This window comes from Mustela putorius, unplaced genomic scaffold, assembly GCF_011764305.1.
Source record: "Mustela putorius furo isolate JIRA1106 unplaced genomic scaffold, ASM1176430v1.1 tig00000275_pilon_pilon_pilon, whole genome shotgun sequence".
Lineage (NCBI taxonomy): Eukaryota > Metazoa > Chordata > Mammalia > Carnivora > Mustelidae > Mustela > Mustela putorius.
In genome coordinates, this window is record NW_025421341.1 from 25,981,163 (window position 1) to 26,100,410 (window position 119,248).

A 119,248-nucleotide genomic window follows, 5' to 3' on the forward strand; every position below is an offset into this window, starting at 1 on the left:
CTGGTTTCCAAGTTTTCTTCTCTTTCATTCAGCAGAGGCTGCCAGGAGGCTTGGAATCCAAATTCCCAAGAAGAAAGCATTTGGGGAGCCCCAGTTAGGTCAAGTGTCCAGCCTAAGGCCAGGCAGCTCTGGCTCTGGGCGGGTGGGTCTGGGGGGAGGTAGGCCAAGCCAAGCGGCTCAAGGCTGACTAGTAGCCTCCCCTCCCATTCATTTTTCTGCCTTCCCTGGGGAGCCTGTCTGCGCAGACCCTGCACAAAGTATTTAATACATTTTGTAATTTGGGGGAAAATCACATCTTGGCGCCTCCCCTAAAATGAAGAGAAAACCACTCCCCTCTCAGAGTGGTAGCCTTTTTTTTTTTTTTTTAAGATTTTATTTATTTATTTGACAGAGATCACAGGTAGGCAGAGAGGCAGGCAGAGAGAGAGAGAGGGAAGCAGACTCCCTGCCGAGCAGATGCGGGGCTCGATCCCAGGACCCTGAGATCATGACCTGAGCCGAAGGCAGAGGCCTTACCCCACTGAGCCACCCAGGCGCCCCAGGAGTGGTAGCCTTTTTGAAAATGAGTTGTAACCATTTGAAAATGAGTTGTAAACTCTAAAAACTCTCAAAATGGTGAGATTTTACTCTTGATCACCATTCATTGAATGAGTATATACTGAGCCCTTGATTCACACTGGAAACGCTTTCTAATACAAACACGAAGAGTGAAGATGGAGTCTGGGATGAGCATGTGAACGTAGTAACAGAAAGAGGGCACTTTGGAGTCGCCCGGGCCCTGCACCGAGTCCTCCTCCTGCCATGTATCAGTTGTGAGCTTTGGGCATGTCTCTTCTCTCCAAGCCTCAGTCTTCTCATCTGTCGAGTGGGAGTATTACTTCTTATGACAGCCTACATGGCCCTATCTGGTTTTGGTAGGACAGACCCCTTCTTTTCTTTCAGGTCTTTACACAAATATCCAGTCTCAGAGGTAACGAGCTTACCTAAATATGTCTTTCCCCTTCCCAGCCTCTTGTCCCTCGTCACAGCACCTACCCCTCCCTAAAACTACATATTACTTGATTTCTTTTTAGCTGTGCTCCCTACCAAAGTATAAGTTTCATGATCCAAGGACTTTGTTGTTGCTGTTGTTGTTAAACTTACGTAACCCCCCAGCCTGGAACAGTGTCTGATCTTAGTAAGTGTACCTACTGTCTTTCTGGGAGAACCCATTCGACGGCAGAGAAATTGGAGCAGTACTCCCATGAGCCAAGGATCACCAAGGTTTGCCAGCGGTCACCAGAAACAAGGAGAGGCATGCCGCACATCCTCCCTGTGAGCTCCCAGGAAGGAAACTAGCCTGCCCACACCTTGGTTGTGGACTTCTGGCCTCCAGAAAGTAGGAAAGAATAAATGTTTGTTGTCTGCAGCCATTCAGATAATGGTCATTTGCCACAGCAGCCCTAGGAAACTAACACAGTACTTATTCGATCCATGGAGGTTATTATTATTTGCGTTAATAATGTAGCTCTCACTACAATAACCTTGGTAGACAAGGGCGAGCAGTCATCCTATAACTGCCTTTACTGGGAAGATTCTCTACTGCTCTGAGAACATACCCTCCCAGTTCACCTTGGGTGGAACAGGGTTTTCAGACCAGGTTTGGTCCCTTTCTCTACCCGCACGGTTGTCCTGCGGGCTTCCAAAGGTACTCCAGGACCAGAGTCTGCTCTGTCTGGCACCTTGGTGAACACTGGACCAGACCTGAACATGACATCCACGTCAAGAATAGCGTTGTTCGGAAGCACCCCAAATGTTCATCAGTGGATGACTGGTAAAGTACAGCGCCTCTTCCACTGATACGGAACAATCTCTAGTTATATAATATGTAAAAGAAGCAAGACTGAGAACATTATGTAAGGAATGTGACTATTTGTATCCAAAAAAACAAACCGTAGATTCACATTTGCTTGTCTATGCAATGAAGTAAAATCCCACTTGAGACAGTCCTTTGGGAAATCTGAATTCCTGACAGGATCCTGGGACGAAGCTCCCACCCCCAGCTTCTCCCTGCCTCAGCTGCCCTTCGTCTCCTAGCCAGCCTCCCCAGTCATCGTCTGGAAACACAGCTTTTCACAGGTTCTTCGTTTGCTCTCCAGTTGCTTTGCATGATGTCAAACATCTACCACAAACTTTTTTTTTTTTAAGATTTTATTTATTTATTTATTTGACAGACAGAGATCACAGGTAGGCAGAGAGGCAGGCAGAGAGAGAGAGAAGGAAGCAGGCTCCCTGCTGAGCAGAGAGCCCGATGCGGGGCTCGATTCCAAGACCCTGAGATCATGACCTGAGCCGAAGGCAGAGGCTTTAACCCACTGAGCCACCCAGGCACCCCACATCTACCACAAACTTTAATCGCCATTTGGGCCCCCCTGCTTACCTCAGGATGCAATTTCTCTTCCTCACGTCACTCCATTACTCAATATGGGAACTCTCTCTTCCAACCAAACACAAGTACCTTCCAACCCAGACACGACACCCATTTCTATTTTACTGAGGGGTTTTGACAAGAACGCATGTTGACTTTTGTCACATAACTTTTCTGCATGTGTCCAAACGAGCCTGTCCAAGTTTCCCAGGGCTGCTGTCACAGTACTGCAAACTGGGTGGCTGCCAACAATAGAATTCTTATTTTTTTTTTTAAGATTTTATTTACTTATTTGACAGAGATCACAAGTAGGCAGAGAGGCAGGCAGAGACAGAGAGAGAGGGAAGCAGGCTCCCCACGGAGCAGAGAGCCGGATGCAGGGCTCGATCCCAGGACCCTGAGATCATAACCCAGGCCGAAGGCAGAGGCCTAACCCACTGAGCCACCCAGGCGCCCCGCAACAATAGAATTCTTTAACTCACAGTTCTAGATGGGGGAAGCCTGAGCTCTGGGTATTGGCAGGGGCTTGTCCTTCCCAAACCCCTTTGGTTGCTAGTTTCTCGTGGTTTGCCAGCCATCTTCCTGACAGCTGTGTAACTCAAATCTCTGCCTTCATCCTCCATGGTGTTCTCCCTGTGTGCCTGTCTTCTTAGAAGCACACGTGGCACATTGGATCAGGGGCCTGTGCTACTCCAGTATGACCTCATCTTAACTCACTACGCCAGCTGCGACCCTATTTCCAAAGAAGGTCCTATTCTGAGGTACTGGGTGCTAGGACTTCAACTATCTTTTGGAGGCAGGGAAACACAATTCAATGTATATAATAAATCATATGACTTTTCTTCTTATCACTATTAATATGATGGATAATATTGGTGGTTTTTTTGGTTATTTAACAACGCTTATTCATGCTATGGTAGGAACCAATTGCATTTAGCCACAATACCTTCCTCTTTAAATGGACTGTTGGATTTCAGCTGTTGATATCAAGATTTTGAACCCCACTCACCAGTGAGAGTATTCTTTTGTTTTTCTTCTGGTGCTCTTTCAATTTTAAGATCAATATCATAATGGCTTTAATAACAGGAATTTTGAAAAATTCTTTCTTCTAGAATAAGTAGCACTGAGGTTATCCATTCCTTAAAGGTTGGATAGAATTTCCCTGTGAAACCATCTAGGCTAAGTGCTTTTATGGGGGAGAATTTGAACCCCTTTATCTTGGTCTGTGATAATTGCTCTCTTAGACATTCTTTACTGGGGCCAATTTTAGGTAAGTTGTTTCTTTCTAAAAAATTATCTATTTCATCTGCATATTCAGATCTGTTTGCACAGGGGCATGGGAAGTGCCCTCTAAACACTTTTAAAATTTCCTCTGCTTTTGATGATTATTTTTCCTTAGCATTTCTAATTTTAAGCTTTCATCTTTTTTCCCTTTTATTCTTTCTTTGCCATACTACTGGTTTTTTGATTTTGTTAATTTTTTCCATAGACTGCTTTTGGATTTATTTATCAGTTTCATTGTTTTTCTCTTTCTTAACTTAAGAATTTCTGCTTTCAATTTTCTTTCAATTGTCTTTAAGGTGTCTGTAACTGGCAGATTTGTAAGGTAATTCTGATCCCAGATTTGGGAATTATAACTGTGGCACATGCAGTTTTTTACAGAAATTAGTCTTCTGATGCCCTAGGTCTTCCATTGTACCATTGGATATATGACTCATGTCATAGCACATTTTTTTGTGTGTATGTGCATCTTATTTTGGTAATAGATGGAAGCTCTTTGAGGCCAAGGCTATGTATCATTTGAGGGGGGGACAATAAATATTGATATTGTAAAGATGAAGTTAGAAAGTTAAAGTAGGTGTGAGAACCTGTAGTGAGCAGCTTCCAGAATGGCTCCTGGTAATCCTTACATCCTACTGTTCACACTCTAGTCCCATTCCTTCTCCCTTTGAATGTGGGCTGGACTTATGGACTGGCCTCTAATAAGTAGACTGTGACAAAAGATACTGCGGTGTGACCTCCAGTATCAGATCATAAAAGATGACTGCGTTATCTTGCTCTGTCTCTGATTCTCTCTGTTTGATGAAGGAAGATGCTGGGTTGTAAGCTGTCCTGTGGAGAGACCCATATGGCAAGGAAGAGATGGTGACCTCTGGCCAATGACCCACAAAGAATGGAAAACTACCAACCACCACTTACGTGATTTTGGAAGCTAATCTACCTTCAGCTAAGCCTTGAGATGACTGCAGCTTTGTGCAGAACCCAGAGCCAGAGGACGCTGTTAAGATGTTTCTGGATTCCTGACCCACAGAAACTTCAAGATAATAAACGCTGCTATTTTAAGCCACTTTTAGTGGGATAATTTGTTTCGCAGCAATAGGTAACCAATACAGAATCCCAACCCTGGATATTTGTCTTAATCTAAGAAATACTGTCAGCTTAAAAACTGAACGGTTTGGTTGAAATCTGGAAGTAACCTTCTCTGTAGACAGAGAACTCTAAATCAGAATTTAAAATGGGATAATGCAATTAATACCAAACCTTTTCATTTAAAAGGCATTTTGACATCAATTTATTTTAATTTCCTCATTTTTAATTTAAAAAAAATTTTTTTTAATTTCATTTTTTCAGTGTTCCAAGATTCACTGTTTATGCACCACACCCAGTGCTCTAAGCAGTTTGTGTCCTTCTTAATACCCATCACCAGGCTCACCTATAATTTCTTCATTTTGATTCAACAAAGACATGATAGGTTTCCCTTTCACTTTACTTATTTTTAGCACTTTCTTTTTAAAAAGTTGTATCTGCACATGCGTATTTAGAATGTGTCAAATTAAAGACAGACTGCCTAGATAAAATTGGGCAGATGATGGGTTGAATTATAACATAGATTTATATCTTACAACATTTAAACCAACATTGGTTTGATTTCCATAACTGATGTCTGCCAAAAATCTGTCCTCCCTGCTTTCATAGAAATGTAGTTGAATCTGGACATAGGCTGCCCTGCTAGAGATGACATTTCCAAGCCTGTCTTGGGACATATGACTTTGTTCTTACTGATGGAGCACAGGCAGCTGCTCAGGATACTCACAGATTTCAGATGTGCCCATAATCCAGCTTCAATCATGCAGAAGAAGAAAGTGGCCTTGGGCTTGGTTGCAGGATGGGACGGGGGCGGGGGAGGACAGGGAAGGGTGATAGTCAAGATGAAAAGAATCTGAGTTATAAGATGAAAAGAATCTGTGCACTTTCATGGAGCAGAGCCTCCACTAACCCAGACTTCTCACCTTGGAACTCTTATATGAAAAGGAAATAAAAAGCTGTGCTCTTCAAGCCACTGGATTTTGGGGTCTTTTTGTTGCAGCAGCTTAATGAATACATCCATCGCTGTCCCTTTAAAATATGTCACTTAGTAATTATTATATATGCACAATTAACCAAAGTGCTAATACCTGGATTTCTGCCCTGGGGGTGGAGGGGGTGGGGACCAGCAAAATCTATTCTTCCCAGGCACGACTAATGTTAAACTGTCCAACAACTACAACTACAGGTGATTTTTCTGCATCAACGTCATTTATTTATATGCATGACTTCAGGCTTGTAACTTTTTGTAACTTCTCCACTAAATGTTAGGCTAGAGCAGTCCTTCAGCCTAGCACTTCTCGAGGACATTGATTTCTGTTAGATGGGATGTTCAGAACATCAGCCTATGCCCTAGAAGAGAGGATCTGGGGAAGCCTATGGATCACTGCCAGAAGTCCCTGGCTTTTCAGTCTCACTCAAATTGTTCAGAGCCAAATCCTCCTGGAGATTCATTCCCAAATTGAATGGCTCCTGAACAATACAGAAGGCTACAGCTATCTCACCAGGTTGCCTTATAGAGCTTACTTAAAGATTTTTCACAATAGCCTTATAAGATAAGAAGTGCAGATTATTATTTGATCACATGAAAAAACCAAGGCACACAGTGGCATCACAAGTCACAGGAAGCTGGAACCATTACTTGGTCCTCCAAGGAGACAAAGTACATTATCTGAATGCTCAATTCTTTGGTCTTACGTTAAGCCATGCTCGCTTTGCTACTTCTGTCTAATTGAAAGAAAGGAAAACTGAAGCATGAAATTTCAGAGATACACCACTCAAGTGTCTTCATGGGAGAACCTATTTCATTCGCACATAAAAAGAACAGGTTCTGCACTGGTCCAACTTTAGCTTTTAAAACTAAAGGATAGAGTTTGGTCCCAGGGTCTGTAAATGACAGCAATGTGGAGGAGAAGAGCCCTCTGCCTCCAGGACAGGATATCTCCATGTGTCATACATCTGGGTTGTGACAGTAGCCCTGTGCTGCTTCTGTAAACTAAGTATCTCCCAAGTGTCATTGCTCTGTCACCTTGATCTTGCTCTCCATCAGGATTGGGAAGGAGAACAGAAACCAAGGCATGAGGGAGACCAAATCATCCTTGAAAGCTACATCCCAAAGACATCCTGATCCAAAAGGACAACTGGATAAACGGGAAAGTGTGGCAGGTGTTTTTTTTTTTTTTTTTTTTGATAGTCATTTGTGCAACCAAATACTCAGTAGGCTTTGCATGGGCTGCCAGTAGCATGCAGCCTATGGCTGTCAACTGAGGACAGGACTAGGATTGCACTTCTGTTGCAGGCTGAGCAGCTCAGCCTAATTTGACTGTACCTCTCACTCCTTGTCAGAAGTGCAGAGGCCCTCGTGGGAGAATCGCAGTTTCCTTTGCTCCTCTTCTGCTGAGATCCTTAAAGCAGGCAAGGGTGCGGTGAGATGTCTAATCCTCCTCCCCGCCCTTCACCTGGTTCGCTTGGGGCCTAAAGGTCGTGAACGATCTTGTTGTGTCTCGTCAGTGCCCTTTCCTAATTAGAGGCAGAGCAGACAAAAAGTAGAAGGGAGGGGCAGCATCATCTTTCCCAATGCAGAATACTGAGGAAGAGTAGCGTTTCCTCCACACCCGTCTTAAAGTGTTCACCAATTGCCCAATCACGAGAGCCAGCACCAAGGACTCAGGATGATTCAGGGCATACTTTCAACCTCCTCAGTTCTTGAGCAAGGTCGAGGGGGTCGGGCTTCCGGGGAGACATTGCATCACAGTTTGGAAAAAACTTGGGAATCTTCCTTAAAGGACTCATTCTTCCAGGAAGCGGGCAAAGAAAGAGCGGAGTAGGCGCCTGGGTGCTAGAAGCTGCAAAGAAATCCGACCTCACCTTGGGCTCAAGAGTGAAAGTGGGGTCACTCCGGGACCAGCCCGCGCATGGCAGGAAGGACTCCCGCAGGTCTCCACGTGCTCGGCCGCTCCCCATTAGGTGGCACTTCTGCGCCAGCCCGAAGGGACCGGGGGCGCGGTGGCACAAAGAGAGGCGCGGTTTAGACACCTGTGCGCCTCCGCCCAGTTGCGAGCCGGCGGGACGCCAGGGACCGCCCGAGCCCTTCCGAGCCCGCGGGGAGGGCAAGGAGCGCCGACGTGCCCCGCGCAAGGTGGAGGCGGCCACCTGGGCGCCCGCGCGCGCGGGGCGGCGCTAGGACCCGAGCGGCGCACCTGTTGGCTGGCGCCCCGGGCCCCGCCCGCCCTCCGCCCCGAGTGCCCGGCCCGCCGAGTGCCGGAGCGGCGGGGACAGTGCGAGCCGAGGGCATCGGCGTGGCGGTGTTGGCGCGCGGCCCCGGGAGCACCATGGCCGAGCTGCTGCGGAGCCTGCAGGATTCCCAGCTCGTCGCCCGCTTCCAGCGCCGCTGCGGGCTCTTCCCGGCGCCGGATGAAGGCCCCCGCGAGAACGGCGCGGGCCCCGCGGAGGGCGCGGCGCGGGCGCCGGGGCTCGGGCAGCTCCCTGCGGCCAACGGCAAGGGCGGCGGGGGGCCGGCCAACGGGCTGCGGAGAGTCGCGGCCCCGCAGGTAACCACGGTCAGGTGTTCGCGGGGGGTGGGGGAGGGGACAGCCCGCGCCGCAGCCGGCGGACTTGAGGGTCCCGCGGACTCCGCTACGCGGGGGACCGGCGAGCGCCATCCCCGGCAGCGACCGGGCTGCGGGCGCCGGGTACGGAGGGGAGTGGGGGCGGGGAGTCCAGTCACCAGGATGCCATCCCTTAGGCTGCGTAGTAGCACCCACGTCCGTTCAGACATCAGATGCACCAGCAGCTTTAGACACAGTCTTTAGACTTTCTCCTTTCATGAGTGAAATTTATGTTGCTGAGCTTTCTCCCAAATGTGTAAGAGTTACATAATTGAAAAGGGCGGGGGGAATGTCCTTGGCGTTTTCGCTAGAGGCTTCTCTGGGGAGAAATTCTGAGGACTTCCGCAGGATTCCTGAGTTTTCGCCCCATTCCCCCACTCACCTCCCCCCGGCCTAATCCGCACTCAAGGGGTGTAGCAGGGCCCGCTGTGCCCTTCACTGTCCCGCATTTCCAGCTCTAAGGACAGAACTTCAGGTTTCAGTTGCGCCTGGAGAGATCTACAAACCGCACCCCTACCCGCACCGGGGCGGAATCCCCATCCCCTTCCTGCCGGGTGGGTCTCTTGTGACTGGCACCAGGGACTTTGAACAGATGCTGTCGAGAGAGAAGCTCACCGCGCTCCCCTCCAGGCGTTCAGAGTGTGCTTATACAACCCACTGCGGCTCTGGGGAGCCGGCGTGTGTTGTCATCGCGGTGCACAGAGACTCAAGGCAGGAGGGACCGAACAGGCTGCAGATGCTAGCGGGCCAGGGCTGCTGGCCTCCCCGGCGGGGGGGGGGGGGCTGCCCGAATCGGCCCTGCCACCCGCAGAAGCTGCCCTCGCCCTGGGAGAGCTCACAGTGTGGCACTGGAGGAAGGAAGCAATGTATTGACGATTCCCACTCCTTGTGTTGGGGGCGGGGGTTGGGGAGGGATGAAGAGCTGTCTCGGTGACAGGGAGGTGACATTTATTCACGTGTAGCTTTCCAGATCTCCTAACTGAGGAATGATGGAGACCTGGCTTCAGTGTGGGATGGCATATTGCGGGCATTGGATTAGAAAATTTATTTGAGAGAGTGAGGGTGGGGTGTGTGCTCCACTCCAGAGAAATCCTCTATAATGTTCTTTTCTTTTCTTTTCAATTGTTCCTTCTCTGTCCCATATGACATCTAGTAACTTTTAGATGAGTTTGAGACCTGCCTCCACCCCTTCCGCTTTCCTCTTGCCTTGTCTTAAAAATGGGACAGAGTGAGGATCTAAGAACCAGTTACATACCTGAAATGTGGCAGGGCATCTTCTGTGCACACACGTACGTACCGTTTAACACACAGGGAGGGGCCCCAGAGGCTTTCTGATGCTCTCTCCCCACATTTCCTCTCTGTTTCTTCAATTCCAGAAGCTAAGCAGGGTGCATTTTCCCGCGAATGCTTTTCCAACTGTTCAAACATTACCTCAATTCTGGAAAAGGTTCCTCCTGCCCTTTAAAAGCAAGATAAACAGATGTCTTGCAGAGAGGTTACCTCTACCTGCTTAAAAAGCCTGTGCCCCCAGCCACATAGCAGCGGTCTCTCTCTCTTCCCGTCCAACACACAACCTTTCTCACCATAGACGGTGAAACACTGAGAGGAAGCTGAAGATTCACGGTGAGAAGTCATTGTATTGGTGTATGATGGGGGGGAAATAGCCCAGGAGAGCATTTGGTACATGAGAGGTTAGTGAATGTTTTTATTTTTATTTTCATTTTTTTTATTTTTAAAGATTTTATTTACTTATTTGACAGGCAGAGATCACAAGTGGGCAGAGAGGCAGGCAGAGAGAGAGGAGGAAGCAGGCTCCCCACTGAGCAGAGAGCCCGATGCAGGGGTTCGATCCCATAACCCTGGAATTCCTATCTGAGCCGAAAGCAGAGGCTTTAACCCACTGAGCCACCCAGGCGCCCCTAGTGAATGTTTTAAAAGGCGGGTCTGTTTCAGGTGACTTCGGGAGATTAATATTTTGCAAATGTAGAGAGGGTTCAATAGGAAAATGATTACATAGCTGTCTTGGATCCTTAATAGGACTCTAAGGGGACAATTGGGAAACTTCTCTCCAACAAGCCATTCTTCCCTGTGGCCTTTGGCCTCCGCCCAACCTGTGGCAGGCCTGAGCTGCCTCTCCTTTCTTCAAATAACCCCACTCATCCTTCAGTTTCAAAGGTCAGCTCTTCAAGAGACTCTTTTGCTCACCTTTGAGTCTCACTCCATGTTTTAGAGGTTCTCTTTGTTTCTGGTGATTCTTCATTACAGCGTTTATCACATTATGTAAATATGCCTTTGAGAGGGGGGTGGTTCCTGATTATCGTCAGTCTTCTCCAGTGGGTGAAAAGCTCTGAGAATGCAGGAAACTTGCCTGGTGTGCTCATTATTTTCTTCACGTGGGAGCTCAGTGAATTTTGGGAATAAATGAGTGCAGACTGTAATATAAAATCTGCCCTGTAAAAAGCAAGATAAGCAGATTTCTTGCAAAGACTCATCTTCTTGCTGCTTCAGCAAGCAGCGTGGTAGGGGTTTCCCCCTTCCCATCCCAAACACGACTTCACTCACTATAGATCATGAAAAAGTAAGAGATAGCTAAAAATTCAAAATAAGAGATTAAAGATTTTTTTTAAATTGAAGTGTAACTATGGAAAATCAAATGTTTTCCATGTAGCCTAGGAAGCATGTGGACACTGATTTAAGACCCTCCTAACAGTAGAGAATTGTTTTCTTCATTTGGGTGACTTCAGAATGCAACACATCTAATTTTTCTCACCTCGCACATTTGCTGTATTTATTTTAATCCTTAAAACAGGACAAATGCAGAAACAAGTAATGACTTCCGGGACCAATTTTCACGTAACACCATGCACTGCTAAGTTAAAGATTAACTACATCCTTTACAAACCAGGGCTAGGCTGGGATTGCACAAAGCTGTCATTGAATAAGCCAGAGTGGACCTCAGAGGCTGCTCACTAGTCCTGCCTTTCACGGACAGATCTGAGTCCTGAAGGGTTAAAGGCTTTGTTGAGGACTTCCCAGACTTTCACACAAGCAGGTCTTTTGATGCTCAGGTCTAAACTGCTCTCTTCTGTGCACCTTCCAGGATTTTGTTTTATCTGTCTCATTGTGAAGGTGTGAGGTGTTGGGCATGGCTGGGAGCTGGGCAGAGGTTGGTTGGAAAGGGAACATGTTGCTTTCAGAGTACAAGGATAACTGGTTTGCAAGGGTAACCGTAGGAGGACATTCCTGGCAGTAGCCAAGATCAAGAAGCAGGGATCCTGGGACCGAGGAGAAGGGCAAAGTTCTGGTTAGAATAGTGTTTGTTTGTCCTGGGGTAAATCCAGGATAGAATGGTATTTTGATTTTTATCATCTTTGCTTACTCAACATAGTTGCATTAAGACAGACTTTGCAGAGCCTTTCCCTATCATTACGTTAGACTGGAGTGATCTTTCCAAATTGTACTGTGTTCCATAAATACCTTTTGATAACTATTTTTTCAGGCATAGTTCTACAGTTGGGTTGAGGTATTTAGAGAAGTCCTTGCATCCCTATTTTGAAATATTTGGGGATCCCCAGGTCTGTCAATCTACAAAAAGCCACCCTTCCTTTGTTGGCGTGCTCCAGTAAAAAGAACCATCTTTGCAATCAGGAGAACTGGATCTGGCTCCACCTTCATGTCACCTTGAACTTCTCTGGGTCTCATCTGTAGACGGGCAGAGTGGAATAGAACCATGGGTTTCCACCTGTGGCTGCACAATATAATCAGTCAGAGGAACCTTGAAAACACAACAAACCAGTGTCCAGGGTCCAGGTGAGAAGTGGGGTCTGGAGAAATGGCAGACAGAGGTGGGAAGCTCCCTTCTCCTGGGACCCACCACACTTAGTGTGTTCAGGATGAGAATGGTGGTACTGGAGGCAGCAGTCATGGCCACTGGGACATTCTGGCTTATGACTCCACTGGCCAACAGGCTGAACTTCAAGTTTTGATTTTCTTTGATGTTCAGGTTTGAAACAGTAAAATAAGCCACTTTGAAAAGGTACCTTTGATTTTTTTTTCTAGTTACAGATACTGTTCAGATGAGAAAAATTAGAAAAAGACAAATAAAAAATTAAATCCATGGACATTATATCACTGCCCAAAGGTAATCATGCAGTAAATGTTCAACCTGATTTTTAGAGGCTGTCTGCTACTCTATAGCATAGATAAACTATAATTTAGTTGGCCTCTTGCTGGGCTTTTAGGTTTTTTCCAGTTTTTGAATTAAAAATAACATCTTTATATAAGTATCTTTCCATATATCTTGATTGTCTCTTTTAATTGAGATGTAATTAACACATAATATTGTATTAATTATTGGTGTACAATATAATGATTCATTATTTGTAAATACTGTATTGTGAAATGATCACAGCAAGTCTAGTTAATATCCATCATCACCCATAATTACAGTTTTTCCTTCTTGTGTTATTTTTAACTTTTTTGTTAAAAGATTTTACTTATTTATTTTAAAGAATGAGAGAGAGAGAGAGAGCATGCAACCCAGGGGAGGGACTGAGGGGGAAGGAGAGGGAGGGAGGGAATCTCAAGCAGACTCCGAGCTGAACGTGGAGCCCTTCAAGGAGCTCAATCTCAAGACCCTGAAGTCATGACCTGGGCCAAAACCAAGAGTCAGGCGCTTAGCCACCTGAGCCACCCAGGCGCCCCATGATGAGAACTTTTAAGATCTACCCTCTTAGCAACTTTCAAATATACATTATTAACTGTAGTTGCCCTGCCATATGTTACACCCACAAGACTTATTTATTTTGTAACTTTATGGGTGTATTTTGTCACCACCTTCACACATTTCACCAACTCCCGCCCCCAGCACCTCAGGCAACCACCAATCTCTTCTCCTCATCTATGAGTGCAGGTTTTTTGTTTGTTTTATATTCCACATATACATGAGGTCATACCGTATTTGTTTTTCTCTGACTTATTTCACTTAGCATAATGCCCTCAAGTTCCACCTCCCATATTCTCACAAATGGCAAGATTTCCTTCTTTTTTATGATGAATATTACAGTGTGTGTGTGTGTGGTGTGTGTGGTGTGTATGTGGTGTGTGTGTGTGTGGTATGTATGTGGTATGTGTGTGTGTGTCTGTGTGTGTGTGGTGTGTATGTGGTGTGTGTGTGTGGTGTGTGTGTGTGTGGTGTGTGGTGTGTTTGGGTGTATGTGTATGGTGTGCGTGTGTGTGGTGTGTTTGGTGTGGGGGTATGTGTGTGTATGTGTGGTGTGTGTGTGTGTGGCATATTTTCTTTATCCATACATTCATAGATACTAGAGTTGTTTCCAAATCTTGGCTGTTGAAAATGATGCTGAAATGAACATGGGGGTGCAGATATCTTTTCAAGTTAATGTTTTCTTTTTCTTCAGATAAGTACTCAGAGATGGAATTTCTAGATCATATGGTATTTCTATTTTTAATCTTTAAAAAGATTTTATTTTCTTTTATATTTAAGACATTCATTTATGAGAAAGAGAGCAGGGGGGAGGGTCAGAGGGAAAGGGAGAGAGAGAATCCCAAGAAGACACCCTGGTGAGCACAGAGCCCCATGTGGGGCCCAATTCCATGACCCAAGAGGATGACCTGAGCCAAAATCAAGATTCAGACACTTACCTGACTGAGGCACCCAGGTGCCCCTCAAGGTTCTATTTTTAAGTAATTTTGACATCCAACATAGGACTTGACCTCATAACCCCAAGATCAAGAGTTGCATGATCTACTGACTAAGCCCACCAGGCACCCCTATTTTTAGTTTTTTTTGAGGAATCTCCATGTTGTTTCCATAGTGACAACTTATATTCTCTCCAACAGTACACAAGGATTCCCCTTACTCTACATCCTTGCCAACACTTGTTGTTTTTTGCCTTTCGGATAATAACCCTTCTAACAGGTGTGAGGGGATATGTCATCATCATTTTGATTTGCATTTCCCTGATGCTGAGTGATGTTGCACATCTTTTTGCATGTCTGTTGGCCATCCGAATGTTTTCTTTGGAAAAATGTCTATTCGGATCCTCTGCCCATTTTAATGGGATTATTTGAAAAACAATTCCCCTTATCACTTATATGATTTGCCAGTATCTTCTCCCACGTGGTAGGTTGCCTTTTCATTTTGTTCATGTTTTCCTTCACTGTGCAGCAGCTTTGTAATTTGATGTAGTCGCACTTGTTTGTTTTTGCTTCCGTTGCCTTTGCTTTGGGTGTCAAATCCAAAAAAATCATTGCCAAGACTGATTTCAGTCTTTGATTGTCTTTTTAATTTAAATTTCCAGCCATGGGACTGCTGGGTAGAAATACATGTATTATGGCCTTCAACACTAAGCTGTCCGCAGAACAGGGGTACTAGGATAAGTAACTGTGAGTGCAGGTTTTTCCAGCCCCTCACCACGAGTACGTACTAACACCCTCTTTAATCTTTGGTGAAAATAGACCACCCCTGCATCTTTTTTTTTCTTTTTTTAAGATTTTACTTATTTAATAAAAAATAAGAGCATGTGACAGCAGGGGGAGGGGCAGAAGGAGAGGGAGAGAGAGAATTTCAAGCAGACTCTGCCCTGAACGTGGAGCCAAGTGTGGGGCTCAATCCCACAACCCTGAGATCAGATGCTTCACCAACTGAGCCACCCAGGCACTCCAATAAGACACTTTCACTTTTATCTCATATTATCTTCCTTTATTTCCAACCAACATTTCTATTTTTTTTTTAATTTAAATTTTAGTTAGTTAATATATAATGCAATAGGGTTTCTGGAGTAGAAATCAGTGATTCATTACTTACATGTAACACCCAGAGCTCATCACTTAACAAGCACCCTACTTCCTCCTCATCACCCATCTAGCCCCTTCCCCACCCACCTCCCTCCAGACATCTTCAGTCTGTTCTCTGTGTTAAGAGTGTTCTATGTTTTTTTCCCTCTTTCCATTTTTTCTTTTCCCCCTTCCCATATGTGCATCTGCTTTCTCTCCTTAATTCCACATATGAGTGAGATCATATGCCAGCCAACATTTCTTAATCAGCTACACTGATTCTTGGATTGTCCTCATCCTTAAAGATCCAAAAGATAAATAAGATCTAATTCCTGTCAGAGGAAAGCCACAAAGAAAATGACACAATGTAAAGAATACAAGAATAGAATATGTAGGCTCATAATAATATTAGGATATGAAGCTAATAATAATAATAATGATAGGCTGATAATAATAATAGGATAAGTTTGTGGCCAGGGAGACAGTAGCAGGAGTAGCTCACTATCCCTGGAGGAGCTCATGAAGTCTTGAGTGGGGACTAAAAGAGCAATAAGAGTCAAACAGATGAAAATGTGAAAATCTCAGGGCACCTGGGTGGCTCAGTCCAGGGTCTGGCTCCGTGCTCAGTGGGAAGTCTGCTGGAGATTCTTCCTCTCGCCCTTTCTCTCTGCCCCTTCCCCTGCTCACATGTGCACTTTCTCTCTCAAATAAATAAATAAATAAATCTTTAAAAAAAAAGAAACTATGAGAATCTCCTTTCCTTACCTAGGAATCTTAAGTGATAAAACATAAAGGCACCTTGCCATTTTTGGTGAAGAGTGAAACACTGAGACTGGGAAGAGTAAGATTCCCAGCAGGAAACAGACTAAGGGGTAATCGAGCCCTTAAAAAATGGTTAAAATGGCAAATTTGGGGATGCCTGGCTGGCTCGTTCAGCTAAGCAGCTGCCTTCAGCTTGGTTTGTGATTTCAAGGTCCTGGGATTCAGTCCCTCATTGGGCTCCCTGCTCAGAGGGGAGCCTGCTTCTCCCTCTGCCTTCCGCTCCCCCTGCTGTGCTGTCTCTCTCTGACAAATAAATAAAATCTTTTAAATAAATAAATACATGGCAAACTTTATGTTTTGCATATTTTACCTCAAAAAAAAAAAAGAAAGAAAGAAAGAAAGAGGAAATATCCATAGGTTCTACTTCAGGGAGGAGAAACATAATGTCCTTCTCCTTAAGTGTGGGCCACAGAGGAGTCATTTTACAGTACGGACTCCAGGCAGACACCCCCTCAGCCAGGTCATCACGGTTAAGGTCAAGAGTGTAAGCCACGGTGATGCTGTGTGCTCTTGACGCATGTCGAAATTATGTACTCTTGATACACGTTGACCATGGCACTTCACCAGAGTGGTCTTGTTGAAAACCCACACCCTCAGCCTAATCACAAGAAAGACACCAGACAAATCCTAGTTGAGGGGCATCCTGCAAAATACCTGGCCTATCCTCTTCAAAGTTGCCAAGGCTGTAAATAACTAGGAAAGTCTGACAAATGTCACAGCCCGGAGTAGTCCAAGAAGACATGATAGCTAAAGGTCATTGTGGTATCCTCCATGGGACCCTGGAATAGATAAAAAAGGATGTTCGGTAAAAACAAAGTCTGAAGAAAGTATGGAATTTAATTAAAATGCATCAATAAATTTTTCTGCAAATTGAAAACTGTATTAAAAACTAGGGGCGCCTGGGTGGCCCAGAGGGTTAAAGCCTCTTCCTTCAGCTCAGGTCATGATCCCAGGGTCCTGGAATAGAGCCCTGCATTGGGCTCTCTGCTCAGCGGGGAGCTGGCTTCCCCCTCTCTGTGTCTCTGACTCCCTCTCTGCCCACTTGTGTGTCTATCAAATAAATAAATAAAATCTTAAAAAATATATATAGTCTAGGGGTACCTAGGTGGCTCAGTCATTTAAGTGTCTGTGTTTGGTTCAGGGCATGATTCCAAGGTCCTAGGATCGAGTCCCACTTCAGGCTCCCTCTCTGTCTCCCCGACCCCTGCTCATGCTCTCTCTCACTGCCTCTTTCTCTCTCTCTCTCTCAAATAAATAAAATCTTTAAAAATAAATAAATAAATTTAAATAAAATTTAAAATAAAATTTTAAATTTAAATAAAAATTTAAAAGTCTTTAAATTTTTCTAAAAGGTGGTAGGTAATTGAAGGAAATTCAAAGATGGAATCATTTACAAAGTTGTAGGTGGTGTTGGAAAAACCAACAAGGAAGGGTTAGCATCTAGGAGCAGATGACTGTCAGTCTAAAATGGAAAGAGGAGAACATTGGTTCTGGTAAGGCCAGCCTCAGTGAGCAATTAGCTGTCAGAGAGAGACCCCTGACAGGAGCTGCCTTTAGTAGAGAAACAGCCACAGCCAGGCTGGAGGAGTAGAGGAACTCTACCTCCAAGTCATTCTCCACACACCCGCTCCTATGCTGCCAGTGCCTTCCTTGGGCCAAATTCAATCAGAAGCCTGGGAGACTGGGAGCCTGCCCATGGCCCCACACGAAGGTCAGCCTCCGTGGAGAAGGGTGAAGGGTGGACCCAGAAGGACAAATGGGAAGTATCCAGCGCCGGGTAGCATAAAGAAACTGGGAGGATGGTTCTACCAGCTGAAGTTTGGGGCTTGAGCCAGAGTTTTAGGCTGGAGCCTGAACATGAAATCAAGCCTTAATATCTGTTTGGATTCCTTTGTGATACCCTTGAGTGGCACCTTCACCCACAAACTCTTAGAAGGAAAGAGAGCACTAATGGTTTCTTAAGACATAGGTTTGTCTTGTTAATCTTACAAATAAAACAGTAATTTTGTAACGAAAATGGTTTTATTCAGGAAGAGCAAAAGAATTGCAATTTGGGACAAGGAAACTCCAGCAAAGCCAACTACAACAACTCTTTACAGAGCTTAGAGGGGGGTTGGGAAGGCTGTTAGAAACAAAAAGTCCATTGGCATAAACGAGAAGTTTGAAATATAGTGGCTTTTCATTGGCTGAGTTGTGACAGCTCTCATTGGCTGGGCTGTTGCTTGGCCTGGAGAAAACCTTTTCTTCCTCTTGCTGGGGTGGTCTGGACTTGCAGGTTTGTTTTGGGTTGCGTCTGCAATTGGCGGAAGAGTGGTAGGGTATGAGAGCTCCTCCTGCACTCCGCTGGTTCCATTCCAAAGGAGGTTTCCTTTCACCAATTTTCATACCATAGTTTGGGGCACTGGGACCCATTCTGGGACCCCATCATTATGGCTCCAAACTGATTGGATTGGGGAGCAGCCCTCTACTCATTGGAAGCTTTCTATAGGCTGTTCAATGTCTGATGACGTGGCCTGAGGTGAGGACCTCACCCAAGTGGGCCATTGCCCAGGGGAGAGTGACTGATGGCACCAATCGCATTGCACCTGGAGGGAGTCTGAATGCAGGACCCACAAATAGGGATAGGGACGGAAATGGTGGAGTGGTGGTGAGTTTCAGAGAGAGAAAGGAGGCCACAGGCAGAACCCTTCAGCCAGAGAAAGCAGTAGGAAAGTAGAAGCTCACGGTATCGGGGCGCCTGGGTGGCTCAGTGGGTAAAGCCGCTGCCTTCGGCTCAGGTCATGATCTCAGGGTCCTGGGATTGAGTCCCGCATCGGGCTCTCTGCTCAGCAGGGAGCCTGCTTCCTCCTCTCTCTCTCTCTGCCTGCCTCTCTGCCTACTTGTGATCTCTCTCTGTCAAATAAATAAATAAATAATCTTAAAAAAAAAAAAAAAAAGAAGAAGAAGAAGAAGCTCACAGTATCGAGGAGAGCAGCAACTCCACGGCCATGGTAAGAAGTCGAAGAGAAAACTCCCAAAAGGAGAAAGAAGCTCCATCTTGAGTGTGGTTGGCTCCACTTCGGAGGGCAGGTGCTGGAGGCACTGTTGGCCTTCGGGATGGAACAGCTGGGGGCGGAGGGGGGTGGTGCCCAGGGATGGTGACTGGTTGTACGGCCTCTGAGCACATCTCGTTGCTTCCTGAGGCATCACGGAACAGACTCCTCTCCCTGGAAGAGGCCTGTGTGGGTCTTTCCTTGTGAGTGGTGTGCGCTGGTCCCCTGCTGCTTCGAGGGCGTGCCCATAACTTCGATCAGATCATGAGTTTTATCACTTTTGTGTAGTTGGGAATGGGGACAGGTAGATAGTGGCAGGGGTCCGATCCCTCTTTCTCCTGTGCACCCCCAGGGCCAAACATGGCAGCTACTTAATACCACCTGTTGAACGAAGCATGTAAGGCTGTGCTAAACTCAACCTTTTCTTTCTTGGCAGAAATACAATAAAATGGGGTCATTTTATCCCTGACGACTTTACCTGGCTATGTGTTCTTTTAGCCCAACTTTTTGTTGTTGTTGTTTTGTTTTTGTTTTTGTGTTAGCTCCTTCCTTTTAATCTGGGAAACTGATGAAAGGTTTTGATTAATGAATAACTTTTTTTTTATGAGTTTGCTTTCTTCATTTGGACACTGTGAAGGGAGTTTGGGGATGGCTAGAAGTTCGTCAGGGTGAAACAGACACCTGTCAACTTTTTAAAAATGTGATTAAACTACTATGTTTAGGAAAGCTGTTGACAGCAAGCCTTGTTTAATTCTAATTATCTTGACTTATAATTAAGATGTCAACATTTTTAAATTTAAAAGAAGCACTTGCACGTCTGTTGTTACAGTTTTTGTTATTTAATCCTCTGTTTTCCTGATAAGAATTATGTCTCCAACAAAGGCTTTCTTGCATTTTGTTTGGCACAGAATTTTCCTGGGAGAAAAAAAAAAAACGGTTTCCTGGCAACACGTTTTGAGTGTTTCTATCTGTGTTAGAAATCTATGAAAATGCTAAAATTGGGGGCATCCACTGGCCTTTATTATCTGCTTGCCTGGTGAGATACATGGCACATAGAAAGAAAATGAGATATTGAAAAATCCAGTGGAGACCGCGTGACCCATGTTTTTCTCTCCTCACTCCTGCTTCCAACACAGTATGAACTAATTAGCCAAGTGTTTTAAAAATCAAAGCAAGCAATCCTTAAGTGCAAGCCCTGGTGGCCGAAAGGAGAAGGAAATAACCACCTGATATCTTGAAAGGAGGGCTGAAAAAGGAGTCATGGTTTCCTTGAACCATTTTGAATAATTGCCTGCAGGCTCCCAAATGCTCACTGGCATTTTTATACCCATTTGTTTAATAAAACAAAACAAACCATCAGATTTATTTTTGCTTCTGTGAATGCTGTTTCTTTGGTATGCATGCCTGCTGGAGAAATGCCCTCTCAAGTATGTTTTGATTTTTCTACATGGCAAAATCTTTGTTCCCATAGGGTTTTATGGGAAACAGCCCACCAAAGCAAGGGCTCCTATGGGTACGAGGGAGAGGGAATGGTGGAGGTTCCTTTGAGGGGTGCCTGGGTGGCTCAGTGAGTTAAGCCTCTGCCTTCAGCTCAGGTCATGATTTCAGGGTCCTGGGATTGAGCCCCGCATCGAGCCCCACATTGGGCTTTATGCTCAGCGGGGACCCTGCTTCCCCCTCTCTCTATGCCAACTTGTGATCTCTCCCTCTTTGTCAAATAAATAAATAAAATCTTTAAAAAAAAAAAAAAGTTTCCTTGGGTAAAATGTTGGGAGCTGAGAAGCCAGGATTTAATTGGTGGAGAAGGGACTTAGGTAAACATGATAACATTTTTCTGAAGTTAAAAAAAATCGCCTTCTCCTGAAAGGTGATTTACAAAGTGGCCATGAAATATACATCAAAGATTTTGTTAAAGACATGACAAGTGAAAAGTGGCTCTGTTAGAAGTTGGGTTTTGTGGAGTTTTTTTTTACCCCTATATTCTGAATTTTGATCTTTTGATGATTTTCGGGTAGGAAGTCATTAAATATTTTGAAATTAATTTTTGTACTTTTTAACTCCTTTTTTTAAGGAATTTTTCTTCTCTTTCTCTCTCTCTTTTAGGATTTTACTTATTTTTTGAGAAAGAGAGAGTGAGAAGGATCAGGGATCTGCTTCTCCCTTTAGGAGGAGCAGGGAGCCGAGCAGGGAGCCCAGTGCGGGACTCCATCCCAGGACCCTGAGATCATGACTTGAGCTGAAGGCAGATGACTTGAGCTGAAGGCAAGACGCCTAAGGCACCCAGGCATTCTTAAGTATTATTTCAGAAATTATTTCAGAAATCTTTTATTTTTGACTTTTTAGGATGTAATTTCTGATTTTTGAAAATCTGCAAGAACACTATGAAAAAAATCCTATGTGCTCTTGACCCATGTTTTCCTAATGTTAGCATCAGATATAGCCACAGCACAGAAAAGAGTGTGCAGTCTGTGGACTTTGTTCCATTCTGGAAATTCTTCAGTCTTTCTTTGCATTTCCTCACCTTGACTTCTAGAAAGTTCAGACCACTTTGTATAATGCCGGTTTTTTTTTGTTGTTGTTGTTGTTTTTTAAGATTTTATTTATTTGACAGACAGAGATCACAAGTAGGCAGAGAGGCAGGCAGAGAGAGAGAGGGAAGCAGGCTCCCTACTGAGCAGAGAGCCCGATGTGGGACTCGATCCCAGGACCCTGAGCCGAAGGCAGCGGCTTAACCCACTGAGCCACCCAGGCGCCCCTGTATAATGTTGTTTTGATTTGTTCAATGTTTCCTCATGATGACACTTAGGTTCTGTAGTTTGGGTGGGGCGGAGGTGGGGAACACTAAGGCAAGATATCGTATTCTTAGTGCATCATATCAAGAGGCACAAAATGCTGATTTATTCCATCACCAGTGATTTTAACTTCAAACACCTTTAAACGTGCATTAAGTGGTTTCTTCCAGGTAAATGTTTTTCTCTTTACAATTAAGAACTATGCTGTAGGGTTCCTGGGTGGCTCAATCAGTTAAGCTCAGGTCATGATCCCAGGGTCCTGGAATCGAGTCCCACGTCGGGCTCCCTGGTCAGTGGGGAGCCTGCTTCTGCCTCTCCCTCCGCCACTCCCCCTGCTTGTGCTTACAAGCTCTCTCTCTCAAAGAAAAAAAACCAAAATCTGTAAAAAAATAAGTAAATAAATAAAAAGTATGCTGTAGGCCGGTATTAAGACACATCGTAAATGTCTTGTTTCTTGGCATATTTTCATCATCCATGAATTTTGTCCTCCATTAGTGACATTATCCTTTAAAAAGTGATCAGCCCATTTGATAGCAGAATGAAAACATCTCATTATTCTAATTTTGTATTGCTTTCATCTCTAATGAGGTTGAATATTTTTCTTCTGTTTAGCAGATACTTGTATTAACCCTTTTTGGGAATGGTCTGGTTAGAGGCTTATTTATTTTTTCCCCCACTGTGATTTTAGTGGAGGTGTTTTTCCTACTGATTTTGGATGGTCCTTTTGTAGTTCATCCATTGTGCACCAAAATCTTCCACTATACATCGGTTAACATAAGCTCACAACCAATAAGTGACTAATCCTTCCTTGTAAAGAGAAAACCTTTGGAGTCTGAGGAGAAGGGAGTTACAGAGGAAGTAATAGCTTCCCTCTAGTTATCTGTGGGCTTAGGTAAGTTATGCTGGGTTTCCTTGTTCTTCTACCTGTTATTGCCAGGTCCAGAAAGCCCATCATTCCCATCCTGTGACAGGCTTGTGATATTTCAGTAGCGTGGGGCAAGGGTTGGGGGTTCTGAAAGGTTAGGGAAAGCCTACATCCCTGACAACCCTGAGCGGGGAAGGCAGTAGCTTCGAGGGTGTTACCCCCATATTGTGATGGTGTGATAGTGAGGCAGTAAAAGAATTCGTTCGGTTGGGCACTGCAAAGGGTGACAGACAATTCTGAGCTCTCCCAGCCTTGGTTGGTTCCCAAGGTGGCTTCTGGGCTGCTTTCTTGCTGTGCTGTTATTATGCCACACGTGTCCTCAAAGAGAAGGAATGGATTACTATCCCCAACATTCACTCAGTAACGTTAATTCTGATAACCATCACTTTTGGAAAGGAGGGACTAATGTCCATTGATCACTTAATTTTGCCTCCATCTAACCCCATCTAATGCCTCAGTCATATTTTTATCATCCGAAAAATTTTGACCCTGACAGAATTATCTGAATTTTTCTAACATGTTGGGCTATGAATGGTCTAGCCTTGATTTCTTCATGTTTACCTCCCTGGTACCACTGCAGGGATGGAAGTGGGACTTCCCACACTCATCCTGAGTACTTCCAGGGTTAGACAAGTCTATCTGCATAGATAATGGCCTTATTTATTTAAACTTTAAGAGCTTACGTATTTAATTTTTAAAAGTTAGTACTAAATATATATTTACCTTGCAGTCCACAATTACATTCTTGGGAATTTATCCCAGAGATATGAAAATTTATTGACACAAAAAACTGTACATTATTGCTTATAGCTGCTTTGTTTGTAATAGCCAAAACCTAGAAATAGACAAAATCTCCCCACTAGATGAATGGCTAAATAAACTGTGGCACAACCATACCGTAGAATACCACTCAGCAGTAAAAAAAGAATAGATGAAGGACACCTGTGTGCCTCAGTTGGTTAAGTGTCTGCCTTCAGATCAGGTCATGATCCTGGAGCCCCTGTGTCGGGCTCCCTGCTCACTGGGGAGCCTGCTTCTCCCTCTCCCTCTGCTGCTTCCCACGCCTGTGCTCTCTCTCTCCCATTCTATCAAATGAATAAATCTTTAAAAGAATAGATTATTGATATACCCAACAACTTGGATGGATCTCAAAGACATTTTGCTGAGTGAAAATGCCAATCCCAAAAGATCACATGGTGTATAATTCCATTTATATACAACATTCTTGAAATGACAAAATTATAAAGACGGAAGACAGATTAGTGTTTGCCAGGGGTTAAGAATGAGAGGATGACAATAATGGGGTTGTACAAGAGGGATCTTTCTGATAACGGGGCAGTTTTGTACCTTGATGGCAGTGATGTCACATGGGTCTAGGGAGTCTACACAGGTGTAGTAAAATGGCACATAAATGTATATACACATTGTCCCAATGCCGGATTCCTGGAGCTAATATTGTGCTATAATTATGTCATATGGAACCATTGTGAGAAAACAGGCGAAGGGGATATGTACATCTCTGCCCCTCCTTTGCAAATGCTTGTGAATCTACAGTTATTTCAAAAATAATTTCTTTTTCAAAAAATTAATACTACTGCCTTCTAAAAATTGGTCCTGCTACCCTTCCCACGGCTTTTAATGAAGGCACTCTTTCTGTACCCCACAGGAAACACAAAGCAGAATTTGGGAGATCTTCCTGAGTGTGAGCCAGTCATGCTACTAAATCTGTTTCCAGAGCTGTAGGGCTGGGTTGTAACCCTGCCCTTGACCCTAGTTTCCTGACCAAGGAGAAACAGAGAAGTATTTGGGGGTCTCAAAGCACATCTATCCTTAACTTTATTTCAACTCGTTTGCTTTATAGCTGCAGGGTTTTTGCATTTAATATTTTTTGTTGTTTTTTGTTCTGGGAAGTCACTTCCAAAGGGTGTTGCCACTAGGTCAAGTTCACACATGGTGTCTTCAGTCTCTCCTCCAATTATTTTTTCTCTCAATCTGTAAACATGCTGAAAATGTTCAACCTCCTCTTTACACACCACAGAGCATCTCCTTTCAGCCACAGTGTTCCTGGCAGCTACAAATCCTGCCTTTCTTGAACCATGAGCATCTCCAAAGAGTCATCTGAGGTCTACCCTTCTTTATGCTTTCTCATCCATAATTTTCCGGCAATGTGGCCTCAGCTGGTCCAGTAAAAACTACAGTGAAATCAAACCAGGAGAGACTGCTTAGTGGAATATATAATTTCTGAGGCTTCCTTTGGCCTTTTCATTGAGAATAGCTAATTTTAAATTAAAAATTGGAAAAGGGAAGTCCCTTCAAATATATATAAAAAGTAAAGCAGCTTCTTCTTTATTTCAACTGTTTTCCAAAAGGGCCATGGCTGAAGTTATGGCCAGGGGAGTTGAATGAAAGCACAAACTCCTATTTTAATGGCTGCCTTTTCTGGTTTCAAGGTCAACCACAAGGTCAACAAGCCATTTGCCAAGTAGTAAACCCATTGTGTCTGTTTAGTAGATGAATGCCCTTCTCCCACAGGTGGTTTTCCTCACCCGAAAGTGTTTTCAAATATCTAACTGAAAAGGTTTTTTTCAACGGTGTTCTACAAAGGGAAAAACTAAATAATGACATCCAAAGGAGATCTTAAAAATAATTAAAATTCCATATATTTCTAGACATGGAAATGCAAAAAAAAAAAAAGAACAAATTTTAAAAACAATATCTGTAATATAACCCAAATTTCAAAACTACATAAGCTTATATTTGAATGTGTTTTTGAAAAGGATCTGGAGTAATGAATCCAATGTTACCAGTGGTTCTTTCTGAATATCTTCAAATATTTCTTCAATAACGCTTTTTATTTTGTTCATGTTTTTATATTTTGCATTTTTATACAATTAAAAAGTAGTGGTTTTATGTTTAGAGAGAATTAAACTATTTTTGTTTTACTGAAAAAAAAAATTTCCCCTGAGGATGTTTTGTAGTTTTGAGGAATTTTCATTGCTAAGATTACTAAGGTTGTTCCGCATAAAACTTTTTTTAAATTACCATGGGCATCTCTGCAACAAAGTTCTGAATATCAGCAGTTTTGCTTGTGTTCCTACCTTGAGGGGATATTTATTAAACCACTGGAAGTACTCCAAAGCTTTCTTAAATGAAACAAAACGGCTCCCTCCCTGTCTGGGTAAAGACCCCACATGAAATTACAGCACACCTTTTCCTATCCTGTCCAAACAGCCGCATGAAATGCCTGAGCTTAAAACACACTCGTGGGAGTTTCTTCATGCACTGAAAGAGTTTAACCCCGAAAAGATCTCCTCTCTCCTTGGCCAAAGTTGTCTTATTAGAGAGTCCAGGAAGTCTTGAGAAAAGCAGATGTGGCAGTTACCCCTCCCAGCACTCCCCCCCTACACCCCCCCCCCCGCCCCCCGCGGTCAGGCGATTTTTGGCAGGTAGTTTTTGTTGTTCCTTTAAAAGTTGTTTGGGAAGATCTCTTTTTATTGTCATAGATCCAAACACTTGTGAGTGGTTTTAGTTCTTGAGTCACCAGCAGGCAGTATCCTGGGCTTGCTCTGTGTTGCAACTTAGTTTCTCTTAATCTGATGACAGTGTTTAAAGTGATGGGACAACCCCCGCCAAAAAAAGTACAGGGACCCAAAATAGGATTCAGTGTAGCGTAGGGACATCACAGCCACCATTGCCCGTTGTTTGGTGTGGTTCTTAATTGAATAATATAATTTATCAGTTTTCATTTTAAAATAAAGCATAATTACAATTTCAAAAACGAAATGAATGGATATTTTCTTTTTAAAAGTAACAAAATTCCTTACTTCCCTAAAGAAATGTAAAATAATTTTTACATAATATTAATTTTACTGTAATTTTTTAAAAATAGCCAGTGTTTTGTTTTTATTTTTTTAAAAGATGTTATTTATTTATTTGACAGACAGAGATCACAAGTAGGCAGAGAGGCAGGTAGAAAGGAGGAAGCAGGCTCCCCGCTGAGCAGAGAGCCCGATGTGAAGCTGGATGTGAGGCTCTATCCCAGGAATCTGGGAGCATGACCTGACCCAAAAGCAAAGGCTTTAACCCACTGAGCCACCCAGGCGCCCCTACTGTAATTTTAATTTGAGTTATATTTAATCTGTGGGTTTATGTGGAGATAATTAACATCTTTATGATACAGAGTCTTCTAATCCCTGAACATGTTAGGACTTGCCGTTTACTTAAGTCTTTTTTAAATATCTTTCAGCAGAGTTTTATAATTATTTCCATTAAAATCTTCCACCTCTTTTGCTAGATTTATTCCTAGATACTTTAGGTTTTTGTTACTATTAAAATAATACTTTGAAATTGGTTTTCTGCTGTTGTGTTGGAACGCAGTTGCATTTTGTGTATTTCACAAACTTTCCAAATTTCTTTAATTCTAACAAATTGTCTCTCGTTTCTTTGTGTTTGCTATGAAAACAGTCAAAAAGCAGATTTTTTGTGTTTCTTTTCAATTCTTATTCCTTTCATTTCTTTCTTTTTTTTTTTTTTCTACCTTACTGCAGAGACAAGGACCTCCAGTATTATGTGGAGTAGAAGTGGTGATGGTCCACTTTCTTGTTTTATTCTTGAGTGTAAGGGAATGGTTTTAATATTTCACCTTTAAGTATTATATTTGATGTAGTGTTTCCCTCCCTGGTAGGGTTTGTTTGCCTAGTCATATACTCATGAATTATGGCTGAATTGTATTGACTCTTTTTTCTGTATCTAATGAGAGGATCATACGTGGGTTGTTTTGTTTTGTTTTGTTTTGTTTTAAAGCCCTTTAATCTTACAAAAGGTAAGTTAAAAGAGATTTTCTTTGTTGAACCAAACTTCTATTTATGGAATATACTGAGTCATTGTCATGATATAATCAATAGCAAACATTTACTGCTTGTAGCAGCTATGATAAAAATGCTATCTAATAGACTTTTTATAGTGGTGTATTTTAAAAGCCTCTTCCTCCAGCCCCCTTCTCTCACCTTTTTTGGCTTTGTTGGGTGACATTTTTCGTAAGCACAGAAAAACACTGGACAACTTAATGACGCCATTCATCTTCCTGTGTCCATGAACATTGGATATATGCATCATAAAATTTGCTTAATTATGTAAAGATCCTTGAACATAAAAAACGAGTTTCCCTCAGCTAAGAATCCAAGCTGTCTTTTTAAAAAGTAGTTTCTTTTTGCAACGTGCTTCTGAATTAGTAGTATTTGAACTCTGAAGTGTGTAGCGATCTAGGAAACCACATTGGAAAGATGTGACGCAGGGGGCCCTTGGCTTCCTTCTCCCTCTGCGCCACCACTGTTTGGTAGCACTCTGAGCCATGACGTCTCCGCCCACGACCTGGCATGATCCCTCAGAGTGGAGCCTGAGCGAACAACCCTGAATTCAGAGTGACCAAACATTGAATCACAGTATTGTGCCAAGGAATTGGCACATTTGCATGTAGGGACCTTTCTAAAACTCCCACACTTCCAAGGAAAATGACCATGGTCGGGCTTTCTCCCCTCAAGAGTCACAGAATTAAAATTGAAAATATATCGTCCACACATCAGTTGTCTTGTGAGGTAGAAGTACCGCATCATGAAATCAAAGTATCCTTGGCTTTGCTCTGTGAATCTTTTTCTTTCTTTCATTTAAAAAAAAAATCGGTTTATTTTATTACTGACAGAAAGGATGCATGAGGAGCCAGCAGAGAGGGAGGGAAGGAGCCCCAGAGATGGCTGGTCCTTCCTACTGCCCCTCCCACGGTGGTTCCTGAGAGATCTGTGTTGGGCCAGGAACAGGTGTCGCAGTAATTCTGTTGTTCTTAGGTTTCTCACCACTGGTTTTGGTGGTGTTAACTTGAGCTATGGGCTACAGGGATGTTGTTTGTGGCCAGCCCTTCATGGTTGCCAGGGCCCTGGTAAAAGGTCTGTATGTTCCGTGCCTGTGTAGTGCTTTGGTGGGAGGCAGTGTAGTAAATAGACCAAGATGGAACCTTATTTCTTAGACTTCCAAACCACATCACCTTGGGCATATGATGTGAGTTTTACTGCCTTGCTCTCCTTATCTGTGAAATGGGGGAAATAATCACATTGACCTCCTAGTGTTCTGAGATATGAATCAGGTCATCACTGGAAGTGCCAAGCATCATGTTGTGTCTGGCATCAAGACACTATCTGTCTACATCAGACGACAACTGTCTACACCACCGATGCTGCTACTCGTCCTAATGACCCTACTGCTATTTCTTTCCAGTAGGTCTTCTGGAATAGATTTCCTCTCTTATGGTGGGGCAAGAGGAGTGTTGGACCACATAGGTCATCAAATCTACTTTCTGTGCCACTTCAGAATGGCTTCTACCCTAAAATGTACATTAATTAATGTACATTAAAATGGCAAAATGTACATTAAATTGTCTTGAAGTACATTTAGTTTTATGTTTCTTCCTTTTGAAAGTTTGTAGTATCCAATCCCTGGCCATAAAAATGCTTTCCCAAGTCCTGCTCCCCCTCCTCTGAACCTATTGAGTTACAGAAAGTATACCATAGAGTGTTTTTTGCTTTGACATAATGCTGTCAGTGCTCAGCCTAATACACGAAGAAATAGTGTGCCAGACCTTGAACTGTACACTGAGCACTCAGCAAGGCATTTGCCTCACTTTTCCTGCTCTTGAAGAGTTGTCAGTCTATCTGGGAAATGGGTACATTGATGAACATAACGTGTGGTGGGAAAAGACATATCTCAAAGATTTTCAAGGTTCGGTTGGACAAGATCTTCCTTTCTCAGATTCTTCCTTGTTCCTTTTGGAAAACTCTAAGTGAACATTTTGAAAGAAGTTGCTTCTAAGATTTCTGATGGACCCATGAAGAGAATCCAAAACTTACCAAATTTTGAATTAGGACAGCTGGCAGTCTCAGATTTTAGACAACAGTAAATGTGATGTCATATGGAAAAATATTCCTGGAGGGTTTTTTTTTTTAATTGCAGTATGTGATGTATAGATTTCATGCTTAAGACTAGAGTATCATAAGTTAAGAGAATTTAAAAATGGGAAAAGACCTTGTGTGCCTGAGTAATATGGTAAAACTTTGAATATATGGGGGTCAAGTTTCCTATCAATTCCTGGCCAAACACCTGGCCCAGGAGAGCCAGGTGTTTGGCCAGGAATTGATAGGAAATTATTTTAGGGTGGAAGCCATTCTGAAGTGGCACAGGAAGTAGAATCACTGTGGAGGGGTTGGGCTGTGAAAATCTACTGCTGTTGTGGGGAGTGGAGGTGGAAAGGCTGATGAGCTCTGGCTTCTTGGAATCCTCCCAGCACCAGCCTTGTATGGACCCATCACCTGCCTCCTCCATGCCCTGGCCCAGGATCCTCATTCTGAGATGAAGCTTGAAAGGATTTGTTGGGTTTTGAGAATGAAGAAGATATGAATTGTCAGAGGAGATGGAAAGACCATTCCAGAAGGAGGGAACCATGGATCAATGTGGGAATGAATGTGCTACGTAGAAGGAACAGTTAGGAAGCCAGACCCCCAAAAGCAGGGGAGTGAGGTGAAAATAAAGTTGGTTCTTTGGCTGCTTAATCTGTTCTTGAATTCTAGGCTGAGGACCGGGGGGCTTAATCTTATAGAACTCGCCCCTGTTCACTGTAAACAGGGGGATGGATGAAGAATGCAGATGATGAGGAGGTTAATTTGGGGGCTGAAATGGTGAGAGACAGGAGGTGGGGAACACTGGAGGTAGTGACTGAACTGTTTTCCCTGGATGCTGGTAATGACTGGAGAAGGGAGACATTGGGATGAGTCAGAGGCACCAAAACCAAAGGACAAACTTTTTTTTTTATTATTACATGATCGTTGTCTATTTACTGTGGAAACTATAAGTAACCAAAAGCTTGAAATGAAATGGTCAGTCTCAGTACCCAGATCACCCAGAGATAGTTGTTGTTACTATTTTGGGGTATAACTTGCTGGACACTTTTCCTGTGCATATATTATATACATCTTTTTAAAAATACTGTTTACAAAAAAAGTACTCTTTTCTAATCTGAGTTTCCAGTTGACATATCTAGAACTTTGTCCCACATCAACAAATATTTGTTCGCAGTATTTTAATGTCTACATAATATCCCATTTTCTATCTGTTACTTGTCATGATTTATTCTTGCCAGCCAACTAAGATCATTTCCACTTTTTCTGCTAACAGGCACTAAACCTGTTGCACTTACCTAAACACTGTAATAGATGTTTGTGTGCACATCCTTATTGATTTGACTGAGACATTTTGAATGGATTTGCAGGACTTGGAGATGGATACCTTCTTTGCCATTTGTATCCAAAGATAACTCAGCATTCTGAGCCTGAAGAATTTGGAGCATAATGACTATGTTGTTGACATAAATGAGAAAATATGGAAACAGGAAGAATTGCAGTTGTGAAAAAAGACACAGTAGATCAGTCAAGATTTTTTTTTTTTTTTTTTTTTTTTTTGGCTATAGGTAACAGTAAGCCCTAATAGTTGCTTAAAATTTTTATTTTTCTCATGTAGCAGTAAGTCCAGTGTTGGTGAATGCCAACATTTTTTCAGCTGCTTCCCAATATCATCAAGGACTCATGCTGCTTCTTTTAGCTCCTCCAGCTTTAGCTTGCAGGCTTCTTGTCTCATGATGCTAAGATGGCTGCTGTTGCTCCTGGCATCTAGCCATGTTCAAGTTAGGAAGGAGGTGGAGGTAATGACAGCTGTCTCTATTGTTTTTATGAGGAAAACAGAAGATCCTCCCCACCTCCTTACTTCTCACTGGCTGGAGTGGATGACGTGGCCACCCCTAATTGCAAGTGAGCTTGAGAAAGGAGAGAGGAGATTTGTCCAGATTGACTTGCCCTGTTGCCTAAGGTTCAACCTGAGTTTGGGTTCTGCTAACAAGCCAAAGGGGATGGGGCAGCATCTAGTAAGCAATTCATGATGTCTCTGATGCTATGCTTTGACAAGCTGAGTTATCAGGACATTCAGGAGGTATTGCTGGGGACAGCAAGGAACCCTGGTTTCCAGGCCGGGGCCGCATGGTGGAAGAGAAGATCAGAAAGATCACTGCACAACCACAGAAGGAGCCAAGTTGGCAAGTCACACACATAGGACAAAGTTAAACAGCAGATTATGAGGTCTGAAGGAGCCAACTGTGGGAAGTGGGAAGAACTCTCATCTTTATTACATTTTACAGAGGTGGATTGATTTCATCCTCCTAATGACACCTGAATCATTCTCCAAATACTACTGAGGGCTTCCCATGGCAGGGCTGGGCACTGGGGTCACAGTGATGAATAAGGCGGGCAAAGCCTGTGCACTTCTGAGCTCACAGACTAGTGAAAGGAGGCACAATACCAACCAGGGAAGCAGATCATGTCAGGTAGAAATCATGCCATGAGGACACACAGAGCTGGACGAGGGGAGAGGTGCACCTCCCACACCCCACTTTACTGCCAAGGGCCCTGAGGCAGGCGGGCCGATGTCCACAATGACCAGGTAGCATTTAGCAGAGCCTGGACCCTGATCCTGGTTGGCTCTGGAGCACAGACTTGGGAATTCGCTTTTTGCCGTGACTTCCTGGGCACCGCCGGCCAAGGCCAAGTGTGGTTGTTGGAACAAAAAGACCGCACTCCCTGCCGTGAGCTGCCTGGGCATGCCAGCCCCAGTTTATGGGCAGGATGGAGACACGGTGAAGCGATCCCAGTCTCCGAACTCCAGCTACTTGGGTTTGAACCAGCACTGCTAAGTGCATACCCTCGGGCGAGTTAGCCTGCTTTGCAGCTAAATTTAGTGCCTTGCTATGCAGAGCACCTGAAACAATGCAGGTTTGGGGCCCACGGGCAGCACTTAACACATGTTCACTGTGTGAGTTGTCACTTGTGGTGGCTTCTGGAGAATCTTGGCACCCTTCGATGTTAATGCTCACAATGCAGAGCAAGCCTCTGAAAGACATCTTTTTTGTCTCCATGTAAGAGACCTCACAGCCACAAATTTATAAACTGCAAACAGCCCGGTGACATGGCAAGGGCCCGTGTTCTCCTGATGGCACATTTCTGAAGCACAGCATGCTCAAAATTTTATCTTCCCGCTTGACATGTTTTTGCAGACGGCACAATATGGAACTGGTCAGACTCCTAATTATGACAGTGGTCCAGAGCCAGAATCCAATCATCCCGTTGACAAAGAACTTGGTACAGAGAACGGTGACCAGCTGTTCCCCATCTCCAGTGAGCAGAGAGTAAAGAGGAAATGGGTTTAAGCTGCGTGAAGGATTTGGGTTATTTATGGCGGAATTTCCTGACAGTGAAGGTTGCTGAACATTAGGGCCGGATTAGAGAGAAGAGTTGGAGGAGCCCCGTCTGTGGAGATTCTGCAGACGTGGTGTTGGGTGTGCGACTGCTGCCGACGGAGCCTTCCAGCTGTGCTCTCCGTCCTGTCCCTCCCTTTCTACCCATGTGGTGCTCGTAACCAAGCGCCCCTTCTTGGAAAGACCAGGAAGGACGAGGGTGGTCTGCAGAGAAGATAAGGGGCTCCTGGTTAACCCATCTTGGGCATTCTGGGTGAGACACATGAAAAATTGGGTTAGTTCACTTTGCACCGAGAAGCCCACCTGGGTCAGGTTCTCACCCCACCTCTCGGCGGGGATGGTCAAGTCGAGGTCGCGGCTGAGCATGGAGGACACAGGGCAGCCCTGTATGAGGCCTGGTGAGTCTCCTCACAAGGCCTATGGGCACTTATCCTGTTATTAGCCTTCAATTCTCAAAAGAAGAACAAAATGTAGGGGGATTGAAAATTCTGGCCACTGTTTTGTTTTTTAAAGATTTTATTTATTTGGGGCACCTGGGTGGCTCAGAGGGTTAAAGCATCTGCCTTCGGCTCAGGTCATGATCCCAGGGTCCTGGGATCAAGTCCTGCATTGGGCTCTCTGCTCAGCAGGGAGCCTGCTTCTGCCTCTCTCTCTGCCTACTTGTGATCTCTGTCTGTCAAATAAATAAATAAAATCTTTAAAAAAAAATTTATTTATTTATTTATTTGACAGAGAGAGAGACTCAGCGAGAGAGGGTACACAAGCAGGGGGAGTGAGGGAGGGAGAAGCAGGCTTCCACTGCTAAGCAGAGAGCCCAATGCAGGATTCAATCTCAGGACCCTAGGATCATGAGCTGAGCCGAAGACAGACGTTTAATGACTGAGCCACCCAGGCACCCCTGCCCACAAATATTTTAAAAGCCAGTCACATGTGGGCTAGAATGAGCATATCTCTGGGCCATAATTCTGCAGATAGGGCCCTCTCCTGTGACCTCTGCTCTGCCGGGCCCTGTTGGCCAGGAGGAGGATGAGCAGCTCTCCAACTTCAAACCCGGACTTGAGGCAGCAGAATTTCTCCTTCAGAATGCAAACCTCTGTATTCATGGTTTGAGCCCAAAGAACTGCTGTTTTGTAGAGCAATAATTATCAAATATTGGCAATCTTGTATGCTTTGATCTAAAAGGAATCATTCACCCCTTCACAAAATAATATTTGATATAAAATGATATAATATTCAATATAAAGCAGAGGGAGTCTACTTCTCCCTCTCCTCCCCGCTCTCTTCCTCTCGAATAAATAAAGTCTTTAAAAAAAAAAAATAAAAGAAGAGTGATACATTGATTTTAAAACTGTATCCTCGCCACCAGTGAGCGTGGCAGCAGGTGTGCGTGGGAACCCAGGGCCTAGCGGTGATTGCTGAGTGCCTGGAGGGGTGAGCGGTCATTTCCATCGTCAACAGCTGACAGACGTTCACTCAGCACTTTCTACACGGCACGCACTGTTCTAAACACTCCGTGCACATTGATGCGTTTCGTTTTCGCAACTCTGGATGGTTGATGTTGTAGTTTCTAGAGTTGCAGACCCAGGCACAGAGCCAGGGCCACCATGCTAGTGGGTGGCAGGGTACGGAGAAACAACCCAGTGCTTAGCCACGGTGCTGCCCTGCCTCTTCCGATCAGGGTGCCAAAGGCCATTCGGGTATTTCAAAACAGGGCATTCATTTTGTGAACACGTTGCTCTACTTGACACTCTTCTGTAAAGGTCCCTTTGGAACCTCCAGGAATGAGACCTTTTCTACCTCAGGCCTTTTTTGTCAATGCAAATCAGGGAGTTTTCTCTTAAACCTGCTAAGAGTCTAAAGGGAAAGTGGGGAGAACCTGGTGGCTTTTATCTTTCTAACGGAGAGAAGGAAAAATATATCCGTGCTGGCTCTCAGTGGAGGCTATTCCTGTTTGCCAAGGTCCCGTGTTTTATATCCTCCTCTGGGGGTCAGACTCTGGAGAAGAGCAGCCAAGGTGACCTGGGCTACGGCTCTGCCAGGGCGGAAGTCTTGATGCCAGGGGAACGTGGGAGAGAAAGGGGCAAGTTCGGGATTAATGTGGCTACTTTGTGATAACCTTTGAGGTGGCCTGTTACAAGAGGTCTTCCCAGTCCATGATTTGGAATAGATTTCTCCTCGCCGTGAGCCACAGAGGTTTCACAGGTACAGGGGATCCAAAGTTCGTGTAGATTTGTTCCTGGAGAGTTGAGCTTCTCAGACTTGATACCTAGGCTTTTTGCTTGACTAGCTTGAAACCCCATCAGGCCTGAGTCTCAGTCACCTCCTCTGAAAACTAGACAATAGGATCAAAACAGTGGAGCTTTAAAAAAAAATAAACCAGTTTGGGCCTCACTCCCAATCTGGTAGATCAGACTGACTCAAGGGGTGAGGTCCAGGCATGTGTGTTTTCTTCAGTTCTCTGGGTGGCTACTAAGAACTTCTAGATGGTTCTAAGGCCCCTTCCATTCAGAGTGTATGCTGACGGCAGGCTCAGTCCTCATTACTCTGTTCATTTAAGAAGTGTTTATTGGATGCTTGCTGGGGGGTAGGCGGAAAACAACCACTGTGCTGGATGCTGGGGGTCCCACAGGAAGGCGCTGGTCAGGCTTGCTGTCTTCAAAGAGCTTGCCGTCTGGTGCAGATGAGCAAGCAGGTCTAAGAGTGAGAAACTCCAAGGTGGGATAAGCTATGAAGAGAGCGGAACAGGGTCCTGCCATGGAGCCACCGGGCGGGGGACTGGAGAAGGCATCTCTAAGGGGAAGCTTTGAGGGGCTGACATCTCAGAAATGGGAAGAAACGAGCCAGGCAGAGCCAGGCTCAGTACAAAGGCCTCGAGGCTGTAACACGCTCGAGGAACAGTATTAAAAGAAGGCCGGAGTGGTTGGAGCATAAAAAGGGAGGTGAGCCTCTGGAGAGGCTGGAAAGGTGCACAGCGGTCAGATCTCCAGCCTTGACCAGGAACCTGCATGTGGACTTCCAAGTGCAACAGGGAGACATTTGGGGAGCCATCGCAGGGGGAGCCATTGTTTGTTTCGTTAGCTTTCCCAAATGAATGGGTTCTCTCAGATTTACGGATTTACGTTTGTATAAGGTCATTTGGGCTGCTCTGAGGAGATCTGACAGGGAGGATTTATGAAATTAGTACTTGATATTTGGCCAATTAGGCCTTACTTTTTAAATTGAGATGCCAGCGAATTCACCCTTTTAGAATGTACAGTTCAGTGGTTTTTTCATTTATTCACAAAGCTATGAACCAACCGCCCAGCTCTGGAGACAATATATCATAGCTCTAGAGATATCGTATCTCTGGAGATAATATATCACCGCTATCTACTTTGAGAATTTAAGAATAATTTGCATTAAGTTGCAAAAATGTGACAGGATAAGAAATCACAGTGCCAACAGAAGAGTGAGTAAGAGAAGGCTTGACGGGAACTACAGAGAAAACATGAAAATGCTTCCTGTTCATTCAGGACATGCACTAGAACTTTCTGTGAGGATGGAAACTTTCTATATCTGTGCTGTTCAAATTGGTAGCCATTAGCCACATGGGGCTGTTGAGCACTTGAAATGTGACTAGAACAACTAACTGGATTTTTTATCTAATTAAATTTAAATTTAAATTAGCCACATATGGCTACCATATTGGATGGAGCAGCTGTATGGCAACTTACAAATTCAGTCTTATCTGAGATCGTATCCCCCATGTCCCCTAGCTCCCTAGTTTCCAAAATGATTGAAATTTTCAAACATATGCTATACAAATTGTTGTATTTAAACTTAATCTTCACTACAAAGAAAAAGCTACAGTGTTCCCACAAGGAATCCAGATGACAGGATTGGGGGAAAGGCAGAAGGGACAGGGGAGCCTGTTCTGGAAATACATCTGAGTGGGAGTCAACTTGGTTGGTACCAGGCACGGGTGACATCTGTACACTCCCAGGAGGGCAGAGGAAAGTCACGAGCTTGGCCTCGGCTTCACAGCTCACAAGGAATAAAAGTAATTCCAAAACCAGAATATTTTGGAGGCCACGAAAATAAGGTTGCTTCTCCGGCTCAGATTGTGGGTTGTGTGTGACAAGAACAAAATGGTGCCTTCCAGGATTCTGTCACCAAACTACCAGTCAAGAAGAATCAGAGAGCCATGAGAGGCTCTATAGACTCTTGTGCTTAAACTCATTAAGTTTTTCCCCCTCCCCAAAGTTCCAGTTATGCTGCTCCTGGGGGGATAGTGGTGGGCTTTTCTATTCTTCAGAAGAAGAAAAGCAGCTCAGGAGTGCCTGTTTTCATTGCTCTTTATTTCCTGGGGGTCCCCCTCCTCTTTCGTTTAACCACCAGGTTTTGCAAATAGGAGGCATACACGAAGACAAACACATTTAAGATGCTTCTTATCCTAAAGCTTCTTGCAGTGTTTCGGAGCAAAAATAAATCCTTGGTATTTATTATGTATGAAGTTATGAAAAGATGAGATAGCCTTTAATGAATATTTTATATTTATCTATAAAATCTGACATGCTGGGGAAACCAGAAATACTCATTGCTCGATAAACTTAGAAGAAAAAAATAACCGACCTCTAAAATTGCAGTGTTTTAGGACAAGTCACAAATGGAGACAGAGATCCCATAAACAACATATTCTAAAGTTTTTTCTTTAGCTAATTTATGCATTAAATATGATATGTTGTGGCTTCCTACTTTGACGTATATATCTTCCTGTATCCTGAAAAGCCAGGTTCATGTTTAGAATTCTTGGGCTCCCAGAGTTCCAGGTTGGAATGTTGCAAATTCAGGAAGCCAGCCCTTCACCCATCCAGGACTACAAGATTCTCCGCCCCCCCATACCCACCAACCTCCCTTACCACCCCCCCCACCCTATGCCTGGGCTGTCCATGTCCCCCTCCCCCACCACCAATGGCTAGCCCTCAGGTCTGAGGAGTGCACACTGGTGCTCCCATCCACACTAGGGAGGACAGACCTCCAGGGGACACCTGCATATGCCCTGTAGGCAGGCGCTTGGGCATTTCAGCCAAGAATGCTGGGGTTCCAAGTGCCTGGAGAACAATCTAGAAGTCTAGACCTCTTCCCTTGCTCTGTGAGAAAGGACATGGCTCAAGGAGGGTCAGAATGGGGCGTCCAAATCATAGAGTCCAGAGCATGGGCCCTGGTGGCCTAGCTCTAAGGGTAGCACTGAATCTTTTAAGAGCAAGTTAACCATTTCAGTGCTTCTGTGTCGAAACCAGCAAGCGGGGATGTTGAAGAGTCTCTCTTGAGTTACCCTTCAAGATCCAGTTCTCCACATGGTCTTTGTTACAGAAATCAGAAGTTTTTAGTTTGGTATTTCCAAACCTCTTGAGTGTTTTTATTTCGATTCTGAAGCTTTATTGAGATATAACTCACATACCATGCAGTTCACCGATTTTACTCATTTTTAGTATATTCCCTATATTCTACGCTGCCATCACCACCATCAGTCTATGAGCATTGCCATCACCCTAAAAAGAAACCCGTATCCATTAGCACTCTCTCCCCTCAATCCCCGCCCTAGGCAACCCCCAATCTTCTTTCTTCCTTCCTTCCTCCCTTCCTTCCTTTCTTTTTAAGATTTTATTTACTTGTCGACACAGAGAGAGACAGCGAGAAAGGGAACACAAGCACCGGGAGAGGGAGAGGGAGAACCATCTCCATCTTAGGACCCTGGGATCATGCCCTGAGCCAAAGCAGATGCTTAACAACCCAACCACCCAAGCCCCACCCCCCCACCCCCCAACGAGTCTACTTTCTGTTTCAACGCATTTGTCTGGTCTTCATGGCATGATTCTGTGCTTTTCAAACTGTTTCCCCTTTCATGGTGTCTGGGCCCAGAGAGAACAGTGTAATTTCAGTACATTCAAACATTTTTATTTGTTTTCTCAGGAGTATGAATCAGTGCTTCCCAAACATTAATCTTCTCGCCTTTTAATGCACGTGCAAATCACCTGGGGAGTCGGGTTAAAAGTCGTGGTGGGTGACTCTGTAGGTCCGGGGTGGGGCCTCAAATCCTAAATTTCAAACAAGAAGAAGGACACGGATGAGGCTTGAGGCATGATTTTAGCCGGAGCAGCCTCCGTTTCAGACAGCGCGTGGAGGACTGTCTTAGTGGGGAAGGCGCCCCTCATCGCCCAGAAAGCCGCGGGAAGCGTGCGTGTGTCTGCACAAGGCAGTGGGCGGGGCTTGGGCTACGTGGGCCTCTGACTACCCTTCTGAAATCTGGGTGGGAGGATACACCCCCCCCCCAACCTTTTTCTTTTTCCTCTCTTCTGTCTTCAGATCTGCGCTCTCCCCGCTGTATGCTGGGCCCCGGATAAGTAGCAGAGATGCCGCCGGGTTGTGGCGGGGGACAGTGTTCAGCCTGGTCTGGTTCCCTGGCTTATCAGGGCTGCACACCCATGTTTCTCTGACCATCTCCGATGCATCAAGGTCATCGGTTCTGATCATGCCATGCGTACTGGAAACTGTGTTCCGTGAAAAGAAATGAGAACCACATTTTCAGCGAGTGTGGTGTTTTCAGCGAGTTCTATGTCCTTGGGTCTATGAACCGTGGATCCGGTGACAGAGATGAGCTGAAACCCGGAGCCTCTGGCTTTGTTCAGGGTGGGGCCTCACCCGGCCCATGTCATTCGGTCGCTGTCCATGGAATAAGTCACTTTCTCTGGGTTTCATCAAATTGTTTTTGTTCCTGTGGTTTCTTGTTAAATAACTGTATCATCAGATCCCACATGAATAAGCCACGGCCAGAAGCAGAAACCAGGCTGTCTTCATCTTCCCTGATGGCCTGTGGAGACGCTCAGAGGGTTCAGCTTTTCCTTCAGATGCAAAATGGGATCACAGGGAGGCTCACATGGGTCTGTGGGGAGCAGGGGCACAGAGAGGCCAGGTGTAATGCCCTCTAAGAGCACAGCGTGGGATGGGGTTTGGTGGATCCAGGCAGCTTGTCTGTGAATAACTCTTGGACATTCTGCAGCTGCAAGAGATGGGAACTCATCAGAAAGGACAGGACTGCAAGCATATGGTGGCCATTTAGGCACATCCCTGATGGGTCACTTTCTGGCTCTCTCTCTGCGGCCCCCTGTCACCCAACCTCCTTGTCAGGTTCTTAGGACTCCTCTTTCTGGCTCTGGCCTTCTTCTGGCCCAGCTACCAGCAGCTCCCCTTGTAAATACCTTACACTCTGGTTTACTGGACGTGTCCCACTCGGGGACATTGTGGTTGGCTGCCCCCGTGGCTCTCTTCATGCTTTCCCCTTGGGCTGAAGGCCTGTCTTCCCTTTGTTGTCTGTCACAGTCACAGTCATACTTCTGGGACATCTTACTTGCCTCCTCTATGATTTTTTGAATTTATTTTATTTATTCATTATTGTGTTTAAGTAGGCTCCATGCCCAACATAGGGTCCAACACGGGACTTGAACTCATGACCCTGAAATCAAGACCTGGGCTGAGATCTAGAGTCAACAGACTAACCAATCAAGTCGCCCAGGAGCCCCTGATGTCTTTGTTTTTTAAATCATCTTACTTCTTTCCCTCCTTGTATTCCACTGTAGTTGGATACTTCTGACAATTTCTTGTTAATTATACTGTTAAAAAAAACAATGCAAATACAACTACCACTTATTGAACATATATTGAGTGTCTGATGTGCTATGATGTGGTTTATAGAAGGGACTTCATTTCCTCTTCCAAACATCTTTGCAAGGGAGCTGGTGTTAAATGCACCACACAGGTGAGAACACACCTGCTGCACAGGTGAGGCCATACTTCCTGCACAGGTGAGAACATACTTCCTGCACAGGTGAGAAAGTTCAAACCTCCCCAGAGTGGTCCCGGCAGATCTGTCATTGGACCTAAGACTGGGTAATACCCAGACCCTCTTAGGTTCCATTTAGATCTATTTACCTCAACCAGAGGTGGCTGGAGCTGATGAAGGAGGGCTCTGGGTTGCGTGCAAACCCTAGGACTTTCCGAGCCAGGAAGGCCTGGGTTTACCTCTTGCATGATGGATTATGGAACTGTTTCTCTTCCTCAGCATAGGGACTGTCATGGCTCATGCTCATCTCCAGGTCATTTTTTCTTTCTTTTGTTTTCTTTTTTTTTTTTAATTTTTTTAAAGATTTTTTATTTATTTATTTGAGAGAGAGACAGTGAGAGAGATCATGAGCGAGGAGAAGGTCAGAGAGAGAAGCAGCCTCCCGGTGGAGCTGGGAGCCCGATGTGGGACTCGATCCCGGGACTCCAGGATCATGACCTGAGCCGAAGGCAGTCGTCTAACCAACTGAGCCACCCAGGCGTCCCTGTTTTCTTTCTTTTTTTAAGATTTTATTTGTTTGAGAGAGAGCGAGCGCACAAGCAGGGGGAGCAGCCACAGAAGTGGGGGAGTGGTAGGCTCCCTCCTTGGAGCAGGGAGCCAGACGCACGCCTCTGGATTCCCAGGAGGGGAGATCATGACCTGAGCTAAAAGCAGATGCTTAACCAACTGGAGCCACCCGTGTACCCTCATTCTCTATTTTTCCAGCAGTGCACATTGTAGCCCTTGGATGGCGTTAAAGGGCATCCCTGCAGCTTTTGCATAATCTGGCAAAGAGAATTTAAGTCATTGGGAAGACAAAACAAGCAAACAGTAGTACCAAAAATTCTAAACAAGGGGGTTGCAGGGAATGTCATAGGTGTGGATGCTTATTTGGTCGGGTTAGGAAATGAATGAAGAGAGAGACTCCTAGGCTCCTGGAACGGTGCCTCCAGGTGCCCCCACAGAAGTGGGCAGGGAACTCCGTACAGCGTGGCTGGTGAGATTCCTGCTCACACGCACACAGGCCAAGCTTCAGACTTGTTTACTGCGTCAGTCTACGTGGGGATCTGCCATGGGAATGGGTGAGTGAAAAACTGGAACACAATGAAGGCAGCACTTGTAAAAAATTGACAGCCTGGGGCACCTGGGTGGCTCAGTGTGTTAAGCCTCTGCCTTCAGCTCAGGTCATCATCTCGGGGTCTTAGGACCCAGCCCCGCATCGGGCTCTCTGCTCAGCAGGGAGGCTGCTTCCCTCTCTCTCTGCCTGCCTCTCTGTCTGCTTGTGATCGCTCTTTCTCTGTCAAATCAATAAGTTAAATAAAAAGTTGACAGCCAAAATCGTGATATTAAATAATATTTAGGGACCTAGGGAAATACAATACAATAAATAATACTTAAAAATTTAAGGGAATTTAAGGGAGGCCTGGGTGGCTCAGTTGGTGAAGCATCTACCTTGGGCTCAGGTCATGATCCCAGGGGCCTAAATTGGAGCCCTACACCAGGCTCCCTGCTTAGTGGGGAGCCTGCATCTCCCTCTGCCTGCTGCTCCCCCCGCCGGCTCGTGCACGCTCTTTCTGACAAATAAATAAAATCTTCAAAAAATAATTTAAGAGCAGAATCTCAATTTTGTTAGAATACATGTCACCAGATGATCTCATTTACAAGTAAGAAAAAGACCAGTGGAGATATCCAAAGGGGTTGAGTCTCAGGGGTGGGACAAGGCGGCATCTTTACTTTATTTTTATGTAGTTTTTAGACTCCCAAATATTCCCCGGCAAACTGTGTTAATCAGAAAAAAACATAAGTGATAATCAGATAATCAGGGAAAAAAAAAAACACAAAAAGCAAGTGATCTATTAAAAAAAAAAAAAAAACCCAGAACTTTAACTCAAAAATATTAAAAGTGAAACAAGATGAAAACAAAACAAGAGCCGCCTTCCAAAGGCACAAAGAAACCAGAGTGTGCCAGGGACAAGCTGGGTAGGAAGGACCATTGTTCCGACCCAGCGTGGCTTTCTTCTTCATCTCCTTTCAAGGGTGTGCACACAATTTCAAAGCTTTTCCTAAGTTTATTTTTCTGACCAGTGGCTTTAAACTGGCTCAGAGAGAACCTTCCAGAGGGAACTGCAGTTTGAAAACATGGTGGAAATTGATGGATTTTCCCCTCCCACACACGCAAGGCTTAGGGAGAGCGTGGAAGGAGCCAGTCTCTGGGGAAGCATGCTCCCCAGGTCCGTCAGTCCTTCCTGGATCTCTCCCACCCCACTCCCTCTCGTGCCCGCTGCCCCTTACTGACAGTGCCCCAGGGAGTGGATGTGGACCAAGAAAGAAAAATTGTTCCAAAGTACTATCTTCACCATCTTGGATTCCTGGAGAGTTCTAGAAGTCGAGGGCTGGGTTTAACTGGGGAGGGGCAGCGAAGAGAAGGATTGTTTGCTTTCCGTCTTCTCCATGGACTCACAGGCCCGCACTACAACCGTAGACTTGGACAAAGAAAACTCCAAGTTAAAAAGGACAGGCCCTGTTTGGCCCAGCGAAACAAGAAAGGAGCACGAAAGCCTCTGGATAAAACCCCCTTGACTTCAGTGGCCAAATGGTCAGGCTTTATTTTCCTTTTGTCTGATTAAAATATGTTTTTAAGTCTTTAGAAGTAAAAGATCACCAAGAAGAAAACTTTCCACGGACCCAAGTAATTTTCTTACGTTTTGGTGGTGCCTTCTAATGCTGTAGAAAATGTTTTCTGAAGGGACTTAGGAATGGGTGAGTTCATGCTGCCTGTTAGGACTAAATCAGCCTGTCCACATTCTAAATGTGTGCATCAGGGCAGGAGGGATAAAATTCCCGGATTAAAACTAATGAACTCCAAGTTTATAAGACTCCTTCTTGCACATACAGCTCTTCCAAACGTCATTTTGATAAGTTAATATAAATGAATCAGAAACATCTGTACCAAAAATCCCCCCTGAATACGCAAGGGCTTACCAATTAAGCGGAAGAATGTTTGGTACAATGTGTTTCAGGTTTTAGCAGATCCAAAATGTTTGAAAAACAGTTAAGTTCTTAACACATTTTGAGAATTTAAAGGGCAGCTGGTTCTCCCCCCCACCCTTAAAAATGGGAATGGTTATTTCTGTTCTTTGTGGTGACTTCTGCTGCTCTTAACTGCCTGGGGAGGGAATTCTCCGAGTAGAGGCCCACATCTCTCAGCTTTGCAAAACGCTGTCCTACCCTCCCTCTCTCTCTCTCTTTCTGATTCTTCAATTTGCTTCGAAGCAGATAATCGTGTGTGTCAGGCACAGGGTTCTGGAAGTGATGATGAGACTGCGTTCTTTCAAGTTGTAGGACCCGTTTCTAGCTTCAGGCGGGGCATTGTTGCCCTGGTGGGTCACTGTCACAATTTCAAGAATTTCACAATCTGGGGAGCCCGGGGCGCTCAGTGGGTGAAGTGTCTTCCTTCAGTCCAGGTCATGATCTCAGGGTCCTGGGATCGAGCCCTGCTTGGTGCTCCCTGCTCAGTGGAGAGCCTGCTTCTTCCTCTCCCTCTGCCACTCCCCCTGCTTGTGCACTCTCTCTCTCAAATAAACAAATAAAATCTTGAAAAAAGAAAAAGAGAAAGAGAGAGAGTTTCACAATCTGTGATACTTATTGGTCCGCTCCTTCTGCTGGTGCCCAAGATGACAGCCAACTTTTGAGGAAAAGAAAAAGAAGACATCAAATCCCTAGAGGATGGGCTGAAAGGTGATGGATCGGCAGGAGGGAAAAAAACAAAGTTCAAACCCCACTAGAACCTGCTGTCAAATACCGCATCGGGTCCAGTCCCTTCCAGCCACTCTCTTATTCTGGGACACAGACTGAGGGATCCCAGCAGATGCCAGCCAAGCAGATGAAAGGGGTTCGTGGGCAGTTCTCTTTCAAGCTCTTTTATTCAAGGAAGCTGCCCTTCCATTTTATTGACTCTCAGTGTCACCATCCTGCAATTTTAATCACTGAGCCCTGAGCAGACATCGGTGAGCTCACCCAACTTGTAATTCTATCTGGACTTCAAGATGAAAGGGGAAACCCTAGCTCATTCTTGTTCCTTCTGTTTCCCCTTCAAGGGACACTGCCAATCTTTCTTAGGCTTGCTAAGTAATCATCATTTAATTGTCTCTGTCGGTTGGACAGTCTTGATTCCCTGAACTTAAAAAATATAATAATAAGAGTAATTAAAAGTGATGGGAGCGTATTGGTAAACAGATGTGAATCTAGGACACCACCAGTCTACCTGACTGTGGAAACAGTGGGACCCCCGCCCCCCATTTAAGTTCAGGGCGGTTAATGAATGATATTTTCCCACGACGTTTAAGAAATCAAAACACCAAAGAGTTAAAGCAGGGCTTCTTCTCACTTCTCTGTGCCAAAATTTGTTTTAGTCTTGTCAGAGCAGATCAGATCATGCCCTTATATGAAACTGTCTCAGCAATTTACCACTTCTGCCAGCCTAAAACCCCAAGGCTTGGCCTGACCCCGCTCCTGCTTTGCACCTCCCTCTCTGTCTCTCTCCCCAACTCTCTCTCCTGCCATGTTCCGATGCACGGACCTGGTTGCTTGTTTCAGGGTCTTAGTAAGCGGTCTCTCTGACCCTCAGACCCCAAAGGAACTGGCTTACCTCCTGTCCGGGGCTCAGCTCGAAGGGGCCCTGATTGGTGAGCAACCCCTAAAACACACATACCACTTTGTATCACACTATTCGCTTTAATTTCCTCACATTGCTGACTGAAATAATCTTGCTTATTGTCAACTTTCCATCACCAAAGAGCAAACACTGAATGACTCGTCTACAGAGACATGGAGAAAAGATTTGCCATTTTCAGTTTTCTTTTGAAATGTTGGGCCTTGCTTGGTTTGTACATGGTGTGTTAACATGCTAGGTAGTTGTGTCTCATGATAGCTTGAGAGAGTTTATTTTATAAATATTCCTCCAGGGTGTAAGGACAAGTCCACCCAAGCCTAGTCTTTCAGAGCTAGATGGCATGACATAAAATTGCAAATCATAGATTCTATTGAAAGGCATTGAGTTCCTTGAATTCGCCCTTCCCAATCTCTGGGCTCTAGATCAGAAATTCTGGCTGAATATATGCAGGGTATGACAGCAAGACTAGGTGGAATTTTAGTCCTGAATCTATTGGCATTTGAGGCATTGCCCTAACCATGGAAGGTATTTTTCTGAGGAGCCCCCAGTCTCCATAAATGGCTAAAAATCTGGACACCAGAGGCTGATGCTCCTCTTCTCCCACAATCCCAAGCACATGAAGAAGTAGCCAATCTTGAAAAATAATCCTGGGCAAGCGGGTGCCGGGGGGCAACCTTCGGAAATGAATGAGGACGAGTGTGCAGGCTGAATGCACGGGGATGCGGATATAAGGAGAAATGACAAAGAATTTCCAAAGTTGTGTTAAAAAAAATTCAGAACTTCCAAAGACCATCAGCTTTAATAGGATATGGGATACTTTCCTCTTAGTTTTTAATCTTTCCTTTAAAAAAAAAAAAAAAAGGCAAATTGCTACCTCCTTTGTAACGGAGAACCCAAAGACAGATTCTTAGGCCTGCAGAGGTCAGGGAACCTAGTTTTCAAGCCAGGATCCTACAGGAGTCTGACAGCACGGCAAAAGCTCTTTTTAAGGAAATAGGTTTGTTTTTCTTTGTTGGGATGCCCTGAGAGGTGAGGCGTGTTTTCGAAACTTCAGGACTCCCTCACTAATTTTGGATTTGTCGTCCAGGAATTTAAACAAACCCTTCTCCAATGAAGGCAAGGAGCCCAAATGCCTACGGGCTTGCTTGCTTCTTTCTCTCTCTCTCTCTCTTTCTTTCCTTTCATTCTTAATAAAATAAGAATTTTATTAATTCTTAATAATCAGTTGGTTATTCAATCTGGCTGCTGTTTCAGGGGGAGTATCTCTTTTAAGATTTTTTATTTATATCACACAGAGAGATCACAAGTAGGCAGAGAGAGAGGGGGAAGCAGGTTCCCCACTGAGCAGAGAGCCCGATGAGGGGCTCGATCCCAGGACCCTGAGATCATGACCTGAGCCGAAGGCAGGGGCTTTAACCCACGGAGCCCCCCAGGCACCCCACGGGGAGCATCTCCTACACCTGCCAATCTGAGAGCTTGACTTTTGTCTTTAAAAACTCCTCAGTGGGCTGGCCTTTCTACTCAAAGTTCGCAGCTGCACAACAGGGCAGCCCCGGGATCACGTGGGAGCTCGCGAGGACGCGCGGCCCGGATCCAGGTGAGGCGCATGCCCGCTAGAACGGCGAAGTGTTTTCTGGGAAATCTCTCCAGCTACCGTCCGGGTCATGGCGGGCTGCTCAGTCACTTCTTGGTGCCGAGGGCTTGGCGGGTGTTATCAGCAACACTGATTGAATCCTGCCAGTGTCCCCAAGGGGTAAGTGCTCTTATTATTCCCATTTACAGAAGGGGAAACTGAGGCCCTGGGAGATCATGGCATTGGTGGGAGACTATGCAGTCGTGCATGTCGGTCCTTTGCTCCAGAGTATGTGGTCCTGACCCCGGGGGCCTGGTGGCCTTCCCTCTGCCCGGCTTCTGTGTTCAGTGGCTGCTTTCTCGTCAGGGTGTAAAACTTCCCTAAAGCAAGGCCTCCGTGAAGGGAATGCTGCTGTTCAGTGTGTTTTTATAAAAGAGCTTTGGACCTTTAACTTCTTTTTAAGTAAGACCAGGCCGTACCCCCATGTAGATGTGACCCCCCATCTCGGCCCTAGAAGATGAGCTTCCTGCTACTTTCCATTTGAAGTGTCCTGCTTGGGGTGCCTGGGGGGCTCAGTCGTTAAGCGTCTGCCTTGGGTTCAGGTCATGATCCCCGAGTCCTGGGATCGAGCCCCGTGTGGGCTCCCTGCGCAGCAGAGAGCCTGTTTCTTCCTCTGCTGCCTCCTCTGCTTGTGTTCTCTCTCTGTCTCTGTCACATAAATAATAAAAAGTAAAATAAAGTGCCCTGCTTAGAGCCGCAGACGGCATGCCCCTAGACATGAATCCCTTCGGGCTCTGTTGAAGTAGAGGACTCTCTCAAACTTGACCTTTCAAAAACACGGTTACAGCTCTGATCTGAAAAAAAAAAAAAAAAAGATAAGTAAAATGACCTCACAAGGACAGCCTGAGTTTATGAAATCCTTTAAATAAAGACCTCAAGGTCGGCAGACCCATAGCCTGTGTCCTTCTGGCCCCGGGTTCCTTACAGAAAGGTATGAGAGGTCTGACAGAGATGAAGGTCAATGGTTTTCAAGCTGATCTCCGACCTGTGTTCAAGGAGACACTCCAGAGAAAGACTTGGGGGTAACAAGATGGCCTGGCCTGAAATTAGGGGTCCCTTATACTTCCCCCTCACTTTCAGTTAGTCCAGTCTTTCAGTCTTATTTTATAGAATAGGCTCTGGGATGACATTTTATTTAAGGGGCCTTTCCCCACCTGTAATTGTTTTTCGTCTATTAAAAAGCAACGGAGCGGGGCGCCTGGGTGGCTCAGTTAGTTGGACGACTGCCTTCGGCTCAGGTCATGATCCTGGAGTCCCAGGATCGAGTCCCACATCAGGCTCCCAGCTCCATGGGAAGTCTGCTTCTCCCTCTGACCTTCTCCTCGCTCATGTTCTCTCTCACTGTCTCTCTCTCAAATAAATAAATAAAATCTTAAAAAAAAAAAAGCAACGGAGCTAACCAGACTCCATCCTCTATTGCTGAGGCTGCTGAGGTGCAGAAGGGCGAATTCACCTCCCCAGGGTCACGTATTGTTTCGGCTAAAAGCAATTCCTTGTATTCCTCTGAAAGCTCAAAGGCTGGGCCAGCTGCCAGGCCCACTCCACGGTCGGTCGCTCCTCTGCTGTCTGGGTCAGCCCTCACTGCATCCAGCGGTGCTGACCTGGCCGGATTTCCTTTTTGTGTAGGACTCTTCAGAGTGTATTTGGAAAACCAAACACCGTTCAAGGTGTTCAGGGGTAGAGGGCGGGTGGGGCGTGGGGAGAGCCAAGTCCAGAAATCCTGTACCTGTGTGCCCTTTCCCTAAGAGCCTGCAGTCACCCCGTGTGGTTCCCCTTCCTTCTGATTTATTTATGCCTTGAAAGCAGCCTTGCTGAGAACACGCAGCAGCAAAACACAGCAGCTGTTCTCCCCCCAAAGGCCGTTCCCAACAGCCCCATCTCGGGAGCCTGCGTTAGAGAAAATTATGCCGTGAAAGGAAAAATTGTTTTCACCTGTGGAAACACTTTTTGTTTTCTAAGTTCCCGAAAACTAAAGCAATAAACAAAACATGCAAATAGGAATGTCCAGGACGTTTGCCACTAGTAATAATGGATATGTGGGCCTTTCTGTCTTATCCTCCCTGTTGACTAGAAACTTCTTCATTTGGCTTTGTGACAGATGAGCAGCTTACTGAGAAATCGTCGATTTCTACACATAGGTCTCCACCCACCTAAATATCCAATGCCTTTATGACCTTTTGTGTAAAAACTAGCTGCTCATTCCTGCCTCCTGGGTTCGTGGACCAGAGACGCTGCCCACAGCCTGGCGTGTCAGCCCTGGCGAGTGGCTGGTTCTCCAGAAATCGAGGAGAGTCCTGGGACCTGGTTTCCCTTCTCCCAGCTTCAACTCTGCCCCTCTCTGCCATTGGCTTTATCTACCATTCCCTGTTTCCGCTCCCTCTAATTGTTCCCACTGAGACCAACACAGGCACTGGCATTCTTGTTATGTCCAAAGATATACTGAAGTCCTACACTGAGATTTCTTACAAGGGAAATGTAGATTCTGGTTCGGAAAAGACAAGAACTCTTTTATTTAGGTTCATCTAATTCCCAAGAATTTGGAGACCGATATTGGCTCTCCTGCTACTACTTAATTACATATTCAGAGATGTTATCTAAAAACTCCTTCGGGTGTCCTATATATGTGCTGATATTTTTAGTTTCACTTTTGCTTCTTCTGTTCCTAAGAAAATTTAAAGAATATCTAACTCTCCTCCAAAGAAGAGAATTCCTCAGAGATTGTAAAAAGCAAGTCGAAAGATGTTAATTAGTAGTATGTCACACGAAAGTGATTTGCTGTCGTCCCTGACAGTCTTCCAGTTATTTACCAGGATTAAGGTACTGAACTTGGTCTCAGGTAGAGATCTCTGGGGTAGGGAAATGGTCGTTGCTGAGTGTTGATAACGTCCTATAACCTTTCGGTATCGTGAAACGACACAGGGAGGAGTTGGACCCTTTTCAGAGTCTGGGAAATTCCTCCCTGTAAAGCTTCAAGGCAGGACAGATTCCTGGGTATACTGGTAGTTGGTGGATTAAAATAACAAATCTTTATGTACAAAGGGGTTTTTACAGGTTTTATCTCAAGGACGGGCCTGTAGGACGTACACTTATAAAACAGAAGCCGCTGGATTAAGTCCTCCTATCAGGGAGGGGAAGGAGCTTGTCATTTATTTGTCACAATTTTATTTTATTGGTTCTTATTCTGCAAATCCAGCCCTAATATCTTGGCAGAGAGATGAAACTCTGTACGCTTCCTTATTTCATTCATTGTGGGCATTATTGTCTTCCCTATTTAGGATGGATCTGTCGCCATCCTAACTTGAATTTACTTAGAAGTAAATTTTGTCCCTGAAGAGACATGCAGTGTTTAGCTAAAAGCATGTGCTTGCCCCTGACCAGTGACTTTCTTCTGGGTTGTGCCATGCACTTCTTGGCTTGAGGCCAAAGCCTTGAACTTCTCATGACTGGAGCTAAGAGCAGTGTCAACTTCCCCCTGAGTCCTGTGACTCAGGGGGTGGGAGGGAGGTGGAGATGTTGGAATAAAATTGGGAACCTTTTAGAAGAGAGGAATGCATACTTGGCAGGCAGCCAACAGTGTCAAGTACAGTTAATATTCGTGCAATTTCCAAGGTCATTTTTTTTTATTCCTTAAATATAAAAGTAATCTTGGCTTTTTTTCAAAGCCTCGAACACCATATTGGTCCTTTAAAACTTCATTCCCCCAAACAGTACTCTCTGGCACACCCCCCCACACACACACAAGAGCGCCTGGAAGCCAGGCACTGTGCCTGGTTCATCTGAATATCCTTGGCACGCACGGGTTCTCAGTTGCAATAGGCACAGAATGAGTGTTTGCAGAATAAATGCATATGCATCTTACTCTCTGAATTCCCCCAGGATTTGAGCACCTCAGACTTGGTGTAAAACAAAGCAGAGCCAAAATGCAGACCTACAAAAGTCCCTTTACACCATTGCCCCTGCCATAGGTCTGCATCTTCTCCCTATTTTCATCCTTGACATTTTGCTTTGATTTTATTTTTATAAAGTTTATGACTACCATATAAAGCAGCATGAAAACTCTATTTTTTAGATTGATTTAACAGGGTGACCATGTTTTTGTTTGTTAACTCATTACTAATCTACCATAATTTAAGGACATTTGTCACAGTTTAAAATAGATTGCATATTCCTATTTTAACCCCCTTAAGTCTTTTTTTTTTCCCCTTGCCTGCTGCCAGGATAAGAAGGAGGGAAGGAATGGTTGAAAATAGGTTTGCATTTTAGCAGACCCTGAATGTTCTTGATGTGTGTTTTTTTTTTTTAAAGATTTTTATTTATTTGACAGAGAGAGATCACAAGTAGGCAGAGAGACAGGCAGAGAGAGGGGGGAAAGCAGGCTCCGTGCTGAGCAGAGAGCCCGATGTGGGGCTCGATCCCAGGACCCTGAGATCATGACCTGAGCCGAAAGCAGAAGCCTTAACCCACTGAGCCACCCAGGCACCCCCTTGATGTGTTTCTTATACCATCCCTCCACTGGGTTGACTGTACTAATCCCATTTAAAAAGTAAACACAAGGGGCGCCCCAGTGGCTCAGTCACTTAAGCATCTGCCATCGGCTCAAGTCCTGGGATCAAGCCCCAAGTCTGGTTCCCTGCTCACTGGGGAGTCTGCTTCTCCCTCTCCTTCCACTGGGTCTCTCTCTCAAATTTAAAAAAAAAAAAAAAAAGGTGAACTAAAAATATTCACTGGTGAGTGATGTTTCTAAAGTCCCGTGTTCGTTATCTGTGACTGCTGCAGTTCTGTCAGGCCACCACTCGCTCAGTGGCTCAAAACAACACAGATGTATCTTTTTCAGCTGTGGAGGTCCAAGGTCCAAAAATGGTTCATATTCAGACAAAACCAAGGCATCACTGAGACTTCATAGCTTTCGGAGCCTCAAGGGGAGAATCTTCCCTTTCTTTATTCCAGCTTTCAGGGGTGCCCTGCCTCCCTTGCCCGATGGACCTCTCCCCATTTTCAGATCACCCTCTCCTTGACCTTCCTGCCTCCCTCTCCCATTTTGCGAGGATCCTTGTGGTCACACTGAGCCCAAAGAGAATGTGATCTCTCTGTTTCAACATTGTTAATTACACCTGCCAAGTCCTTTTGGCCACGTAAGGCAGCAAGTTCACAGATCCCTTAGGATGGGGAAATATTTGGCTATGTTATTCTACCTACTATAATCCTAAACCCAGAAAGTGTCTTCACAGCATTTGCCTTCTGTATATACAAAGGAGACAAGATTGAGGCTTGGCCTTGCCTTCTGCTGATAGCCTGTCATGATGCTACTTAATTTTATGAAGAACTAACCTCTTCTGTATCAGGGTTGAGAACACGGATAGCAGTGCTACTGTAATTACATCATGGAAACACCCTGGCAGTTGAGAGCGCATGAGTTTTACACAGAAGTTTTAAAAAGCTTGCCCTACAGTGACATGTTGGGGAGGAACTCAGAGTCTTCTAACTTTTGTCTTTTAGGCTTATGTACAGAAGTACATTGTGAAGAATTATTTCTACTATTACCTGTTCCGATTTTCTGCTGCTCTGGGTCAAGAAGTCTTCTACATCACATTTCTTCCGTTCACTCACTGGAACATTGATCCTTATTTATCCAGAAGACTGATCATCATATGGGTTGTAAGTATGCTTATTACCTACTAACCGCAACGACGCCTACAACAACCACCTGCTTTGGAATTCAAGTACTTTGCATATGTGTTGTTCTTCTTCTTCTTCTTCTTTTTTTTTTAAATCACTTAGAGTTAAATTTTTATATGGTTTACTTTGGAAATATGTAAAAGCTGTGGACATAACTTGTTTTGTTTGCAAAAACCAGACAAACCTGTGATGCATGTACACTGGCGCACACCTCTGTTTGCAGGAACAAACCCAGAAGAGCGAAGATGTGAGGTGCAGAGAAGAAAGGACGTTTCTGAGAACCCATGTAGGGGCGTAAAAATGCATCCCCCCAAGAGGCCAATTTTAGTACAATCTGACCCAAAACCGAAACTAGAAGCTGTTGACTGATCATTCATTCCAAGTGGTCTTAGAGGCTTAGAACTAGGGGCCTGGCATGTGGGAGGACGCTACCCATCGCTGCTTGAATGTGGTAATGCTTAGCGACTCGTCTGTGAAGGTGAAGGAGTTTTAATGGTCAGCCAGTTCAGAGGTCAGATGGCTTCCCTGGGCAGGGGCACATCAGAGCGAGGCTGCCAGCATGGCTGTTTCCACAACTCAAGATTCTGTGCTGAAAACGGGGGTTCAGGAATACTTGGCTGTGTGAAGGGATCTGGGTTCTTGCACAGCTCTGCTCTGAAAAGCTGTGTGATCTTAAAGAAATGACTCCACCACTCTGGGTTTTATTTTTCTCGTTTGTAGACCAAGTTCTAGGGCCCTTAGTCAGAAACCATAACGTCACATGTCCTTTAGGACAGGGGAAGGGAAATCAAAGGGTTAAGTCCTAGGCGGGGAGGGTGGGGGGGATGGTTAGGGTAGTAGAGGGAGTGGGGGTGTTAGTGAGAGTCACGGTGTGGCCACTAGGGGCACTGGGGAGCAGCCACCTCTCAGTTCCACCTGTGACCGCCCTGAAGCAACTGGGCTGGAGCTGTTAGATTTGTTTTTCGTGGAAAGCCTCCCATATTTTAAATGTAGGCATACATCTTTAAAACATTATGCATCAGCTGAACAAAGAATCCTTGAAGTCCACATGTACGAGGACTGGTTTGAAGCCTCTAGCCTAGAGCTTTAACCACTAAGGTCTCCAGGGCTTATGGTTATGATTATTTGGCCCCAAATTCTTCCCGACTTTTTTTTTTCTCCTTTTCTCTCTAAACCGACAAGCCACTGGTTCCTTTCCTTGTCATCCCTGTCTCCCAAGCAGTCCTCTTCTGAAATCTAGCTCCTGTATGAGTGAGAGTATGACCTGAGACTCTGCAAAAGCATAGGCTTCTTGCAAAAGGCGAAAGGTGGTGTCATCAGTCATGCATGTCTCTTTCTGCTGTCCCTCCGAGACCTGCAGAGCAGGGCCGCCCCGGCTCCACTGGGAAGGCAAGAAGCGCGCATGGGGGCAGGGCAGGGAGCATTTCTGAAATGCAGCAAAGGGGCTGGGTGCTTGAGTTTCCTCCCATTCATTTACTTTCTATATGTGTGTGCATATGAATATATATCAGTTTTCCAACTTCTGTGGTGGTTGAGGGAGGCAGATGATGTTAAACCCTTTTATAATTGTTCACGTATGCCATCGGCTCGAGGCCTGCTGTATCCCCCACTGAGAGTGGTCCGTTTTTCCTGAGCAGCTGAGAGAAACTTTACACCGGATGGTAGTCAGGGGACTCTCTGATTGTCGTTTGGTTGTCACGTCTTCCTTTCAAAGTGCCCGAAGGATTTCCTGTGTGAGGTGGAATTACCAGTCTTTTGTCAGAGAGTGAGTAGATCAGATCTTTTCCTGAGAAAGGAAAAGAGCAACCTTTGAGTAGTAGATTGTCTTGTGCTTTGGTGACCTGTTCCTTGCTTTTAAAAAAAATGGGTTGTGCGCTCAGGTCCACAGGCCACCGGGCTCGAGGTTCCACGTCCTGTGTGGTCAGTTGGATCCGCGAAGCAGTGAATTCCTAGTAGGTCTGTGTGCAGACAGTGGAGGCCATTTTAGGAGATAGACAAGAACAGAGGGACAGGGACAAGCAGAGGTGGAGGGGGAGAGGTAGGAGGGGGGAGGGGGAGAGAGAGAGAGCAGCACAAGACTTAGATGGAAAGGTATGTTGGGAGGTGGGGAGGAGGGAGCTCTGTGCCTGTGGCAGAGATAATAAAAGATGCTTGGTTTGGCTCTGGGAAGAAGGCAGGAAGGGAAGGGGAGTCCCTGGTGGGTTTGGTGGGAGTGGGGGAGGTTAGGAGGGATGGCAGGTTGGAGCACAGTGAGGCCCTCCCTGGGAAGCAGCTTCCTCTGAGGCAGCCTCTCTGGCAGAAGGGACATGGGTCTTTAGGGAGTGAGGATGCAGCCACGCCAATGACACGGGGCAGAGTGCGAAGCCTCTTAGCATTAAACATCTTCTCTCGTCCAAGAGGCTTGGAAAGGCAACTGTGTTCAGGAGCGCTAAACCTCTTGTGAGATTTTCTGTCCGTTCCACGGTTTTCCTTGGATGGAATCCCAACAGGTGTTATTGCATTAAAAAATTACTTGTTATCACGGGGGTGACTCATACCATCTGAGGTAGCTTAGCAGAATTTATGGTTCTAGTGAGCACTTCCTCGTCGCAATCCTGACTATCCCCCCACCCCCACCCCCCACACACAGTACATCTTCTATTGCTTTTACTGGCATCTGTGTTGTTTATCTTATTTGATTTCATAACAATGGGTGAGTATCATTTTCATCATTTTATAGATCAGGAGAGTAATACTTCAAATAATACTGAGCCATAGCCTACATTGAGTGCATCAGCGTCGTTCTACAACTTACGCCTTCCGTGAGACGACGCCTTCCATATTTTTACCTCCTTGAACCCTGCCTGTGATCCTGAGAGGTGGTGCTTGCCGGCCCGTTTTACAGATCAGAAACTGGTATCTAGAAAGACTGAGTAACTCACCCGTGATCACATTGGCTTGAGTGGACTTGATCCTGGCATCCAGGGCCTCGTGGGCTGGAGGCAGCTGCTGCTGTCAGTTCTTAGAACAGAGCTAAATGATATGAAGAGCTTCTCCTCTTTTTTTTTTTTTTTAATTTTTTTAAGAGGTGTTAAAACCAAGGCTTTAAGCATTAAAATCACTTGCCCAAAGTTACCCTCGTTTTTGTTTTTTTTTTTTTTAAGATTTATTTTTAAGTTATCTCCACATAGAACCTGGGGCTCGAACTTACAACCCCAAGATCAAGAGTTGTTTGTTCTACCAGCTAAGCTAACCAGTTGCCCCCCAAAGTTACCTTCTATTGCATATTTGCTATGATTGTGTTTCAGGTTTGCCCATCTGACATTTATGAACTCTGTATTTTATTTAAGTGTCTTTTATGTAACTTTCTTGACAAGTCAGAGTATTTCATCCCAGAAAATTTAGATAAGTGAGCCTTTTTAGTTAGCTAAAAGACACCTGTCAAGTCATCATTTCCCTCTTCTGTCACTTACCAGGGTATTTAACCTGGCATTGGATTCCACCATTGGATTTCATGGAGCAGAGATGACTGTGAATGGTAATTGACCTAGATTCTCATGAAAAGACATGGCAGACCGTGCTTTAGGAAGAGTCACTATCCAGAGTTACTGTCCCATCTCTTGTCTTCCACTTTGGTGTGGTGGTACCCCTACCAAAAAATAAAGGCTTTAAAACAATATTGCTGTGTCTCAAAAAGATGAGAGACCATTTCATTGTATCTGCATGGTGGTCGGCTTTGTAACGTGAGGCAAAATCTCACTTTCTGCTAAGTCAAGTTATTCTCCATTTAGTAAAATAGCAGTGCAAATATCAATACCACAGTTCATCCTTGGGAAGCTCCTTTTTGTCTGCTCTTATGTTACTTATTTCTATACTGCTCTTTTAAGATATCTCTTGGCATTCAAAATGAGATGGAAGTAAAATGGGAAAAGCAAAATTAGGGGAAATATGGATAAATTAGGAGATAAAGGCCTAGTCTGAAATGAAATGTAGCTTACTGATTCAAAGTTGAGCCGCAAATTTGTCTTTGACTTTGTCCTAACCAAACCAAAATGAGATTCAGTTACATCCACTAGGAAACATTTGGTTTATTCCTAAGGGAGCAAAACTTCTTCTGACACGGAGTTCATAGAATCGTTGAGCTCTGTTGCTAAATTATTTTCCTAGAAATAGTTTGGTATCAAGCATCCCCATCGTGTGTGAGTACCCCTTTTGACATTTCCTCATAAACTTTGTGCATTCTTATTTTTAAATCACTGCTAATTTCACCAATGGGAAAAAAATGTTATCTCAGTTAATTTTCATTTCATATAGTTTTAGTGAAGATGAAAGCATTTTTCAGATTTTTATTAACCATTTGTATGAACTCCTCTGTGAATTGTTATTCTGCCTTTTGAGTGTGTGTGTGTGTGTGTGTGTGTGTGTGTGTGTGTGTTTAAAGAGAGGCTTTAGTTTTTAAATGGATTTTTCATCAGTTATAAAAATGATACTGAGCTATTGATTTTTTTCCATGGATCAGAGACCATGTATCTTTACAAATAAGATTTTTAGAAGTTTGAGACTTTGAGAAATGGTATTTAAATTTATGGTGTCATTAATAGTGACTTAAAGCCCTTTAAACCTGAACAACACCGGTTCCTTTGGTTAAGTGTCTGACTTGATTTTGGCTCAGGTCATGATCTCAGGGTCCTGGGATTGAGGCCCATGTCTGGGCTCCATGCTTAGCGGGGAGTCTGTTTGAGGATTCTCTGTCTCTCTCCCTCTGCCCCTCCACCACCCTCTAAAATAAATAAATCTTTTACAAAAATTGAATTTCAGTGCTTTTCTACTGGGTATTCAGTTTGGGCACAGACCTCACCACTCCCTGTTGTATTACCCTTTGTGACCACACTGGCCCCTTTCAGGCATTTGAATTTGGGATTCCTAATTTCAGGCACCTAATCTTTCTGACTAATAGTTTCTCTGGCCATAAATAGCTTACTCCAGTGACCGGCCCTTAGAAAACCTGGTTCCTGATGCCTGAACTCCAGTAAAGTTAAAATTTGTCTCGAGTTTTTCCTTGCCTTTTTTTCTACTTGTAAACATTCTTCTCATTTGTAAACACAGCACGTTTGCACATGAGAAAATTTGCAGATTTTTTCCTAACATCAAAAGATCTGTTCCCTACCATTCTTACTTAAGTATGACTATTTTTTTTTTAAAGATTTTATTTATTTATTTGACAGAGAGAAATCACAAGTAGATGGAGAGGCAGGCAGAGAGAGAGAGAGGGAAGCAGGCTCCCTGCTGAGCAGAGAGCCCGATGCGGGACTCGATCCCAGGACCCTGAGATAATGACCTGAGCCGAAGGCAGCGGCTTAACCCACTGAGCCACCCAGGCGCTCTTAAGTGTGACTATTTTAAGAAATTATTACCCTATCTAAACTATTCTGACAGTTTTTCTGATGGCTGCTTCTGAATGTTTTCAGGCAGAGTTCATCTCTCTTCTAAGAATCCATGGCTTCTGCTGACATCCCTGATTGGAAAGCCAGGCCCGCATGTGGGGGTGAGGACAGGGGGGCTCCTTCCACTTCCATCCTCAGCTCTGAGGTCTGGACAGAAGGATCTGGTCCTGTAATACCATGAAAGGAACACCAGGCTGATGTTTATAGGTAGTGTTGTTTGGTTCCCAGAAAGAGAGACCCACTCAAAGTGGGGACTTAGCGTAAGATTTCAGGGAATCTGAGAGCCAGAATGTCACAGGGCCAGACTCCTGTGGACAGCGTGGTCCTCTGCTCAATGAAGCTGGGACCCCATGTACTTGCTGCTTCACCTCCTGTTGCCAGCTGGTCACCTCCCAATGGTCCTTTCCTTTAGATTTTCAAGACCAATGGACCCAGCTCAGTAAGTCTCATGATTCCAGCCATCTCGTGCCAGTCAAACTTGGTCCAAACAGCTCTTTTGGGGTGGGGATAGACAGTTAATTGAGGCACAGAGCCACGGGCCAGGTCAGAATATCAAGACTTGAACCATAATCCTTGCAGTGAAACCTGTGCAAGGCGGGTGAGGATTCCCGCCAGCAGCGCCCCTAGCTCTCAAATGGAAGGACTCAGCTAGACGATACTCAGAGGCCTGCAACACAACACGGTCCTGAGTCCTCTTTGTATGTCTGCTGTGTGACCCTTAGAAGAGCTTCAGCTATGGTGTGGAGTAAGAAGCAAAAGAGCCAGTGCTGGGCCAGATCACATTTAAAAAAACAAAAACCAAACCCATGTCCTCTCTTTTGCAGACTGAATGCTAATGTGGCTTTACTAATTTTGTCTCTTTGCGGTGAATCCCGTCAGTGTTAGTGCAGTTGACATCCATATCCAATCCATTGCCGAATAATTGTTGGGCTGCCCGCTGTTTGTGTTCAACAGGATCGAAGGAACACTTTAAAGGAAAATGCTTAATTGCTTGGTGAATATAAAAGGAATCTGAACAGATTTCTTTTTGCCAGGCCCTTCTGTTCCTAGTCTTTTCAGTCATATTCACACTGGAGAGCTGAAGTTTGAAATGATGCATTTCACGTGGCTCACATGCTGATTACTGAACACTAGCTGGCTGATATCTGTGGTTCAAAGACCTGAAATTTACACTTACACTGTGCCCGTGATCTAGACAGTGTCTAATGGCCATGGAGTCTAGAGTAATATTTTATAAAGCTGACCCATCAGTTGGTTAAGAGGCAAACTTTGTGATAACCTGTCGCAGTGGGCAGAATGGAGCCCTGTCTCTGGACGTGGGCAGGCTGCCATCTGGCTGTCCCACAGGGGAGTAAGGAAGAAGAGGGGAACGGCCGCCCAGTCCCTGTAATTCATTCCCCTCGTCCAGGGTCACTTTTAGTGCCCAGAGATGACTTTAAATGTGATTAACTCCTAATCCTCTGTTTAAACCACTACCACCGTTCACTTCAAAAGATTGCCCTGCTCGTTAAATTGGTTCTTGCCTGAGATTAATGAGTCTTGAAAAGTATTCAACACTGGCCAGATTGTAACCCACGCTAACTTGCATTGAATGAAGCAGAATTAGGCGGCAGAGATGCTGCCCAGTTTCTCTGAAGTAGCATCTCTTAATTTAGTTTTAGTTAAATATTAAGTAAATGGCTCTAGGGGGTTTCTTTTGCAAACTCTATTGGTTTGGTTTTGAAACGCAGTAAGGAAATAGTTCGGTTTTAGTCTGGGTTCAAAAAAAAGAAAAGCTTAAAACTGGTGAACAGATAGTTTGGGTCTCTCTTTGGATCGTGGGTCATTCTCATTACTGGAGAAATGACCCCCCCCCCCATATGATCCCTGGAAAATGTGCCCACATTCTTCCCTACTCCTCCTGCCACCCCGCCCTCCAATACTGTCCCTGCTCCCTGCCCCTTAAGACTGCAGTACTGGATTCAGTTTGGTTCTGTTTTGATTGGGCAGAATTGTAATCCTTCCAGATAGTGGCCCCCCTTTCCAAGTATCCCCTTCTAAATGTGCCACTTAATTTATCTTGTGGGTATGTGATGGCTTTAGAGCTTAGTTAGGTATGAAGTTGTTTGTTAGAAACCCCAGGGGCCTGGAGGTAGGATGCCTTTATGGAGCTGCTTTTTTTTTTTCTTTTAAATTAACATATAATGTATGATTTGTTTCAGGGGCACAGGTCTGTAATTCATTAGTCTTACACAATTCATGGCACTCACCATAGCACATACCCTTCCCAGTGTCCATCACCCAGCCACCCCATCCCTCCCCCGCAACCCCCCAACAACCCTCAGTTTCCTGAGATTAAGAGTCTCTTACGGTTTGTCTCCCTTTCTAGTTTCATCCTGTTTCATTTTTCCCTCCCTTCCCCTATGATCCTCTGTCTTGTTTCTCAAATTCCTCATATCAGTGATATCATATAATTGTATTTCTCTGATTGACTTATTTCGCTTAGCATAACACCTTCTAGTTCCATCCACATTGTTGCAAATGGCAAGCTTTATGGAGCTCCTAAAATAATGTGAAACACTAAATATTTCATAGAGTTTTGTGTGCGGTTAGTCCTTATCGGCTCCCTTTGGTTTCCTGGAAGCATTTCAAGTCTTATATAAAAAACAAACAAACAAACCAAAAAAACAAAAACAAAAACAAAAACAAAAACCAATAGTATTCGCCAAGTCCTGTCCAGAGCAGAAACTGAGAAACAGTCAGGCAGGGAGGAGCAAAAGGCATTTGGGACTCTCCGAATTCACTGGAGTGGCCCAGGGAGGGGGGTCGGGGGCTGCTGTGCCCATCTGCCTGTGGGACAGTCCCTGCAGGGCTTTACAAAGTACCCTCCTGGATGGGACTTTTGTCCCAGATTCCCTCCCTGTCACCTAATCCACAGGCCATGGGTGGTGGTGGGGGCAGTCTTTCAGATAAAATTTTCAAATTAAATCTTAACAAAACTCATTTTTTTTTCCTACCAATCAATTCCATTTACAAAGCTGTATTCTTGAAATGGGTCTGCTTAGGGTCTGCTTATAGACCCTCCTCTCCACGCCAGACCTTTTATATCTATGAACCCCACTTTGCAGATGAGAAAACCGAAACCCAAAGGGTTAAGTGACTTAACCCAAGGGACAGAACCAGTGAGTAACACAGGGAGGGCTCATCCCTGGTTCTAGCTCCAGACTCCAGGTCCTTCTCCTCTTGCTTGAACTGTGGCTGCACTTGGCTCATTCCCCACCCACCCACCAAATGCAATTCTTCGGGAAACACTCTGGGCCTGTGAGGTTAGAATGTCTCCTTTACAAGTGCCCTGTGGGGTACAACAGCCCTGTCACAGATTTCCCAGACATTCACCCCTCACTAATCTGTGCAGGGGTCCCTGTGAGTAACCCGCTGGTCAGACCATGTGCCCCAGATCTGCTCCACTTTTCCAGAAGGCCTGGAGCCCAGGAGGGTGGAGAAGGGCTTTGGTAGCTTTGTTTCAGGGCTGGAAGCCTGAGGTCTGTTGCCTGCCGACCCCGTGGGCTTGTCATATCTGGGCCCACTCTCCACGTCCTTGCCCTAGCGTGCAGAGCAGTCAAGTGGAAAAGGAGGAGCGAATATAAGAGTGGCCCTTTATCCCACAAGGAGATGGTGATTTGACCCTCAGGGGGCTATCCTTGCCTGAGGAGACAACCTCCTGGGGAAGGCCAACCTTTTTCTTGTCACCATCATGCCCTGCATGCCTTGTGTTTCCCAGGCTTGTGGTCTCCGGGCACCTTCATCAGCGGTGCATTCCGCACCTATGGGCCCCTCAGTGCGAGGATGAGGAGTCTTACTTTCCTCAGCAGCTCTCCCAGAGCTTTTGAGGGTCGGGAGATTTCACCTTTGCTGGGAAGGGGAAGGAGAGGCCTTCGGTAGTTAAGTGCTCTACCTATTTATAGCTGGAAGGTCATGCTTTAGTTAGGCCTCCGGAATTTTCTGGAAGCCTGAGACCTGCTAGACAAACCCAGTCTTACTAACCTGCTGGCTGTCCTCTCTCCACCTCCCTGCCCTTTCACCTGCGCAGCACCAGAGCTTCCCAGAGGAGGCAGTTGTAGCCTCTTCTCCCCAGGGCAGACAGCGCGGGAGACTCTCCCCAGTGGGCGGCCCAGCTGCCACCAGCCCCAGTCGGGCCCTTTTGCTCTGGTGGCTTCTGCAGGCACACACAGCAGCCAGGAGGCACTAGGCCTGCTTGGTGGGAGTCGGACCTCGGTCATCTGAAGGTTAATCTGGGAGACTGAGGCTTGCTGGCCCGATGGACTCCAGAGGCCCCAGCTCTGACTCCAGTCCATCTGCTGGCATCGGAGCCCCACTCCAGCACTGTCCTCGGGGGTCTGTCCTCTGGGTGCAGCCCATTTGTTCTTATCTTGTCCCCTGTGAGGTGGAGAGAATATATACTTTTCAAGGAGCCACAGTATGAGTGCTTATGAATACATGACAGCCGAAAATTCAGAAGCGTAAGCGACGTGCTCCTCCCAGGAGCACAGCCTCCATGCCAGCTTTCAAGACCATGATGGCTCAGCGTGGTGACAGCCATCATTTGTCAAGTACCAACTCTGCTAGATGCAGACAATGGACTTACAGACGTTACTGAGCACACTAGAGGCACTGCTGTTATTCTCCTTCTAAAGGCAAAGAAGCAGTGAGGGCAGAGACTGGGTTTGAACCCATGACTCTCTGATCCCAGAATCCTGGCCACGAGCCACTGCCATCTGCACTAGCCTTTTCCCTTAAATACGTTCAATGTACCTCCACTTTTTTATGTATTTAACATGCTCAATTTTATTTTTTTCATTTTATAAGTAGCAAACTCCGTTAATACAAAAAGGTAGAAAATAAGAAAAAGTTTCCTAAATTCTACCTCCTCTATTGATTGGAGGCCAGTTCACCCCTTCCATCTCTTTGCCGCCCCAGCCACACAATATTTTACCACAGCATAGGGTTTGCGTACTGCTTAGAACATTAAAAAGGGCTCGACATTCACGCATGAATACAGAAGAAAAAGAGGGAACCGGGTCGGGATGACTCAGGAATCTTTCAGCTTAAAAGGAATAATTGAATGAGAGGATGGTTTGTTTGCCCTAAGAGGTAGGAGACTTGGATTCTAATCCAAGTGAAAATTGCTCCCTATTTAACACAGCGTGGGTTTCGGCAAGCTGAGAGGGGCTCCTAGCTTGCAGCCTGTTCGAGGTATGCAACCTATGGTAGTCCAAAGTTTACTAGTAGCTCCTCAAATGACCGTTCTGGGCCTGTCTGACCATCTATGAAATATGGACTTGAACAAAATAACCACAGGGCTCCTCTTATTTTGAGAGTTTTGCAATTATAAAAAATATTGATGCGGATGGTCTTTCCAGAAAACAGTCTTTAATCCTAAGATCTGACTTTGATAATGCATCTGGCCCCATAATATTTCCCTGGAGAGACGCCCCCTACACCTTGACTGGGTTAGCTCCTACTGGTTTTTCTGGGGTTGCCCATGAAGAGCTATAGTGGTTCCCTATGAAAAGGGTCCTTAGTGGAGCCACTCCAAGTCTGAGTCCCTAGGAACCATTTGGCCTTCGGGCCGAGGAGGGACAGAGAGACTCACTGAAGGTTCAAGACTCCTCCTAGTTTGGGCACAATGGCAATGGCAGACATCAAGCGCGCAAATCTAGCTCTGAGCTTCTGTGTGCGTGTGCGCACTGTGGCACGTATGAATTCATTGTATGGCATATGCGCAGATTTAACTAGAAAAAGATGTTGGTTTTTGTTCTTTCAAAATTAAATTTCTTCTGGCATTCACAGGCACTGAAATCAGAGGGGAAAAAATGTTTTGTTCAACTTGAAAATGTTTTTCAAACACAGAGCAGTTTGACTCTAGAGGATGGGAAATGACGTTCTGAAGGTTTTTCCAGAAACTCTTAATTTGGAAATTAACAAGCTGTGAGCAGCCGTAAGCAGGCTTCCTTTTAAACTAACACGGCTATACCAATAAAGGCTCAGTGAAAGAAATAAAAGCTGATTTCTTTTATGAGGCCATAATAGAAGGTGCAGGCAAAGGAGAAGATGAATCTGCATGTAATACTAACGCTACAATCCACCCGGGTGGGATAGGGGCTGCCCGTGGGAAGTCAGCCCATCCCCGCCTGACCACACCCCAAGAGGGCTTCGTAAAGAAGGGGCTGTGAAACAGATCAAGGCTGAGCAATTTCCAGTGTTTGACTACATAATTGGAAAAAAACATTTAGCTAGAAAGAGGGGACACGGGGCCGGGGCGGGGGGTAGGGGATGGAGAGGGATGGATTGAAAGTCTCCATTTTTCTCTAGCCAACAAAACTCACAAGGTGACTGTTTCATTGGGATTCATTAAAAACAAAAACAAAACAAAACAAAAAAAAAAACAGAAACTTGTTCTGTTCACTTGGGTAAGTAAGCATTCCCAACTCGCTAAATGTTCCTTTGAGGCTTTTGCTTATTGGGGCCTGGATTCAGAAATTCAGAAACCTAAATTTGTACTGTAGAAAGCTTTTCAAATGTGTAAGACTGAATTTTATGCTTAAAAAAATTTCGCTTAATCTACAAAGAATGTTTGACTATTCCCCCCGCCCCGGGGGGGCAATTAAAAGGGTATGATTAGCATTGAATGGATTAAATAATTGAAACTGTCAAGAACCTGGGTTTCAGAAAACCAGGTGCTCATCTATGTTTAAAAACCTCTCCCTTACCTACAAGAGTGTTGAAGGTGTGCTAATCGGTTACCTAGCTCTCTAATGAACATTGATCTTGGGTAATTTTATACATTCATGAGGAATATAGTTTAAAGAAAACCTATGAAACAGTATAAAATAAAACTACCTAGAGCCTTCTTAGGGGGTCATCTTTAAGATTAAAACCTTAAACACCATTCATGAGATGGATCCTGGTTCAGAAAGTAATCTTGAAAAATGGAACAGCAGCTTCTGTGATTGCGATTACCCTACAAAAGCCAAGGTGAATGGACAGGCACCCAAAGCAAAACCCCAGGATAAATTCTCTGTTGTGGTCCCCTGGCCATTTTTCACCCTTTGCAACCTGAAACGCTGGGAGTATGTGCATTTACACACCAGACATTGAGACAAGTGGGAAGACAAGCAAGGCGTCTCCTAAAACATCTGCTTCTTGGGTTCTTGGAGAGACATCAGGCTTGAGTGTCTACCTGTAGTTTTTTGTTTGGGGATCTTGTGACCATAAACTTAACGCATTAGTCATTGCTACCAATGCTTTGGTCCTCAGCTATGTCCAGGTGGACCCCTGGGTGAGTAAAAGCAGATTAAAATGTGCTTGTCTCTTAAGATGATGAGATGGTGCCGGAGTGTAATTTGATCTCATGCCTGCTGTGTGAAACCACCGGACACAAGCAAATGCTGTAGAAATAGGAACTGTTGCATTTCTTTATCTACAATATGATGTTGGAAGCATGTTGATAGGTTCCACACATGGAATAGAAGTTCCATGAGTCAGTCATTGTTTCTAAAAATAATGTTTTTTAAAAAAAAGAAGCCTACAAGCCCACAGATGGCATAACACTTCCAAATATGTTCCTTTCCCCCCACCCCAAACATATTTTTATCTCAATCTAACATCATTTTGATAAGATACTTAATACCTACATTTACATATGATGAAATGAAGGATGTGATATTGATAATCCTGCCCAATCCGGCCACCTTCCCATGTCCTCATACTGTGTCCAGCCTAAAATAAAGGGTGTTTTGGAGGAAATGAGGAGTCTTTGGAATGGGCCCAGTGGGTTAGCCTGTGGGTGGTAGAGAGAATGTTCATGGATGGGCGAAGGCATCTCTTAGGAAAGTTCAAAGAAAAACAATCATATAATGAGTCACTACCACATATATGGGATAAAAAGAGCAGGATTTCAAGACCTCTAAACCTTCGGTCAAGACTGATCTTTTGGTTTCTTCTGAAGGAAAGAAGAAAGTACCTTTTCACCCAGTGACCCAAGTCCTGGTTTCACTTTGCAAGTCAGCTTCTCTGAAAGTTCCTGGCAGTTTTCTTCAGCTTGTTCTTAATCTAAGGTGATGGTTTGAGAGCCTTAAATGGGTTTGCAACCTCAGAGCTGATCTCAAAGTACTTTCACCAAAATTCTTTTAAACCTACACTTTCTCCTACAAAACAAAACCCATTTAGGTAAAATTCTCAATATCTTCTTCCCTTTCTTTTCTTTTTAAGCCAAGAGCATATCTGTTGAATTTTACCTGAAACCCGGAAGACAATCCTCCCCTCTTTTGTGTTCCAGGAAATGACTCACTACAAGGACCCACCCTTCCCCAGGTGACTTCAACAACACTCAGATTTCCCCCTTATCGACCTGTGACAAGGCCAGACTCAACCCTTCAACTCCCATTTTTTGCCTTGTCAATGATCTGAACCCTGTCTCCCCTGACCAGTCTGGACAATAAGTGACTTGACCAAACTTGGAACTTCTCTCCCTGCCCACACCCCTGAACTTTGACCCACCTTTGCCCCATACAACACATAGCCCCTCCTGAAGGGCCCCCCTGAGAATAAATTGAGCTCAGGGTCCATATGCTCTGATCTACTGTCCTGTCTACCTCTCCATGCCTGGGGAACGTCTTCATTCCTTCCTAGTAAAGGAAAGCCCTTCTCTGACTAATCTTTGAATGCTCATAGATCTCCCAGTCAAAGAGGTTGCCTGATTGCCATAGTCCCCTCCATTTCTTGCAAGAATCCTTTCCAATAAATCTCTCCTTACCTGAATCCACATTTAGGACTTTTTTGTTTGTTTGATGGAGGCAATGAAGAAGCTTGGAGAATTCCAAGGTATTCCAAGGTATTTAGAATAAATACCTGTGTGGGGCGGCACTACCGTTTTCTTCCAAATACTATTTTGTGGCAAATTTTAGTTTGTGTTTGTTGCCCTTATGCCACATACAGTGTTTTGTGTTGCAGAAAAACTTTCAGGAAGGCATTTGAATTTCTCCTCTAACTAAGGCAACATGCAAATAACTAAATGAGGAAACGGGCCCCTCTTGTTCAGGCTGGTATTTAGCCTCACTTGGACTAGTGGTGGAAACCAGATAGAGATCTAAAGATTGCTGCTTGAACAGGAAATAGGTTCCTAACTTTATTTTTATAGTGTCCAATCACAAGCATTAGCTAGGATTGATTAGATTATAAGAGAGGCAGTTGACCCTTGAACAGCATGGGTTTAAGCTTTGCAGGTCCAGTACACTCAGATTTTTTCAGTAACTGCAGCCTACCACTATAAAGGTGAATGCATTTTTCTTACAATTTTCCTAATAACATTTTCTCTAGCTCACTTATTGTAAGGATACCATACATAACATGTAGAACATACAAAAAAATGTGTTATCTAGCTGTTTTTATTATCTGTAAGGCTTGTAGTCAACAACAAGCTATTAGTAATGACATTCGAGGGGTGCCTGGCTGGCTCAGTCAGTAGAAAACGGGACTCTAGAGATCCTCGGGGTTGTGACTTTGAGCCCTACGTGTGGTATCAAGTTTACTTAAAATAAAAAGAAAATGGGTGCCTGGGTGGCTCAGTGGGTTAAGCCGCTGCCTTCGGCTCAGGTCGTGATCTCAGGGTCCTGGGATCGGGTCCCGCATCGGGCTCTCTGCTCGGCAAGGAGCCTGCTTTCTCCTCTCTCTCTCTCTGCCTGCCTCTCTGCCTACTTGTGGTCTCTCTCTGTCAAATGAATAAATAAAATCTTAAAAAAAAAAAAAAAAAGAAAATGCGTTTTTAAGTTACACGCTGATTTTCCACATTTCCCCATGTGCCTCTAACCCCTATGCTGTTTCAGGGACCAACTGTATATTCAAATGTAACTACAAAAGCATCTTCCACAACCAAACATTGCATTATTTCTGTATGCTTTCCCCCTTTATTTTAGGGCTGGCTTTCGCAGCATTCATGAGAACCGTTGAGAACCTGCTCTCTAATACCCCCTTCTCCATGGGGTGCAGACAGTCTATTAACTTGTTTTATTACTGTTTCTAAGTGAATAAATAGTTCACAGAGATCATGGATTTTTAAAGAGTGCTGTATCACTTTCAAATAATATGTGGAAAAACTAATTATATTAGGTCATGTGCGCTGTTGATTCAGCTTTATCAAATGTGTGTTCTACTCAACATGCTGGTTAATTCAGGGACCTTGATCTCATGAGATGTAGGATCAGATCTGGAGTAATCAATCCTACAATTTTTTGTTCACCTCAGTAGGTGAGCCTACAAGTTACACAGTATCAAAGAAGGTGTTACATAGCATTGTACGTAGATTCTCAGTTCTGTCCTAGAGCACTGGCTACAAGCTACAATCCTAAATTACTTACCGATATGCTCGACTTGTTGACTTTTATTTTTTCATGAGCTTCTTGGTAGATCCAAAGAGTAGGGACTTTTAAATCAAAACATCCGAATGATCTCCCTTCACACAGGGAGCTGTGAAACAGAAAAGCTATAAAATAAACACGAGCCGCCTTAAAACTGTTCATGTCCACTGGGTCCTCACGTCTCAGATTGATCTGCTTCCTGAAGCAGTGAGCAGAGCCATTCTCTAGGGAACCATGAGCAATGCACTTACTCATTTAGTAGAGATTTTTGTTCTATACTGTGTCCTTGTAATTTTATATTTCCCACATTTCTGGAAATATGCCTTCAGTGCAAGCCTGCATCATCTTTATTTAGCGCCATTGCATTAACTTTCTAATGAATCTCCTTCCAGCGATTTAAATGTCCCCCTCCCCCCCACACCCACAGCATGTAGTGTGACCTCTCATGCAAATCTGACCACACAACACTCTTTAAAACATATTAATGTCCAAACACCTTAAAACTACCTGTAAGGCCTTTTACAAGATTCCTGCCTAAATCTCTACCTTTAGTCCTTCTTCCTATCCGTTCTCTGGAATTGCAGAAATCCTGGTAATGACCCACACTCCCATCTCAGGGTATGCATTTTAGGCATACCCTGCTCTGCTTTATGCTTCCTTCCCAGAACTGCCACTGTCTCTCATGATGTCCCCAGCCCCTGTTTGCTGCAAGACTCAGCACCGGCTTCGTCTTTAGAAAAGTCACCTGGATCTTGTATGTGCATTCCCTCCTAGATGGCTCCTTATTGTCCCTCAAAGCTACCACATAGTAGCTACTCAAATAATTGGGTAAAATAAATAAAGGCTGTTTCTACAAAGATGACTTAAGAGTTGTCCCCTCTTGGGGACAGACCTGCAAAGAAGTATCGAACAGTTCAGTGTACTTAAGGTACTCTCAAAATCTACAAAATCCTGGGATAGTGCCCTGGAGAGCTTTCCAAGTGGAATTCCTCCACACCATCTGGAATGGTTCTCCAGTGTCCCTGCTGGAAAGTCAGGACCCACATTTGGTTGAGCTTCCATCAAGGTGTTTTCAGTATGAGATTAATCATTCTATTTGTTTCTGACCTCATAAATAGTCAAATCAGAAACCAGACTTCGTTTGCTTTTTAAAAAGAGGGTCACTTTCTTACCCTGTCGTTGTTGGGCAACAACTCGAATCTTAGTCACTCATTTATTCCTTTAACCAATATCTGACGACACTAGCCTAAGTGCTGGGGAAGGAGCAGCAAACAAGACAGATGCCTTCCTGGGATTACCATGGAGGCAAAATAGAAATAAGGAAATTGATACAGTCGAGATGGTCTGATTATCATCTGGGCCACAACTAGGGGGAGAGCAGAGACCTACTTGAAAGAGCCCTTTGGGGGAACCTGGGTGATTCAGTGGGTTAAAGCCTCTGCCTTCAGCTTAGGTCATGATCCCAGGGTTCTGGGATGGAGCCCCACATTGGGCTCTCTGCTCAGCTGGGAGCCTGCTTCCCTTCCTCTCTCTCTGGCTGCCTTTCTGCCTACCTGTGATCTCTGTCAAATACATAAAATCTAAAAACAAAAAACAAAAAAAACCCGCTTTGTGCTGTTTCATTTAACCCAAGGCTTGAAGGATGAGGGGGAGCCAGCCAGGTGGGAGGCTGGGGCAGAGATTTCCACCTGAGACAGGTGGAAAGGGCAAGGATCCCCTGCGGACCCAGGCACTGTTCCAGACTCCGTGTCTCGAGTAAGGCGGGGCATCTGCTCAGGGTGAGGGTGGGACCAAGAAAGTAAAAATACATAGTCTAAATCGAGGCAGGGTAAAATTCTATGAAGAAACATAAAAAGGTGTGGGGAGAGGTAGCCGTGTTAGGGAAGGGGGTCAGGGAAGGTCTTTCCCAGATGGTAGCATTGGGGCACAGGGCTGACTTGACACGTAGTTACTTAGAGCTCACGTGCAAATTGTGGCAAATCTGGAATGTTTCACACTTAGCAGCAGTCTTTTTTTTTTTTTTTTAAGATTTTATTTATTTGACAGACAGAGATCACAAGTAGGCAGAAAGGCAGAGAGAGAGAGGAGGAAGCAGGCTCCCCGCTGAGCAGAGAGCCCGATGTGGGGCTCTGTCCCAGGACCCTGGGATCATGACCCAAGCCAAAGGCAGAGGCTTTAATCCTCTGAGCCACCCAGGCGCCCCAGCAGTGGTCTTTCTATATCCACAATGTCTGTATTCATTTGGAATTCATTTGGAAACCGCGGTTCTCAAGAAGTCTGAACGACCTGGCAAGCAAGACCCGAAGAAGCAGCTAGAAGATGGGAAGATTTTTTAAAAGCTCCAAGCCGCCTTCCAGGGGGTCTTTTCCATCTTCGAAGCAAACTTGGGCTGTGATTCAAATCTCTAAGATGTTTTGTGGAACTTTGCACAAAGGCTTGTGTTGCCCACCACTGCATGGACTGTGGCCTTCCCGTGGCTGGTGCAAGTGAGGGACAAGGGTTGAGCCAGAAGAACATGGATGTGCCTGCTGGCCCAGAAAGCAGACACCAGCTCTCAAGCCTCTCCCATTACAAAGGGTCACCGGGAGGTTATAGCGCTGGTTGCAGTCCCATTTGGGGGTTGCTGACTGTGTGATCCCCAGCCCCCCCTAATAGAGTTAATCACTCACTGGCCAACTGGAAAATCAGTGGAGCCTGTGTCCCTCATGCCTGTCCTCCTCCAGACTCCTTCCTTTGCCTCCTGCAGAGAGCAGGCGTCAGGCTGGGGACCCTCTGGGAGTCTGTCCCTTCCTGCTCATAGATCTGTGCTTCTGGGGAGTCGTCTAGCTCCAGGGGAGGAGGGCCAATTCTTCTCTGCCTGGAGAAGTCTTGTAATGAAGCCTTCCTCTGGAGAGGCAGAGGAAGCAGGGAAGACAGGACATGAGGGGGAAAAACAAAACAACAACAGCAAAAACAAAAACAAAAACAAAACAGTTTTTTGGAAGAAAGACATTCTTGCAGCCGAAATGAAAAGGAAACTTGATTTTCAGAGATGACAGGCTCAAGCCTATTTCCACATCTACCACCCCTTGTCAGATGCAGTGGCATCTCAGTTTTTAGGGGGTGGGAGTTGTGTTTTTGGGGTTGGTATTGTTATGTTTACACCAAGCAAGCCCTTCCATAGAGCTCACTAGAACCAGAGGTCTCTTGGCAGAGATCCTGAAGGATCAGGGTACCGGTGGCTGACATGAAAACTTACAGTGTTACCTTCCCACGTCAGGCTGGCTCAGAGTCGGTCTGAACCATTTGGCTGGCAGAAAGATGTCACCTGGAGAGGAATTAACCCAGTGTGTCTGGCTGACTGGTTTCGTGCCTGAGGCATGAAAACCTCCACCTGGATGTCGAGTGGGGGCTCAAGTACTCTCCCCTCTCTAGAAGAGGCTGTCCAAGGTCCAGATGTTTCCCAGGAGTAAGGTTAAGTCTTAGACCAGGACCAGATACTTTGGTAAGTGGGATGGCAAGCTGCTGTTCCCAGGGCTATGATAGTGGGGGAGGGGAGCAGCAGAGTCCTGACTGTGTGGGTCCTAACGTTCATAGTCATTTGAAATAATGATAGTTGTTCAAACATGAGTATGAGGGGCGCCCGGGTGGCTCAGTGGGTTAAGCCTCTGCCTTCGGCTCAGGTCATGAGCTCAGGGTCCTGGGATCAAGCCCTACATTGGGCTCTCTGCTCATCAGGGAGTCTGCTTCTCTCTCTCTCTGCCTGCCTCTCTGCCTACTTGTGATCTCTCTCTGTGTGTCAAATAAATACATGAATAAGAGTATGAAATTGGCTTTGCCCGGTGCTGATAGCTCAGCCAGTGATGTCAGCCTGAGAGTGGAAATAAACGTTGTGTAAAAGAATAAAATAGAAGAGACCATTTGACTCTTCTCCCTGATTCATTGAGTAGATACATAGCCAGGCTGCCCTCACCCCAAACTGACATCATCCACGTTGTCCTAAGTGAATTTTCCTCCTTACATCCTATGATTATGGCTTCCATAATTTTGTTAGCTTGCATATTGAATTTTTATTCTTATGCATTTCCTTAGCTCTCCATTTCCTTTCCAGCCTTTTAACTGGTAATTTCGTTTGCTCAGGGACTGCAGCACAAGAAGGCACCTTATCAAGAAAGCGCGCCTTCCGCGCGAAGGTGTGGCTGTTCGAGTATGAGGAAATGTAGTTGGCGGTACCGGCCTTCAGAGACAGAGAGCACCCAGACCTGAAGGTCTGGGGACTGTCACCCACTGTTCTCACCCCAGTTAGCTTGATGTTAAATTCCTTGCTGAGGAAGATTTGGACATATGTGGAGGGAACAAATCTGGGCAAGCAGACGGCCCCTAACCCTTGAACTTCCTCCAAGAAGGGCCATTAGCACACTGTTTTCCTGATTAAAGAGGGTTGTAATCCCTTCGGGTTACAGCGGGAGTTCCCTGAGCCCGAGCCATTAACCGTGTATCTTTCTGTGCAGCACAGTTCAGTGGTCCTGGGAAAGGCAAGCCACCGAGACGTGGCTGACTGCACTCAGAACTTGAACGGATGAGGCTGCAGGCTTGACTCCTTGAAGTCTTTAATCCTTCCAGAAAGAGAGCTTTCTTTTTTATTTTAATTTTTTTTATTTTTTAAAATTTCTCTTGTGTGACCACCATTCAGAGCTTTTCTGAGTTGTATAGGCATTCAGGCTGTCAAATCCACCGAGGCAACCTCTAGCTCCAAATGTTCTAAAACCTCAAGACCCTCTCTTTTACAGGAAGCCAACTTGAAATGACCCAACTCTGACTAAATGTGTGAGGAAAGCCTGGAAAACTAGGGGTCTAATATCAGACCATTAGCCTAAAATTAGGCTCAGGGTCTGTCAAAATCAGCATGATGGCCACCCCAACTTCCCCACACCCAGAGACTCCCTCCTCCACAGATGCTGCCGTAGAACATAGATTTTTTTCTCTTGTCTCCAATTTAAGACTAGACTCCCTCTGAGGCTAAAGATATCTCAAGATCTAGTGAGCCTGAATCCCATTTAAACAGTACCTACGCTTTTTCCAATTGATTTCTTTTTTCTTCAGAAAATTCTGACACACATTATAGAAAGGCAAATGCTTTAGCCTACACAGCTGTTTTTGTTTTATTAAATGTTTGGGGTTGGGTGGAGTTGAAAGGGGACATGTAAGAACATTTGTTTTTATGACCAGCAATTTTTAAGACAGATACTTTATGGTGAAGCAGAAGTTACTGGGTGTCCCTAGCCTGGCCTGAGCTTGAAGAAGGTTCTGGGAAGACATTCCTTGTGTCACTCTCATAAATTTTCCCATTTGCTAGGCCCACTTCTAGAACACGACTGATAGAATTGTGGGAACATTTGTAAAAGATGAACAAAACAGAGAAACTGGCCGAGGTGAGGTAGGAGATTTGCTCAATTAAGTTTTTAAAAATCACCAGGTATTAGGGTAGTACGTGAAAATGTTTTGGGAAAACTTTGAGATAAAAAATTCATAATTTGGGGCACCTGAGTGGCTCAGTTGTTAGCCATCTGCCTTCAGCTCGGGTCATGGTCCCAAGGTCTTGGGATGGAGCCCCGCATCAGGCTTCCTGCTGGGCAGGAGGCCTGCTTCTCCCTCTCCCACTTGCTTGTGTTCCCTCTCTCACTGTGTCTCTGTCAAATACATAAATAATATCTTTTAAAATTTTTCAAAAATTCATAATTTAAATTTACCTACTGGTCTCCCCTTCTCATTATATCTCTGGAGAAAAATAAGAGAATGACTTCCCGGAGTCCTTTGAAGATAGAAAACAGTGCTTTCCTGACTTTTTGCTGGAGCATATCTTATATTTGCTTTATCATATGAACCATATATAGGCTGCTGTTAGCAATGTTGATTTGTAACCTCTAAATGGCTCCCAAGCTGATGGGATATACAAGCAAGTAGGGATTTAGGGAAAGGCAGCAGCAGCTTATTATTAATGCTCTGTGCTGAAAAGCTCTGGCTTGCTGTTGATAAACACAAGAGCTCTGGAGGGAGATGATAGCTCATTCTGGAAGCTAATATTAGAAATGGTAACAGTACTGAGGCCAAGCCAGTGAGCTTCCCATTCAGCTTGGCAATGACATTGCACACAGCCTTGGCAGGACTAGGGATTCAGGAGTAATGATCATGGACATTACATGACAGCATGCCAGAAGGGCCATTATGATCCTCACCCATGATCATCACAGAACCGTCACGATCCATGAGCAGTGATAGCATGGACCATGGCCTTAGGCTCCTCTACATTGCCAAAGTCGTCATGGATAACCTTGGCCAGGAGGGTCGAGCACTAGGTCTGTAGATGGTATTGCTGACAGTCTTCAAGCAGTTGTCCTTGTCACAGTTATCTCCCTTTCTGAGCATTGTGACATCAACACAGGGGTTCAGGATGATAATCCTGTGTCTTCACCTTTCAAGTGAGCACCTGCCTTGCGTAAGATGGTAAAGATAGCAGTGACCTCTATGAGGTATTTAGCACATCAGCCCATTGGATGTTGGTGGGATCTTGCTTCTGGAAAATGGGGATGGAATTCCTGCTGTCAGGTTCCCATTCTCAGCCCTGATGTTGCCTTGCACCTGCTAAGGGTAGAATCACTTACTAACATGTAGCCCATGTTATCAAGGTCAAGGAAGGGAATCACTAATGGCCACAATGGCCACTTTGGAAACGGGCTGGTGACAAGGCACCCGATACAGGCAAATCCCCTTAATCTAACTTTTACCATCGTGACAAGGATGTGGCCAGCACCGCATAAAAAGATGAAGCTTCTGGAGCACCTGGATGGCTCAGTAGGTTGAGAGGTTGACTCTTGATTAGGCTCAGGCCAAGATCTCAGGGTCCTGGGATTGAGCCCAGGGTCCATGCTTGGGGGCAGGGAGTGGGGGAGAGTCTGCTTGAGGATTTCTCTCCCTCTCCCTCTGCCCCACTTCTGCTCATGCTCGCTCCCTCTCTCTCTCCCTCTCTCGCTCTAAAATAAATAAATCTAATTTTTAAAAAAAGGTGAAGCTTCTATTGAGTGGGGAAGAACTGAGAGTTGTGTGAATTTTAAACATGAAAAAGGAAGTAATGCATTTTAGGCCAAGTCCAGGTAGCAAGGTGGAGTACAAAGGGTTATGATTTGTTCAAATCTATTTGGTTCCTGAGTTCCAGATGGCAAGTGACAGGAGGTTTGATAGCAAGAAATTTATCCACATGTTTACCTCTGTCTCTTCAGCTTCAGATTTCAGAAAACAAGAATTTGGCTAGTGATGGATACATGCATATTTACTGCTTGTTTGCTTGCTTGTATGCTGCGTGCGTTCAGGACCTAGGCTTGTTGCAGGGGCCAGGGAGGCTGGGTGGCTCAGTCGATTCAGTGTCCAACTCTTGATTTTGGCTCAGGTCATGATTTCAGGATCATGGGATCGAGCCCTGCATCCATCTGGCTCCACACTCAGTGGGGAGTCTGCTTGTCCCTCTCCTTCTGGTCCTCCCCCTGCTTGCACACATGCGTGCTCTCTCTCTCTCTCTCTCTCTCTTTCTCTCTCTCTCTCGTTCTCAATAAATAAAAGCTTTAAAAATAAAAAAGCATAGCCTAATCTAGAGGTAATCGTATGAAAATTAGTGGCGATCGGCAACCTCATAATTATGTAACTGTGATTCCCAGAGTGCCTAGTACGTCAGAAGGGGAGGTTTGTTTGTTTGTTTGTTTGTTTTAAATATGTATATCTGAGTTCTACTTATGTTGTAAAATATAACCAACAATCAGGTTGATTTCACAAATGTTTTATTAGAAATGAGTAAGCCACTCTGAAGACCAGTATTTAATAACATGAGACGTCCATAAATGCAGCAAAATCTAGAAGGTGGTGTGTAACTGACTGTCGTTTAGAAAATGCTAATGAGAGTTTGACCTGGGGGGGACCGCAAACCTAGCTGGGTAGGAGGGCCACAGAAAGGGTCACAACAGAGGTCCAGACAAATTCCATTTAAAACAGTGCCAACTCAATCATGAAAATACTAAGAAGCTAATCATTCAGGCTGTCCTTGCCCCACAGAGACCAAGGATGATGCTTGGCTGATTGGTAAAGCTGATTGCCAAAGAATTCTTTTAGGCTCTTGGTTTTGATTGCTTGGGGTGATTTTCCTGAATTTGTTGGGTTTCCACCCTGTGGGAAAGTCCCTTTGCAGGCTTGACTGTTTCTGATGCAGGCAAGAGCAGAAAAGTCTGGGCTTAGTCGTCAGTCAGCCATGACTGAAGGTGGAGTTTCCTTCCAGCTTAAATTCTAAGAATTTTTTTCTTCTTCTTTTGCGATAGCCTAGGCTGCCTGGCTGGGTTACACGCACAGCATTTTAGTGCATGCTTGAAGATGCAAGTAGTTTGTGGTTTTAATCAGATGAGAAAGTTGAACATGGTGAGGGACTAACATCTATTGCATTTTTGCTTTCAGGGGTCTATAAAAATAAAGGTTTTGATCTTTCAACATTATTTTGCAGTTTGTTTTTCTATAGTCAGCAGGGCCGACAATGAAAATACTTAAAAATGTGAGGGAGGAGTCTCATAAAAAGGAATTTTCTTTGCCATGGTTGCATTGTTATCTGAAGGGAATTTTTATTTTGTATTTTTATTTGTATGAAAAACTCAAATAGTGTACAAGGTAGCCACCCCAGACCTCAGTTCTACCCCAGCCTGTGATTCTGCTATACACAGTTTCCCACACACCTACATGCATTTATATGTAAACACATTTTTAAAAAAATACAAATAGGATCAATATGTACTCTTGCAGACTCTGGCTTTTTTTCACTTAACTGTCTATTTCATAATGCTTTTTGAACTGTGGCATAATTTATTTAACCAGTGGTCTGTCATGGATATTTAGTTTCCAAGTTTTTGTGATTCACTGGTTGAAGGAGTGTGGGTTTATGCATGATTTTAGCTTTTGTATGTGCTCTATAATTATTAGAACTGAAGACACCCATTCTGTCAGTGGGTGCCATTTTGGAGGTGACATCTCTCCAGTAGTGCTTAAAGGATGCTGTGGTCCCAGCCTTCTGCTGGATGGTTCATTGGTGGAATGGTACAGCTATGAATTTGGTAATTTTCTTGTCAGCGGTGACATCATAATCTCTTAGTCCCAGCGTAGTCAAGTGACCTCTATTGTGTGCTACATGCGTGTAACGGGTTAGGATCATGGAATTTGGGCTCCTACAGAAAGATATTTGTTTGAATATATTAATCGTCAGATGCTTAGTGGTGGAATATGGTGAGAAGACCAGCTCCACTACACAGATTATGTTATCTTTAGTGAGACATTCACCATCTCAGTTTCCCCATCTGTAAAGTAGGAATGATAAGAATATTAAATAAGATCTCTGAAAACGCACTCTAAAAAAAAAAAAATCACTGTACAAATATTAGGTTATTACTGAACCCAGCTCCTTCTTAATAATGAAAAGGAAGCTCAGTTGGTTGTAAGTAATTTTTCTAAAGGTGTTCATATGTCTATGACTTAGTTACTAATCTTTGTGCCTTTAATATGTCTTCAAAAAGTTCAGAAGCAGATCTGAGCCTGAAAAAAAATGGAGCATTAGGAAGAACCAGCAAATGTTGTAACTTAATTATTTTATTTTTCTCACTTGTCATTTGTGCTTTAGTTATTATTATATCTCCATTTCCAAGGGACCTTGAATATGTAAAGACCAGTTTTCTGTCAGTCTTCAGTGATTTATGGTGTTTGCTCTGTAATTTCTTTGTTTTGGTGCTTCAGGCATGGAATGAAATCTTATTAGTTTGAAATTACAGTTGCTTCTCTCAGTGACTCACCATCCCACCCCACCCCCACTACACACACACACACACACACACCACACTGGAAATGAGCTTATAAAATAAAGCCATGCCACAAGTACAAGATGGGACATTCACTAGCTGAAAACAACTCAGGCTGGCTGGTAGGCAGGGGCTTCTAGAATGTTCTGAAATAACCATAACAAAGAGCTGTTTAAAGCTGCCACAGAGACCCCCACCCCACCCCCATCCCCGCATCTTCCAGGAAGAAGAGAGGACAGTACCCAGGGTCAACAGGAACACAGCCCAGTGCGGGCAGCCTCTTGTAAAAAGTGTTGATCTGGAAAGCTTCCGCAGCTAAATGCTTTAAAGTGAGTCCCCTACTCCTACTTTGGAGTAGGTGGGTTTTCAGCAGCCTTCTGTGTGGCCTTGGTAGTCACCCCTGGCTGCCCTGCAGTACCCGGTTTGGGCAGAGCTGGGCGGGGCTCCTGAAGCAGAGAATATTAGTAATCCCCCTAGGGCTTCTCTGGGGCGGTACTGGAAGGCGTTGTCAGTAACACTTTGCAGCAAAGGACTTCAAGGACACAAAGAAGAGGTGTTTCAAGGACCCATTTTGATGTCTAGTTTCTCTCTTTTCAAAATGTGTTGAAATTCACATATCATGATATCCACTTTTTAAAGGAATGTAATTCAGTGGTTTCTAGTGTATTCATGAAGTTGTGCAACCCTTACCCCATCTACTTTCAAAACAGTTTCATCTTCCCTAAAAGAAGCCTCCTATCCCTACTCCCCTCCCCTCTAGCCCCAGACAGCCACTGATCTAATTTGTCTCTACGGACTTGCCTATGCTGAACATTTCACATACATGGAATAATACAGTATCTGTGCTTTTCTCATCTGACTGCTTTCACTTAGCATAATCTTTTCAAGGTTCGTCCACATTATAGACTGTTTCTGTACTTCATTGCTTTTTATGAACACATAATATCCCATTGTAAGGATATACCCCATTTTGTTTCTCCATTCATCAGTGGATGGATGTTTAGGTTGTTTGTTTAAATTTCATGGCTATTGTGAAGGATGATGATAAGACCATTCATGGGCAAGTCTCTATGAGGACATAGGTTTTCAATTCTCTTGGGTACATAACTAGAAGTGGAATGATTGGGTGTCTGGTCTTTCTTCATCCAAATCATCAGATCAGTAATGAGCAGCAGAGGAATGAGCTTAATTTGGTTGGACAAGATGGGTATGTATGGCCAGAGAAACTGTGGTCTTTGGATTACATGTTAATGTTCTCTAGTCTCCAGCAGTTAAACAATGATATAACTCAATTCCTGACTTCTTAAAAATAAATCCGTGGATAGGTGAGCTATAAATCCCAGTGACTCACAATGTCTCTGCCCCATGAGACCTAAGGAACACAGTTTTTGTTATTGTAATTTTATGTTACTGTGAGCTATGGGTATAGGAGGAAGGAGGAAAGATGTTAAAGTTTATCAAAGTGTGCTTCTGGATGGAGGATGGTTGGGGGAACGTTAGAATTTAGCTTTTATTATAACAACAGTGGAGCCTTTACACCATGGGGATGGGGATGCTTCCAGTGGAGGAGGACAAATGGGGGAGCTGATAATCTCATTGTATAAAAAAGAATGATTAACTGCCTTACTAGTAATAATGTTCTTGCAAGGATCCTCTATTTTCAAAACTATCTGAGTTTTATTTAACTAGTGTGAAGAGTAAAATCTTGTTAATGTGAGATGTGTTAGACACAGTGGAGTTGTCAGTGGAATTGTAATAACACGAAAGGACAACCACACAAAGAGAGCATGCACTGTTTTCTCTGAGTGCCCCAGATGAGCCCAGATATTAAAATTAGACCCCAAGCTGTAAGTCCTTCCATGCAGGCAAGACGTATTTTGTGTTGACAGAACTGGTTTCCTAGAAAAAGCCTTTTGTCTGCTTGGGATCAACAGTAGCCTATCCAGAAAACTAGATTTTATCCCCTCACCTATACATTTCCTTTCTCTTGTAATCAGGGCAGAAGTATTAAAAAAGAAAAAAAAGACTAATTCCTTGTCACCAAATGCCACAGGGCCCCAGCACCGTACCGGGGACCCAGACAGCTTTCTAAGGCGTTAATGATCTATAATTACTTCCTGCCTTGCTGTGTCTCATGGATTTTTCCTTCACATATAGGTCTTTGGGGCCTCAGCCCAAAGGAACATGATGGATGATGAAACTTAATTTGGTCCCTTTAGGTAGGAGGACCCTTCAACAATACAGAGTGAAACCTTCCATTTAGGGCCAGCCATGTCAAGTTAATCATTATACTCTTGAACTGCAAACTAAATGGAGAAATAGTTCTCTTCTGCCATAGTACTCTTTTTTTTTTTTTAAAGATTTATTTATTGTAGAGAGCATGTGGTCGGGGCTGGGGGCGCCAAGGGGCAGGAAGAGAAGGAAAGGGAGAAAGAATCCTTGAGCAGAGTCCCCTTTGGCTGGGGAGCCCCTTAGGGCTCCATCCCAAGTAACTGAGATCATGACCTGAGCCAAAAATTAAGAGCCAGCTGCCCAACTGACTGAGCCATCCAGGCACCCCTGCCATAGTGCTCTTTTTAATAGATTTGATTTTTTAGAGCACTTTTAGGCTCATAGCAAAATTGAATGAAACATATAGAGAGTTGTCATATAGTCCTTGCCCTCAGCCAAGCACAGCCTTCCCCATTATGATCATCGCCCCCTCAGACCAGTACATTTGTTAGAATTGAGGAGCTTACACTGACATGTGATATTCCCACAAAGTCCATAGTCTACAACTCACTGTTGATGTTGAATATTCCGTGGGTTTGGACAAATGTCTAATGACTTCCATGCACCATTACAGTACCATACAGAGTAGTCTTATTGCCCTAAAAATCCCCTGGGCTCTCCCTAGTCCTCTTCCCTCCCCTCCAGTATCTGCCAACCCTTGATCTTTCTACTCCTCCACAGTTTTGCCTTTTCCAGAATATCATATAGATGGAATCCTATAGTATGTCGCCTTTTCAGATTTTTTTCACTTAGTAGTATGGACTTAAGGTTCTTCCATGTCTTCTCATGGCTCGGAAACTCACTTGTTTTAGCTCTAGTATTGCTTTGTCTGGGTATACCACAGTTTATTTATCCTTTCACCTACTGAAGGACATCTTGGTCGCATCTAACTTTCGGCACTTATACATAAAGCTGCTATGAACACTCATATGCAGAGTTTTGTGTGGACATAAGTTTTCAGCTCATCTGGATTAAATACCAAGGAGTGTGATTGCTGAATCTCACAGTAAGAGGTTGTTTCGTTTTGTCAGAAGCCCCCAAACTGTTCTCCAAAGTGGCTCTGCCATTTCGCATTCCCGCTGGCAAAGAATGAGCATTCCTGTTGCTCCCCCTCACCAGCCTTTAGCGCTGTTGGTGTTTTAGATTTGGGCTGTACTGGTAGATGTGTAATGATATTTCATTGATTTATTTTGTAATTCCCTAATGACGTGATGCTTATATCTGCGGTAAAGTTTTTATATGTTAGACTTTATGATTCTGTCAGACCGAGCGGAGTTTTTTCTTTTTTCTTTATCTTTTTCTTTATCTTTCTTTCTTTCTTTTTTTTTTTTTTTTTTAAGCAGGACAGTGTTGTTTTATTGAAGTAAATGAAATGCAAGGAAGCTAAGCATACTTCCTGCTCATGTTTTGATTCATAGACTCCCTGAGAACAAAGATCTGGTCTATCTTGTTCTTCATGGTGATCCCCAGTCCAGCACAGTGCCCGGTCATTCATACACTATTTGCTGAATATAGTGGATTAAATGGTAGTCTTCAAAAAGATACGTTTGCATTCTAGTGTATGGGACCTGTGAATGCTATCTTTTTTAGAAAAAGAATAGTGGGAGAGGTAATTCAGTTAAGGATCTTGAGATGAGATTATCTTGGATATGTGAGTGGCCTTCAATCCAATGGTAAGTGCCCTTATGAGAAAAAGGCAGAGGGAGAGCTGAGATGGACGGAAGAGCAGTAGACAGAAGGAAGAGGAAGAGGCAATGTGATTACAGGGGGTGCGGCCACCAGAAACTGGAAGAGACAAAGAAAGGACTCTACCCTAGAACCCCGGGGAGTGTGGCCCTGCTGACACCTTGATTACAGACATCTGGTCTCCAAGGTCTAGCCAACCACTAATCTCTCTTCTGTCTCACTGGATCTGCCTATTCTGGATATTTCTGGATATAAATGGAATCATTTGTATGTAGTCTTTTGTGTCTGTCTTCCTAAACTGAGCATAGTATTACCTCCTTTTATTTTTTTTTAATTTTTTTAAAGATTTTTTATTTATTTATTTGACAGATAGAGACCACAAGCAGGCAGAGAGGCAGGCAGAGAGAGAGGAGGAAGCAGGCTCCCTGCCGAGCAGAGAGCCCGATGCGGGGCTTGATCCCAAGACCCTGGGATCATGACCTGAGCTGAAAGCAGAGGCTTTAACCCACTGAGCCACCCAGGTGCCCCTATTACCTCCTTTTATACCCTAAATGTATTGTAGTTGCTTTCCTTAAGTGATATTCATAGAAAATATGACTTACTTGCATAATTCCTAAAAATCTGCCTTGTCATAAGAGGGTGGCTTTTAAAATAAGCAAATTCTAGGCCTGTCCACGTAGGGTAGTAGGATCCTTGGACCTATAAACAGGGTCCCTGTGTGTCAGCTATGGTGGCGTGGACACAGGCATGTGGCATTAGAGTCTCAAATGTAACAAACAGCATTTCCAGTGGTGACCCGATTTCTCTAAATGGTGAGCAATTCTAGATACAGTTCCAAATAAATCAAACTTCAGTCTTTCTTCCGTTTACTTGGTTTTTATGTTCTCAGAACCTTCATTGCATGTTCAAACCTTGCAAGAAAACATTTGGTGTTGACTTGTAACAGAGACTTAGTCCCTCCATTCAGAGGATTACAGATAGGTGTTCACCTACACGAATGGTGGAGTTCCTCAAGAGTCACGTTAGAAACAGAAAACGATGTTCTAGAATGGTACCATCTTGTGCATTGAATGGCACACTATGACCCGAACTTCTTTCTTCATGCTGGCGGTGCCCACCATCTTCGAGCTAACCAAGTGTGTCTCCAGGGAAACCATATGTTTTTTGTAAGGACCAGTGGTTTAGCTGTTCTGAACTTAAAGATTTCCACATACACAATCACCTCTGGGCTCCTAGTCAATTGATTTCTGAGGATTTTTCCCCCTCCTTTTTATTTAAATAATTTCTACTTGCCATTCTTCCAAGACTTATAAACCTATTCAACATTCTTCCAGTTTAAAACAAAAATTTCTTTTAATCTGTCTGCTGCCTCACTTTTGCTGACCTTGAACCCACCCACCTTCATCTCTCACCTGGATTTTGCAATATGCTCTTACCTGGTCTCTTTTCATCTAGTCTTGATGTCTTTGCTCCCACTCTGTCCATGACCCCAGAGGACAGATCAGGTCTGCCTACACCTCTTCCCCAAACCACCAAGTGGACCGAAGCTCCAGATGGCCTTCCATACAGTGTCTCACAGCCAGGCCCACCCCACAAACACCTCTTCATTCTTGAGAAAACTTTCAAAATGTTGACATGTTGAAACCCAGTGTTCAATGGGATGGTATTAGGAGGTGGGGCCTTTAGGAGGTGTTTTGGTCATGAGGGTGTAGCCTTCACAAATAGGGTTAGTGCCCTTTTAAAAGGAACTCCAGAGAGCTCCCTCACTTCTTTTGCCACATGAGTAACCAGTGAGAAGATGGCTGGCTGTGAGCCAGGAAGCAGGCCCCATGAAACCCCAAATTTGCTGGTGCCTTGATCTTGGACTTTTTCTCCTCCAGAATGTAAGAAATAAATTTCCATTATTTATAAGCCACCAGTCTATGTTTGGTTGTTATGGCAACCCAAGCTATGACAGCCGCATTTTTAAGATGTGATTGACATACAGTAAATTGCATGTCTTCAACAGCTTTATCAAGGTATAATGCACACACCATACAGTTCACCCATTGAAAATTGTCCAATTCCGGGCTGTCTGGGTGGCTCAGTCGGTTATAAACATCTGCCTTTGGCTCAGGTCAGGATCCCGGGGTCCTGGGATCGAGCTCCACGTCACACTCCCTGCTCAGCAGAGAGCCTCCCTCTCTTTCTCACTCTCCCTCTGTGCACTCTCTCGCTCTCTCTCTCTCTCTCTCTCTCTCTCAAATAAACAAATGAAAGTCTTTAAAAAAAAAAAAAAAGAACATGAAAATGTCCAATTCCATAATTCTTAGTGTGTTCGCAAACATGACACATTTAAAAATGTCTGAGTCGGAATATTTGACATACCCCTGGAGTCATCACAATTATTAAAAAAGATATCCATCACCCTAAAAGTATCCTCATGCCCATTTGTGATTTCTTTCCTCCTTTCCTGGCAACCATAGGTCTGTTTTCTGTGCCATAAGGTTAAACCACTTTCAAGAATTTTATAAAAACAGAATTATATAATATATGCTTCTTTTTTCTTTGTTTTTGTTTCGGTTTCTTCATTCTGCTTCTGCAGATATACATATGCAGAGAATTTGTTAGATAATTTTTTTCAAAGCATATTTGCATTATGATGAGGTCTTCTTTTTATGCGATGGTTTCCTCCACTTAAGGATGGGAACTTAACATGGGCCTGAGCACATCATCACTTCACTCTAGTGACTACAAAGACAGTGACAGTACTTCCCAAGCCATGAGTGGTCCTCCTTTCCTATGACTTGAAGAATATAGCCCTATTTTCTGTTTAAAGAGAGCTGTCATTACCGTAATCGTTACTTGAAATTTATTGATCAGATACAATGTGATGCTGTGGTAATATTGTTGAAAGGAAATGAACAATTGTCCTAATTCTTAAAAGCATCCTTCAAACACAGAAGGCAAAATAGAAGTGAAGTCAGAGGGATTTGTGAACGTCAAGGAAATTTAAAACTGTGTCTGAAGACCTCCCTGGCTGTCTTCACCTAATGATTCTAAGGGTCCCTGTCTGAGGATTTTAAGAATTTTTGAGCAAACCAGAGTTATGATGCCTGCAGTGTTTTATTTCAGCCGGTGAGTGGGGAAGGGGCAGTGTTGAGAAATCCACCTCAAGCAGCTTCTGAGACATTCCTGGTCGTCAGTGATAGCTGCGAGTTTTTCAACTCCACACATCATTGTCAGTCTGATGTGGTTTTTACAGGTTCACAGGAGGGAGGCGGAAACATAAAAGAGTGAGTTGGTTTCCAGGACAGTAGTTCCTGGTAATAAGGGGATGGTAAAGAGGTTGGATTTCAAAGTCAGATTAGAAATCACAGCTATGGAATTCAGTGATTGTCACTGAGGCTTTAAAGCCTGTGGATCTGGCCTGCTGTGCACAGACGGTGGCTCTTGGTTTCTTAACCTGAGCAAAATGGCAGCAGAGCACAAAACAGCAGTAGCGCCTTCTGGGGAATGTGTGTATGCTGGACTAATGCTCTGAATTAAATGAGTTAAAAGAAAGGAAGAGAATGTGGAAACCCCAAAGCACTCTGGCTGACTAATGAAAGTTATTTTGAAATAGTCCTTCATCGTGGGTTTTGTTCCAAAGCGAGGTAACTCCATCCATCATGAGCTAAATAAAGCCCTCGTAAAATCAATAGAGTCGCGGAAAGATGATGGGAAGGTTTATGATTAAAGTCCATGACAAGGGACAAGGGGCCTGGGCAAGGACACAGGGTCAAACAGGGCTCCTCAAATTCTCGTGCACCCATGAACCATCTGGGAGTCTTGTGACCAGGGGTTCTAACTCGGTCTGTCCAGGAGGCAGGGGACTGAGATTCTGCCTTTGAAACCAGCATCCAGGTGGCGCACACGCTGCTGGTCCTCAGACCACACTTGGAGCTGCAAAGGCAGATGTGAGGAAATGAGTGCTCTTCCCTCCTTATCACTGATCCTGAAATCATCCTGTAAAGTTCCCTGACAAAATGAGTTGTGGTTATATTCCTGTTCCTCTCTGAAGGGTAGAGAAGCCAAATTCTGATTTCTACCTTGTGCTTTAAGAAAAAGAAAGGGGGGCAGTCTTTTTGTTCATACCATCATGAAACATCATTTGAAAAATAACTGTAGCATGAGTTTTCTGTATTGTAGGGTTGAAAATACTCATGCCGTGTATTTTACTGATGCCTCTGATGACTGAAAGAAATTAAATTTTATCCAGTATGTTACCTACCTGCATTAGGAATTCACAACTTTTTAAAGCAGAAGTTCTGTGAGAACAGTCACTTTTCTGGTTAAAACTTAAAAATGAAGGCTGTCTGATTGGAAAACTGTCCTGGGTTTTGGGGTGTTGCCATGGTACCGTCAGCCACAGATTTTGCAGCAAAACTCCCTGGTTTCTTCACGCACTCTGAGGGTCTCACTTGTTTGGTTGGACTCACCCCGGTCCTTTGGTTTTTCAGCTGGTGATGTACATCGGCCAGGTGGCCAAGGACATCTTGAAGTGGCCCCGCCCCCTCTCCCCTCCGGTGGTGAAGCTGGAGAAGAGAGTGATTGATGAGTACGGAATGCCGTCCACCCACGCCATGGCAGCCACCGTCATATCCTTCACCCTCCTCCTCTCCACTATGGACAGATACCAGGTGAGGCCGCCTGACTCCTCTCCCGCCCCACCCCCATGTAACCTCATCCATGTAGGGAGGCAGCAAAGAGAGGTTTTACCTCAGAATTTTCCTTTTTGAGGGACTTTGAGGCTTACGAAATGAAGACTATGGGGGATCGAAATGTATTGAGCCATCAGTGACAATTTCTTCATAGAGAAAGTGACATATGGCTTAGCGTCCAAATGAGGCCATGCTTTAAAGTGAAAGTGATACCCCGGTGACAACACCCCCACAATGCGACAACATGGACAGTCCTGGGATCCAGGTATGGAGTCTCCCCAGAATTGCACCGTCACTCTGAGCTGCCTGACTAGACAGCACGCCATCCATTCTCTCCTCTTCTGTTTGCAGCAGACGCGAGGAGCTGATGATCCTCGTAAATAATCCTCCCGGGCTGAGATGATTCCCCAGATAAATCCTCCTGCTAGACTCCCCAGGGCCTGGGGCAGGAAAGAGTGTGGCCCAGTTTGACTCCCAAGGATGCCTCTGCCTCTGGTTGGGGCTCAACCCCTAGAAACAATGGCTCCGTGTTTTCTAGAGGACTCTCTGACAGCAGATTGATAAATGTTGCAAATAGAAGAATTTCACTTAATTAATATCTGCTTAGATGCCAGTTACAGTCAGACCTTTTAAAAGTTACATTCGCAAAAAAAAAAAAAGAAAAAGTTACATTTGCACAGCACTGAGGTTTTGTTTCACTTGTCTGACAAATTTTGCTCCAAGTGAGTTTCATTTCGTAAGTGTTACCCTTTACTCTCTGAACAATTTAGACTTCAACATAGCTGTCTTGTATGTAAATGACAGTAGTGTTTCGCCTCATCCCTTTACCCTCGAAACACGGATATTCTGTGCTCCAGCTGGTGCCGAACTAGGGGACAAGGACAAGATTAGGGTTGGGTCCTGGCTCTCCCTCTGTAGTCTTATGCTTGCTCACCTAGTGGGGGGGGGGGCAGACCTCAGTTTCCTGGATGGGAATGGGACAAGTCTAAAGAATACGCCAACTAGGTATAATCTTCTATCGTAACTTACTTACATGTCTTGCAAGGATTAGAGATGTCCAAGATCTCCAGCACTGTCTGAGTTCAGTTAATGCAGATTTCTGAGCTATGTCATAGGGGGTATCTGCCCCAGAAGGACATGGGGGGGCCCAGGGCAGGTCCCCTTGGGCTGCTCTCAGCATCCAGAGAGGCCTTATGCAGGAAAAAAGCCCCAAGTAGCAGCTGACTGCAAGAACACAGCAACAACACCGTTTATAGACTTATTTCAAGGCCGCCTGGTCCTTCTAAAAAAACTCTTTTCAGCTCATATGATGCAGCAGTTTTCAGACGTCTCTCCTATTCAATTTTTAATGATAAATATATTTAGCTTTTTGGGTTATTTGCTGTAAACAGTCCTAAATATGGTTTATTTATATGACTGTGTGTTCAGGCAAATGCCCCAACTCTAATTTCTGAATGCATTCACTCATTCATTTTTAACACTTTTTCTTAAATTAAATTCTGAGACCCAGTTAACGATAAATGTTAAGAGAAGACCTACGACCATGTGTGACTTTTCTTCCATCTTACATCAGAAAGAACGTGCTGGGCTTGGATTCAGAAGAGGTGGCTTCTGGTTCTTACTCTTCCCTTCTACAAGCTGTGTGACCTTGGGCAGATCATTTGACCTCTCTGGGGCCAGCTGCTGCTTTGAAGATCAAATGGGATGATGGGTGGGAAAGCGTCTTTGTGCTTAAGTTTAACAGTAACTGTCAAGGTTAAGGGTTTCCTCGGTTGTGGAATGGAACTAATGATAGAACCCACTTCATAGGGCTGTGTGAAGAAGGGAGGAGCATGGGGCTCTAGAGTGCTTCCCGTAATGCAGGCAGCTCTCTGTCGCCTTTATTCTCTTCACCAGGGGACAGCACAGGTGTTCAAGCTTGAAGCATACGGATTACGTCTCTGTATCTTCATTTATAAGCAGGATATCCCTATAGGACTCAGCAGTAGCCTGAGTCCTCTGGCTGCTGTTGTTACCCACCAGCAAACGTTGAGTTGTAGTAAAGTCTGGATTTCTGCCTCAACATCTGTATGGAAAGGTGCCCGTTCTTAGCCTGGGCTGGGCTTCCTTGGGCTCACCCAGCCCTCGATGGGGAAGCTGTCAGTTGCACTTCCGGGTGATGGGACTGTCCCTCTACCTTGCCTCTCGCTCCATACTGTACCCTTCATGCATGTTATGCTAAGAATAGTCTGAAATAAAGAATGATTTATTTCACGAAAACTGTCAGCACCATGTCTGTGGTCATGAGACCCTAATGCCAAGTCCTAACTGTGTCTGATTTGTAGGTTTATATGGTGAGAAGCTTCCTCCCAGAGCCATGGCTGTGGATGTCTTCCCCTTCTCTTTGCTTTTTTTCCCACTTTTCAAATGGTTTGAGACCCTGAGACTGCTGGTCTAGGGAAACTGAGGTTGAAACTAGCAGTCACTGGGTGGGAAACTTTTCCTCCCACAGCATCAAACTGTGCACGCGTGATCTCATGGCCTTGCTTTCCCTTCTCCCCCCACAGTATCCCTTTGCTCTGGGACTGCTGATGGCTGTGGTGTTTTCCACCTTGGTGTGTCTCAGCAGACTCTACACCGGGATGCACACGGTGCTGGTAAGTCCTGCTGTCAGGCCTTCGGGTGACTGTCCCTATGACACTGTGGCCCCTGTTTCAGTGTGTTCTTCATGCTGTATTACTTCTGAAGCTGTTTGTGTGTGTCATTATATTTCCCTTCAGGCCATTGAGGTAAGTCATTATTATTTTGTGGCTTAATTATAATAATGAATCATCAAGATGATATCAAGGAGGCTGAGCTGGCCTAGACCCTCATGACTTGGAAGATCAGCTAGAATGGCAACAGTGACCCCGTCATTTAGGTTCATGTGGGTTTACTGATGAAGCAGAAACAGTGCAGGTCAAACACCCAGGGTCAAGGAGGTGGGTGGGTGGATAGGGTTCCTCACTGAGACCCTCACAGAATCAGGCCTAGATTTTTAAAGATCTCAGCTGACCTTTCAGGGAAGGAGTCCTGTTGTGTCAGAAGAGCCCAGAATCATGGGCTCGCTTCCTTCCATACTGTTCTGGGCCGGAGGTGGTGGGGGGCACAGAGAGACCCGCCTGCACGTAAAGGGTCAGCTACCCGTTTACCGAACTCTGATTTCCAGGGCTGCTCTGGTTAGCACAGTTAACATTACCTCAGAGCTCAACTTCTGGTGTATCAGCCAGCTGTCGTGACGTTCCAGCGCACAAGGCTGCCCGTGGTCTACCACAAGGCCGTTCTCCTCATCATAACTGGCCTAAGAAACATCTCTAAAGAGGAACGGGCCCTTGCTAATTGTGTTACTCTCCATACGAAGCTCAAAATCTGTGTTAGCAAAAGACCCGGGAAGGAAAGGCCACCCTCTTGTTTCTCCTCCTGGTGTTGGCGGTCCCGAGAGGGGCGGCCTGGAAGGGCAGAAGCAGCAGAGGTGAACACAGGCAGCACGAGAGCTCGTCGAAATGAGCAGGGGCAGAGGCCTGGGAGGAAGTAAGCCCAGAGGAAACAAGCTCATGGCTGCACAAGACTCAGAGAGAGACATCTTGCTTCCCTCATGAAAACACAGCCTAACTCAAGGAAAAGCAAGGAGGAGCTGGGAGCCAGTCGAGTCAGGGCTGGGAAGGTGAGGGAAGTGAGACACGAAATGGAAGGTATGCCAGATAGCTCCATGACCCACGTAAGCAATTTAATGTAGTACTTACAAAAATCAAAATGAACACGAAAAGTTTCTACGATAAACATCTGGGGCGCCTGGGTGGCTCCATCTGTTAAAACAGCTGCCTTCCGCTCCGGCCATGATCCCAGGGTCGTGGGATCGAGCCCCACGTCGGGTTCCCTGTTCATCGGGGAATTTGCTTCTCCCTCTGCCTCCTGCTCTGCTTGCTTGCACTCTCTCTCTCTTTCCCTCTGTCAAATAAATAAATAAAATCTTTTAAAAAGAAAAATCCACATTTTCAATGAAGACCAGCTCCGCCCCCAAATGCACTGCTTCTCTTGCCCCATCCACACCGTGGCCTGACCAGATCTAGAAGACACTGCAGAAGCAGCTAGGGGCCTCCTTCTCCTCGTCTCCCTCCCAAGCCGCGTCCTTGCTGTCCGGGTCCTGTCACGCGGCACATCTGGCTTCTGAGCCCACAGGGGAACAGAGAGGAGAGCATTCTCGATTTGCCACACTCCTGCTTCACATTAGAAAGAGGTTCTCTCCAAATACGTCCGCAGACTTAAAAATGGAACCAGGCAGAAGTCTCGCGGGTGCTCTGGCATTTCTTTTATCTGGGGCTACTTTTTTAATTTCCATAGGCTGTAATAAAAAAAAAAAGGATTGTGAGAATTCAGGCCGACATGAAAAGCAGTGTAAACACACGGACGTGGGGCTGCAGACGTGAGTAGAGAGCACGGAAAACCCACCTCAAGGAAAAACACAGCGTCGTGTCCGTTTTTCTTTTTCAAGTGGGTTACGGGGCTAGAGAAGCCGGCATTTGTGGGGAAGATTACTTAAGCATCTCATTCAGCTGCAAGGAATGGGCACAGCTGCTCCTTTCGGAACATCTGTCCCAGAAGAAACTGGAGCGAGGCCACAGCAACCCACACCCCACCTTGGGCCCCCACCACCCCCTGGGGCTCCTTCCACATGGGCATCTTTATTTTATAAAGGTCTGAGACCCTGACTCAGGCCCAGGCCCGAGTGGGGCCAGATGCATGGCCGAGGATTTGATGGCACATCATTTCTAGTAGCAGAAGGGGTGCAGTTGACTTTGATGGGGGATCCGGTTGAACAAGGGATTGGAAGTCTTCTTCCTTCAACAGCAGCAACTCAATCGTTTCCTGTGGGGTACCCAGGTGGGAGTCGGTCACTGAGATGTGGAAGTAAACAAAACCTGCCTCGCCCTTCTGGGCGTCTGAGCGTGGATGCTGACAGATGTGGGAGCTGCTGATTATGGGCTCTGCTGAGTACTGTAATTAGCAGGGAGCAGCTGCATCGGGCCGACGAAGGTGGCAGGCCTCTCACCCAGACCCCTTGCGGTCGCCAGGGACTGCCACGCACTAATGGTCCTCAACCCTGACTGCATATTCCACATCCCATGGAAAGCTTTTTAAAAATATCCGTGGGGGCATCTGGACACCCAGGTTCATACCAGCAGCATTATTCACAGTAGCTGAGGAGTGGAAATGACACACACATACATACACACACATGCACACACGCCTATATGGTAAGCATTGGTATTTGTTCAGAACTCAGGAGATTTCAGCGCTCAGCCAGGGTGGAGAGCAGAGATTAGACTAATTATCCTTTAGGACCGGCCACAAGCCTGCGCCTGAACCAAACTGAAGCAGGAAGGTGAAAAGCAGGTGGAGACAGATGCCATGTAGACACCCACCATGTCCGTAATGTGAGCTCCTCTAATCGCACACAGCTGGGACAGGACACTCACAGCGGAACGTCATGCCCTCCTCAGGGGCTGCCTGCTTTATGTCAATGGCTGCCCATGAAGCGGAAGCAGTTCAAGGAGAACAGAAATTTACTTAGCTCCCCCTTCAGGAAATTACGCCTTGTTAGAGGTGAGTGGTTTGCTCTCTGATGTCAAGGCTTTGGGGACAGGCCCCAGTTGACTCCTGGACAGGCCTGAACGAAGTCTGAAGAGGCAGAGAACCCACACACGGTGTCACTGTCCTGCCAAACTGGCTCTGGAGGGCCCTTAGAGAAGGGTGTCTCCATCCACCAAGATGCCTCAGCAAGAAAGCCAGGCACTGCCCTAGCTCCTCCCTTCCCACGCCCCACAGCCAGGCAGTCATCAAGCTGAATTAGTTCTGACTTAAAAATGCCTTGGAGCTGCTCTCACCACCCACCACCGCCAGGATGTTCAGAGTGTCTCCTTCCCCTGCTCAATGGGAAAGATGACCCAGGAAGCGCTAACTGTGGGTGGCAGCCATCTGGGAATTCTAGGTGGACTAACCTGTGAGAGAAGTCAGTCCTCTTCCTGGCAGAACATGGAAATAAAACATGGTGGCCCTGATGACATCCTTGAGCTGCTGATTCACCACGCCTGGGGCTACTGCCTCGAGGCTTGTTGTTCAAGGTAAAAAGTTTGTTATTGCTCAAGCTGATTTTTATTGAAGTCTTATGTTTCCCATGGTCAAAAATATCCTAACCAATAATTTATAGAAACAATTTTTTGTGTGTAAAATTTCATGTTCTCTTGGTTTGAAGACAAAACCAGTTGTAGCCAGCTGAAGCGCAGGGAGTAGGGGGAGGAAGAGAGGGTAGAATGTCTTGAACTGAGGCAGCTCATGGAGCTCAGTGTGGAGGGGGCTGAGTGACTAAAGCTCTGAAGGAGCCAGAACCACAGTGTCTCGGAGAATGCCTTCCTGTCCCTCCAGAGCACCACTGCTCAAAGAACCCCACAACCTCTCAAATCCAAACCTTAATTTCCAGAGGTGAAACCTTGATTGCCCTGCATGCTACCCTTGGGCCAGTAAGGCTCAGGGAGAGAAACAGTGCCCAGAGCAGAAACATGACCCCATAAGTCACCCCTTTGGCCACAAAGGCAGTGCCCCAGGAACAGGGACTAGAAAGACAACTCAGTAAGTTCACTCCTGAGAATTCCCAAACCCAAGAGGTAACCGTCTGCATGGATCAGGACTCCTGGAGTACAAATAATAGACGCCAGCTCAAACTCACTTAAGCTTAAAGGAAAGTGTATTCGCTTTTAGATACACACTGTAGGAGGGGGCAAAAGTCCAGTCGCCATTGGGAGAACAGGACTTGAGGTCTAGATCTTTGCTAGAAGTCCCCCCCACTCTTCCTTAAGCTTCTCTGTACATCTCTTCACATGATGGATCCATGTTCCTGTGCTGCCTTCTCTCTGCGGCGAGACCCAAGGAGCTCTGGGCTTCAGTTCTTTGTTTTATTCCTGAAAGGATTATAGTAGGGAAAATTTCAAGAAAGTCTCTGATGGCTTGGCCTGGACAGTGAACCCATTTGCTGCACCAATAGCTATGTGAGTGGCCTAGGACAGTGGTTTGGTCCCACTGGTCAGGAGCCAGCCTGTGGGGGCAAGGGCCACCATGGGCAGTGATGGTTAGGTATGGGATTAGGGTTGGCCTGTGGGAGGGGCCGTTCTCCAAAATGAAATGGGTGTGTTGCCAAAGAAGAGAGCAGACAAAGCCCCCCACTGGTATCCTTTCTACATTGACTTTATTGCATTTTCCTGCTCTTTCAGGGACTCAAAAACTGACCTATTATGGTTGTTTACGTGGGGAAGGGAGGATTAGAGCAAGTCAAGAAGGTTTCATGCTCAGTTTTCAGTGCCTGAACTAAGTCAACTTGTACAGAATTGATTTTAAATCTTTCTTTTTTAAGATTTTATTTGTCAGAGAGAGAGAGAGAGAGTGAGCGAGCACACAAACAGGCAGAGTGGCAGGCAGAGGCTGAGGGAGAAGCAGGCTCCCGGCAAAGCAAAGAGCCCAACGCAGAACTCGATCCCAGGACCCTGGGATCACAACCTGAGCCAAAAGCAGCAGCTTAACCGACTGAGCCACCCAGGCGTCTCTGATTTTAAATCTCTTGACTGATAAGGCAATTATCCCCAATATGCTAACAGTAAAATTAGCCAGAATTGCTGTTGTTGTTAGATTAGTGAATGGTTGTCCCATTATTTTGAACTTGAATTAGCTGAAATGCTGTTCTATTTTATTGTCCCTAAATTGTTTGATCTGTGGATAATTATATAGATACTGGGTTTTATTGGCTTACTCATTTATTTTGTTCCCCTAACTATTGCTTTAATTTTGGTTGCAGTTGGAGAACGTTGAAAAGACTTCTCAAATATTAAATTATCTGCAGCCCATACAAAAAACTGTGTTCTGGCTTTGGACTAAAGCAGTCCTGGTGTGTTTGTTTTTATTTGTTCCCAAGTTCTTTGAAACTACTTTAAAAACAAACAAACAAATAAAAAACCCCTTACTCCAAACTCCCTTTTTTAATATGGAAAAGAAAGCTAATTATAGTATGAACTATAACCAACCAAGCCTTACTTTCTGTTGTAGGATAAGTTAGTTACTGAGATAAAAAGGGGATTTGGTTGTGTTTCTGAGCATCCCCTTACTATGCACATTGGCCATTCTTTACCTTGGAGAGACTTATTTTTATACTTTTATTAAATAGAGAATTATTTCTGGTTTCCTACTAAGGACTCAGGGTAGAACATTCAACCTCTGTTGTTTTTAAAGCTGTTGTTGCGTTGTTGTTGTTGTTGTTTAAGATGAAATAAATCATTATTTGTTAACCACTGTAGAAGCCCCGACAGCCATTCCTTAGGATGATTAAAGGGAAACTGATGACCTTTATATGCTTCTGCATTAATCAAACTGAAGGTAGGGCATTTCCAGCAAGAGCTGCTTGCAATATGTATTCCTAACAATAAATGTAGGTAAATTAATTTTTCATCTGCTTTCTCCACACTGTCCAAAAAGCCACAGCTGCAGCTCAGTTTTCTGTCTGTTCTGTGTGTGTTGGGTGAGCGGGCTAGGCGGGAGTGCTCCGAATCCAGGAGGGGAGCGGGCCTGACCCTTGCATGCAGCCCACAGAAGACAGGCAAAGACAGAAGGTGGTCCACGCCCACGCGCTAGAATCGTGCAGAGCCCAGAGCTCCCTGCGGGCTGTGAGCAAAAACGTAAAGCGATGAAGCAGGCAGGCATGGACTAGAATGGGGCCGGCTGGCCTCGGACCAGAAGTCAGGTCCATCCTTCTGCTGCAGAAGAAACTAGTTGGCCTCAGAAGCTGTTCCAGTGTTGTAGGTTGTCAGACCTGAGGGCCTGTGACAATTAACTGACAATTAGCCTGACTCTCTGAGACTAATGGCTGGGCAGCCAAGCCAAGTGGACAGGGCCGGCAGCTGCGGAGATGGTCCATTGAAGTAGAGGGGGCCAGGCAAGGTGGCCATGGGGAAAGGTCATTTACCCCAGTGACAGCATCCCAAAAGTGTCCCTGTAACCCAGGTTGCTAAAGAGGGAGCTTGGATAAAATGTTTAAAGTCTAAAATTGTGTTGAGAATGCTTTCACTTGTGCCAAATAAATACAAACAACCCCATCCAGGGACGGAGCCCAGCACTGAGATCTAGGACTACACGGATACACTTGTGCTTTAGGTTGAGTTCCAGTTACTCGTAATGTAAGAGGAAGAGATTGGATTAAACCTTCCGCAGAAGCCCAGTCTCCTCCTGTTTCTTTTATTAGGTACTTGCCTTTGTGATGATACAGTGTGTTACAGTTTCATTGAAGGGTGAAGTGTTTTTATAAGCTTATAATTGAATGCCTCTCAGAAAACCCACAGTCTTCAAAATCTGTGCAATCAGCTTTTGTAAAATGAGTCAGACCTTCCCATTTATTTACATGATTTTTTTTAAAGATTTCATTTATTATTCATTTGAGAGAGAGAGAGAGAGAGAGAGAGAGCACGAGCAGGTAGAGGGAGACAGAGAAGGAGAGGGCAAAACAGACTCCCTGCTAAGCAGGGAACCTGATGCAGGGCTCCATCCCAGGACCCTAAGATCATGACCTCAGCTGAAGGGGGATGCTTAACTGACTGAGCCAGCCAGGTGCCTCTATTTACAGGATTTTTGAAAGATATTCTTTGGCCCCTTGTGTGTGTGTGTGTGTGTATGTATATATATATACACACACATATATATATATATTTCTCCCATAATGCTCACTGCTGCTGTGACATTCCAGAAAATGTTGACATGCACATGCCGACACACTTTATTCTCCTTGCAACTTTCTACATGGTTACTGGTTTGTCCTACCAGTGGAACAAAGGGAAGGAGAGGGAGAATGATCTGCTGTGATCCTCAGCTAACCCCCTGAAAGCTGAGGATGGAGCCTATTTCTAAATCAAATTGAATCATAAAATAAATTCAGTTTAGTTCAGTAAACTATTCACCTTCAGATGACCGACGTACCCCTTAGAAAAGAAGAATCCTACACATTATCAGTAGTTCAGAGCTGTAGGGGCAGAAGCAAATCCAGGGTGCTCAACGTGAGGTGACTTGGTCTCAACCAGGAAGCCTCTTCTACTCATCACACTGTCTCAAAAACCAGAAAGATTCGAAAACATTAATGAATATTTATGGAGGCTTAAAATAGAAAGTCATGATGTGAAATGTAACAATCCACAAAGGAAAGTTAAAAGAGCTGACTACATGCACTAAAGCTCTGTATATTAAAAAAAAAAAAAAAGTCATCATTAAGGGATGCCTGGGTGGCTCAGTCAGTTAAGCATCTGCCTTGAGCTCAGGTCACAATCCCAGGGTCCTGAAATCAAGTTCCATATTGGGCCCCTGCTCAGCGGGGAGCCTGCTTCTCCCTCTGCTTACCTCTCCCCCTACTCGTGCACGCTTTGACAAATAAATCAATAAAATCTTAAAAAAGAAATTCGTCATTAAAAACATAAATGTAGGGGCACCTAGGTGGCTCAGTGGGTTAAGCCGCTGCCTTCAGCTCAGGTCATGATCGCAGGGTCCCGGGATCGAGCCCCGCATCGGGCTCTCTACTCAGCCAGGAGCCTGCTTCCTTCTCTCTCTGCCTGCCTCTCTGCCTGCTTGTGATCTCTCTCTGTCAAATAAATAAATAAAATCTTTAAAAAAAAACCATAAATGTAGTAAATGATAAACAATTATTATGAGGACTCAAGAACAGGCAATCACAAGAACAGGCAATTCCTGAAAGAAAAAAAATAAAAATGTCCAATAAGCATAAGGAATCAATCTCACCGCTATTTACAGGGATGTAATAGAAGTCATGAAGGACAGGTGAAAATGAGATGTCATTTTAAAATTTTTGTTTGTGAGATTGGTGAAAAATAAAATCAGCAATGATAAGGAGTTAAGTAATAGGATATTCTCATAAGGGTACCTTTTGATCTAATGTGTATCAAAAGCAGTAAAAGGTACAATGCATAACTTTTCCAGGTACTTATCCTAAATAATCATTGAGCATATTGGGGGTAGTGTTCTTTAAAAATAGTGCAGGGGTGCCTGGGTGGCTCAGTAGGTTAGGCCTCTGCCTTCAGCTCAGGTCATGATCCCAGGGTCCTGCGATCGAGCCTTGCATCGGGCTCTCTGGTCAGCGGGGAGCCTGCTTCCCCTCCGCTCTTTCTGCCTGCCTCTCTGCCTACTTGTGATCTCTGTCTGTCAAGTAAATAAATAAATAATCTTCAAAAAAAAAAAAAATAGTGCAGCATTGAGGCACCTGCATGGCTCAGTCAGTTAAGTGTCTGCCTTCAGCTCAGATCATGATTTCAGGGTCCTGGGATCAAGTCCCATCTTGGGCTCCTTGCTCAGAGGGAAGTCTGCTTCTTCTTCTCCCCAACCCCTGCTCATGCTTTCTCTTGCTATTGCTCTCTCAACTAAATAGATAAAATCTTTAAAAAAATTTTAAAAATAAAGATATTTCAACATGAAAAATAATTTGAATGTGCAGCAGTAAGGAATTGCTCAATTAAACAAACTATCCATTAAGACCTGGGACAACATCCAATTATTTAACATTATGTAATTATGTATTTATTGATAAAGCAGTTATTCATAATTTCTAAGAACTGGGAACAACCCAGATAGATACCCTCAGCCGTGAATGGATAAGCAAACCAGGATACCTCCACAGGATGGATTATACTCAGCGGTAATGCAGAACAAACTCTTAGCAGTTGGTTCTCATGTGTATTATGTTCACTGAGAGAAGCCAGACTCAGAAGGCTGTGTATTGTATATGACATCTGGAAAAGGCAAAACTGTAGTGAGGGACAAAAGATCAGTGGTTGCCAGGAGTTGGGGATGTAGGAGAGCTTCTCTGGAAAGGAGTGGTGTGAAGGGTTCTGGTTGATGACGCCATGTGTCCTGATGTGTGTGGTGGTTCTCTCAGCCCATGCGTGGGTCAGACCTCTGAACTATGAACTCGAAAAGGTGAATTTTAGTAGATGTAAATTTAAAAATTATATTATACTCTGAAATACGAAAGAAGGGCAGACTAGGGAGAGAAGGGGAGAAATATACTCATCGAGGAATAAAAGCCAAAGAGGCTGCAATTTTTTTTTTAAGATTTTATTTATTTGACAGAGAAACAGTAAGAGAGGGAATACATGCAGGGGAAGTGGGAGAGGGAGAAGAAGACCCTCCACTGAGCAGGGAGCCCTACATGGGGCTCTATCCCAGGACCCTAGAATCATGACCTGAGCCAAAGGCAGATGCTTAACAACTGAGCTCTGAGACTCTAATTGTTTTTTTATTAACATATAATGTCTTGTTTTCCCCAGGGGTACAGGTCTGTGAATCACCAGGTTTACACGCTTCACAGCACTCACCATAGTACATACCCTCCCCAATGTCCATAACCCCACCCCCCTTCTCCCAACCCCACCTCCCTCCAGCAACCCTCAGTTTGTTTTGTGAGATTAAGAGTCACTTATGGTTTGTCTCCTTCCTGATCCCATCTTGTTTCATTTTTTCCTTCCTTACCCCCTAAACCCTCTACTCTGCCTCTCAACTTCCTCATATCAGGGAGATCATATGGTAATTGTCTTTCTCTGACTGACTTACTTTGCTCAGCAAAATACCCTCTAGTTCTATCCACTTCATTGCAAATGGCAAGGTTGAGACTCCAATTTTTTTTTTAAAAAAGTTCTAGAACACAGAAATCTGTTAATATGTATCAAATGAAAAAAACAGAGTACTCTTTGCTGTTGCTTCTTGCAGAGTTCTGTGGAACAGGTGTCCCATGAGATTCTGTGATAAGAATAAAAAAAAAAAAAATCCCAGAAGCAGTTTGTGAGTCTACCGAGGTTCTTAAACATTTAAAGTCAAAGAAACCAATTTAACATGGCTCACCCACCCAGGGCTCTATCCCATTTTATACAGTTAAGGAAATTCTTTTTCTTTATTTTCCAGAGAGAGTGGGAAAGCCCAAGCAGGGAGAGCAGCAGGCAGAGGGAGAAGCAGACTCCCCTCCAAGAAAGGAGCCCGATATGGGACTCAATCCCAGGACCCTGGGATCATGACCTGGGCGGAAGGCAGACACTTAACCGACTGAGCCACCCAGGTGCCCTTATGGTGAAGGAAATCCTAAGTGTTTACTCTAAGATGCATTCTAGGTCTCTCTCTGGCCAACTCTCAATTATTTCTGTGGAAGTTTCTGATCTCAAATTGAGTATGATTTGTTTGTGCTACTTTGTACGTTCCTGGACTGCCTCCGTCCTGACATCTATTGATGGGCACTTGGTAACTGCTAATTAAACAGTAAAATTTTATTGGAAACAAAAGCACAACCTAAAACTCTATATTGGAGTGAAAAATACAGAATCAACTCTAGATATTTAGCGAAGGGAATTTAAGCAGGGAAATGTGGTGCTCACAGAACATGGGAAGGGCTCGATGGGCAGAGAGAGCCCGTAGCTGCTGCTGCCCCCAGAAGCCAAAGGGCTGCTGGTAACAACGCCACTGACCCACCCCCTCATGAGCCCCACGTCTCACACTGACTCACCAACCTCATGAACAGATGCTAGGCTGAGTCCCACCACTGTAACTATGCCCAGAGATGCTTCTAGAAACTAGGAGCCGGGGACTAGACATTGGAATCATTAGATCAGCCGCTTCAATTAATGTTGCCGGGACTTCACCAGGTCACAGAAGCAGCAGAGGAAGGTGGCTTCCCCGTGAGTGCACTGGCTGGGTGACCTGACTTCCAGAGGAGCTGTGGGGACGGCACCTTTACCTTCTCCATGTCCCCAGTTCCGCAGGAGGTGGGAATGACCCAGGAGACCAGCTGACCATTTCCATCGGGCTTCGTGATCCTTGTTCCCACTGTCATCTAGATTCTATTAAGCAGACTCTGAAAAAGTCTGCTCATGATAATTTCCAAGAAGTGCACCTCCTAGGGAAACATGTTTTGCCAACAGAAAAGGCAGGAATGTGAATTTCCCAACCTTTCTTTTAACTCATCTACAAATGTTTCTATTTCATAGATTTAAGGACACCTGAGAGATTTTCATCCGAAATGTCTTAGGTCAGTGTGCATTTGGATGTGTAAAGATCACTTTATTAGCCGTTAAGAGCAAGCTAAGATACAGGCATGTGTTGGCTGTGTTCATCCTTTTGACCATTAGGCTGTTGAGGCTAAGAATCTTACTTTCCTCACCGTTGCATTCCTGGCAATGCCCACTAGTGCCTGCCAGTGGGCAGTAAGTGCACAGTAAACATTGAGGGGTAGGGATAGCATCTGTAATCAGTTCCTAAATCAATGTTTTTCTCTTTTATTTCTTTGTACTTTATTGAGGTAGATTTGACAAGATTCACCTGTTAGTCTGAATACTGCCTTCACCGTAGAAGTCTAGCTCACATCATCTCCTATTTGTTCAACATTATTTCCTTCTACCTGAAAGAATAAACTCGTGAACAAGGTATTAGGTGTGTCCCTGCCACAGTAAATACCGTGTACGCACGGCTGCTCCATTTCCAGCTTCTCGAACTCCCCGAGTCGAATGCGGCCAGCGTCTCGCTGTGCGAGAAGGGACGGTGGAACAGGCCTCAACGGCATGAAGCTTTGAGGCTCCTTGACGGCCCAGTTCTTAGGAGAGAAGGAAGGGGGTCTGAAGACAGGCCACTCAGTACCTCCCACGTTTCAGTGAGCAAATAGGATGGTGATACAGTCAAGGATGAGGAAGAAGGTTCTGTAGTTCCTAACGCACTTGAGAATTTCATGGAGAATCTGGGGCCTGGATATAGGTGTGTAAGTAGCATCTAGAAGAGAGGGAGAGGTAAGTAAGCACCCCCAAGTAACCACCACCCAGGTCGCAGTACATAGAGCATTACCAGTATCTCAGAAGTGCCCCCCCATGCCCTCTACACTGTACCTCGCCAGGGACCCCCTCCCCAGGTGTCCTCCCCACCCCCTAGTGGAACTCCCTGTAAATGGAATTACATGCTAGACATTCTTCTGCCTTGGGCTTCTTTCACTTACTAATTTGTTTGATATTCACCCCTGTTGAATGTAGCTTTAGTTCACTACTGTTCGTTGCTGGATAGTATTAGAACATACGGCTATATCACACTTTATCTCTTCTCTTATCAATGGGTATTTTGGATTGTTTCCAGCTTGAGGCTGTTGTAAATGATGCTACTCTGAGCTTCCTTTGATGTGGCTTTTATTTTTTTTTTAAAGATTTTATTTTATTTATTTAACAGACAGAGAGATCACAGGCAGGCAAAGAGGCAGGCAGAGAGAGAGGGGGAAGCAGGCTCCCGGCTGAGCAGAGAGCCCAATGTGGGGCTGATCCCAGGACCCCGAGACCATGACCTGAGCCGAAGGCAGAGGCTTAACACACTGAGCCACCCAGGCGCTTCTGATGTGGCTTTTAGAGCAAGTATGTACGTCTGACTAGGAGTATAAATGTAGAAGTAAAATTGCTCAGTCATCAGGTAGGCTCAGCTTTAGGATATACCATTGTGTCTTCCTAAGAATTAATGCCAATTTTCACTCCTGTTGGTGGTCTATGAGATGTCCAGTTCTCGGCATCTCTCCCCATTCTCCCGATGTCAGCCATTTACATTGTAGTCATGCCCTTGGTTGTGTGATGGTAGTTCATTGTGCTTTTATTTTGATTTCTCTGATGAATAATAATTCAGCCCCTTTTCATGTGATTATTGGACATTTATATAGCCTCCTTTGTTGGGTGCCTTTTATCTTTGACTTTCTTTTCTTTTCTTTTCTTTTTTTTTTTGCTGGGTTGCTTGTCTCTGTTGGTGAGTCACTGGTCAGATATATGTACAGTATTGAAATTTTTTTTCCCATCCTGTGGTTTGCCTTTTGGCTCTATTGGTGGTATCTTTAGGTAAAGAGATATTTTTAATTTTAACATAGCCCAATGATCAAATTTTACTTATGTTTACAATTTTTTTGTATTGGTGTTTAAGATACTTTGGCCTACCACACTGTCTTGAAGATATTCTCTTGTGTTTGAGAAGATTTATTATTTGGCTTTTCTTATTTAGATGGGCAGTCTACTTGGAATCAATTCATCTGTATTCCATGGAAATACCCAGTATGCACAGCACCATTGATAAGGATTGCCCTTTTTCCATTTACTGAAGCATCAGTTTTGTTATAAATCAAATGACTGTTGACACTCCCTATGTCTGTACACTCCACTCTCTTGTGTTTGTCTTCATCCGAATGCCATCTCTCTCTTTTCTGTACCTTTGTATAAGTCTTGATGTGAGGTGGTAAAAGTCCACCAGCTTCAGTCAAGTATTGTAACTCTCCCGGTTTTGATCCCCTGTGGGCTTATTAGAAAGTCTTCACAGTTTTTTTAGTGGTTACCCAAGAGATTACAACACGCATCCTTGATTTATGGGAGTCAAATGCAAATTAGTACCTCCCCACTCGCTGGGAGGAGTGAGTCATTAAATGAAATTCAATTCTATGTAGATTTAAAGCCCACAAGAACTTAATTTTACTGTTTCATAGTGAACATGTATTTAGGTTTGTCTGTGTATTTATCCTTTCTGTTCTTCATTCCTTCCTACAGTTCTCTTTGTCCATGTGGCATCTCATTCTTTCTGCCTCCATTAGTCTATTTAGTGTTTGTTCCAGCATGGTTATGCTGATAATGAATTCCTCTCAGTTTTTGTTTCTTTTGGAAAAGGCTTTGTTTCACTTTTGTTTTTTTCTTTGGAGGATATTTTTGCTAGGTATAGAATTCTTTGTGTCCTCTCCTTCAGTGTCCCTGAACTGGATTCTTGCCATTTCCATGTGCCCACAATATGGACTAAGTTGGTATAACTGGCTTGGTCAGATAACAGTGAGTTTTCAGATCTCATATCTGCCAAGCAAGGAGGACTATTTTTAGAGCTATGGATAACCCATCAGTATAGGCTTTTTGGAGGGCATTTTGCAGAATATATGGATGTCTAAAGTGTACATTCTTCATCTTCTGGGCTTCTAGCCCAATTCTAGGAGTTTTCTCTAAAGCATATAATCGCACAAGTGTAAAAGTGAAAACGATAGCAAACATTTATAAGGTGCTTATGACCTACTGGGCACCATTCTCAATGTTTTGCATGCATTGACTTCCTCACAGGACAGTTGACTACTTTATAGCAACCCTACTAGGGAAGTGCTATTGTTATCCCAGGCTTACAGAGGAAGCAGAGAGAGGTTGAGTAACCTGACCAAGGTTCTGTAGTTGGTAAGAGATTAGACGGAGATTGAAAATCAAGCAGTCTGACTTCAGAATTCATGCTTTTAATTACCATTCTATACTACCCCTCCAGGATGTTATTAATGCATTTAAAAGCAAACAATGAGAATATACTAAATGTCCATCGATCAGATCTAGTTAAGTAACGTATAGTGTTTCCACAGAGTGGAGTGTTCTATAGCCATTGGAGTAATGCTTTAATGAGTCATGCTTTCATGATTACATTCTTGTAATCATGGAAAGATGTGTGTGACATATTGTCAATGAAAGAAAGCTTTGGAACTCCATGGAACAGCTTACAAAGTATGGCTCCATTAGTTGTGAAATCATGTGTGTCGGGGGTGGTTATGGACAGAGGCCTCTGCCATGCACTTGTAATACTGTTTTTGACAAAAACTGTAAAGCTATTTTTGTTTAATGCACAGAGACTGCATTTTACTCTCCCTCTATCCTCCTATATTTCTTGGTGTGTAGTAGCCAGTTGAAAATAAAAGCACATGATTGCTCTTGAATGAATGCATAATAAATATTTGAGCTCTGTTATTATTTATATGAGGATTTCCTGGAAGGGAGGTTTGAGACTTTACTGTCATGAACAATAACTTCTTTGACTGGGTACTTGCATTTCTTAGTATTCCCCTGCACTGTCTGGTTTCGGGGTTTTGTGTTTTTTCTTCAAGGAGCAACACTTAGTATGGATTTTGGCAATGAAACAGATACGTGAGTTTCAAAGAGCTTACATCTCTTATCCGTTTATTGTTTGAGAATCAATCAAATTGGCAAACCATTGATTAACAAAATTCCTCTTAGTTGCTGTAATCCTACCTCCCAAATCTGATTGACAAAGGGAAGCTACTTCTCAGCAGAGTTACTATACACCCAACCCTTCTCTGTAGTGCTGTTTCAAAATGAGAAGCTCACCTCGAAGAGTTGAGTTGAGCTGGACAACACTGCCTGCAGAGAGCCACAGCAGTGTTTCTCTAGCCATAAAGGGCAAAGGGGGTGTTTATCCAATACAGCCATAAAACTGCCCAAGAATTGGTCTTATGAGCCAAGTCTGTCCTGCTGCTGATCTGACAGACCCAACTGGGCCACAGCAGACAGATAGAGAGGAGTCAAGGAGCTGCCTTGCATCCTGTCCTCTGAAAATCAGCATAAGCTCCAGAATTTAATTTTGATCTCAAAACACTACTGGGGTCCATGTTTAAGGTATGTCTGTGGTGGGAATGTTCCTTAAAACATGCTCACATGGGAAAGGAAGTAAATACTTCATGTATCATATTTTTTAATGCACTCAAGTGTTCCTGTAAGTGCAGCAATTGATTTGATTCTTTTTTTTTTTTAAAGATTTTATTTATTTACTTAAGAGAGGAGAGAGAGAGTGAGGGATCATGAGAAGGGAGAGGGTCAGAGGGAGAAGCGGACTCCCTGCTGAGCAGGGAGCCCAGTGCGGGACTCGATCCCAGGACTCCAGGATCATGACCTGAGCTGAAGGCAGTCGCTTAACCAACTGAGCCACCCAGGTGCCCCAATTTGATTCTTTAAATAATAATAAAAAAAAAAAGATGGAAACCTCCATAAAATTATTTCATGTGCATAGATTGTTTTCTGTACCATACCCCGAGCTCTCCCCACACTTGTGAAAACAAAGGGTCGCCCATATACCAGTCTTGTGCCTCATTGTATCCTGGCTCCCACTTCTCATAAACTGACATAGCTTTGCCTCCTTCTCACTTAGCACATACTTAGTGACGAGGAAGTGGAAATCCCGTAGTTGGGATCGTCCAGCTTTATCAAGGACACTGCGGGGCTGTATTTGACATCACTAGGAGAGTCTGCAAAGCAAGACTCGTGTTTTTCCAGGCTCCTAATCTCTAGTTCCTACCGTGATGCAAGGGCCACAGGCTATGCCTAGAACTTCTGTGTTTGCACAGGCAGTCAGGACTCGAGAATTCAAGCCAGTATTTATTTCCTAAGGTCAGTGACAAAGGGCTGGGACACATTTTCTTTCCCTCCAATTGTGAGCACCCCATTAATAAACCAACAAAGAATTCTCAGATCTCTCTCTCGTACATCTTTATACACAAGAGTTTCTACATCAGAGGATCACCTTAGGACTTTGAAAAGCTCTACTCTCACTTTCAAGTATGGTACTCCTATAATCCAGAAGTTTTAGCCTTTTGTGTGTGTTTCAAAGAAGCCCTCCAGCAGCCCTGACCTGCTATATTCACTGAGAAAAGCCCACGTTGGCCTCAGGGGTTGAGCAAGGTTAGACTGGGCCCTGACCAGCGGCCTCAGCATCCCCGGGAGCTGGTGAGAAATGCAGACTCTCAGGCCCCACCCGGACCCACTGAATCAGAAATGCCTTTTAGGAAGCCTCACAGCAGATTCTAATGCAGGATACAATTTGAAAAGCACCATAACAGCCTCTATACGATATCCTAGCAAATATGGGGACAATGCCCATTAAATTTCAACCTGCATGGGCCTGTTCAATTATATTACATCGAACATGACTTTCTTCTGTTCTCTTGTTGCTCAGAGGCCCCTCTGCCCACCCAGATTGGAGAAAAATCGCTTAAATGTTTGACAGTGCCTTTTGTGTCTTCTAGCAGATTGCCCTTCCCTATGCTTGTCATTCTAACAGGCTGCTTAGCAGTTGTCAAAAATGATGTTATAACCTGCCTCGAAGCTTGCTTGATCTCCTATCATAATCCCAGTGACCTGCCAAGCCTTGTGATTCATTATAGTTAGAGCTGTGCATATTAATACGAATTATGGGTGGGGGAGTTTTGTCTGCTCCGTGAAGATCTGCTGTTTGGACTTGTTAGATTCTGTGAAGCCTGGACAAGCAAGTGATTGTTTCCTAAATCACAGGGCATGCGGACTGAAGTTCAGAGATACATACCTAAGTATCTATTTAGCTAATGTTAGTATTTTAAGAAGCATGCAATAGTATCTTATTACATCATCACATTAGGAAACACGGAACCAGCCATTTTTACTTGTTTACTTAAGAGATAGACGAAGTAAAATGAGGTAAGAGTGGTGGTCGGTATAGGGAATGTACATATTCAGTCATCCAAGATAATTAATCAAATGAATAAACATGGAAATAATTATTTACTTGCCTAGGTATCATCTTAAATGGTATAATCCTAACTCTTGCCCAAAAAAAAAAATATGTGTCAAAGATTTTATTCAACTGATTAGTTAATGAAGGAAACTACAAGATATATGGCATGAAATATTTATAGATAATTTAATAAAGAAATATTACTTTGAGACTACTGGGTTATATACAAAATTGGTTACTGTCCTGTAGGGCAACAAACTGTCAACTTTGAAGTTATCCTTTCCACTGGACAGAAATTATTTGCATCTCTGACAAACAAAAATCTAGCAACTAGCCGGTCCCATCATGAAGTCCGAGACCTCTATCCAATCAGTAGTAAACAGTGAACAGAGTACCAACCCTTCTGTAATCCTTGGGTGGCCGTTTCTGGCATATGACATTGAAAGGAGGGTTTTGGTTTTTTTGGTTTTTTGGTTTTTTGTTTTTGCCTCATGCCCAAGTTTTATATCATTTCTCTTAACACACCTACAGAAAACCATTTTCTTTTTTAAAAAAATTAACATAATTTCTAATGAGGGTTTAAATGTGCTCATTTAGAAAGTGAGCATTTATTTTAAAATTGCAGAAGGTGAAAGGTGGCTTGCTTTCTTCTGTCTCACATAGTTACTCCCGAGCTTGGTGAGTTTTCAAAAGGTCCTTTTCAGAGCTTTCTCTTTATGGTCATAGATTTCCATGCCTCGTGACCCTTAGTCCTAGATTTGTGCTTGGCTGTCAGGTGGCTCAGGAGACAGTCGTGGCAAGGCGGGGGGAATCAGCGACAGAGCTCCCCCTCAAAGAGCCATGACTATCAGGAGAGTCGACCGCTTATGTTCACACCATGTGGTGAGGTCAATCTTCCTGCTTTTGCTTGGTCCCTGTGAACGCTGGTGTGTTTCAATGGGAAATTAATATTTTTTGAACTTATGCATTCGCTCTTTCTCCCCTATACATATGCTAATCACATAACATGTAGGTTTCTCTCCATAATCATTCATATTCATATTCATGAACAGTGTTGCCTCCCTCTTGCCATTTGGCTTCTGCTGAATCTCATCTGCATTATTCTCAGAAATTGAACTAACTGTGAGCCAGCATGGAAATGAGGACGTATTCAGAGTGTGTTAACTAGGAAATGCTGATCGATAACTAAACGTTATTTTCTAGAATGATTGTAGGAGTTTGGTTGTTTTTTCCCCCAGTTTGTTGTAACGTCGGGGTCTGCCCGCACTGAGGGCATTCACTGTGCCTACAAAGGAGCGGTCTTGGCTTTTCCTCCGCTCCTGGCTGCAGCCTGCTCGGTGAAGGCAGCCAAGGGCAGAGGGCCCTTCACATTCTCAGCGGGGGACCTGGCTGAGGGGAAGATGGCAGAATCCCAGAGTAGAGTTCTCGGCATAAATAGTCCCGAGATCTGAATGCATTCTTTCCTAACAATCGAATGAATGGGTTTCTTCTCCCTGCTTCTTTCTAGTTAGCTAACCTTGTGTTGTTCTGCTCAGTAGCATTCTTCAGTGAAGATGTTTGGAGATGGAATGTGAGTTTGAGGCAGGAAGCTGCCGTTGGGATTGCGCTGTAGGGTCAGAATTCATAAACGCTGGCCATGCGCAGGGTGGGGGCCTATGCCTTGAAATATCTGGAGGTGCCGACCAGGAGCAGTGTTTCTGTTTGGCTAAGAATAAAAACACAATTTTATGTGTTTCTATAAGCACTGGCTGGAGTTTGTCCTGGTGCTTTGGGCTAGCTTGATTAGCATTCTTTTCCTGAATGCTCCAGATTGCCGATCTTTATTTTTGTTTTCTGTAATGAGACAAAATAAATCTTGAGCTTTTATCTAAGTACTAAGTTTTATAACTGAAAATGGGAATGGGCACAAAAGTCGTCCTTCGGCCTTCTAACTTGGAAATGTCAGTCTCGTGTAATGACTTTTTGCAAATAATTGAAAAGGTTTTGTTCAAACCCAGGATGGTAAATGAAACTAAAGGTTCATTATATTTCAAACAATGTGCTCGACAGGGAAGCCCTGACTACGGATCTCACAGGCCTTATTTTAAACATAGTTACATCCTGGAGGAATGGTAATGCAGAGGGTCGTATCGTGCTTGGGGTGCTTCCTTTCTTAGCATCATGTGAACATTTATAAGCACCAGTTAATTATTTCTGTCTTCATCTATTTCAAAACAGTCTGATTTTAACATCCTGATTTCTTCACCTGGATTATATTTTTATTATAATAAAATACTAGGTGTTGATCAGAAAATTTATACAATACTACAAAGCATAGAGAAGACAATCATCATCTGTAATATGCCAACAGAAAAAAACTGCTTTTAACATTTTAGTTGATTTCCTTCTGATATTTTACCCATGCATGCAAGTATGTATTTCTATAAAACTACGAGCATCCTTTCTGCAAAGTATGTATTCTGCTTGATATTATCTCACTTTGGGTTACTTTGAAACCATAAAAAATAAGGCTCCAGAAATGTATCCTCTCAAATATTCATGCTATATTATTACATATTATTTATTTATTGCATATTATTACATATTTTATCTTATAGTATGCTTGATTTTATATCTTTCTAGATTATTTTTCTTATTTTGATGCATGCCCCATTCCTTGTGCTATTTTTGCTTGATTGTGTTCCTGAATTGTTCTGTCGTGGAGCACTGTTACTTTTTGGACTAATTGGTACGAATTGAACTAACCCAATGAGAGTCATTCCTCTACACAAATCTTTGTGAACAGCTTTATTATTTTCTTTGATTTTTTTTTTTTTTAGAACAAACTCCTAGGAGTGGAATAATTGGATCAAGGTGGTGAATATTTTGTACACTTCACAGTCCAATTATAGTCTGTGAAAAATGTTTTAAACCTTTTTTTTTTTCGAAGTAAGGAATATCTCTTCTGCCATTTTTGTCATGTCTTTCCTTACCGTGTGTTAGTCCCATTCCCTTTCCCCGATCTCCTGTGCCGCCCACATCTCCCCATAAACCGCACATGCCTTTCCCTCTCTTCTCTCGGCCCTGCCTGTCACCTCCACCTGCTCAGGACAGCATTGTGCCAGGGCTGGCTGCCGGCTCCCCACCTCTGCCCTGTGCCCTCTGCACTGACTTCTGCGCACAGCCCATCTTCGCCTTCCCTGAGACCTGGGAACTGTTTTCCCTCTGGCCCTGTGTACTGTGCCGAACGGTAGAGGTTCCAAAGAAATCCCCTCTTTGTTTATAGAATGTGCTCACATCAGAACAGCAGATGCAATTTTGAGATAGCAAGCTTTGTCAGTCCCTGTAGTTTGAGTAGCTTGAGAATAGTATAAAAAGTTGTTCTTGAATTTTCAAACATTAGAGACCTTGGGATCATTTTATTACTAGACCATTAGAGCCCCAAATGGGAAAGCTCATTTGAGATGATTCAAGTATTTTTCTTAAAAAAAAAAAAACAAAAAAAAACACTAAAGGTCTTTATTACAATATCACCTTTTATGGCAGAAAATCCAACCATGTGGCTGGAAAGAAAAAAACTCCACGCCAGCAGCCATATTGGCAAAGATTATTTTTGCTGAAAATGCTAGGGCTGTGGACCAAAAGTGTCTAGTCTCCTGATGCACTGAAGAGGAACAGAATTAGCTTATGAAGAATATTCCAACCAGATGTCTGGGAATTGGTAACTGCAGTGGCAAAAAAGACAGAAGGAAGGAAGAGAGGCAAATTTTCTTTTATGTATCAAAACAGTGAGTATTACCGATTAGGGATATTCAGGATAAGAGAAAGGCATTAAATTCTCCTAATCACTATCAACTGGGAATCTGCTATGTGTTGGGTTCTGTTGTAGAAGTGAGGACAATGCCAAGGTGCAAGAGAACGCACCTTTGTTGAAGAGTCTTGTAATCAACTCAGGGGAAAGCATGTGGACGCAGGACTGCAGCAAAGGCAAGAGAAGGGAAGAGCTTTCTGAGTGACGTTGAGCAAGGCCCTCGGCATTCAGTTCAGGGAGAGGTTATTTCCAGCTGCGGCAATGCACGAGGATATTTTGGAAAGGAAATAGCTTTTGAGCCAAGCCTTAGATGCACTGATAGGATCTTGATAGAGATGGTTAAAGTGTATAGGACATAAAAGGAATGCAAACCTGGGGTGACTGAATTGTACCGGGCATGTTTGGGGAAAGCAAGTAGCTCTATCCGAGTGCAGTGGAAAAGTTCAAATGGGAAAGCAGTGAGTGAAAGCCCTAGAATGATAGATTAATCAAACCCATATCTTGCTGGACTCTCTCCATCTGTGAGCTGGTATTTCTCAGGGTTTTTATCTGGGCTCACTGTCTCAGTGTTAGGGCAGGTGTTCAGTGCAGACCCCTGGGCCCACTTCAGTGCCCTGAAATCTGCATTTTTAAAAAAGATTCTATTTATTTATTTGACAGATCACAAGTAGGCAGAGAGAGCAGGGGAAGCAGGCTCCCTGCTGAGCAGAGAGGCGGGTATCAGGACCCTGGGATTGGGACCTGAGCAGAAGGCAGAGACTTAACCCACTGAGTCACCCAGGTACCCCTGAAATCTGCATTTTAGTAATCCTTCTGGGTGACTGCAAAGCATGGAAAAATTAGAAAACATTTGCTATTGAAACAGCCTTCAGGACAGTCCGTGAAGGTTTGGGTGAGGGAGAGTGGCAGGCAGGAGGGGACATGAAGGGTCAAGCTCTGGATGGCGACAGCAGAGCAGGGATTCCACTGAAGGAGGAGTCTCTGGAATGTAGTTGGGGGGGGGGTTGTGGGCTGAGGGAGGAGGGGGTACAGCCAGCAGGGCTCTGAGCTTCCGTGGCCAGGGGCAGTGGGGCACCCCAGTAGCAATATGGATCATGCGAATTTCCCCGAACACCTACAGGATCACTCCACGCCTCACCCCCTGCCCCGGCAAAACTGCATTTTGTCCCCACCCCTAACTGAAATGCCCCCCACGAAGTATTTCTGGAGTACTGGCAGGTACTCCTGAACGGGTCTGAGCCCCCTCATGCCTCCTTGCTGTCAGCAGGTGGTCTCGGGACGGCTTGGCTGCAATCCTTGCTTCCTGGCCGGTCCATGAGCTCCAGCACCTTGGGCTTGCCCACTGCCTTCGGGGCTCAGCAGCTCCCTGATCCTGGCGGTGTCTGCCGCACTGGGGGTCCAGGAGAGGCGTGTGTTACTCTGAGTACCGTGGCCCTGCCCTGTCAGCCCCCTTCCCTGCTGGCCTGCCTGTCACCAGCTTCTCCACCACCGCCCCTTCAGGTCCAGGTGGTCCGTGCCCGAGACAGATCCAGGGGCCGTCGTGAACCATGTCCTGCCAAGGAGTATCCTCCAGTGCTCACGTGGGGCTCTGGGGCCTGGAGGTGTGAGCACGGATGGATTCTGCCCTTTGAAGATTCCTTGGCCAGAGCGGTCCCAAAACAGCCTTCTTCAGGTCTGAGTTTTATAAATTGAGACAAAAGGACTCTTTTGTCCTGACTTCTTCAGAGCTCAGATGGGACATCAGTGGGGCTGCCAGGAGACCCTCTGAGTGGTAGAATCTTCTCTCCTCACTAACAGTAAAGGCTTGTTTGGGGTGTTGAGTTCAATGAATTCATTGTACCTGGGTCTCCTCCTTCCCTCAAAACATGTGTCCTTTAGAACACACAAAGTATTCTCAGTCCTCAGCAAGTGACATTTTGGCGGGTGGTTTCTCTCCCCCTCCCCCCGTTCACAGGTATACCAAGGCCCCTGTGGGGGACACAGCTGGGCTCACCTGGGATCCCCACTTCATATGGGAATCCAAGGCAGATCCTGTTGGTAGAGGGGAGACTGAATTATTTCACTTAAAATTTTTAAAGGAGGCAATGTGTTTGCATGATGACAAAGGTCCAGATACACACGGGGGCATCCTGTGAAGAGTCTCCTTGCCCACTGTGTCCTCTGCCAGTCAAGTGAACTTTTGGCGTATCCAAGAAAGAATGTATCTCTATATTCTCCCGTCCTTTAAAAAATGGAAATGGTAGCATCCACACACACTGCACCATGCTTTTAAAAATCCCACATCAGAGGGGCTCCTGGGGGTCCCAGTTGACTGAGCTTATGACTCTTGGTTTCAGCTCAGGTTGTGATCTCAGGGTCATGAGATGGAGCCCCATGTCAGCTCTGTCCTCGGCGTGGAGTTCGCTTGAGATGCTCTCCCTCCCCCTCTGCCCCTCCCTCACATGCTCATGCGCGCGCTCTCTCTCTCTCTCTTGCTCTTTCTCTCAAATAAATAAACAAGTCCTTTAAAAAATCCTATGTCCCAAATGAAACCTCCTCATCCATGTCACAGTGACAGAACATATTGCCCTGCGTGACCAATGATACCATGGTGAGATCTAACCGGTCCCTCTCAGGGGAATGTGCCATTTTTCTCGTCCCTGGTTAGCACGGACACAGCCACAAGGACCACTTATAAATACACACCTCATTTGGATGCGGGCAGGTATATCTCTACGGTCAAGTCCCAGAGAGAGATTGTAGGTCAGAGGTTCAATCAAAATTTCCTCCTCGTGAGGGTTGTGCCATTTTGCATCATACAATTGTGTGAGCAAGAGTCCCCATTCCCTTCTACTGCTTCATCCACAGAATGTTTTCAGGCTTCTGGGTTTGTCACAGCCTGCAGGCGAGAGGTGCAGTCCCTGCACACTGCGGGGCGGCGGCGGAGGGGTACACGGGGAGCCTGTAAGCGTCCAGGTCTCTGCTTGACACACAGCAGCAGACACCCAACAATGGCATTTAGTAACAGCAAAAAAAAAAAAAGTCCACCAGCTTTTAAATTTTTTTTAAGATTATTATTTATTTATTTGAAAGATTGAGACAGAAAGAGTGACAGCACAAGCCAGGAGAGAGGAGAAGCAGACTCCCCACCGAGCAGGGAGCCCGATGCCAGTGCCGGGCTCCATCCCAAGACCTTGGGATTGTGGCGTGAGCCGAAGGCTGCTGCTTAAGGAACTGAGCCACTCAGGCACCCCTAAAGATGTTTAAATAGGCATTTAAGAAAAGAAAGGCGGGATAGAGTGGGGCAGGGCACAGGGGAGGAGAAAGGGAGGAATGGAAGGAAGAAGACCGCAATCTAAAATGTCCTAAAGAAGGATTAGTGAAGACAAGCCTGGTACTGAAACGGCCTGCGTGCTGTTTGAGATTCCGTCTCTGAAAATGGCGCCAGCGCAGGTGGCGCTCTGGCAGTACCCCATCCAGAACGTCTTCCCAAACCACCCCCAATAAATGTACCTTAGAAGGGACGGCAGCCGCTGGTGGCATGCACATGGCGCCCCCAGCAGCTAACCCCCCCCCCGCCAGCCCGCACCCCTGGCCTGCCAAGGAAGGGTGACACCACCCCTGCAAAGATTGTGACAACCCTGCGACCCAAAGTTAAATGATAGAAGATGGAGGAAAAATGGGATTAGAGCTGCGCGTTATGAAAACATCTGCCCACAGGACGAGGAAACTGGGAAGTACACAACGTGAACACCACAGGTGTTCTTCCCATTCTCAAATCTTTGCAGCTTTATACTTTTCAAAGCAACGCCAAGTAAAGCAATGCCAAAATTGTACTTCCGACGTCAAAGCGGCCGCACTTGACTCGGGTATGCCGGACCACGGGGGCTTACGTTCTTCTTTCCTCTCCTTCCCACAGGATGTGCTGGGTGGCATCCTGGTCACTGCGGTCCTCATCGTCCTCACCTACCCCGCCTGGACCCTTATCGACCGCCTGGACTCGGCCAGCCCCCTCTTCCCCGTGTGTGTCATCGTGGTGCCCTTCTTCCTGTGTTACAACTACCCCGTGTCTGACTGCTACAGCCCCACCAGAGCGGACACCACTACCATTCTGGCCGCAGGGGCGGGGGTGACTCTCGGGTTCTGGATCAATCACTTCTTCCAGCTCGCGTCCGCGCCCACCGAGGCTCTCCCTGTCGTTCAGAACATCCCGCCACTCACCGCCAACATGCTGGTCTTGGGACTGACCAAATTTGCCGTGGGGATCGTGTTGATCCTTCTAGTGCGTCAGCTGGTACAAAACCTCTCCCTGCAGGTGCTGTACTCCTGCTTCAAGGTGGTCACCAGGAACAAGGAGGCCAGGCGGAGACTAGAGATCGAAGTGCCTTATAAGTTCGTCACCTACACGTCTGTGGGACTCTGTGCTACGACCTTTGTGCCCATGCTGCACAGGTTTTTGGGACTGCTCTGAACTGCCAAGAGTTGGAAGGGAGTCCCCTGGACCAGGGAGCCCAAACAGGAAAGGGGTGAGGTGGGCAAGTTTTGACAATACATTTTTCTTTAAAAAAAAAAACAAAAAAAACACTCCTAAGTCACATGTCCGTTTTGCTGATAGCTGAGATCAATGTTGCTGCCGTGTGAAAGGAAGTACTGTGTCCTAGGACCATCAGTCTGTAAGCATCTGGCCGCAGGGGAAGCCAGGCTAACCCCGCAGTCTGTTGTTGGAGGGCCTCCCGCCCTGTTCCACGGACTTTGGGCCTAGTCGTGGGCCGGCAGGAACTGCGGCCTGGTTTGGGCGATCCAGGAGAGACAGGCATGATCTGAGAGGCTGGAGGTCAGGTGTTTCTCTTCCTTTATGACCTTGCCTGGCACAGAGCCTCATGTCCAAACTTGGAACAAGGGTCCGGAGAAAGGATGGCGTCGTGTAGAACTGCCTTTCTTGGACAGGAGGACATTTTTTTTTATGACTCAACTGTGCCCACACGGGTGGCAAGAGCATTGTGGACCGCACCATGGGGTGGTAAGAGACGGGAGCACCCGTGGGAGATCGTGGGCAGGAGCCTGTTTCCCTCTGGAGTCCCGCTTTCTGGGGGCATCCGCTTGTCCGTGTCCGTGCGTTGTGCAGAACTCCGGGTCGTGTTTCCCCACTCTTCTGATCCAAGAAACCCACTAGCTGCCCGCACCTCTGTACGTCGGGGTTCCCAGGGTGTCCTGCTCTCTCCTGCTTCACCGTGACGTGGGGCGTATTTGGGTGTTTCATGCTTCCCTACAAACTGGGGAGGCGCTATCATCTGCCTGTAAGAGTGGCCCCATACAGCCCGTGAACTGAACGCTCCCTGGGCCCCGACAAGGAGGGAAGTGGCCTCCGGGACCTTGCTCCTGCATTTCTGTTACTTTTTGTAAACCGATTTTCCGATTTTTTCACCTACTAAATAGAATCGGGGGCTCTTTTCAATCTCCCCACCACCTATCTTGCGGCAGTGTTAATTAATGTAATTAATGCAAGAGCGGGGTTAGCCTCTCTCGGGAAGACAAGCTGACCAAACACAACACAGCCTTTCAGCTTGCGTGTGTCCGCACAGGGTGTAGGCAGGCCGTGTTAGGGGAGCACGCCCTCCGGGGGCACATCTTCCGCTCTGAAGGACCAGGAGCACGCATCGACGGTCCTCTGAAAAGTTAGCAGAAAGGCGTGGTTAGGAAGTCTCTTCTGCAGTGTGGTACCTGGGCCACTGAAACCAGGGACTCGAATCCCAGCACCTGGTTTCTGGGCACTTACTTCAGGGTTGGGCTCTTCCCTCTGCCTCCAGTGTGAAAACCGAAAACCCCATTGGTCCTGATTTCAAACACGGCCCCTGAGCTTTCTGTCGAGGTCCCCTTTGCTATTTGGCTCAGTGCTCCAGTCTACCGAGAACAATGTTGAGGAAACCATTCTGCTTTTCCCTCGAATCCTTCTGACATTTTTCATGGTCAGAGGAGGCAGGAATCAAAAGGACATTTATTTGACTGTTCTTACAGCAAACTCTGCCTAGTATTTGTGGCACCAGGATGGAGCATGGTGGGGGTAGGGGGCAACGTACAGGCATCCCTGCCCTGGGCCAGCCCCCGCCATCCATGCCGCAGATGAGGCATGTTCCTGCATCATTTTTAGTTGCTTTTTCTGAAGCTAATTAGCAAAGGGATCAGGGTTTTCCACTTACATCTTTTGAGAGGAGGGGCCCTAATTGTCACAGCAGTGGGTGTTGGCAATTCACTCAATGTGTGTGTGTGTGTGTGTGTGATTTTTGATGCTGTCCTTTTAAGTCCCAAAAATAGGACAGCAATCAGCTGTGATAATGTATTTAAGGCTGTATTTACACGATTGGATGGAGGATGATTAGCTTTGGATCTTAAAGAACGTGGTTGGTCAGTTTTTTAAAGTATCTCGTTTTGCAACTGGAAAATTAAAAGAGTGTATATCAGTGAAGACCATTTTAGTTTTTGAGCTCCACTACTCTGCAGGAACGGACTGGAAAACTCACTACCTGCTTCCCACTCTTGCTCACTGGCCCTCCTCTGGCACTTGTTATACCCTCCCAGGCCTGAGGTCTCTCTCACATACCCGACCCCTGTCCCTTCAAAGAGCAGGCCTACTGGCTCCTTGGAGACATTTGGATTTTCTCTCTGGGGAGAGACTGCCCCCTGCTGGCGTAGCCTCAGTCGTGGTCCAGAGCCCCTCTCCTACCGGAGACTTGGAGATTAAGACTTAAAAGTCAAACTCACCATGATGTATCCAAGATAAACTTAGGACCTGGGGTCTGGCCAACCCTGCATTTGGAACCCTCAAAGCCCTCAAGACAACTGGCACCTCCAGGAGCTCAGCAGAACATGCCCTCGTCCTTACGGGCAGGCCCTCCCAGCCCCCTCCCACTCTGGGCCAGGCCCTCCTGCAACGTCCTTAGAACCAGCTGTCTTACTGGTTTTGCTCAGGCCTGCACCACAACAGAATATGCAGAAGGAAACACAGATGGGACCCTGAACTAAAAACCCTTAAATGACTGTGGCCGAAGTCACTCTACAACATGCCTGAAGGTCGCACTGTAACCTGGGATTTTTCTCCCCCAAGTAGGCATCTCCTGCTTCCCGGGTGTAATCAAAGCATGTGGTGTTTCGGGGCCATATGCTCCTGGTTTCTATTTTGGAAGCTTTCAGCTGTCTTGCTTATGTACTGTATGTAAATTTATTCTTTTTAAAATAAAATCATTTTGTGTTTGATTATGACTTCTTATTAAATGTTTCGAAGGCCAATGTTGGGCTTCCTTGGATTTTTCCCCTGGACTTTTCAGGGTTTTCAGGTTTCAGTGGACCTGAGTTTCAGGGTTCAGTGGACCTGAGTTGAGAAGAAGTGGCAAAAAGAAACGACAGGCTATCTAATTTTATGTTGCTGTCCTAATTCAATCACATGCGGGTGTTGGGGAGTCTCATGGCCACCATCGATGTGAACAGGAAGAGGAATGAGCACCTCCCATAACTCCTTGATGCTAAAAAGAATCGGCTTACCTTAGTGTCGTCAGAGATAAACGTTACTGTGTGTTGAAAAGTTAATATTACGGTGTTGCTAGTTAAGGTAACTTAAAGGTTTTCATGAATGAGTCCACTGCTGAGCCAGATGAACATGACCCAATTTCATATTCACACGGTTACAATGATATATTCTGTCTTTAAGCATCCCAGATTTGCTACTTAAAATGGTACAGAGAGCTGACCCTCATTGGCAAGGTCAGGGCCAGGAGCCTATTTGTATTTTTAATACCTGCTCTGCTGGGTACCATGGACATGGGACGTTGGATGGGACCTGATCTGCCCTGTGTAGTTC

At 44.9% G+C, this 119,248-nt stretch overlaps 1 protein-coding gene across 4 annotated transcripts; it reads left to right on the top strand.

The window, feature by feature from the left end:
- Positions 1 to 7,827: 7,827 nt before the first annotated feature.
- On the top strand, positions 7,828 to 118,647 carry SGPP2 (sphingosine-1-phosphate phosphatase 2). 4 transcript variants are annotated; one of them, XM_045078784.1, is made up of 5 exons: positions 7,828 to 8,322; positions 52,747 to 52,905; positions 87,036 to 87,215; positions 89,783 to 89,872; positions 115,316 to 118,647. In XM_045078784.1, the coding sequence occupies exons 1-5, from the start codon at positions 8,104 to 8,106 to the stop codon at positions 115,865 to 115,867; spliced, it is 1,200 nt and encodes a 399-aa protein (XP_044934719.1). In that variant the 5' UTR covers positions 7,828 to 8,103; the 3' UTR covers positions 115,868 to 118,647. The 4 variants fall into 4 exon arrangements, with proteins under 4 accessions (XP_044934719.1, XP_012917056.1, XP_012917055.1 ...); XM_013061602.2 differs by lacking the exons at positions 7,828 to 8,322; positions 52,747 to 52,905 and adding an exon at positions 75,100 to 75,252; XM_013061601.2 differs by lacking the exons at positions 7,828 to 8,322; positions 52,747 to 52,905 and adding an exon at positions 78,797 to 78,926.
- Positions 118,648 to 119,248: the final 601 nt, after the last annotated feature.

What these genes read in the sequence shown, in the direction of transcription:
- SGPP2 (XM_045078784.1), top strand. Translation starts at nt 8,104, where the DNA reads ATGGCCGAGCTGCTGCGGAGCCTGCAGGATTCCCAGCTCGTCGCCCGC. An exon ending in CCACTATGGACAGATACCAG is followed by an intron (nt 87,216 to 89,782) that starts GTGAGGCCGCCT and finishes CTCCCCCCACAG; the next exon opens with TATCCCTTTGCTCTGGGACT. An exon ending in CCGGGATGCACACGGTGCTG is followed by an intron (nt 89,873 to 115,315) that starts GTAAGTCCTGCT and finishes TCCTTCCCACAG; the next exon opens with GATGTGCTGGGTGGCATCCT.